This window comes from Equus quagga, chromosome 19 (genome assembly GCF_021613505.1).
Source record: "Equus quagga isolate Etosha38 chromosome 19, UCLA_HA_Equagga_1.0, whole genome shotgun sequence".
Lineage (NCBI taxonomy): Eukaryota > Metazoa > Chordata > Mammalia > Perissodactyla > Equidae > Equus > Equus quagga.
In genome coordinates this window covers 8507895-8652073 of record NC_060285.1, presented here as the reverse complement: position 1 = coordinate 8652073, position 144179 = coordinate 8507895, and the positions used below count along the sequence as shown (strand labels likewise).

The 144179-nt window shown below is 41.1% G+C and overlaps 1 protein-coding gene across 3 annotated transcripts; it reads left to right on the top strand.

Annotated features, from left to right (window-relative positions):
• The first annotated feature begins 50641 nt into the window (after positions 1 to 50641).
• EP300 (E1A binding protein p300) lies at positions 50642 to 125132 on the top strand. Of its 3 annotated transcripts, XM_046646024.1 has the most exons (32): positions 50642 to 51986; positions 70547 to 71184; positions 79255 to 79431; positions 80545 to 80806; positions 81453 to 81566; positions 83469 to 83714; positions 89607 to 89700; positions 90271 to 90408; positions 92370 to 92487; positions 93168 to 93342; positions 96784 to 96861; positions 97341 to 97450; positions 99023 to 99160; positions 99756 to 100193; positions 101176 to 101355; positions 101586 to 101730; positions 104593 to 104711; positions 105911 to 106150; positions 106578 to 106666; positions 108632 to 108712; positions 110667 to 110723; positions 111383 to 111460; positions 113470 to 113537; positions 114300 to 114450; positions 114600 to 114746; positions 115386 to 115499; positions 116124 to 116289; positions 117225 to 117389; positions 118436 to 118597; positions 121290 to 121571; positions 121839 to 122888; positions 123318 to 125132. In XM_046646024.1, the coding sequence occupies exons 1-32, from the start codon at positions 51893 to 51895 to the stop codon at positions 124035 to 124037; spliced, it is 6834 nt and encodes a 2277-aa protein (XP_046501980.1). In that variant the 5' UTR covers positions 50642 to 51892; the 3' UTR covers positions 124038 to 125132. The 3 variants fall into 3 exon arrangements, with proteins under 3 accessions (XP_046501980.1, XP_046501979.1, XP_046501978.1); XM_046646023.1 differs by having other exon boundaries at positions 83472 to 83714; positions 121839 to 125132; XM_046646022.1 differs by having other exon boundaries at positions 121839 to 125132.
• The last annotated feature ends 19047 nt before the right edge of the window (positions 125133 to 144179 follow it).

The window sequence follows — 144179 nt, the reverse complement described above, 5'->3', positions numbered from 1 at the left end:
CTTTGCAGTCAGGCCCCCACGGTCCCACCTGTCTCCTGTGGGTGACACGGGGTGTCGGGACCCCGGCGCCATTTCTGGAGGCGGCGCGTAAAGGGGACGGTCCCGCAGCCCAGCTTGGGACGCGTTTGTTTTTAAACGAAGAAGGCTTTTCTCCGGACTCCCAGGGCGTCTGCCCCGCCGAGAGCCGGGCGTGGGGGCGGAATTGCAAAGGGAACGCGATGGGGAAAGCAAAACCGAAGTGGTTTCGTTCCCCGGGACCCGGAGACACAAAGGCATCGGCTCGGGGTGGGAGGCGTGGGTTTGCGCACGTAGCTCGCGGGTCCTGGCGCCCGCCCGCCCCGCCCGGGGCACCGGGGGGGGGGGGGGGGCGGCTCCCCCTCCGCAGCCCGCCCGCTGGCCCGGCCGGCGCCCAGGGGACTTCCGCAGGTAGGAGAGTTGGGGCGGCCGGGCCGGCTCCGTCCGGCCACGCCCAGACACCTGGCCCGGCGCGCTGGGCCGTCCCCGCCGCGCTCGCGTCCTGGGGGCCGAGGTCCAGGTCGTGGAGGCGGCCCCCCAGGCGGCACCTGTCCTCCCAAGCCGGGGCAGGGTGGGCCCCCTCGCCCCCGGGCTCTTCTCTTTCTAACCTTTGTTAGCGCTTAGACTCGGGATCCCGGAGGCCCATCCACCCAAACCCCAGGGCGCTATCTGAACGTCTACTCTGAACCTTCGCTGATCCTCTTCGCCAAACCGCGGAAACAGTCCTGATCCGGCCGCAGGACGGCGGGTCACGTGCCCGCAGTGGGGGCAGGGGAGGGAGGCGCCCGAGTCCCCGCGGCCGCACGTGCAGGGCCTCTGCCGGGGATGGAGCTCAGGCCGGCGGGCTGCGTTCTCGCCCGGCTTCCACAAAGGTGTCCTGGGCGCGGGAGCTGCAGTGGTGATCCAGCTAGAAACACCCCTGGTCCCTGCCGTGCTGGAGCTCAGGAATGATGAGTTATCAGTGCCGCGCTAATCGTTGTTAATAACAGTAAGCCCTCACTAAATTGTCGCTGTTGTAGATCACAGGAACTAGGTCTGACTTTAAGAGCCTGATGAACGAGTTCTTGTCCATGAAGTCAGTTACAGAGAAGTTGGTAGTCTTGGGTTTTCTGATTGATTTTATTATGGAGAATCTTTAACATGAATGAAAATCAAGACGGTAAAATGAGCCCCCAGGTGCGCATCACTTAGTATCAACTCAGGACAATCTGGTTTTGTCTATCCCTCACTCCCCACGTACCGCCCCTCCCTATTATTGTGAAACAAATCCATGGAATCAAGTGATGTTTCAGTTGTGCCCCTTGAAACGATTACTGGGTTTTGATGAAAAGCCCGTTGTTTGTTTAGAAAAAAAATTTTAAGCTAAGTAGATTAAAATGTTAAGGAGTGGAGATGGAGATAAAAGAGATAAAAACAGTGAAAGGAGTGGAAAGACTGAAATGATAGATGAAAGCACTAGCAATGTTTCTGGGACATCAGGTTGCCCAGGTGAAAGCTTGGGCAGAGAGGAGCCAGTGAGCTGGTGAGAGGTGAGATTCAGGGCACTGGGTGAAGGTAGAAGTGACCAGATTTGCTGATGGGTTGAACAGGGGGTTTGAGGGAAAGAGAGGCTTCAAGGATGAGAAACTGGGTGGACGGCAGTGCTTTTAACAGCAATGGGGAAGACTGGGCAAAGAGCAGATATGAGAGAATGGGAGAAATCAAAATAGGGTTTGGCCATGTCACCTCCGAGCTGCCATGTAGATATCCAAGTAGAGATGTCGCAAAGGTAGGGGTTTAAGGGGAATTCTCAGAGATGAGAGCAGGACTAGAGATATAGATCTGAGGGTTGAGAGTGTGTAGTGTATTCAAAATCACGGGACTGGAGCTGGTGTAGATAGTGGCCAGTGAGGTTAGAGAGAAACCAGGTGAGTGTGATCTCCCAGGAGCCAAGGGAAGAAAGTGTTCCAAGAAAGAGGGAGGGGTCAACAGTGTGAAATGCCTCTGAGAGGTCAGGGAAGAGGAGGACCAAAAAAGTGACCGTTGGATTTAGTAACCTGGACACCCTTGGTGACCTTGGCAAGAGCAATTTCAAAGAAGTGACAGCAGAAAACCAAATCAGAGAGTTGAGGAGAGAACAGGGGTGAGGAAGTGATGGACTAATCTTTGAAGAAATTTTGATGTGAAGAGAAACTAGAGGAATGAGGCCATAGAGGGCATGAGGTCAAGGCACATTAAAAAGCAAAACAAACAAAAACAACTCTTTAATACAGAAAATGTAAAGTTTACACACAAGGAGAGAGAATAATGTAATGAACCCATACCTATCATCTGATTTCAATGATTGTCAACAGCCAATTTTGTTTCATCTATGCTTGCCTGGTTATTTTAAAGCAGATCTCAGAATTCATTCTATTTCAATCATAAATAGACTTCAGTATGTATCTCTAACACATAAGGATTCATTCTTAATAGTCAAGAACTTTGTTTTTTAACATAACCACAACATAATTATCACACCTAAAATAATTAATAATTCCTTAATATCATCTAATATCCAGTCATCAGTGTTCACATTTTCTTGACTGTCCCATAAATGATTTTTTTAAAAAAGTAATTGGTTTGTTACAATCACGATCCGAACCATGTATGGCTTTTGGTTGGTATGTCTCTTAAGGCTCTTTTAATCTAAAACATTTCCTCTCCTTTAAAAAATTTTTTTGAGAAACCGCATCATTTGTCTTTTAGAATTTCTCACATTCTGGCTTTTGCCAATGGCATCCTTATAATAGTGCTGTGAACTTGCCCTTGCATCGTATAAAGTCCGGTTGTCTCTCTTTGTGACTTGATAGGTGTTTTCAGCCCGATCCTTCCATTATAAAGCGCCCCATCCAACTTTCACCTGTCACCCCATCAGCATTGCAACCCTAATCATGAGTATTCTTGAAAAACAGTGGTGTAGAGAAATCCTCCCAAGAGGGAACACTTGGAGCAGAATACTTAATTGTCCACATGACCTGAACTTAGACTTAGAGATGACCTGAAATTAGAGTTAGGGGCAGTGGCTAACAGAAACTTGAAGGAATAGGACTGGAAGATGGGTGACAGGAAATCTGGGGTAGAGGTATATGGATGGACCCTTCAGAATGGGCACAGTGTGGACATATCTGTGTCCCGTGTGGATGTTCTTCAAAGGACATCTGTTGCAGAGGAGGCTCTTAATAACCAAGTGGACAAAATGACACATTCTGTGGCTGTCAGCCTCTTTCCTCAGCCACCTGGTGCTTGTTCAGTGGGTCCATGTGGCAGCAATGGAGGATATGCATGGACCAACCAACAAGGACATCCCCTCATCAAGCTGACCTGGCTACTGCCATTCCTGAGTGTTTAACCTTCTGACAACAGAGGCCCACACTGACTACCCCGCAATTTGCCATCATCCCCACGGGGACCAGCCAGCCACTTGTCAGTAAGTTGATTACACTGGATCCCTTTCATCATGGAGGGGAGAGCAATTTGCCCTCACTAGAATGAATATGCTTTCTGGATAGGATTTGCCTTTCCTGCCAGCAATGCTTCTGCTAGTGTCCCCATCCATAGTCTTTTGGAATGCCTTTTGCGCTTTCATGGTATTCAACACAACAATGCTTCTGATCAAGGAAATAATTTCTTAGCAAAAGAATTGCAGCTGTGAGCATGTGTGCCTAGAATTCACTAATATTATTATGTACCCCATCATGTGGAAGCATCTGACCTGAAAGAATGGTGGAATGACCTACTGAATATGCTGTTCTGGCACCAGTTGAGAAAAAGACCCTGAAAAGATGGCGTCTGTCTCAGACAATGCTTTGAACCAGTGATCAGTATATGATGCTGGTTGAAGGTCTGGAATAGGAGTAGCTCCTCTCACTGCTACATCTACTTTGAATTCCTGCTCCGACACCTTTAAGCTTGACGGGTGGTCTTAGTTCCCAAGGGAGGAATATTTCCTAATATTGGGGGACACAGCTATGCTTCCGTTGAATTGGAACCTGGACATGTTGCACTTTCCAATTGGTGAAGAAAGAGGATACTCTACTGGCTGGGATGATTCACCCCAATTAACCAAGTCAAATTGTTGCTTACAATGGAGACAGCAAAACTGTGTCTGGAACCCGGAGGAATCTGTGCGGCACCTCTTGTTACTTCCATGTCCAATAGTAAAAGTTCATGGGAAATTTGAGCAACCCCAACAAAACAGGACCGCTGAGAATTCAGACCCTTTAGAAATGAAGTTTTTGGGCACTCTACCAGGTAAAGAACCCTAACCTGCTGAAGTCCTGGCTCAGGGCAAAAGAAACAGAGTGGGAAGTGGAAGAAGGAATTAATAGATACTAACCAGTGCCTTGTGAGCAGTTACAGACCTGATACAGAGAGTTGTCACAGCTCTGCACCACAGCTGTGCCTTTTAGAGACCATGCTAACGTTCTATCAAAACAGCAGCTTCAAGATGTTGTGACATGTGGCAGGATCGGTGTCAAGTCCATCAAGATTCTTTGTTTTTTTTTTCCTAAAGCTTGGCACCTGAGCTAACAATTGTTGCCAATCTTTTTTTTTTTCTGCTTTATCTCCCCAAATCCTCCCTGGTACATAGTTGTATATCTTAGTTGCAGGTCTTTCTAGTTGTGGCATGTGGGACGCCGCCTCAACATGGCCTGACGAGCGGTGCCATGTCTGTGCCCAGGATCCGAACCAGCAAAACCCTGGGCCGCCACAGGAGAGTGCGCGAACTTAACCACTCGGCCACGGGGGCCGGCCCCCCATCAAGATTCTATATTGTGATAGAAAGTGAGAGTGTTAACTTAGCCCTAGGGTAAGACTACGAATGTGGCCTGCTGTTCCTCGCAGGTGAATGCAGTCTGCTTTGCTCCTCCTTCCTGGTAGCCATTGAGAAGAATGCACTTGCCGGGTCAGTAGCTGCGTACCAAGTGCCAGAGGCTGTGTTGCTTTATTACAGTAAAGATACTACATCTGGCACAGTGGCTGTGATTAGGACTACTGTTTGGTTAAGTTGTGGTAGTCCACTGTCATCTACCACGATCTGTCTGGCCTTTGCAAGGGATATAGATACCAGTGAGTTCAACAGGATGCTAATCTCTACCATTCCATCTAGGATGCAGGAATGCTTCTGATTTACTATGTTGGCTGAGGGAAGGACTCAGATAGTTTCAGGAGCTTCTACTTGGCCTTTCTACCCATAACGGTTCTTACTTTTAAGTCAAGGAATAAATGTGTGGATTCTGCTGGCTAAGTATATCCATTCTGATTACTCACTCAAAGATTTGGGAAATGACCAGAGGACCATGACTCCGTTTATCACCAGCATCCCCTAACAAGGCCATGAAGGCATTTGGGTCTCCTTGTATCAGTGGCAACTCAGACCTGTATCTAACATCTCTCAAAAGATCTGGGTATTCTTCTGTTCTGTAGTGTACATTTACTCTGGTAAATGACTAAAAGTCATTTTGGAGAAGTTGGGGAACCTCTATTGTTGTGGCATTACAGAGTCCTTCCTCAAGGGGACTTGGCCTCCCCTTCATTTGACGTCTGGGTTTGGGTTTAAGAACCAGCTCATGTCTGCCAAATAAGTGAGAGATTGAGGTTTTCTAGTTTAATGGCTGACATCAGCATCTGCCAAAACCCTCACCACAGACCTCTGTATTAAAGGCCACCTGAGTGCCATTCCAGTTTTGTTCCCCATTACAGTCATTGTGTTTACCTTGTCTCTGACGGTTAAGTGTTACCACCTGGCCTCTAGTATTTCAGAATCCTATCATCTATATTGGCACAAGGGAGCCCAGGTCCATAGCTGCAACTTTACGTAACCCTGGCCCGTCCACAGAGGATGGCTACCATTGAGTTTCTCAACAATGTTGACCCCTCACTGGTGCATTCCATACTGCTTTCATGAAGACAGCGTCTTCTAGAGATGGTGGTCAGCTGGCAAGTTCTCTGGTTTTACATAATAAATCCATCCTAACATTCTCACCTCTCTCAGCTTTTTCACCACACGCTGCCAAGGCAAGTCCAGCATTTCCATTAAATTTTCTGTAGGATATCATTGTTTCCAAGCTCGAAGGGCCATTCCAGAGGGAATCAGAAGTGACTCCAGACTTCCTTACCAGAATATTGAATCCTGAATCATGAGAGGGTTCCCCCACATCTATAAATTCTCCCCACTCCAGCCTTATAATCCCGGGTCCATCACTCTCAGGATCCATTCCCAGGCATGTTCCCCTCGTTCCTCCTGGAACATATTACTCAGGTCCTAAAGCTCTTTTGGTAAGAATTGACCCTAGTTTTTGATCTAGAAGCCTTGAGGGCAGGAAAAGGCAGATCTCAAGGAGGGCAAGTATCATTGTGCAAGACAGCTGCCTCTGATGAGGCCTTCGCATGGTCTCCACTAAGGGAGGCTGCTTTCCCCAGTGAAGAGGAGAGGCCACTTCTGCTGTCCCAGATCGTTAAGGTGAATCTGGGTATTGAAAATTCTCCGCTGCCTATACTCAAATGTCACATCCAGGCCACCTGGCCCCCCTCCTTCCCTTTCCAGTATCTAGCAGAGGAGAATGGCTGGGGCTGTGAATTCAGTCTCCTTGTAACCCTGGAATAAAATCTTGGGCCTGATTTTCAGCACTGTCTGTCCTCTGGCTACAGGAGATGAGGTTCTCTTTAGACACCACCATGGAAACTTTCTGGCTTTCACACGGTGTTCTGAATTGAGAATTGACTGATTTGAGCCTGTTATTTTCTTCCTTCTGGGCTTTTATGGCAGTTAAAATGTTTAACTAGCTCCGCAATCCTTATAACAACCCTTATCCTCATATTTTTTAAGTGCTGGAGTGAGTTGTTGCAGACTCCAGTGCACTTCTCCCACCTGTACCCCATCCCAAGCTGTCAAAGCTGAGAGTCTTAGTAATGGTGCTGGTAAAGCATGCTTGGGGTTATCTCCATCCTACTTAATATCACTAACAGGGTCCTTGTTGCCATCTGGCTGGCAAATGATCCAATTCCAAAATCCCTTTCTGAGAGCTTACTTCCTGGAACCACTTCTGGTAACACCTTGTTTTGGATTCCATCAAGTGCAGATCCTTAGGCAAGGATTTGAGAGCAGGTAGCTTATTGTGAGAATGATCCCAGGAAGGCCTAGTAGAGCAGTGGGAAAGTGAGACAGGAAAGGTAAGGCAGCTGATGCACAGGGTGTGGTTGGTACACAGGGCACATTAATGAGCAGTTACCACTGTGGGCAACCAGGACTCCAGCTCAGACTCCCTCCAGGAGGTGTGCAGAGCACTCCTCAGGATTGTTCTACCCTAAGAGGAAGGAAGCTTTGTGTTTATCCGCTAACTTCCACGTCCCATCATTTGAGGGCTGCTCCTGGGGGTGTTAACTTCCTGCCACTTCCATACGGCTCACGTTCAGGCTGAGCATGTTCCTGTGGCCAGAGAAAGTCCTTCGGGCAGAGAATCCTGAGTGCTGGCAGTAGGAAGCCTTGGGGTGCACAGGAACAGTCAGTGCTTCAAGGAAACACGAGGGGCGATGGCAGTGCTGTCACACACAGCTTCCTCAGAAGTCTAGGTCCCAGCTCCATTGGCCCCTCCTCCAGGCTTGCAGGTCCTCCATCACAACCACCCCTTGTGCTCCTAGTCCTCCCAGTAACTACAGGAGGTGGCCACCTCCTAGTCCTGTGGGCCAGGCAACAACCTTGAGAGAACAAGTGAGAAAATGTTCAGGAACCACTGAAACAGCATTGTGGCCATGGCTAGCATGTAGATGGCTCCTGTTCTCCCTTCCTGTCTCAGTTCCATCTTCAGCTTTATTCTGCAAACATTCTACTGACCAGGGCCGTCCAGAATGGGCCATGAAGAAATGCGTGCTTGAACGCTATCAAAAAAGAACTCTGATGTTGCTGCCTGAACTTTGAGACTGGCTTGAACCTTTGTGGATATAGATTTTAGGAATCTTGGTACACTCTCTGCTCTGCTGATATTGACCTTGCCTATGTCCCCAGACATATCATGCAGCTCCATACTTCGAGGCCTTTGCTTTCCTGTTCCTTTGTCCTGGAACGTGGTTTCTCCTGTTCCTTCTTCCTGTCCTAACAAACTCCTGCTCCCCTCTCGAGACCTAACTGAACTATCCCCCCTTCTTTCTCTGACTTCCCTAAACAGGACAGGGGCTTCCTCTTTGGAATTTACATATGCACACTCACGTCTATTATGACCTGTATTTCAACTCTTTTTAAAAATCTTTTTCTCCTGCCCAGAGTATGACCTCCTTTGGAGCCTCATTCATCCCTGTATCTTCATTCATTCATGCAACACATCTTTTTTGAGTCTCTGCATATCCCAGGCGTGGGAGCAGCTCAGTCAATGTCTGTTGAAGGGATGAATGAATTGGTGAGCAGTTGCTACCCCGATGGATGCTGTGTTGCTAGGTGACAAACTCTAGTGATGATTAGAGAGGAGAGCTTGGTGACTGCTGTTATGTGAGATTAGAGTAAGCGTCTACACATCTTCCTGCAGGATCAGAGAAACTTCGTGGGTGGAAGTTCCACACTTGAGCTCTGCCAATGTGGCAGGAGGGAGGCGGGGCATTTAACAGGGATTTTCATTGTGCATGCGGAGAGGGAGGATCGTGGGAGGGAGCTGTGTGAGAATCTTTCTGGTATATGAGAGTAGTTTGAAAAATCCTAAGAGGCTATCTTTCCTTCATCCTTCAAGCTGAGAATCACTGAATTAAAAGCTTTCTAAATAATCATAGGTGCAGGTTCAGTATAAGAGTCTACACAGACGCCTGTAAGGACCAGGCAAGAAAGTGTTAGTAAGAAGCTGATTGGAGGAGAATGTAGCTCGTGTCTGGAAGGATCAGCTGCTACTCAGCACAAAGAGATGGTCACCCAGAGGAATTGTGGGCCCAGTGTTGCAAGATCCTCCAAGTTTTCAGGAAAGGCCACAAGTCCAGGTTTTAACATGAAATCTCCTGAATTTTCCAATGTTGGAAGTAAATCAAGATTTTACAAAACCAGGTGTTTTCAGACTTAGTCTCACCCGGCCCAATACCATCTTTCCTACAAGCCCCAGCCTGGAGAACACCTTCCCAGGGAACCCTTACCTGGCATCCCTGGCTCAGGTGTTCATTCAGCATTAATTAAACACCAGCTGTGTGCCAGGAGCTGTGTTTTATGCTGGGAATGCATCGGTGAAGGAGTGTCTGCTCTTGCCAGCTTCCAGGTGCCCCCACTGGCTGCAGCGCCTCCCTTAACTCTACTCTTCCCTTACCGATTTGTTGGTTTCTGTGTCCATAACTGGCTCCCCTTCTCATCTTTGAGCATCATGAAGGCCGTAACAGTGTTGTATCTATCTCTGCATTTGCCACATAAGAGAACAATGGATGCTCATAAATGAAGCCTCCAGAGGAGCACAGGCCTTGTTCCTTGTGAAAGACAGTCCTGTGGACTTGGCAAACAGGTTGGGTAGGATCCAGAGGGCAGAGCTAGGACCTTACTGTCAGGTCTGGATTTCTTAGAAGGAAGCATTTCTCACCATGAGGTGGGTGAGCTAGAGGGAGGAAATGAGTTCACCATCCTTAGAGGTATCTGAATGGATGTGAGTTGACCAGCCACTGAAGATGCTGGAAAGAGGGGAGCTATGTTGGATGAGAGGTTGTGCTGGATGGTTTCCTGTTCCCTCCAGCTTCCATGGTCTGCACTTTGCTGTTTCTGTGGAGAAAACTGAGTAAATTACTAAATTAGGCCGCCAAGGCAGTTGAGCCGTTGGGAGCATCGGCCGTGCTTCCAGTCAGGCCTGGGTTTGATTCCAGGCTCTGCCACTTCGCTGTGCAACCGTGGGCAGGATGCTTCACCCTCTCTGAGCACAAGTAACTTACCGTTTAGGGGTGTGGGATGCTCCTCCCTTCTTCTCCTCTCCAGGGCTCTGATGCGCAGAGTGGGCACAAAGGCTAAGCTGGAAGTGGAAAGCAGGCACTCAAGCTAGCAGTTAAGGGGAAAGTTGTTCATGGTTAAAACCGCTCTTCAAAATCCCTGGGAAGGGGCCACGTGAGGGACTGTCTTGTCCCATAATGAGTCCAACTCAGCCAATTTCCCCTCCTGCTTTAGAAAAGAAAATCACTGGTGAGCAGCAGAGGAAGCAGTTAGCTTGCATCTGAAGGCTAATGTTTTATGAAAAATTCCTGCTGTTAGACTTTGGATCACTTTTAGGATGGTAAAATGTCTACACTCCAGTAAGCATGCTTATTGAGATTGGATAAACTACAGATTTGGGTCTTCTCCCCCCCCACTCTGGGCCAGAGACTCACTGGGGTGAATGGCGGGTGGAATCACCTACATTATTTGAATCATTAGTTTTTCTCTCGGTCTCTCTGTTCTGTGTTTGACAAGCCCACGTACCAGAATCTTCATAAGTGACCTTAGCATGTGATAAAAAGTACTCTGTCAACCTGGGCAATCTGCAACTGTCATCCAGGACTCTGGTTAACTGTGCTGAGAACTCGGCTTAGGCCTGGGCCTGTGTGCGGCCTGCCAACTCTCTCTCCCAGAAATAAAGACAGCTGGGCCCACGGTGTGGCCTGACTCACATTCCACCAGGTGTAGGTGGAAAAGCTGCAAAAGAGTGAGACCAGCCACCTGTCTCACACGGCTTGTCACAGGTGGAACAGAAAGGGAATGGGCACCTGGCAATCATTTTAAAGTGACCTAACCCACTAAGGAAATGATTGTCAAGCTCTAACCATTAGGTTAGCTCCTCTTCCCTTAGGAAGGAGCAGTGAAGAGGGAGAAAGGCTGGAAGTGTTCTTCGTGGGCATGGCAATGGAAGCGCCCTCCTTTGCAGTGGAGGTGCCATGCGAGGAGCGGCTGGCAGACATTCCTTCTGACCCCTCCCACGCCACTTGCTGTGAGGTCATCCACGTGGAGGACTTAGCACAGTGTCCAGCACATGGTAAGCCTTCAAAAAATGTTAATTGTAGCAAATAATAGTAACCAACGATTATAATAAGTATGTATTTAACAAATATAAAAATAAAAATATTAACAATATAAAAATAATAAAAGAAAAAGGGTTACCAAAGTCAAACTTCACTATAGGTGTCAGTTACTATTACAATCTACCAAACTAATAATCATGTAATAAAAACCCATATTTACTGAGCAATTTTTGTGCATGTATTATTATCTTTCTCATCGCCGTTTTACAGATAAGGAAGTGAACCTTAAGGACTGGCCCATGGCCAAGTGGCTAAGTTTGCACACTCTGCTTCTGTGGCCCAGGGTTTCACCAGTTCACATCCTGGGTGCTGACCTATCACTGCTCATCAAACCATGCTGAGGAGGCGTCTCACATAGCAGAGCCAGAAGGACCTACAACTATGTACTGGGGGGCTTTGGGGAGAAAAAGAAGAAAGAAAAAAAAAGATTGGCAACAGATGTAGCTCAGGTGCCAATCTTAAGAAAAGAAAAAGAAAGAAAATGAAGCTTAGGGGAAGTTAAGTAATATAGGCAAATTTATACCGCTAGTGAATTTACAATCCCAGGTAATCCGGCTTCAGAACCATGCTGCTAAGCATTATGCTCTACTTATTCAGTGATACTGGGGCATTTTACTTACCCAAATAATAATTGGTAACTCCGGAACCCAGCCAGAAGAGATATACCAGGGCTTCCTCTTGAACTGTAATCAGGAACTGGTGTAGACACTGGGTGATAAGGTATTGACCCAGGAAACAGTGAAGCCCAGGGAAGGTACTGGCTGTCGGTGTGGTTAGATGTCACAGATTGGGCAAGGCTCTCCAATTCTTGACCCTGCTTGTCCCTATTTCTCTTTGCATATTTGTCTCATTCCCTTTGGCCATAGCCAGACTCTCTCCACCTGGTGGGAAAGGCATCTGCTGGCAGCCCCCAGCCTCCACCCTCAAAGGTCACAACCTAAAAGAAGCACCCTGTCCCTCCTAGTGTCCTTACAGCAGGATGGACTGGGAAGAACTGATTGGGTTATGTGCCCCTTTGCCAGTCACTCTGGACGGGAGATGGGGCACCATTATTGTCCAAACCTTGATGATGGGGCCCAGTCCCACAGTTAGGTGGTGGTCAAGGCCCTGTGAGTGACATTCCACATGGGATGGGATGGGGTCAGTTCCCCAGTAGAAGGGAGATGCTAGGCGAACTAAAACAGGCCCAACTTTAGGGATGCAGATGAATGATGGATTATTTCAACACAATGTGGTGGGTACTGGGTTCTGTGAGTTGGGACTCCGGAGACCTGTCATTTCTTGCTGGGGTTGAAGGAAACCTGACCGGCCGGTGTGGCCTGGCACCTAGCGTGATGGCACGCAGCCATCCTGTGCTGCTGCTACACTCCCTCGAGGCCCACCTCCTCTGTGATTTCCCAGTGTCCCCGGCTTGGCACAATGAAAAGGGCAACAGATTGAGCATCAGAACGCTGGAACTTGTGTCCAGCTCAACCACCTGAGCTGTGTGACCTTGAGCCTTGGCACCAGCAAGGGAAGGGTTTGTACAGCAAGTTATGAGGAGCAACGAAGAGTGAAGGGTCACCCCTCAGCTCATTGCTGAACCTCTCTGTGGACACACCGCACCCCTCCTTCTTCCTACTCCGGCCCTTCCCTCTGCCGGTCTCTCTGCGTTTGCCTGGTAGGCAGGAAGGCAAGACCTGGACCTAGAAGGACAAAGTGTGAACTTTGACAGCCACAGAGTGGCCATAACTATGTGCTTGTTTGAGAGAAAGAGGATTCAGTGGTACAGTGTACAAAACACCAAATACAACCCTAAACTCCTGCCACTTAAGCCAGCCTATGCGGATGGGTGTCAGGAGACTAAACTGTTGCGTGGTTACCTTGGCAACCAAATGCATTAGTGATAAAACCTCAGAGCCACAACACAGGGAAAACTGCAACTACAAGCTGTTTGCAGGTTTATCTAGTCAAGTCCTGGGTATTTGGGGAGGGAATTTCCAGGAAGAAGCTAGGTGATTTCCTTCGATATGAGGACCTGGGGGTGCTGAGCATCCATCCACCGGTGCAGCAAAGAAATAACCCCACGTGACTGCTGGGCCCCTGCTCCGAGGGGCAGACCACCTCAGTCTAAGGTACTGGGGACCTACAGGGTTTTGTCTTTTCTTGGCTGAAGCCATCCAGGTGTGTAGGCAAGAGCTGGGGCCTTTCTACGCTAAAATCAAGTCACATGCCCTTGTGGGCTTACTGTATGTCACAGTGATCAGAACAATCTCCACTCTTAGGTTTTGGTTTTTTTTTAATCTGTTTTCTTCCTCAGAATTCTACTCCCCTCTGTTTCACGTTCTAGGAATCTTCATCTTGCCCGCAGCTCTCCTCAAGTCCTCACTTTTTAAACAAAATAGGTTCTGTAACATGGGAGTGGGGAATCGCCTACAATCACAACCGCTTAATACAGCAATATTTTTGTGGTGCGGGGTTACACTGTCCCCATCATTTTGACGTCTGTCCATGGAGCTATAAACCTTAACCTCCAACATGGGGAGCTCCTTTCAGATCTGTCCCTGCCCACATCTGACATCAACTCTGCTCTGTTTTATTACAAGGGAAGCCGATGCTGCCCAGGCTGAATTCTGACACCGGCTGTGCGTGGGTGAGGGGTGAATTGAAGTCCTGCTATATAGTTCGGGACAAGTGGACCCCAGAAGTTCTTCCCTAAATGTTCTGGTCCATAAGTCAGATTATTATGCAGTAGCTGTTATTATTTCTTTCCTTAAAAATTATTTTTTTAGGGGCCAGCCCCGTGGCTGAATGGTTAAGTTCGCGTGCTCTGCTTCAGTGGCCCAGGGTTTTGCTGGTTCGGGTCCTGGGTGTGGGCCTAGCACCACTCATCAAGCCATGCTGAGGGGGCATCCCACATGGCACAACCAGAAGGACCTACAACCAGAATATACAACTGTGTACTGGGGGGCTTTGGGGAGAAGAAGAAGAAACAAAAATTATTTTAAAAAATTATTTTCTTTATTTCTTGGTTTTCATTGTAAAACTAGTATTACCTTACAGAAAATTTGGTAACACACAACTGTAAACTTTTTGTTGTATTTCCTCATAGTCTTTTTTGTCCTTTATTAGGCATATTTTATTTTTTTAATATAATTGCAATCATATTGTATGTGCAATTTTAGATTTTTATCTTTTTTCACTTCACACTATATAAAAGCATTTTTACTTAGAAAAATAAAAGAAAATAAGCCTTTCTGTAAAATAAGCTTTTACATAAGCATATGTAATGGTGGTTGCTTCAGTTTCACTACCATACTTTTAAAGGTGGCAGAGGGCAAAATAATTCCTTTTATTACAGTTTTACGCTATGTGAAGGGAAATTACAGTTGCTTTTTATATTGATATTGAGGATCAAGTCACACTAAAAAGTGTGTACATGTCTCAATTTAGTTTTTAAAGTACTTACAAACAGTTTGTATTAAATTAAAACTTTTTGCAGCAAGTAGAGTGATGTAATTTTCCATCTGTAATTTTAAATTATGGGGAAGGTTTCCACCAAATGGAGAAGAAGTTGTGGTAGGTAGTATATGTGCATATGTGTGTGTGTTTGTGTGTGTCCTTTAGACCCAATAGTTACTTTTGCCATTTTATTTCCCTCTATTTCATAGGGTAAACATTTTAATTACAATGATTGAATATTTATAAATATTTTAAGAATACTTATTTGACATTTAAGTAGGATGCAATTTACAACATCAATGTAAGAATTTCGTTTTTAAAATAGGTTTGAAGTGTTTGCTAATCAGAAATTATAAAGCAATAGAAGTAACTGAAAGTTAACAATTAGAGAACATCTAATTACATGTTGATATATACACTATCTTGACAGCTTGCTAAGCAGGCATTACAAATGAGAATCATAAAGACAATGTTGCAACACGAAAAACCACTCCTGTTATGTTATGTGAAAAAGCAGAACTAGAAATTTCATGTACTGTAACGATTGTTTAGCATAACGCCCGGAACCCAGGAAGTACTCAATAAGTGGTATATACTATTATTAACTAGTTGCAACAATGTAAAAACATGCATGCCTACGGAAAAGACTATCAAGGGACCACTCCAAAAAGAACTGTGATTTTTGCGCTGAAGGGGTGGGATATTTTTCACTCTGTAAATTATATTCGCTAAATAAAAATCTGGTAATGCTAAACCATCAAACCAATGCAAACATGGAACAGAGAAATGGAGAGAGGATATGGAGAGGCGCTTCTCATTGTGAAAAAACAAAAGAGTCAAACAAATAAAAAAATGTTGAGCCTCCCTCACAATAAGAGAAATGTGCATCATAATTAGCCTGATACATCCTTTCAAATCTATCAGATTGGCAGCGTCCACGGGGTTTGACAAGACTGTTGCAAGACTGTAGGGAAACGGGTGCTCTCATACTTTGCTTATGAGACTGTAAATTGGTACAATTTGTGGCTAGCAATTCGACAATATTTACTAAAATTTAAGATGGACATGCCCTTGAGCCACTAATTCTGCTTCTAGGAACTGAGCCTACGATCTACTTACTCTTATGCAAAATGACATGAAAACGTCTATGTGTTGCAATATTGGGGTTATGTCAAATGATTGGAAACAATCTAGATGTTCACTAATAGGGGATTTGTTTAAATAGTCCAGACCAAAGAGGATTCTGTAATCTTCCAGAAGGGTGGGGACAGAGGCTCAGCATATTAAAATGAACAGGATTCAATGTGTATTATTAAGTGACAGGAGCAAGGTGTGGAACAGCATGTCCAGTATGTTCCCCTGTGTGTGAATAAGAAAGTAAAGTTTATCTCGCACAGACTGTCTCCAGGAAGATGCATGAAGTCTCTGCAGTGGCGCCCGTGGCAGGGTGGGACAGGGTCCCTAAGAAACAGTGAGAAGGAGGCTTTGCACCATATACTTTTTTTTGTACCTTTTGAATTTTGCAGCTTTTGCACATGTAACTAATTCAAAAACTAACTAAAAAAATAACAGCTTTTTTAATTTAAAAAGATGAAAATGTTACCACTCTTTTAAAAAAGTCAGTAAAATCATGCGCCCTCTAAAAGGTTCCTTAATTCGGGCTTGCTGAGGTCACCTAGTTGGGTGGAATGGAAGGGGGAGGTTTTGAGTTCTCAGTTCTGGTCCTGCCTCTGACTCAGGGGCTCCGGCACCTGGCGACGGCTTTCTTTCTGAGCCTTCCTTTATCATCGGCACAACAGTGGAATTGGATTGGGTAATCCTTAAGTCCCTTTCACCCTATGAATACCTTTGAAAATATTTTATTGTTTACAAAAAAGAAGATATCATTCACAAACATTTGTTAAAGCAAACGTTTTATTGAAGTATAACACAGAGCAAAGTGCACAAACCTCAGTGTGTGCAGCTTGGTATAAAATGAACATGCCCATGTACCAACCCTCACCAAGACGGAGGGAAGACCGTCACCTGCATCCCAAGGAGTCCCTCCCTATCACCACCACGCCCCTAGCGCAACCAGTATCCTGACCCCATCAATTAGTTTTGCCAAGAACAATTACAAGTAAATCATCCCAGCATCGTGAAACAACTGTTGTCCCCTCTGCACTTTTCTTTCCAGTCTTTTTTTTTTTTTCTTTTGAGGAAGATCAGCCCTGAGCTAACATTCGTGCCCATCTTCCTCTACTTTATATGTGGGTCACCTACCACAGCATGTCTTGCCAAGCGGTGCCATGTCCACACCCAGGATCCGACTGGGAGAACCCAGAGCTGCTGAAGAGGAACGTGCGCACTTAACTACTGCGTCACCGGGCGGCCCTTTCCAGTCTTTTTAAGATGTAAGTGATGTTGAGGGTTGCAAGAATATAGTTGTCACCCATGTTTGTTTCCACCCCTGCCAATTCTTTGCCGTTACAAATCTAATGGCAAATAACCATTAATACTGTTCTCCTTTCCGCTGCCTATTATGATGTTAAAGGAAAAATGCCATTTCAGACGTTTCTAGACAAATCACACAGGAGCAAAGTAAACATGTGGGTGAATTGCCAGGAATTCACTCTCATCAGATAAGGGAAGAATCCAGGCCATCTTCTGGTGTCCTGCACTAGCATACCCTGGGGCGTGTGTCCTAGTGCCCTGGGCTGTGGCTCCCTTGCCTTGGCCTGGTGGCTAGGAGCATGTGTTTTACGCATTAGGGGAATCTGTCGGATTCGTTGGCTTCCTGTGCGTTCCAGTTTTCGAAGCGAGGGGAGAGGCAAGGTGGATTTGGAGCCTCAGCCTAGAGGCACGGGCCGGCTGCTCCCTGCTGCCCCACAGTTTGTGAACGAGTGACTTTTATGTCAAATTTTCTGGTTTCCAATCCAGCTTATACATGTAGCCTCTCCCTGTAAGTCCACACTGCTTCCGTTGTGCAGTGTCGCGAAGACCTCTGGTTACTTAAAAAAAAGTTTGCCCAGCAAGGATATAAAGCTGCTACCTTTGGCTGGAATGGAACGGGTAGGGTTTGCGGGGGGCGAGGGAGAGTGTTTCTGAGCCCCTGCCTGTTCCCCCACCCCACCCCCAATGCCAGGAGCAGTGCCGACCATGCTGACCGTCTTGTGTCATCAGTGATTTATGGCCGACAGGACCCAGCTGTTGGCGTGGTCACGGCAGCTGCTCAAGGTTAAGCGGCCGTGTGCGAGGGACACGAGTCATGAGATGGCCCCTGTGCAGTTGTTCCCTCTGGGGGTCAAGGGGGCTATCATGTTGCCAGTCTGGGAGCCAATACAAGCTACGAGGAGGCTGCAGGCTCCCTACCCCACAACATGCACACACTCACGCACTCCAGCTGAGTCCCAGTGCTCACTCTCAGTCTGAATCTTCTTGGTGGCCCGCTGATGCCAGGCTGGCAGAGCTGAGCGGTGGTTTAGGAGCTTGGCCCAGCCCTGCAGGAACACCAGGTTGTGAGAGCTGCTCCCATTGCCCCTGCTACCACGTGGTTGTCACTCAACCAGGGCAGGTATCAGACAGGGCAAGCACTGAGAGCAGAAGTGAACACAGATCTTCGTGGAGCCCTTACCATGCCCGGTTCCTGTGCCAAACGCTTTACTCACACTTTCTCATCTAACTCTTGGCACAAGCCAGGGAGGTCAATTTTACTAATACTCCCCTCAACTTCCTGAGAACTGAGGTTCAGAGGGGTGAGGGAAACTGACCGAGATCACACAGCTAGCTGCCTATCTCTGGAGCCAGAGCTTTTAACAACTCAAGTGCCCACTATGTGTTGGACGGTTTGCATGGGCTACAGCATTCAATCGCCTTGTCAACCCCAGAAGGCCAGTAGTACTATCCCCAGCTGGGAGTTGAGGAAGCAAGCTCAGTGTCTTTCCTGAGGTCACTTAGGCAAGGAGTGGCAGAGCTGAGATTGTCCCTGGTGTGTTGGACACCAAACTCTGTGCTCTTTTTCCTGCTCCTTCAGCCTATCCACACAGCCACCCCCCCTCCTCCCGACAATGCTTCAGGGAGGCTTCAGCAGGGCCCACTGTTGACTTTTTGCCAAAGGTGCAGGACAGTCTGGGGTTGGCCCTGCTTCCTGCAGGCGCCTTCCTGCCCACACTTTCCTGCCCCGCCCCTGCCTTCAACACACTTGACCCCTCCCCCTTCCCAAAACTTCTCTCTTGGCCTCAGCTGGTCCACATTATGCAAGTTTCTCCTACTCCGTTGGCTGCTCCTATTTCGCCTTCTTTCCTGAATTCCGCTCCCTTCCCTCCCTCCAACAAGCAAGGGCCTCAGGACTTGATCCTGAATCTTCTTACCCCTCTATGCATCTTTTCCAGTGAAAACTAACCCATCCTCATCTGTGGCCTGGTAACTTCCAACTTATTTCTCCTGCTCCGACCTCTGTCTAAGGGGGCACACCCAACTGTCCCCTTGACGTTTTTAACAACTTTATTGAGATGTAATTCACATACCATACAATTCCTCCACTTAGAGTGTTCAGTTCAATGGCTTTTAGTATATCCACAGAGTTGTGCAACCATCAGCACTGTCCATTTTAGAACAATTTCATTACCCCAAAAAGAAAACTGGTATCCATTAGCAGTCACTTCCCACTTCCCCCCAACTTCTGCAGACCCTGGCAACCACTAATCTGATCTCTGTCTCTATGGATTTGCATACTCTGGACATTTCATATAAATGGGATCATACAATATGTGACCTTTTGTGACTGGCTTCTTTCACTTAGCATAACATCTTAAAAGTTCGCCCATGCTGTGGTGTGTATCAATACCTCCTTCCTTTTAATAGCCAAATAATATTCCATTGTATGTCTATACCATATTTTGCTTATCCATTCATCCATTGATGGACATTCATGTTGGTTCCACTTTTAGCTATTATGAATAATGTTGCTATGAATATTCATGTATAAGTTTTTGTGTGGACTGATACTTTCATTTCTCTTGGACATATAACTAGGAGTGGAATTGCTGCATCATATAGCAACTTTATGTGTAATTTTTTGAGGAACACCAAACTTTTCCACACTGCTGCACTGTTTTCCATTTCTCCCATCAGAGTATGAGGGTTCCAGTTTCTTTCCACATCCTCACCAATTCTTTTTTTTTTTTCCTTTTTTTGAGGAAGATTAGCCCTGAGCTAACATCTGCTGCCAATCCTCCTCTTTTTGCTGAGGAAGACTGGCCCTGAGCTAACATCCATGCCCGTCTTCCTCTACTTTATATGTGGGACACCTACCACAGCATGGCTTGCCAAGCGGCACCATGTCCGCACCCAGGATCCAAACCAGCGAACCCTGGGCCACCGAAACAGAATGTGCAAACTTAACCACTGTGCCACTGGGCCGGCCCCACCACCAACTCTTGTTATTGTCTGTATTTGATTATAGCCATCCTAGTCAGTGGGAAGTGGTATCTCATTGTGGTTTTGATTTGAATTTCTCTAAAGGCTATTGACGTTGAGAATGTTTTCACGTGCTTATGGTCGGCTCATACATCTTCTTTAGAAATATCTGCTCAAATCCTTTGCTCACTTTAAAATTGATTATTTGTCTTTTTATTATTGAGTTGTAAATGTTCTTTATATATTCTGGATACATGATTTGCAAATATTCTCTCCCATTCTGTGGGATATTTTTTCACTCCCTTGATAGAAGAGATGCTGAAACACAAAAGTTTTACATTTTTGATGAAGTCCAATTCATCTACTTTTCTTTGGTTGTTTGTGCTTTAAGTGTTATACCTAAGGAACACTTCTTAACCCAAGGTCATGAAGATTTAGTCCTATGTTTTCTTCTCAGACGTTTTCTAGTTTTAGTTCTTATATTTAGGTTTATGATCCATTTTGAGTTAATCTTTGTGTATGGTATGAGGTAGGAGTCCAACTTGATTCCTTTGCATGTGCATATCCAGTTGTCCCAGCACCATTTCTTAAAAGATTATTCTTTCCCACATTGAATTGTCTTGGCACCCTTGCCAACATCAATTAACCATAAATGGTTCTGTTTATTTTTTCTTTTTCTTCTTTTTTTTTTTTCTTTCGTGAGTAAGGTTGGCCCTGAGCTAACATCTGTTACTAATCTTCCTCTTTTTTTTCCTCCCCGAAGCCCCAGTGCATAGTTGTATATCCTAGTTGTGAGTCCTTCTAGTTCTTCTATGTGGGACGCTGCCACAGCATGGCCTGATGAGCAGTGCTAGGGCCATGCCCAGGATCGAAACCAGTGAACCCTGGGCCATGAAGCGGAGGGGGTGAACTTCATCACTACGCCACTGGGCCAGGCCTGGTTCTGTTTATTTCTGAACCGTCAATTGTATTCCAGTGATCTATAGGCCTATCCTCATTCCAGTACCCTGCAAGTTTTGAAATCAGGAAGTTTGATTCCTCCAACTGTTCTCTTCTTTTTCAAGATTGTTTTGGCTGTTCTGGGTCCCTTGCATTTTCATTTAAATATTAAGATCAGCTTGCCAATTCCTTTTTAAAAAGTCGGCTGGATTTTGATAGAGATTGCATTGAATGTGTAGCTCAGTTTGGGGTGTATTGCAATCTTAAAATATTAAGTCTGCCAATCCATGAACATACAATGTCTTTTCATTTATTTACATCTTATTTAATTTCTTTCAACAACGTTTTGTAGTTTCCACTGTACAAATCTTACACCTCTTTGTTAAATCTGTAACTGAGTATTTTATTCTTCTTGTTGCTAGTGTAACTTGAATTGTTTTCTTAATTTCATTTTGGGAATGTCATTAGTAACATTTGGAAATACAATTGATTTTCATATATTGATCTTGCATCCTGCAACCCTGTGGAACTCGCTTATTAGTTCTAATAGTTTCTTAGAGGGGTCCTTAGGATTTTCTATATACAAGATCACGTCATCTGTAAATAGAGATAGTTTTACTTATTCTGTTCTAATCTGGATGCCTTTGTTTCTTTTTCTTGTCTGATCACCCTAGCTAGAACCTCCAAAACAATGTTAACAAAAGTCGTGACAGTGGACGTCCTTGTCTTGTTCTTGATCTTAGAGGAGCATCATTCAGTCTTTCACCATTAAGTTTGGCGTCAGTTATGAGTTTTTCACAGCTTACTTTTATGAGGTGGTAGCTGTTCCCTTCTATTCTTAGTTTGTTGAGTATTTTTATCATGAAAGGGTGTTAGATTTTCCCAAATGCTTTTTTCTACATCTATTGAGATGACTATATGATTTTTGTCTGTTATTCTATTAAGGTGATATACTACATTAATTGATTTTTGAATGTGTGTTGGGGATTGATGGTTCACAAGGAGGACTCACAGGACTCAGCATGTGGTCATACTCACAGCTAAGTTTTATTAGAATGAAAGCATGCAGAGCAAAATCAGCAAAGGGAAACAGCACGTGGGGCAAAGTCCAGAAGAAACCAGACATAAGCTTCCAGAGTGCTCTCCTAGTGGAGTCAACATAGGACACGCCTGATTCCTTCAACAACAAGTCACGACAACATGTGTGAAATGTCGTCTACCAGAGAAGCTCATTTGAGACTCAGTGCCCAAGGTTTTTAATAGGGGCTGGTCATGTTGGCACCCTCTGCCTAGCAGGTACCAAAATTCCAGACTCCCAGAAGGAAAGCAGGTATTTAGTATAAACCACATTATTTGTACAAACAGTGTAGGCACAGTGAACCACTCTGGCCAGTCCTGAAATCCATGTTCCCAGATGCCAGCCAAGTGCCAACCTTGAAAGCAGGCATTTCTAAGGACAGCAGTCTAAGCTTGACATGTTAACTCTTTTCTACATAAGATGTTAAACCAACCTTATATTCCTAGGATAAATCCATCTGATCATGGTGTATAATCCTTTTTGTATATTGTTGGATTCAGTTTCCTAGTATTTTGTTCATGATTTTTATATCTAAATTCATAAGGGATATTGGTCTGTAGTTTTCTTTTCTTGTGATGTCTTTGGTTTGGGTATCAGAGTAATATTGTCCTCACACAGTGATTGGGAAGTGTTCCTCCTCTTCTGTTTTTTTGGAAGCGTTTGTAGAAGATTGGTATATTAGTTTCTGATTGTTGCTATAACAAATTACCACAAACTTAGTGGCTTAAAATAACACAAATTTATTCTTTTATAATTCTGGAGATTGAGAATCCAAAATGAATCTGAAGGGCTAAAATCAAGGTATAACAGGGCTGGTTCCTTCTGGAGGCTCCAGGAAAGAATCTATTCCTTGCCTCTTCCAGCTTCTAGGAGCTGCTCATGGCTCTTTCCTCCATCCTCAAAGCCAGCTAAATAGCAGTTTCTCTCTTGGACTCTGCTTCCCTCTGCTTCCTTCTTCACATGGCATTCCAACTCTGACTCTTCCATCAGCCTCTTATAAGGACCTTTGTAATTACATCAGGCCCACTCAGATAATCCAGGATGATCTCCCCATGTGGAGATTCTTAACTTAATCACATCTGCAAAATCCCTTTTACCATTTAAATTAACATTCATAGGTTCTGTGAATTAGCACATGGATGTCTCTGGGAAGCCATTATTCAGTCTACCAAAATTGATATATTAATTCTTTGAATGTTTGGTAGAATTCACCAGTAAAGCAATCTGGGACCACACTTTTCTTGTGGGAAGTTTTTAACTTTTAACTCAATGTCTTTATTTGTTATAGGCCTATTCATATTTTCCGTTTCTTTCTGAGTCAGTTTTGACAATTTGTGTTTTTCTAGAATTTGTCCATTTCATCAAAGTTATCTAATTTGTTGGAGTACAATTATTCATAGCATTCCCTTTTTCCCCATCTATGTTGCGGTATAATTGACAAATCAAGTTGCATATATTTAAAGTGTACAATGTGATGATTTGACGTACTTTGTGAAATGATTACCACAATCAGGTTAATTAACACATCCATCACCTCACATGGTCCCCTTTGTGTGTGCCTGTGTGGTAAGAACAGTTAAGATCAACTCTCTTAGCAAATTTCCAGTATACAACACAGTGTTACTAGCTGTCATCACCATGCTGCACACTAGATCCCCAGAGCTTACTCATTGTACAACTGAAGGCTTGGGCCCTTTGACCAGCACCTCCCCATCATATCCTCTTATAATCTTTTTTTTCTGTAAGTTTGGTCATTATGTCCCCTCTGCCATTTCTGATTTTAATAACTTGAATCTTCTCTCTTTTTTCTTGGTCAGTCTAACTAAATGTTTATCACTTTTGTCTATCTTTTCAAAGAATCAACTTTTGGTTTGGTTGAGTTTCTCTATTTTTTTACTCTTTAGTTCATTTATTTCTTCTCCAGTCTTTATTATTTCCTTCTGTCTTCTTGCTTTGCTTTTCATTTGCTCTTTTTTTCTAGTTCCTTAAAGAGGAAGTTTAGGTTCTTCATTTGAAACCTTTCTCCTTTTTTAACACAGGCACTTGCGGTTATAAATTTTGGTCTGAGTACTGCTTTAGGTGCATTCTCTACGTTTTGGCCCTTGACATTTAAGAGAAGAGTTGTGTAGGGGTTAAGGTTACTCAGACTCCCGGGTTGAAATGCAGCTCTGCTACTTGTTAGCTGCTTGGCCTTAGGGAAATGACAGTTTCTATACCTCATCTGTAAAATGATATGATAATAATAATAAATACCTCATAGAAGTGTTGTAAGTGTTCTCTGTATATCAAGATACATAAAGGATATAGAACAAGCCCCAGAAAATAGAAAACACTCAATTAGTGTAGCTAACCTTATTTATTCAACAAATATTTCGTGAATCCTCACTATGTAGCAGGCTCAGTTTTCATCAGCGGGGACAAAATGGTAAACAAGAGAAGGGTACTACTCTCTTGGAATTTATGTTCCAGTTAGGAGAGACAGATGGACAGACAGACAGAGAGGTAATAAATAAGGGAAAAGTGCTATATTGAGAAATAAAACAGAATGATATACTAGAGATTGGCTGGGGGTTCCTTTAGGGAGCGGGGTTAGAGAAGGCCACATCTAACTGAAATCTGTCAGTGATGGAACATACCAAGCTGAGGGAAGAGCTCATGCAGAGGTCCCCTGGTAGGAACAAGAGGGCAATGTTTGAGACCCCTTGGGAAGGCTGGAGACTGAGACAAAGGGAGAGTGGTATAACAGGAAGTCAGTCTGGATCTTTGAAATAGGATTCTAGAGTCTGTCTGTTCCTTAATTTTTAAATATTCTCTTATTGATGGTTGTTTTCAAATTTGTTACTATTACAAACAATGCCAGGCCACCAGGTGCATCTTTGTGCGCTCATGGGAGTCTCTCTTTAAGATAGATTCCTAGAGGTGGAACTGTTGGGTTACATTATTTTTAATTGGAAAATAGTGTATTAAAAAATACATAAACAAGGGGGCTGGCCCCGTGGCCAAGTGGTTAAGATCACACTCTCCGCTGCAGGCGACCCAGTGTTTTGTTGGTTCAGATCCTGGGCGCAGACACGACACTGCTCATTAAACCATGCTGAGGCAGCATCCCACATGCCACAACTAGAAGGACCCACAACGAAGAATATACAACTGTGTACGGGGGGGCTTTGGGGAGAAAAAGGAAAAAAATAAAAAATCTTTAAAAAAAAATACATAAACAAGAATCGAGAATGGGGCTGACTCGGGGCGCCACAGACACATTCTAGAAGACTCTCATGTGCTGAGAAATTACCCTTTGGGCATCAAGGACCTACTGAATAATAAATTAGAATTATCATTTATTAAGATCTTATCATGTGCCTGGCACTCTACTTCCTTACGAGCAAATTCATGTCTCATCCTCATAAAAATACCCAGCTGTAGGCACCATTGGTATCTGTCATTCTACAGCCAAGGAAAGTGAGACTAAGTTAAAATAACTTGCCAACAAAAGTCATACAGCTCATAAGTGATGTGGTCTGGATTTGAACCTGGGAATCTTGACTACACTTTTAAGGTCAATCAATATATCTGGTGGTTGAAGAGGTGGGAGTCTGGAGAGACTACAGATGGGAATGGGTCAAACGCAGACCAAGAACCCAGTGTCTACTTCTTCCTAGGTGAGAATAGCTCGGAGAGTACAGAAAGACGTGTTTGGTTACCACCCATGATGCTTTGAATTTAAGATTTTTTTTTAATCTAGACACACACAAACACATCCTGTTAGTTGCCTTATAATTAACATCCTCTCTCCATTTTTCCCATTGTAATGTAACTTTTAGATGGGCACATGGCTACTCAGAATAAAAATAACATCTCTTACTCTCCTTGCACTAGATGTGGCCATGTGTCTAAGCTCTTGCTGGTGGGATATAAGCAGAAGTGTTATATGGCAGCTTCTGGGAACAGAAAATAAGAGACTGTTGGTGTACCCTTTGCCTACTTCTTCATCTTTCCCCAAACTTCTGTCTGGACAAAAGGATGAAAGCCACCCATTAGCAATAAAGGGTGGACCAGGGAGCTGGAAGCAGCCTGAGCAGGGAATTTAGTGGCACGGAGCTTCTATTCCTGCCCTGCACTGCATACATCCAATATTGTCTACTCTATTCTACCTCAATTTAAAAAAAAGTTGGCTGTGACCCACTTGACTTCACAACCCACTAATAGGTCACAAGTGCCAACTGCCCTTGGAAGCCAAGTATCAAACAAGGCAGGAATACCAGAGAAGTGGTAGGGAAAATTCAGTCTTCATGTGTGTTGCGTGCTGTCTGCTGCTTTCAAGAGTCCTAGGAGAGGATGGTACAGGCCGAAGCACTCCAGTCTTCAGCAGAGATGGAAAGGAATATACTCTGCTGGTGGTCCGCAATCCAAATTGTCCATGAGTTCCACCACATGGAGAGTCTCAGGGCTGAAAGAAGCCAAGTGCTTCAGTATTTCAAACCTAAGGAATTATAAGGGGTAGCTTGGGAGCAGTAGCAAGAGATAAAACTAATATTCCCCGCAGAGGCCTGAGCCTGAAGGCAAAGATGGGATTAAGGGTGTTGCTTTCCCGCCTGTGTTTCAGGAGGACTGAAGATGGCTGCCACTGGGCTCAGCAAAGAGGCTGATTTGTAGAAGACCAAAGTGTCCAGGATTAAAAGTCATATCTAGGTGAGACCTTTGGCTGTGGTCATTTGCACATGAAGCCAGTCATCCGGGAGCCTGCCAAGCGTTTGAAAGAATTATATTACCAAAGAAACTACCAGCTTGGCCTGCAAAAATCTGTGAGGACTCAATCCTTGAAGCCACTCCCAGCCTCCAAAACCTGCACCAGTAGGAAGCAGGCTCTGAAAATTGTGCAGCCCCGATAGGCCGTCTCCCCCTCAAGGCCCACCTCTCCTTGTCTGTGAAGGATAATGAAAAAGGAAGCACCTCCCAGAGGGCAGAGCTCGGGGCTATCAGACAGGCGCACTCGAGAACTAATTCTACTGCCAGAGAGAGAACTCTTCCCTGTGCCTGCCCAGAGGACGTTATTGATTGCACTGGACCAGCATCTGCTGTGTGTTTCATGTCCTCTAATTTTCAGAATGGTCGTCTTTATTGTAATTATACTATTTCTACTCTACTACTATATTTAAAGATAGTTTGTCTTTTAGTTTACAGCTTGTACCTACATCTGGACCTGATGGATAGTTGTAAACTTTGAGGGTATCGTCTTTGAGCTGGGCACAGTGGGGTTTGGGGGTTTCTGTATAGGTGAGCGTGGGAAGGTTTATACGTGGGAAGAAGGGTATAGATATAGGGTGACTGTTTACTTTATCATCCAAACTAGGACATTTAAAAAAAATCTTTATTTTTAATACTACTTACTCGTATGTTAACGTAAGTATGCATGCATGTTTATTTTAATAGCATTATTTAGGTATAATTGACATAGAAAAATACACATATTTGAAGTATACAAATTGAGAAGTTCTGACATATGTGTATAACCATGAAACTGTCACCACAATCAAGATAATGAACATATCTATCACCGCTTCCAAAGCTTCCTACGTCTCTTGTCTCTCTCTCCTATCCCTCCTTGTACTCCCCTCACCAGGCAACCACTGATCTACTTCTGTCATTATACATTAGTTTGCACTTTCTAGAATGTTATACAAATTCTATATAAATTTATACATAAATTATATAATTTTAAAATATAATAAATTTATAAAATATATAAAGATAAATTTATATGTAAATACATTATATACTCTTTTGTCTGGCTTCTTTCACTCAACATAAGCATTTTGAGGTTCATCTATGTTGTTGTGTATATTAACAGGGTATTCCTTTTACTGCTGACTGGTATTTCATTGTATGGATGTACCCACAGTTTGTTTATCTCTTCATGTGTTGATGTTGAGTTGTTTTGAGTTTTTGGCTGTTACAAATAAAGCTGCTTTGAACCGTCAGTATTTATAGAGATATATATGCTTTCTTTTCTCGTGGGTAAAGACCTCAAACTTTTTTTTTTTCACTTTTTTTATTGTGGTAAAATATTCATAAAATTTACCACTTTAATCATTTTTAAGTGCTCAGCGGCATTAAGTTCATTCATGTTGGTGTGCTACCATCACCACCATCCCTTTCCAGAACTGTTTCATCATTCTAAATAGAAATTCTGTACCTATTAAACAATGACTCCCCCTTCCTCCTTCCCCTCAGCCCCTGGCAACCACCATTCTACTTTCTGTCTCTATGAATGTGACTCCTCTAGGTACTTCATATAAGTGGGACCATACAGTATTTGTTCTTCTGTGACTGGCTTATGTCACTTAGCATGATAGCTTTAAGGCTCATCTATGTTGTAGCACGTGTCAGTACTTCACGCCTTTTTATGGCTGAATAATATTCCATCATATGGATATTCTACATTTCGTTTACCCATTCATCTATTGATGGACACTTGGTTGTTTCCGTCTTTTGGCTTTTATGAATAATGCTGCTACAAATATGAGTGTACAAGCATCTGTTCAAGTCTCTACTTTCAATTCTCTTGGCTATGCACCAAGGAGTAGAATTGCTGGATCATATGGTAATTCTGTGTTTAACTTTTTGAGAAATTTTTTCCTTTTTTTCACTTTTGAGTAAAAAAGAATGCTGTTACTAGTTATATGGAATAATATGGTACACCAGGAGTATCCCATGCAAACTGGGATGCATGGTCATCTTTTGTATATACATAGATGTATGGATGTAATGTGGCAGAGAAAATTGTTTCCAATATATGTTCTCCACTTGGTCTGTAAAATGTAGGTGTCCACATGGCCCCTCAGAATGAAATCTATATTTCCAAGGCTGCCTTGCAGGAAAGTGTAGCCATGTAACTAAGTTCTGACCAATGAGATACGTAAAGGCAAGTGCAGCTTTGGGGGAGAGTTGTTACACGGAGGGGCATACCTCCGTCTCCCATATCTCCCTTCTCCTGGCTGGAATGGAAATGTGATGGATGCTAGATCTTGGAGCAGAGATAACTTGGGAAAGGAGGATGCACAAGGTAGCGCTAGGGGGTCGAAGGAGGCTGGGTCCCTGATACAAGGGCTGGACCACCTACCTCTGGACTTTTATTGGAGAAAGAAATAAATACTTGTTTGTTTGTCTTGAGGTTTTCTAACCCTAATTCTTACAGGTACTCTTAGTAGCTAGTCATTGATTATTTTCACGTTCTAAACGGAGTAGTTGCATGTTACTGATCTTGGAGTAAGTTTGTGGAAATCCAATCCAGTCTCTGGCTTTCTTTGCTTTGTTCAGCCCTAGACTATTTTGAGTTCCCTCACCCTTCACACCTCCTCATTGCCTTCTCCCCTTGGCCTTTTGGTCCCTGTTCCGTAGCAAACAAAGCCCCTCAGCATCCACACTCAGCCCACTCCCTCCAGCAGCTCATTGTCATTGGCACCTGGCGAACTTGCCTGTGTCCCCACAACCGCAGAGGCAGAGGCTCCTGGTTCCCTCACCTATGCCTTGGGCTCTAACTCTGCAGCCTTTCCCTGATAGTCTTCACCATTATTCCTCAGTCTCCTCATGCCCTCTCCTGTCACTCTGTCACACTCATTGAGAACTCAGCATCTAGCCCTCAGGCAGGGGCAGGCAGTGGAAGGAAAAGGGGACAGCCAGCTGATGGTGCCAGTGATTGACTGTGGGTCCAGTCTAAACTCTCACCACCAGCATGAGGACCTCAGCCCCTTGGAAATCTTGGTGTCTGATATCCCCTCTAAGTTGTCCCACTCCGTCCCTCTGCTTTCAGAAGCATGCAGCTTCCCATTCCTTCTCCCTGCATCTTTCTCCTTTCTCTCTCTCGGCCTCACCTTAATCATGCTGCTTTTCCTTCTGGGCTTGGGTCCACAGTCACTCTCTTGAACTATTTATTGTCTCTCCAGCTTTACCACCATATTGGACTCCTTCTAGGCTCCCAATCCCCTCCTCCTGTAGGGCAGGAGTCAGCAAACTTTCTGTAAAGGACAACATAGCAAATATTTTAGGGTCTGCTGGCCTTTCTTCCCCTATAGCAAGAAAGCAGCCTTTGACAACAGGTAAATGAATGGGTGGGGCTGTGTTCCAATAAAATTTTATTTACAAAAACAGGCAGCAGGCAGCTTTGTAGTTTGCTGACCCCGCTCTGGGCATTTTCCCCCAGTCGTTTCTGACTCCCCTCTGGATTTTCAATTTCTTCTTCTATGCCAGTTTCTTCTCCATGTTCTAGAAATATGTTCAAGTCTCTGCCTCAAGGGGAAAATAGCTGAAAAGGGAGAGGATGAGAGAACACAGAACAGTTTGGGGCTGAATTTAAAGGAGAGGGCGGGAGACTGGAAGAGATTTCAGTGAACATACATCAAGAGCCAACCCTTGTAATTATCATATCTAAGGCGCTAAAATAATAAGAAATTGCTCCTTTATTAATTGGAGTATTTTCCAGGCCCACACTAAAGAACCTGTATTAATTAGGATTAGGTTTGCCTGGCAGAAATGGAAAATCCGAAACAATAATGGCTTTAACAAGATAAGAGTTTGCCTTTCTTTAAATAAAAGCCAAGAAACACATAGACCATGGAGGGAATGGCTCTCCACATTGTCAGGGACCCTGGCTCCTTCTATCCTTTTGCTGTGCCTTTTACACCCTCTACTTCCAAGATCACCTCATGGTGCGAAATGGCTGCCTGAATTTCAGCCACCATCTCCATTCTCTAGTCAGGAGGCATAAGGAAAGGTAAAGAGGCGAGTACGTTCCCCCTGTGGTGGGCGCCTCTAATGGCACCAAGTTATCCCTGCCTCTCAGTATTCACATCTTTATGTAAATCCCTCTCCCTGAGCGTGGGCCCGACTTATTTATTCACTTCTAAAGAACGGAATACAGGAGAAGTAGTACGATGTCATTTCCAAGATTAGTTCATAAAAAGATGGTGTGGTTCTCTTTTGGGTGCTTTCTTTCACTTTTTCTTGGATGGTCCACTCTGGAGGACTCCAGCTGCCATGTTGTGAGGCTGTCGTGCGCAGAGCCCCATGTGAGTGAATTTGGAAATGGCCAATAGCCACATGAGTGAGCTCAGATGCAAATCCTCCCTGGTCCCCAGAGCCTTGAGATGACTGCAACCCCAAGCGACACCTTGATTGCAGCCTCACAAGAAAGAACCACCCGGCTAAGTCAGCTAAGTTCCTCCTGGATTCCTAACCTACAGAAACTTCAAGAAACAAATGTTTGTTGTTTCCAACCACTTAGCTTTGGGGTAATTTTTTTTCTTCTCCCCAAAGCCCACCCAGTACACAGTTGTATATTTTAGTTGTGAGTCCCTCTGGTTGTGCTATGTGGGACGCCGCCTCAGTGTGGCCTGAAGAGTGGTGCCATGTCCGCACCCGGGATCCAAAGGGGTGAAACCCCGAGATGCTGAAGCAGAGTACGGGAACTTAACCACTAGGCCACGGGGGCCAGCCCCAGGGTAATCTTTTATGCAGTAATAGATAATGAAAACATCCTCTTTAAGAATACTTCCCAGAATTTGCCTTCACCAATTATATCTACGACTGATTGGTCAAAACTTACTCCATGACCATACCTCAATGTAAGTGGTACTGGAAAATACCTTTATGGAGAAGGTTGCAAATGCCTAGCTAAAAATAGAGAATTCTAAGGAAGGAAGGGATATTGAGGGCCACCTACAATTTCTGCCAACCCCTAGAACAATGACAGTGACCAGAGACATGGCTTGAGATGATTAGCTTAAGCCTAAATTCTGGAACCAATCACTGGCAAGAGGAATGAGTTTGCCAAGTTGGCTCAAACTAAACAGGATCAAAAGCTGGAGCTGGCGATGAGATCAGATTTCAAAGATTCTCATGGGCTGCATGGGGAAGGGGCAAACACCTGAACAAAACCAAGGTTCTGGTAGGAAGGAAGAAGGGGGACATGAACACTAGGAAGTCAACCAACAGTAACCTCCCAGACTGAATACACGAGGGTGATGATTGATTTTCTTTCTTCTCACTTGCCACAGTCTCCATAGGAGACAGAGACAACAGACTATGATACACTCTACCCAACAACTCCAGAATCTTTTTATCCAGCCCAGAACTCACCCATCTATCCAACTGTCCGCTGCCATCACTGCATGGTCCTTCGACAAGTCTCTCTGTGCCAAGGGCTTTGTCATCTGTGTTAATTTGCTAGAGCCGCCATAACAAAATACCACAGGCTAGGTGGCTTAGAAACACAAATTTATTTTCTCAGTTCTGGAGTCTAGAAGTTCGAGACCAAGGTGTCAGCAGGTTTGGTTTCTGCTGAGCCTGCTCTCCTTGGCTAGCAGATGGCCTCTCTGAACTGTCTACAACACCACATGTGTGAGTTTTTCCACACCAACAACCAATTCTCCAACGCTCTGGACACCAGCTGGGTGCCCAATAATTCAATTCAATTCTGACACTAACCACCCAGAGTTAGTGGCAGTCCCTGCAAGACCGCCCCCTCCTCTATACACCAATTGCAATTCCCAGGCCTCCTGTACTTCTGACAGAGGCTATAAATTGGGGTTTCCTACAACCCCCTCCTCAGGTTCAAGAATTTGTTAGAATGGCTCACTCAGGAAGGCACTTTACTTACTATTATCTCCTTATTGTAAAGGCTAAAGCTCAGGAACAGGCAAATGGAAGAGGTGCATAGGGCAGGATGTGGAGGGAGGGGTTCAAAGCTTCCATGCCCTCTTCAGGTATGCTACCCCCCCAGCACACTGATGCTCTCCAGAAGCTCTCCAAACACCATCATTTAGGGTTTTTATGGAGGTTCCATCACCAGGCATGATTGATTAAATAATTGGCCATTGGTGATTAACTCAATCTCCAGCCCCTTTCTTCTCCCTGAGGTGAGGAGGTGGGGTTGAATGTTCCAACTCTCTAATCACATGGTTGGCTCCTCTGGCAAGGAGCCCTCATCCTGAAGCTATCTAGAGGGGCCTACCAAGAATCACCTCATTTCCATAAATTCAGGTATGCTTGAAAGGGGCTAATTAGGAATGACAAAAGATGCTCCTCTCACCCCTATGCCTCAGGAAATTACAAGGATTTTAGGAGCTCTGTGCCGTCAACTGGGGATAAAGACTAAACATGTATTTTCTTATATCACAATATCACAGTTGCCTTCTCCCTGTATCATCATGTGGTCTTTCTCTGTGTGCTCAAATCCCTGGCATCGCTTCCTTTTCTTATTAGGCCACCAGTCATTTTGGATTAGTGCCCCATCCTAATGGCCTCAGTTTAACTTAATCACCTCTTTAGAGATCTTATTCCATATATAGCTACATCCTGAGATACTGGGCATTGGGACTTTATGAATGTGAAGGGGACACAACTGAGCCTATAACATCATCTTGCTCCAGAAAGCTTCACCTTCGTTTATTCACAACTCATTCAATGCACATTTACTGAACATATGTGGAGATGGCGCTGAAAGCCTGCCCAGGGATAGCATGTGGTATTAGAGGGCCAAGGACTGAGGCTTGGGGGGCTCAACAGTTTAAAGGCAGAGGAGGAGGGCCCAGGAAATGAGACTGAGGAGGAGTGAAGGCCTCTCCTTTCTGGCATGTGGGTCCTCCCTTATCCCCCTGGCTCCCTTCTCCTCTGAGTCTTCTGCCAGCCTCCTCCCTAAGCCCGTCCACACTGGGAGCCCCGCCTCTGCTCTTTGAGACTCCCCATCTCTCCTGGTGTGACAGCAGGCCCAGCCCATCTCCCTTCTGGCATTACATTCCAGATAGATGTCAGTGGAGCCTTCCTCTGCTTGGATGTCTCCTGCTTTCCAAGAAGATTGGGGCTGGAAGGGAGCTCTGGACTCTTCCAGAGGTGTAAAATCTTAGGCATTTCCTCTTCAGTTTGATCTCTCCCTGTCAGTAGTAGCTGTGGCTGTTTCGCTCCTCAGTTCCTGAAGGGAAACTCACCATATCACCATAGAATTCGTTTTCTTCCAGCTCCACAGTGGAAAACACAATTTCAGATGAAAAACACAATTTCTTCCTATTGATATGATTTTGCCTTGTTCCCTGTGAAATGATAAAGATTCCCTGGCCTTTTTTCCCCAAAAATGAATTTGCTTTCCTCCTGGGGATTTTTTCACAAAAAGAATTATACGAAAATGCCCCCATCTGAGCTACCAGGGAAGGATGGCACCACTCTGAACCAGATCTCCTCTGATCTACAGATTCTCCTCTAATCTGGGGAGGGTTGGGTTCATTCTACCACACCACTGAAACCGGGAGAAGGGACAGGCACCAGAGGCATAGGGGTGCATGGATTTGGTAGCAGGGATGTGCTGAGTTGTGTTCTGATGCCTTATCTTTGTTCTGTGAGGTAGAAAGTGAGGCCATCTACTGAGAGTGAAAGAGAAAGGTAAGAGAGTGCATAGTTCAGCAGAAAGATTAGCAATAGTCTTGTGGAGAGCAGGAGAGAGAGCTGACCAGAGCTGCGTTGAAGTCCCAGGGAGGTGGGTGACCTTGAATTTTAAGCCATAGCAGTTTGCCTCTGCAGTGAACAGCTGTCTGGATGCATCACTGCCTCCTCTCCCTGTCTCCTTTTGCTGGTTAATAGTGCTATTGTCCCCTCATTGGAAACCTCAACCCCACAGGGAGCCAGCCAGTCAACCACCAACCTGACAGATTCAACTGCCTAAATATTCCTCAAATCCATCCCCTCTCATTTTCTTTTACTTTTTAACACTGTAATCTCTGCTCCTCTTCTCTATATCCTCCACCCAGCTTTCAGAGTAACTTTCCAAAATGCTTTCCAAATTCTCAAAAATTTGTTTGTGTCACTCCCCTACTTAAAGTCCTCCAATGGTTCCCTGTTATCTGCAGCCTTCGTTCTAAGTGCAGTGGGAAGCCATTGGAGGGCTTGGAGCAGTGGAGTGACATGATTCAATTGACATTTTTAAAAGATCACTCTGACATTTGTGTAGAGAATGGATTTGAAAGGGGGCGAGAGTAGAAGGCCAGTGAAGAAGTCTTGTAACGAAGGTGAAATGGTGGCTTAGACCACAGCTGGGAGTGGGGATGGAGAAAAGTAGATGGATTTGAGATGTATTTTTAAAATAGAATTGGTCACATCTGTCAATGGATTGAATATAGAGTCTAGGGGAGTGGAGGGATTAAAAAAGACCCTCTACTTCTGGAGACTCCCTAATTCCTTGACTTCTGTGGCACTTCACGCTTCCCTTCTCCATGACCATGCCTCTCAGCCCTTTCATTGCTCCATGTTCATTGCCAGCTCCTTAAATGATGTGGTTCTCCAAGGTCCATGACCCTCTTGTATTCCAACTTTATCAGCTTTCTCTGGGAAAGTTCATTTACCCCTTAGCTTTGCCTCAACTCTATGCTGACATTTTCCAAGTCTGTATCTCCATTCTTGACCTATTAATCATGTTCCGCATCAGTATTTCGATGTGAAATAGGCACCTCAGATTTAACATATTCCAAGTGGAACCTATTCTTTGGCCCTCAAGTATGCCCCACTTTCTGTACTCTTGATCTCAATACTTTCATTAATATTCCTAGCTACACACTGACATGTCACCATCTTTACCTTTCTCTCCACCTTCCTCTATATACTATGAGCCAACAAATTCTATGGTCTTCAAATATATTTCTCATTCAGGGTTTCTATCCATTTCCAAAGCCACTGATTTATTTCAACCTCTCATTATCTCATTTTTTTTTGTTAAGATTTTATTTTTCCTTTTTCTCCCCAAAGCCCCCCAGTACACAGTTGTGTATTTTTAGTTGCAGGTCCTTCTAGTTGTGGCATGTGGGATGCCACCTCAGCATGGCCTGACAAGCGGTGCCATGTCCACGCCCAGGATTCGAACTGGCGAAACCCTGGGCTGCCAAAGCAGAGCACGTGAACTTAACCACTCGGCCATGGGGCCAGCCCTCATTATCTCTTGCTTAGTCTATTCTTACCTCAGTGAACCACTCTTTCTCTAGCTTTTTCCTCTGAGTTTCGGATGCTTAGAATTAATATTTCCCTGAGATTGCTCCACATATGGCTTGGTCAAAGTCCAGGTGATGTCACCAGGAACCAGTCTCATAGCTCCTCCCTGCTCTGCTTTCTCTGTGCTGACTCCATTCCTAGATTCTTTAGGTTCTGTTCCCCTCATGTTGCCATAGCTCTGACCTTTCTCATTCAAGTCAGAAAATTAAAGACCTAAAGTGGAGCCTTGCTGGCTCTGATTGGTCAGATATGTGTCTTGAACCAATTATTGTGGTCAAGAGTACAGAATGTTCTTACTGGCTTAAGGCTAGGTCACGTGCTCTACCTTGGTAAGGGTTGGAAGAAGTTTCACCCAAAGCATAATGGCTGAAAGTGGGGAAAGAATGGTTCCCTAAAAGCAAAACCAGGGTACCATCACCGCAAGAAGGCAGATCTGATGCTGGGCATCACCTACTACAAGCTTACTCTTCCTGTATGCCTTTTCTTGTTGAGTAGTACCCCGTCCAATTTAATCACCTGAGGTAATTCCAAGATTCTAATCTATTTTTCCTTTCTGTCCTTAATGACAGGTTGCTATAAACTATCTTGTATGTTCACAATCATTCATTCCCTCCAATATTTAACATGTTTCCCTGGCTTATTGACTTTGGATTTTGCCACATGATATGCTTTGGCCAATGAGATGTGAGTATATGTGACCTTTGTGACATTCAAGCAGGGCTTTATTTTATTTTATTTTATTTTGAGGAAGATTAGCCCTGAGATAACTACTGCCAATCCTCCTCTTTTTTGCTGAGGAAGCCTGGCCCTGAGCTAACATCTGTGCTCATCTTCCTCTACTTTATATGTGGGATGCCTACCACAGCATGGCTTGTCAAGTAGTGCCATGTCTGCACCCGGGATCCAAACCAACGAAACCAGGCTGCCAAGAAGCGGAACGTGCGCACTTAACCACTGCGCCACCCAGCCAGCCCCTTAAACAGGGCTTCAAATGCAATTGTGTAGCTTGGCTGTGGTACCTTCACTCCAGCCCTCTGCTAGGAGAACATGTCCCAGATAGTGGCTATTCCTTCAACCTGGGTTCCAGAATGAAAAGATATGTGCAGCTGAATCTCGTGGAGGGATAGCCAACCTGCAACCTTCATATTATATGAGCAAAAATCAGGTATATGTTTCCATATGCCATGAGATTTTAAAGCTGTTACACTTCAGTTCAGGTCCTTATCATTTGTACCAGGATCGCTGCAACCATTCTTTCCCCACTCTCACGGCAACATCCTCCTAGCTCCCCTCCTTGCTTGTCATCCAGCCTGCTCCTGCCCATTCTCCACCTTGCAGCCACAGGGATGTTTCTAAAGGGCAAATCTAACCACATTTCCTCCCTGCTTACCTCCAAAGTCTCACCACCATTCTCAGGATAAAATTCAAACTCCTTGTTTAAGCACATCCAGCTTTTCAGGATCTTAGTCAGATCTCCAGCCTTATCTACTTCCCTTCCTCACACATGCACCCACGGCCCCAGGCTCACTGAACCCCTTGCAGTTCCTGAATGCATCATTTTAAGTTAGCAGTACCTTCACCCGCACTGCTGGCTCTGCCTGCAATGCTCTGCCCATTATTCATCTAGGTGTCACTTGTTCATCAAGGCTTACTACCAGCCACATCTTCTACCAAGGAACCCCCTGCCCAAGGTGGGTTTATTTATTTGTTTGTTTGTTTGTTTATTTTTATTTTTTAAAGAGCGACACCTGAGCTAACATCTGTTGCCAGTCTTCTTTTTTTTTTCCCTTCTTCTCCCCAAAGCCCCCCAGTACATAGTTGTATATTCTAGTAGTTAGTGCCTCTGGTTGTGCTATGTGGGATGCCGCCTCAGCATGGCCTGATGAGCGGTGCCATGTCTGTGCCCGGGATCTGAACCAACAGAAGCCCAGGCCCCCAAAATGGAGCACGTGAACTTAACCACTCTGCCACGGAGCCAGCCCCACCAAGGTGGATTTAGATCTCCTCTCCCTCCTCTGTGGTCCCACAGCACCCTGTGCCCGCCTGCCCCTCTCGCAGCGCAATCTCATTCCTTCCTGGCCCCAAAGTTCCATGAGGTCAAGGACAGGATCTGGTTTGTTTCTGTGTTTCCTGGGCTTGGTGGTCCCTGGCACAAATAGTTTGGTGATGCTTGGAAGATGACCAAATGAAAACATGAATGCATGTGTTGGGTTTTCTTTTACCTATCTCTCCAAATCAGCCAAGCTTCCACATGGCTGCCACAGTCATTCTTCCAGAAACAAGATTTGATTACATGACTTCCCTGCTTAAAAAACTGTGCTAGCTCCTCTTTGCTCACTTAATTTGTCACAGTCTAGTTTCATCCATTCCTTTGACCTCAGGCACTATCTGTATGCTGATGAGGCCCAAATTTCCAGGCCAGAACTTTCCCTAGTTTTATATATAAAATGCCCAGCTGTTCTTACTTACTTGGGTGTCTTGCGGGGACCTTAAACTCGAGGAGTCAAATGTCCATTTTCCTTCTGAAACCTTTTTCCTGTCTTGTATTTTCTTTCAATAAATAGCATCATCAACCACTCAGTTGCCCAAACCTGACATCTGGGAGTCACCCTTAAAGATGGGTTAAGAGCATGAACTCGGCAGCCAGACAAATGACTTCCAATGCTGGCTCTGCCACACAGTACCTATGTGATCTCAAGCAAGTTCCTTAACCTCCTTAGACTTTAAATCTGTAGACTCCTCATGGCAATACTTACCTCCCTGGATCACTGAGAGGATTGAATGATAGAATCAACCAAGTGCTGGACAGGTGCTAACACACAGTATGTCCTCACCGCATATTAGCCTTTATTATTGTAAGATCCTCTCTCTCCTTCGCCCCACAATCTAACCACTAAGTCTATAGATTCTACATTCTCAATTTCTCTTGAATCTGTCCCATCCTTTTTGTCCCCACTGCCACCCTCTCAATCCAGCCTCCTGTCCTCTATTGTCTGATGACTACAGAAGCTTCTTAACTAGACTTCTTCACTCCATTCTTTCCGCTTTACCATCTTTTCTCCTTATTTCTAGTGTGGCTTTTTCTGAAAACCAACTCAGCTCGTGTCAGCTTCCGGCTGAGCTAAACTTCTTTCAGTTCCTCAAATGGACAGAACTCTGCTCTCCCTCCACAAACCCTGCTTCCTCTGCTGGGGCCCCTGGTCTCTGTAAGCCACCTCCACAGGCTGGCTCCCTCTTCTTTCTGTTCCCCACGTAAATGTCAGGAAGCATGCCCACCCCCAAGTCTCTGTTAGCTGTCCCTGCTATGTGTCACTTTCCTCCAAAGTGCTTCAACGTTCCCTATTATAACACTCATCACATGTCACCACAATGATGGTTTCAGTGACCGTCTCCCGTCACTAGACTGCGAGCTCCATGAGGCAAACTGTTTTGTTCACCACCGTGGCTCTGGGATTTAGCACAAGTCTGGTCCGTACTAGGAGCTCAAAACATTTTTAAATTATTTAATTTATTCTAGTACTGGGTATTTAGTTGTTTTCAATCTTTTGCTATTATAAACAATGTTCCCCTGAATATTGTTGAACATGTCATTTCACACGTAATTGAATATAGCCATATGATAAATTCCTACAAATGAAATGGCTGAGTCAAACTGTGCACACATTTCATAGTGTGTAAGATATGCCAAACTGACCTCTGTAGAAGTTCACCAATTTACACACCTATCTCTAATGTTCTTCTTCACATGCTTCAACATGCTTCACATGCTTGCCAACACAGTATTATCAAACTCCTTGATCTTTGGCCAATCTGACAGTGACAAAGAATGCCATCGTAGTTTTGTCATCTCTTTTTATAATCGAGGGTGAACATCTTATCATATACTTAAGATCCATTCACAAAGTTAAAGGACAAATGACGAAGTGGGAAATTACAAATCATATCAATCAGACAAAAACAAACAAATCAATGAAAAATTGAACAAAAGTTTGAACTGGCACTTCACAAAGAAGAAATCCAAGTGGACATTAAGGGAGATGCAAATTCAAATCACCCCCAGACAGCAGTGCATACCCACCAGCATGGTTAAAATGAAGAAGTCTAACACCACCAAATGTTGTCAATGACGTGGAGCAATACGAACTCTCAGACACTGCTGGCAGGAGTGTAAAGTGGTAAACTGCTCAGAAAAACTGAGGCTATAAGTGCGTTATATCCCAGAAATTCTACTCCTAGTATCTATACTCCTTGAAAAAGCCTTGCCCATGTGCACCAGGCGTTATATAGATGAATGTTCAGATCAGAACTGTTTCTAATAAAACAAAAATGGAAAACCTTAAATGTCTACTCCTAGTAGAGTGGAAAAATAAATTGTGGTTTATTAATACAGTGGAAAACCATACAGCAATAAAATGAACAAATCACAGCTTCACGCATCAACATGGCTGGGTTGCATAAAAATAATGTTGAGATAAATAAGTCAGTCACAAAAGAAGAGTATGATTCCATTTATATAAAGGTCAAAAACAGGTGAAACTAAACTAGTGTATAGCGTCTGAGAATGCATACCTAGGAGGAAAACCTTTATTAAGAAGGCAAGGTAATGATAATGGCTGAAGTCAGCGGACCGGTTCTGTCTTCAGAAAAGCAAAGGGTATGTGATAGGAGAGGCCACACAGCCAGAGGCAAGACTGCTAGGACATGGGCTATATTTTATATCGTGGGCTCGATGAGGGTTACACAAGTGTCGGCTTTGTTTTTGAACTGCACATATATGTTTCATATACTCCTCTGCGTGTGCTGTATTTCACAGTTTAAAAAAACAATTTAAAAAGTTCACAACGGCATATACAATACCATTTAAATAAAAAGAAGAAAACTTAAAGAAATATAAATTTGTTTGCTCATATATACGCTGATGAGCTCTGGAAGCATATCCAAGAAACTGGCAACAAAGATTGTCACTGGGGTAGGGCATTAGGCTACTGAGAGACAAGAGTAGGAGAAAAAATATGCCTTTCAAATTGTTAAACTATCTTAATATATTACCTACTTAAAAATACATTTGTGGGGCTGGGCCCGTGGCCGAGTGGTTAGGTTTGTGTGCTCTGCTGCGGGCAGCCCAGTGTTTCGTTGGTTCGAATCCCGTGAGTAGACATGGCACTGCTCATCGGGCCACGCTGAGGCGGCATCCCACATGCCACAACTGGAAGGACCCGCAACGAAAAATATACAACTGTGTACCGGGGGGCTTTGGGGAGAAAAAGGAAAAAATAAATAAATAAAATAAAATCTTAAAAAAAAAAAATTGCATTTTTTAAGAAGTCCCAGGGCCGGTCCCGTGGTGTAGTGTTTAAGTTCAATGCACTCTGCTTTGGCAGCCCAGGTTCACAGGTTCAGATCCAGGGCACAGATATACATCACTCCTCAGCCATGCTCTGGTGGTGACCCACATACAAAATAGAGGAAGACTGGCACAGATGTTAGCTTAGGGCCAATCTCCCTCAAGTAAAAACAAAACAGAAACAAAAACAGGATTGGCAACAAATTTTAGCTCAGGGCAATTCTTCCTCAGCAAAAAAAAAAAACCACGTCCAGTTTGTATTTCCTTTCCTGACCTGTTGTATTAGTTTTCTATTGCTATATAACAAGTTACCACAAATTTAATGGCTTAAAACAATACATACATTTATTATCTCATAGTTTATGTGTGTCAGGAGTCCATGCATAGCTTAGCCAGGTCCTCTGCTCAGGGTCTCCCAGAGCTGCAATCAAGGTGTTGACTGGGCTTCATTTTCATCTGTAGACTCGAATGGGGAAGTATCTGCTTCCAAGCTCATTCAGATAGTTGGCAGAATTCATTTCCTTGTAGCTGCATGAATGAAGGCTCTGGCTTTTTGTTACTGTGGCTGTTAGACTCCTACAGTTGCTAGAGACCACCCACAGTTCCTTGCCATGTGGGCTTCCTCAATGTGGCTGCTAACTTCATCAAGCCACAAAGGAGACTCTCTTGATACAATCTGCTAAGATGGAGTCTTACATAGCACAATATGATCTGAGAGTGACATCGCCATCACCTTTGCCATATTCATGGTTAGAAGCAAGTCACAGATTCTGCCCACACTCAGGGAGAGGAGATTACACAGTGGCATAGACATCAGGAGGTGGGAATTTGGGGGTGGTCACCTTAGGGTGTGTCGGTCACAACTGTTTATTGTTTTGGGAGGCTTTTCACTGTTTTTTTTTTTTTCCAATTTTTTCCTTATCCATTTGCAAGAACTCTGTGAATTAAATAAATTAACCCTCTGTTTACCATGTGAGGTGCCAATTCAATACATTTTTGATGAATTAATAAATGACTTCATGAATCTCCTAACAGTTGTACTATGCCCTTTTAGCTGCAGCAACAGTAACTTCACCAGGCCTTTGTAGAGTCTGTTTTCCTTACCTGGAAAGCTGAGCTTGGTCAAGGCACAGAATTTAATTGAGGTTTAAGGATGGGTGAGAATATTGATTTGGACTTGACTTGCAATTGCGCTTTGGTTTATGCCAAGATGAGTCAAAGGAGTAACGCAAAGGATAAACCTGCAAGGAGGCTGCAGGTGGGAGGACAAGGCAGGTATTCTGCCTGTGTCTCATGGAGACCCACCTAAAGTCCTGTGCAAGGAGATGTTGTCAGGCTGGCAGCGTGTGGAACAGCGGGTTTGCTGCCCTGTGTGCCTCTAATGACCTCAACACCCCAGAACATCTTATGTTACCAGGAGATGCCATACATTCAGCTCCCCATTAAGCCACATCACTGGTGCCCATCGTCCAGGTTCTGGGCTTTACGGTGTTGGCTGTGCCAGTTCTGGGCAGTCTCCCCTAAACCGTGCCTGGACTGCAGAGCCAAAGACTTGTTCAATTATTTCATGTAGGCCTCTCTTTTTTTTGACCCATATAATCACTCTGAATCATTCAAGATGTAGCTCCTTGGCTACCTCTTAGAGGGACATCAAAACTTCCAGGCCAAGGTAGTTGTCCCACCATCTTTGTGTGAACCTCTGTGTTAGCATTCCTACAGATTATTGTGATTCCTCTGTTGTATTTACATTGCTTTCTTTTCTTTTCTTTTCTTTTCTTTGTTTTGAGGAAGATTAGCCCTCAGCTAACATCCACCACCAATCTTTCTCTTTTTGCTGAGGTAGACTGGCCCTGAACTAGAATCTGTGCCCATCTTCCTCTATTTTATATGTGGGATCCCTGCCACAGCATGGCTTGATAAGCTGGGCATACGACCGCGCCTGGGATCCAAACCTACAAACCCCGGGCCTCTGAAGCAGAGTGCCCAAACTTAACTGCTACACCACTGGGCTGGCCCCTGTGTTTATATTTCTATCTCTTTCACTCAATAGCAAGACCCTCCAGGGCAAGGGCTGAGTCTGATTTCCCTATAGACCTATATGTCTAGCTGTGCATGGGAGATCTTCATTTGCGTGTCACACAAGCACATCGCCATGTCCTGAGCTGAACTCACCTGAAGCACCCCGTCTGAGTGTCCATATAGAACCCAAACCTCTATCATTGCATTGTGTGTATTAGATTACAGTTTCCTTTTTATGATTCTCTCTCCCACTAGATAGTAAGCAACCCAGGGCAGAAAACACCTGAATTTTATTTATCTTTGTATCCCTAGAGCCAAGCACAGTGCCTCCCATATAGCAGCTAGTCAATAAATGTTCATTGAACTGAACTGGATATCTGTATCTTCAGGGCCAGGTAGAGTGGGGGTATCTAAGAAACGCTCAGGATGTGTTTGTTACATCCGATTCTAGGAAAGATGGTTCTCCCAAAGCCCTCTGCCCGCCCTCCTTCTCTGGCAGGCTTGGATGAACACTGAGAGCCAATAGTTTGTCACATAGCAACAATAGTAAAGAAGGAGCTACTGCCGAATAGAGCAGACGCTTGCCTGCCGCAGAGAGCAGAGCAGAGCTATTTTGAGATCCGTTAGGTAGAGTCACAGTCTGATAGGCCCACACATCGTGGAGATGCTTCCCATCAGCTTAGGGGTACAGGGCATCGAAAACACCTTATTTGGATATCTGTCTCTTTTGCCATCCTTTGGAGCACTCTTTTAGAATATAAAGGACCAAATTTTAGGTCGTGGTTTTTCTTATTTTTAGGTCAATCAGATTTTTCTCTAGAATACTACTAACATATTTTAATATTCCACTGAATTACTGTACAGATGTGCTAATTTATAGATCAAATGATCACAAATTCCAAACAAAAAGCAGGACCTAGGTCTCAGCCCAAACTTCCCAGCATGGCACATACGGTCCTTTGTGCCCTCACTGGGCCCCCTTTTCCAGTATCTTCTCCTGCCTGGGAGCTCTCATCAGCAGATGCTCCAGTCTTGGTGAATAGCATCCGGGTGCCAATGTGATAAGTGCTTTCACTCACGAATTATCCATCCTTGTTTGCCTTGAGGGAGCCTCTATCACTCTGTCTGGTAACCGTCCCTATGAGTTTCTCTCCAGCTAGATGGGGTGCCCAGAGGACAGGAATAGTGTCTTTTTCATCTTGAAATCCACAGTATGCAGCAAAGTGCTGGGCACAGAGAAGATGCTCAGGAAAGCTTGGGTCAGTGTATAAAGAGTATAAGTTTCTTGGTTACCTTAGGCTCTGCCAGTCCACTTCAGTGCTGATGGTGGGAACCATGCCTAACAACATGGAAAGTTACAAGTTCTGTGACTGCTTCTGTGGCTTTGGCACTGTATGTTCTAATTTTACCCAAAAGATATTGTGAATGTGTATTTATGTATAGAACTTCCTCCTTCCTTCCTTCATTCATTCATTCAACAAACAGTCATTGGCTATAAATTCTGTGGCAGTTCTTATACTAGGTGCCAGAGACGTGAGGAAGCATAAGACCTGCTTCCTGCCCTAAGGGTTCAGCGGTAAGACGCCTATAGGTGATATTGGAAGACCCAAGTTCAAGTCTTCCCTTTGCCTCAGTCTGGGGTCTCATGAAGAACATTTTACTTGCTTTAGAGCCCCAGTTTTCCAGGTCATTAATGAATACAACACTTATTCTCCTTGTGATGTAATTTAAAGAAGCTGGGTCAAGATATACAAGATTCCAGGAGAGAGGGAGATCGGCTGGCACCTTGATGGACAGGTAAGATAGACCATGTCCTTTTCAGGGCCAGAACATCCTCATTGCTGCAGCAGAGGATGGGCAGGTAGACCCATCCACTCAGAGCAGATTCACCGATCAATGGTATCCATCCATTTGTTCAAAAAGTTTGAATTGAGTTCCTGCTATGCATCATGTCCTCAGCTGGGAACTAGGGGGCAGACATGGACAACATGGCCACTCTTCCTGCTATCATAGGGAAAGACCGACAAGGATTATAACACAGTATGTACTGTGGGCGATTCAGAAGTTCGGGATTCTTGCCATGGGAGGGAATGGGAGTCTGTAACCAGGACTCAGGTGGATCCAGGAGGGCTTTCCAGCAAAAGGGGTGTGTGAGCTGAGACCTGAAGGGTGATGGGGAATTAGGTGGGTAGAGGGGTGGGAGTGGTGAGTGTTTCAGAGGGAAGGAATCCATGTGTGAACGTCTCAAGGACAGAGAAAGCATGGCACAAGCAGAACAGAAATAATTCCACTTGGCTGCAACGAGGGAAGTTGAGAGAAATGAGATAGGTAGGCAAGGGCTATTTCTTGCACATGAAGCTTTATCCTAACAGCAAAGAGGAAGATTGAAGGTTTTTTAAAAAATGCTTTTTGGTTCTGATTTCACACACCACAAAAATTTATAATGTAGAATGAAAGCCACCCATAACACTTCTCTTACCCAACACTGTTAACGGTTTGGAATATATTCTCTCAGTTTCTAATCCATTATTATTATTAATTATATTTATAAAAATAGAGCCATTCTATGAGGCTGGCCTGGTTGTGCAGCGGTTAAGTTCGCATGTTCTGCTTCGGCAGCCTGGGGTTCACTGGTTCGGATCCCGGGTGCAGACATGGCACCGCTTGGCAAGCCTTGCTGTGGCAGGCGTCTCACATGTAAAGTAGAGGAAGATGGGCACAGATGTTAGCTCAGGGCCAGTCTTCCTCAGCAAAAAGAGGAAGATTGGCGGCAGATGTTAGCTCAGGGCTAATCTTCCTCAAAAAAAAAAAAAAAAAATAGAGCCATTCTAAATGGCCATAATCACCAAGACAAAAAATCACAGATGTTGGAGAGGCTGCAGAGAAAAGGGAAACCTCGTCCACTGCTGGTGGAAATACAAACTGATGCAGCCACTGTGGAAAACAGTAGGGAGATTTCTAAAAAAAATTAAACATAGAAATACCATATGACCTAGCTATCTCACTACTGGGTATTTATCCAAAGGACTTGAAATCAACAATACAAAGAAACTTATGCACCCCTATGTTCGTTGCAGCATTAGTCACAATAGCCAAGACGTGGAAACAACCCAACTACCCACCAACTGATGATTGCATAAAGAAGATGTGGTATATATATGCATATATAATGGAATACTACTCAGCCATAAAAAAGACAAAATTGTCCCATTCGCAACCACATGGATGGACCTTGAGGGCATTGTGTTAAGTGAAATAAGTCAGACAGAGAAAGACAAACACCACATGATTTCACTCATATGTGGAAGATAAACTTACAAACAAAGAGAACAATTTAGTGGTTACCAGGGGGAATGGGGGTGATGGGTGGGCACAAGGGGTGAAGGGGCACACTTATATGGTGTATGACAAATATTAATGTACAACTAAAATTCCACAATGTTATAAACTATTACGACCACAATAAAAAAAAATAGAGAGCCATCTATACCTCCTGCTCTACAACGTCCTTTTTGTCTTGAGCAATATATGTGTATCTTTCCAGGCAGTACACACCTTCCTACTCATTTTTGAAAGACTGTATAATAGCCCATCATTGTAAGCCCGCTTCATTCTTTTGTTTTTTATTGTGGCAAAATAGATATAACATAAAATTTACCATCGTAACCATTTTTAAGTGCACAGTTCAGTGGCACTAAGTCCATCTCCAGATGTTTTTCGTCTTACCAAACTGAAACTCTGTACCAATGAAACAATAACTCCCCATTTTTCTCAGCCCCTAGCAACTACCATTCTACTTTCTGTCTCTGTGAGTTTGACTACTCTAGGGACCTTATGTTAGTGGAATCATATCCATAGTTTTTTTTTTAACCCTTCAGCTAGCGATGGGCTTTTGGTTTGTTTCCCCTTTTTTGGAGTGGGGAAGAGAATATTACAATGCCACAGGGAACATTCTCAAACACATCTCTGTGCACTTGTAGAAAATGCCCTAGACATACTGGGATTTTCAAAGTCTGCAAACATTTAGGATGAACCTAAAAGTTTGTACCAGGCTCTGTTCCCACTAACAGTGTATGAAAGCACCAATTCTCCATATCCTTGCCAATATTGGCTATTCATATTTTTTTAAAGAACAGATTTTATTAAATGTGTGATATAAATAAAAACGTGCTCTTGAAAATGCCGACAGCATTTTAGAAGTGTATATAAATCAATAATTCCTTGTAATGGATGTGCAGCCACTTTCATAAACCCATCCACGTTCACATTTGCAGGAGCAACTTAAGTTCGTGAACCATTCTTCCCTGATGACAAGTGCTTTGGAAACACTTTGTTGAGGCCACACCTATAAGAGCACTTTTTAATTTTTGTGAATAGGTACTACTTGCACCTGGTTCAACATCCTTTTGATTTGGAAGATTATTCAGGAAGTAGAATCCATAGGACTGGGTGATTGGGTGTGAGGAAGAAGGAACAGGGAGGCCTACGTGGATTCATGCATGGTGCCTAAGTTTCCAGCTGGACGAGTCAGCGGACATTGATCCCTCTTATTCATAGGAATAAGAGACACAAAACAAAAGGCATAGACCCTGAGGAAAGGGGGTAGGGATGAACTAAGGTTCTGGTGCCTGCGGATCATACCATAGCATCTTGATCAGTTGCAACTAATGGATTCACCCTGGGGTAATTAATATCTTTTTCCTCCTAGTCTTGTGCCCTCTATGTAGGGGTCTCTTCTTTGGCAACCAGGGCACCTGGGAAGCTGGATTAGTCATCATAAGGTTTCAAGGTGAACAGAGAATGTCTTAAAGGGAGTTGGATGACCCTGTGAGACATTTCCTTCTGACTGTGGGAAGCCAGCATGGTAGCCCAGGAGCATGTGCCAGGCTCTGGGCACTGCTAAACATCTTGCATGTGGTAATCTCATTTGCATTCTCCTAGCAACTCTTTGAGTTAGGAAAGATCCTTTCCCTTTCAGAACGAATGACTAGAAACAGCTAAGGTGTACTGAGTGCTTACTATGTGCCATGCACTGTGATAAGCATTATTCATAAATTATCGTGTTTAATCTTCACAATAAAGTAGGTCTAATCAAGAAATCCATTTTACAGATGAGGAGCCTGCCCAAGTCACACAGCTGCTAAGTGACAGAGCCAGAATTTAAACCCAGTCTTGGCTGACTTCAGTGTCTCTGCTCTTACCTACCAGCCTCTGCTGTCTCCTGTGTTGCCCTCTCCCACCCTCCCCCACCTCCCAGATGCTGGCAGACAATTCCTTCTTCATGAACACATTTAATCTACACATAGTACTCCACAACTGATTAAATTTTCATTTGATTAGGGTAGATATAATCCAGACTAATGATTCAACTCTGCTTTTTTGAAACCATCTGAAGTCTCATCTTGATTGCATTTGTGTGATCCTTATTTCTCCAGCCACTTCCAATATGGATGACTTTAGGGTCCTGGGTAAAGACCCAGAGGAGTGAATGCCAGCAAGGAGCGCCATGCAGTGGAATTCCTCGATTACAGCAGAGCCAGAAAGGGTAGGTCCATGGCCCCTGACTCCTCTTTGCAGAATTTTCTCATGAGATGTTCCTCAGATTTTCTTCAACCGGCTTCCTGATGTAGTCCCACAGTATTTTTGGCCAGGCCCGCCGAGTATGTTTGAATACTGCTTAGACTCAAGCTGGATCTTCTGCAAAACTAGGCAAATCTTGTCCCAAAGTTCAAAAACTCTTCACACAATCAGGTGAGCAACCTTCCACATAGAAGTTACAGGCTAAGTTTCCAGGTGTTCACATTTCTTTCCTCTGTCTTCTTTTCTGTGAATATGGGTATGAACTTCAAAATAACTGAATCATTCCTGAAATCCGGTTTTGACCTTAGCCTTACATGTTGAACCCATCCTCTAACAGCTTTAAGATAAGGAGGTGCTGTCATTTTCAATTTGCCTGCCTTTCTACTGCAGTTTGGATGAATTAGGCCTGAACATCACATGACAGAATTCATCCTTATTGGCAACCTGAGTTGCTTCATTAAGATTCTCACTCCTAGGTTCTTATTTATTCTCCTCATTCATTGAAAAAGCAACAACAACAATAACAAAAACCAAAGTAAACTCAGTAATAAGCAAACACCAACTAAGGAGCGTGAGATTTGAAATATATTAAAAAGTTTTTAACTACCTCCATAGATACTGGTTGGGGGGTTTCCTTAGGGAACACCAACAACCTTGCCACCTCCTCAAGTACCAGTTTACCCAAGGCCAAACACAGGGAATCCTGTAATGTGTAGGAATGTGAAAGCACACTGCGAGGCCCTCCTCTGCAAAGCTGTGTTGTCACACACACTGCACTTTATTTATATTCAAGTGTTTTTCTCCATCATTATATTTTTGCTTTTTTCTATCCTTACATTACCCTTAGCACATTACGTTTTCGCTTTTTTCCAGAATTACATTATCTTTAAGGCGCTGCCTAAACGTGGTCTTTTATTAAGCTTGTCTGTTGGGGGTGGGTGAAAAGAAATACCCTAAAATGTCCTCAGGTCCCAGACGTGTTCAGAAAAATAACTCAAGGTTTCTTCGGTCAGACTGCTACCTGGTAGGGGCATGTGGATCCGTGGTGGGCAAGAAATGAATTTAGGTCTGGTCCTAAAACATCTTCCCACTGCTGTGATTTTCTTTTTCTGATTATCAAAATAATACAGACTTATTGTCAAAATATTGTAAAATTCAGCGAAACAACTCGTAATCAGTCTGATTTTCGGACGTGAACAGTTCCCTTTGGGAAAGCGATGGAGGAAAGAGGACGCACTGGGTCTCTGGCCCGGAACATCGGGCGGCGGGGTCCCCTCCGCCTGCTGAATTTAACCGGGGTTCACAAGAGCGGCCGACCAAGGGCCCCGGGACGCAGGGCCATCCCCATCGCGCTCCCATTCGGCCACCTGCGCGGTGATTTGGCGCCTTCCCGGGCGTAGCTCCCGAGCTCCGTCACCCCTCGGTTCCCACCGGTCCCCTACGCAGAGACCCAACCCAGGCACCTTCCCCCGTAAGTGTCCACCGACTGAAAATAGATCCCGAGTCCTCCCCCGGCACCCCCACCCCCCGCTTCCAATCCTCCCCTTTAAAGGGAGCCACCGGGTGACGCCGGGGGAGTTTGCGGAAGCGCCAACCGCGTCGGGGCCTTGGGCGGATCCCGTGATTGGAACTGGCCCCGCCCCCGGGTCCTCTTCCCCCATTGTGTGAGCGGCTCGGCCCCAGGCCCCGCCCCCTCGCCACCTCCCTCCGGAGGCCCAACCCCTCCCCTCTTTTTCACCCCCCCTTGGCTCATTTCCGGCCGCCGCTGCTACCGCTAGCCTGTAAGGAGGACTCGGCAGAGGGAAGAAACAACAGCCGCCATCTTGTTTGTGTGCTAGGCTGGGGGGGAGAGAGGGCGAGAGGGAGCGGGCCAGAGTGGGCAAGCGGGACGCCGGGCTGAGTGCGAACTGCGAGAGCGAGCGTGCGGAGGGGAGCCGGGCCGGAGAGAGGCGCCGGGGGCCGAGACAGTGGCAGGGGGCCCGGGGCGCACGGGCTGAGGCGACCCCCAGCCCCCTCCCGTCCGCACACACCCCCACCGCGGCCCGGGAGCCGGGCCGGCGTCGACGCCTAGGGGGGACCATTACATAACCCCGCGCCCCGCGGCGCCTTCGCCCGCCGCCGAGGGCGGCCCCGAGCGGAGCCCGGGGGGCGGGCGCTCCCGGCACCTGGCCGCCGGGGGTGGGGGCTGTAGCGGAGGCCGTATTTATTTATTTTCCGCGGGAGAGGAGGGCGAAGGAGGAGAGCGCGGCGCGAGGAGAGGCCGCCTGCGCCGCCCGCCAGAGCGGGCCTCCGCGGTGGGCTCGGCGTCGGCGCGGGCGGGCGGGCGGCGCTGCTCGGCCCGGCCCCCTCGGCCCTCGGTCGGCGAGCTCCGCGCCCGGCGTCCTCGCCGCGCCTCAGCCGCCTGCCGCGCGATGTGAGGCGGCGGCGCCAGCCTGGCTCTCGGCTCGGGCGAGCTCGGCGCGGCCATTAGGGGCCGGTGCGGCGGCGGCGCGGAGCGCGGCGGCAGGAGGAGGGCTCGGAGGGTGGGGGCGCAGGTCCGGGAGGGGGCACCGGGAGGAGGTGAGTGTCTTTCGTCGCCTCCTCCTTTCCCCCCTTTTCGCCCCCGCCTCCTTGTGGCGATGAGAAGGAGGAGGACAGCGCCGAGGAGGAAGAGGCTGATGGCGGCGGCGGAGCTCCGAGAGACCTCGGCTGGGCAGGGGCCGGCCGTGGCGGACCGGGGACTGCGCCTCTAGAGCCGCGAGTTCTCGGGAATTCGCCGCAGCGGCCGCGCTCGGCGGATTTGTCTTCCTGTGCCCTCCTCCGGGCCTGGGCCCAGGCCCGGCCCCTCGCACTTGCCCCTACCTTTTCTATCGAGTCCGCATCCCTCTTCGGCCACCGCGACCCGGCGAAGAGAAAAAGGAACTTCCCCCACCCCCCTCGGGGGCCGGCGGAGCCCCCCAAGCCCACCCCGGGGAGCGGGGCGGGGACCCCGGGCTGAAGAAGAGATTTCCCCAGGATTCTCGTTTTCCTTGCCTGTATCTCCGAAAGAATTAAAAATGGCCGAGAATGTGGTGGAACCGGGGCCGCCTTCAGCCAAGCGGCCTAAACTCTCATCTCCGGCCCTCTCGGCGTCGGCCAGCGATGGCACAGGTTAGTCTCGGGAGCCCTGGCCTTTCACATCCCCCTTAATCTTTGCTGCTCCCTGCACCCTTTTTCTTCCATATTTTCTTCCTTTCTTGTTCTTCCTAGTTCTCTGTTTCTTGATTAATTTTAAAGGTGTTTGAATGAGCTGCTCAAAGACCTCCAGTAGCCCAACCATTTTCTTAGCTTCCTAATACATTCGTTGCAACACTATGTCATATCGATGTGTGTTCTGGAATTAGAGCTCTTGAGTGGTGCTATAGAAATGGCCTTTATTGTTGCTCCCATGCAGTTTAATTTTGGAAATGCCAATGCATTTGTGTGTAAGGGCTTTTAATGCAGTTGGACTTTTAATTTTTTGTTGTTGATAAATGAGGAATTGCCAGTCCTTTCTCTTTGATGGCACTTATTCTATTTGCTGTACTTTCCACTCTTCTTTTTCAAGATTCTCTCTTGGCACAAGATTTTCTGCTGAGAATAAGAGTGTAAAAAATCTTGGTTTTATTTATTTGTGTGTGAGAGATCCACGATTTCTGGTTTGACATGAGGTTTAACGTCAAAACTGAAATTCGATTTGAATTATTTTGCCTACCATTCGTATCTTTTTTTTTTATTTGCTTTAAGAATCAATATGGAGCGCAGTTCATTTTACATCTCCCATTTCTTTGGTGCGAGATCAAAATGTCTGAAACTCTGGGTTTTTAGGTTGGGAGCGAGCAGAGGCATTTTCTTTGCAGTTTGCTGTCACTTTCTCTTTGGGGGGGGAGGCAGAAAAAAGATAACTGATTTTGTGGAGTTATGTACTTGAAAATCAAGATTAGAAGTTGAGAGAGTCCCAGTCATGAACTGCAAACATGAACCGATCATACAAAAGTTTAAAATACGCATTCGGTTTGCATTTGTGTGTTTTTGTCTTTTTATGCTTGAAATGTATTTGGAGATCCAGATTTCAGTTTTGAAAAACTCTGCGAATTCTTTACTTCACTCGGTTGTGGACTAGCTCTTTTGTCAAGAGAAAGTCAGGGAGACTTCCTTCCATCATCCCCTTCTTACACTTAGTTTGGTGCTATCGTGATGGCCCCCGACCTTCTCTTGCTGTCCCAGTTGTTGGAGGTGCCAGGATAATGAAGAGGAAGAATGGCTGGCCATCTGACAGTCCACAAGATGTTCCCCCTTACTACGGAGCATCTCTTTAACTCCCGAGAACAGGCTCAACGTCATCCCTCCATCTGCCAGTGAGAATGCATAATGGAGTGAAGTGTACCCTTTGAGTTGGTAGAGAACTTCTTAAGCATGTTTCTAAGTAGGCTGCACTTCAAAGGGTGAAAATGTAAGGCTATGGCAAGTGCTTTGGATTCTTTGCTTTTATAAAGAAAGATGTATGATGAGTTTAAGATAACCTGCAACAATTCAGGATTTTTGCAGAGTAGCTCTGCTTCGGGCTTGTCACATTGGCAGTGCATGAACTTTGGTCTGTCCTTCTTCCTTGAAGTTTCTGTAGTTTACAGGGGTTTTTTCCCCTCAACCTGTCTTTTTTTTCTCAGAATCCATACATTTATCCGGTGTTGTATTTCTTTGCACTTCCTAAAATGTCATTCAGAAGGATTTTTAGATTACCTTTAGACACGTTTTCTCCTGTAGATTTTTGCGTTGTTTCTTTAGTTTTTGTGTAATTTTTGCTCTTTAGTTTCTGTGTAATGTGGTGATGGATTTTACATTTGAGTTAGCCAGTGACTTGGGATGTCATAGAGAAAACTTTTTTTATGTGCATTGTTTTCATGACTCCTGATTTGAGTAGCTTAGTCTTGGAGTAATGCGAGGCCTGAAATGGTCAGACACCTCTGTTCAGGTGCACTCCTGCGTCCTCCATGTTTGATCTATGTACTTTACCTAACTCATTTTGGTAGTCTCTCACCTGTCTAGTAGACAAAAACTGTTTTGCTACTTGAAATATCTCTGAATAATTATAACAGCCCTAAATGTGTCAAGTGGGTTTTTACAATAAAAAGCCCTCAACATTGAGATTAACTCAATCTTAGTACTAAGAGTTTATCTTACTATTAGTTACCGTTTTCTCAACTTTGTTGTGAGGGTTGATTCCCCACAACCCCCATTATGATTCTCCTCCAGAAATTGTTTGGTGTCCAGTTTTTAATCCTAACCAGTCTGGATTTTTTTTGTAGGGGAGGGTGGACATAAAGAAAATACTGTCCCCCTGTGAACTTATTTCAAGTTGGACACCATTACTTGTTTGTTTGTTTGTTTGTTTTTGCATCCAACAGTATATTGTGTAAGTTTGCAGGCAACTTTTAACGGAGATACTCCACTTTTTAAAACTAAATTTCAAGCCTGTAACTTCTACATTTTGACTTTTGGATATGTGAAATGTGAAAGTAAGTTGTTCCTTGGTACTTGATTGTGAGTTTTATCTAGATCTGGTCAAAATGATCCCCAAATTCTGGACTACAGAAACTTTTTTGTTCAATAATGGAGACTTGCAGCAATTTTAGTAGTGTTTAAGTGTACCCACCAACAACGTTTGCATGTGCCAGCTTTATAGGAGAGAAAACTGGAATCTGATTGGGTTGACATGCCAAAGCATTACAAAACAAATTAGTGTTTAAATCCCAACTGCTGATTTCTAAGGTTACTCACTGATGGCAGAATGAAAATGACTTATGTAGTACCCAAAGATTCCTCCAAAAAAATTTCCAGGTTGACTCAAATGACTTGAATTAAGTTCAAGTTCTATGTGTTGGAATGGAGAGAAGGAGACTTATTTTTTAGCTTTTGCATCTTTATGTTCCTGTCTCAATATTTGCACTTGATCCATTGAAAATTTTATTTCACCTGTACGGTTAGGTCAAAACTATTCGATAAATCAAATGACTTTCTTTTTTACCCCCTACTCCCAAAAAAAGATCATGAAAGCCATTTGTAAAAATTTTTTGGTAAAATTATTGACCAGAAAAGTTAACAGGTAAGTCCTGGAAATAGTTCTTGAACCTATTTCTAGTAATAACCTGAGTGATGGAAATGATGAGGATGACATGTTGCTTTCGTTGCTCACTGGATGTGTTCTGTCACTGCTTTGTAAACACAATACTGTATACACTTAAGGAGCAGACTCTGGAGAGATGGGTGACAGCTTTACAATCTGGCATATTAGATAGGGGAAAGATCCTTCTGGTCTTGGTACAGTTTTGTAGCCCTCCTCTGTATTTTTGTGTCAGAATTAGCTTGGATTTTACGCTTATTTTCATTTCAAAGGCACAGGATAGATAGTATATAAAATATAACTGCGTTTTGCCTACTAGATTAACGGACACAGTAGAAAAGTGGCAAGGAATTTTTTAAATGTCAGTTTTACTTTCTCAAAACCATTGTGTATTAGTGGCTTATCATCAGTAACCAGAATGTTTTTGGTGGAGGCCATTTCTTTTTCAGCTCTTAAACTTATGATGTTTTAATTTTATTTTTTGGGCATGAGTGTTTGCATTGTAGAGTACTGCTTCTGGAGTTTTTCAGTTATGGCTTATTGGTCCGGTGAGGTATCACAGACCTCAGTGTTAAATTGCAAAACATTTTACCAAGTGCCTTGAACTCTGGCAGTTGTTATTCTCGAGGCTTTGTAAGTTCATTTATAGGGCTTCAAGAAGGCTCTCTGTGATTGATAGTGAGATAAAGTGACTTTTGTTAAGTCATAAATTTTGTATGTGTTACAATGTGGATGCCTTTTTCCAGAAGGAGTTCATGTTCTGTTGCAGAGGTAAGAAATGTATTGGCATGTCCAGTGAATGGATGATGGGAAGGAGGAAGGGATTTCTGCCTTGGTTGCCTTTTGGCATTATTTTCTGTTTTATTCTTTGCTTTTCTACGTTCTCCTTAGTCTTTTCTATAAAAAGGATGGAAAAATTGAAAGAAGAAGTTGAAAATTAGTGTGTAGTGGTGTTCGTTAGGGACATTAAGTGGTATATAGGAAAGGAAAAAAAAGAGTAGGAAGAGTGTTGCAGACACAAGTGGGAGTGTAAAATGCTTTTTCCTGGTATATTTACAGAAACAATTCAGGAGTTATTCTGCCAATTCATACACCCAACAGTTAATGGGAAAATAAGACATGCTTCTTTTGTGTGTTTTTTGAGATTTCAGGGTTTCCTCCTCTGAGAATTTCTGAAGTTGAATTTTTTTAGTGTGGCAAATATCAGTGAAATCAATGGGCAAATTGAAACGTAAATTATACCAAGTGTAAAATTTTAAAACATTGAATTTTGCAGATGCTTTTTTTTCATGTAGTGGATGGTACTTTTCTTCTAAAATTTTAATGGGAAATTTTTATCCCCCAATTCTCCAAAAAAGATTTAAGAGAATAAATATTAATTGAGGTGTTAAGCCTCTTCTGAACAATTTCAGTATCATTTGTTTTTAGCTATAGATCTTTTTTTTTTTTTAAGAAATGCCCAAAAAGGTAATTGGGTAATCTAGTTGAGAGAGAAAAATTTAAACTACTGAAAAAAAGTGAGTGGTTAAGAGAATTGGTTTTGGAGTCACACTAGTAAAGTTCAGATCCCAGACTTGGCTTTATTATCTGTGAACCTTGGGCCTCTTACTTGACCTCTCTGTCTCAGCTTCCTCACCTGTAGTACTACCCACCTTATAGGATTGTGGTGAAGAATAAATGAGAATTCTCTTTATCAGATGCCTAGAGTAGTGCTTGCTGCAGTCTGTGCTCATTGTGTTAACTGTTTTTAACCTTACTGCTAAATACACAAAAGAAAAAAATAGCAGTGATAGGTTTTTCTTTATGGCTATATAGACAGACCGGATAGAGGGAAAGCCAAGTGCATGAGTTTCAGAGAGTAGTCTTAGAAGTAGGGCTTATGGTGCAGTTAGCCTGTACATCATCTACTGAAAGATTGTTTTTTTGAGAATATAAGGATATGGCAGGAGAGATTTAAAAAAGAATGAAAGTACTATGTATGCTGTCACATAGGGTGTCTTGTATATGTAAATAATTGAAATGAAAATCAACAAATAAACTTAAGGCATAATGAGAAATCAGAAAGCAGATTGTTCTTATTGGAAATGCTCAAGTTAAGAATGGCTTTTTGCTACAGAAGTTTGTAGTTGAGCACTATTTTTTCTATTTTTTATTTGCTTATCTGTGTCTTAGAAGAAGACTTTCCTATGAAGGAGAAGGAAGAAAGGTAGAAAGGAGCAGTGCAGTGGTTTTCGAGTTTTTTTGACCACACCCAAGTAAGAACTGCATTTTATGTGGAGAAGCAGAAACCCTGTCTCAGCCAGTGAACAAACAGTACTTACTCTTACTACTTGTAATGTTTTCTGTTGCATTTCTTTTTTTTTTTTTTTTAAGTGCTGGTTGGGACCTGCTGTATTAATTTCATGACCCACTATTGGCTTGTGACCCACAATTTGAAAAATACTGGCTTTGGAAGAGCTGACAAGCTGGCAGTTGTCCTGTATTGGACCAACATTTTTTGTATACTGGGCATTTATCCTCAGTACAGGGAATACTCTGTTAATCCGGACAGACATAGACCCTTCCTTCCTGGAGTTTATAGATAAGGAGAGGAGAGCGACATTTAAGTCTGATGTGACCGGCATTGTATTTGGGAAGTACAGTGTACAGTGGGAGAAACAGGGGGACCTAACCTGTAACAACTGTTACTTTGGTGGCTGTCTTTGAGGAATTGGTGTCTGATCTTGGGATCTGAAGGATTAGTTAGGGTTAGTAAGAGTGAACTCAGGCTGGGAACAAGAGAGTAGGGCCTGTTCAGGGAACCTCTCAGTTGCATCTGGCTGTGGGAATAGCAAGACATAGGACCATAGAGGTGAGCAACGGGCCAGTCTTGCAGGGTTTATAATGCTTATTGGCGTTTAGACTTCATTTTAGCTTTTAAATGGATGGGGCAGAATTGTATCTTAGATGATTGACTAAAGTGAGGAGTGGTTTGGAAAGGAACAGGAAAAACAGAAGCCGGGAGCCCAGTGAGATGGCTGTTTTAGGATAGCAGCTGTGATGAGGGTGGCCTGGATTAGTAGATGGAAAGAAGTGAAAAGATTTGAGGGAAAGTGGGTGGTCAGCAGGACTTGGTGGGTAATTAGATATTGGGATAATGCGATAGACGAATCAGTGATAATTCCCAAGCTTCAAGTTTGGACAGCTGGATTGGTGAGGATGCCATTTATTAAGATAGCAAACATAGGAAGACAAGTATTTGTGTATAGATGTAGTGGGGAGGGTTATGATGAGTTAAATTTTGGACATTTTGAAGTGGTGTGATTCTCTCAAATTGAGTACTCACTGTTTTCATTTGGTGTGCCTTTCTCTCATTTCAGCCAACAAACATTGACTATCCACCAAGTTTTAGGCACTTGGAAGGTAAAAATGAATCAAGATGCAGTTTCTGTTCTCAAAGCCTTTAGGATCTGGTGGGATTGGTATACATGTACAGACAGTTTTCCCATAAGTTATAGTCTGATAAGTTTTTTAAAATGCTCTGCTTAAAGGCCAAGGGTAGAGATTATTTCTGACAGAGTGGGTTTGGAGTATTGGGGGAAAACTTCATAGAAAAAAATATGTATTTGAATGGAGGTAGGAGAGCTTGAAGGTAACTTACGTTTTCTTAGAAGTAGGGAAAATTGAAAGAGTATTTGAGATATAACATGCAAGTACTTCTGGTGTAACTGAAACATGGACTGTATGTATGGTGGAATGTTTTCATGGGAGAGAGATGGAAAAGGATGTTGGGGTCCTATTATGAAAAGACAGAAAGATACTAAGGAATTTGACGTTAATCTTACCATCAGGGTAAAAATTTCATGACCAGCAGAGTGATATACGATCAGGGAAAGGGGAAAGACTAATTCTGGTGACACAGTTACAGGATCAGTAGTAGGGAGAGAACCTAATGGTGGGAAGACTGAGGGTATGTCATTTATCTCTTCAAATACACTTATCTTTTGCCTTGGAAGTTTTTGGTAAATTGTAATTACCAGTCAAAGTGGATTGTTTATCTTTTTTTTTTTTTAAGATTTTATTTTTCCTTTTTCTCCCCAAAGCCCCCCGGTACATAGTTGTATATTCTTAGTTGTGGATCCTTCTAGTTGTGGCATGTGGGATGCCGCCTCAGCGAGGCTCGATGAGCGGTGCCATGTCCGTGCCCAGGATTCGAACCAATGAAACGCTGGGCCGCCTGCAACAGAGTGCGCGAACTTAACCACTTGGCCACGGGGCTGGCCCCCTTATCTACTTTTTTTTTTAAGATCCAAGTTTTGTTTACCAGTTGTCATAAATGTAAAAAATACAGCAGATAACTCAAAAACATCCATTCCTTTTTCTTTACAGGTATGAAATCTTTAGGAGGTGCTGCTTTTTTAAGAGATGGTATATCTTCATCATCTGGGATCCCCTATAGACATTCCCTTGGAGCAAACTCTAGTCCAGCAAACCAGTCTTAGCCTCACTGCAAAGCTTCTCACAAGCTGATATTACTAGTCAAAATAAGAAATGATCAGTGGTAGTCAAGATACCCTGCAGTTTAGGTTTACTATAAACATGTCATTGAGTTGATTCTTAAGGTGGGATTTTAATAAATAATACTGTCTTCATCTTTTAGTTAATTTCACACCAAATGTCACTATATTAATATATTGATAAAGAGAAAGGCAAAGAGTCAGTGTAAAACATCAAAACGTTAGCCCCAGGTCACATTCTTGATAGGTTATGGCACTCTATCTCTGTTTACATTTTGAGACCTAACTTAAATGTGTTGGGGTTAAGAATCAACTCAAGTCAATCACTTCCCAAAGTGTAGATACATCTTTTTTTTTTTGGTAAGGAATATTGGCCCTTACCTAACATCCATTGCCAGTCTTCCTCCTTTTGCTTGAAGAAGGTTGTTGCTGAGCTAACATCTGTGCCAGTATTCCTCTGTTTTGTACATGGGATGCCTGCACAGCATGACTTGATGAGCAGTGTGTGGGTCCACGCCTGGGATCCAAACCCAGGAACCCCTGGCCGCCAAAGTGGAGGGCGCGAACCCAACCACTATGCTGCCAGGCTAGCCCCAGATACATCTTTTGATGTCACGGTTGCAGGACAATGTTAAGAACACATATTTTGAAATTTGCTTGTGCCTTTGCCCCTTGATTCTATTGGATTTCAAAATTTAACAGCTGCCAACATGCGTAGTTACGGGATCCTCTATAACTTAATATTGATTATTATCTTTGATCCAAATTTGTATATAACTCACAGGTCGTTTCCAGTTGTTTTGGAAAGTATTAGAAGTTTTACCTGTCTTTCCAGCATGACTGTTTCATTTAATTTTCTCAAATGTTCCTTAGTTTTAAGTGTTTATGCATCTTTCTTTCCTTGGTAGGTAAGTAGTTTATGATAAGATTAATTCAGCTTCATCTACAGAGTATTAAAATACTATTTTTTAAATAAAGTACTGAATGAAGGTTAGGAAAGTTGTTTTAACCTGGTAAATTCATAAAGTTTGCAAAATTGCATCATTTCAAAGTCTGCGGTGTTTCAAAATGTCATGCTTTTTAAGTACCCAAAACATCTGAGTTAATGTAAGAGTAGGAGTGCCCCAAACCAATAAGAACGAGAGATTTTTGGTTATTTTGGTGAGATAGGTTATTTCAGTTTCTAGCCAAACTGTTAGCAGAATTACTAAAGTTCATGTAGATTTGACTATCTCCTTTTTTTTTCTTTTTCTTTTTTTTTTCTTGGTCAGGAAGATTGTTGCTGAGCTAACGTCTGTGCCAGTTTTCCTCTGGTTTTTTTTTTCCTTTTTCTTCCCAAAGCCCCCCGGTACATAGTTGTATATTCTTCGTTGTAGGTCCTTCTAGTTGTGGCATGTGGGACGCTGCCTCAGCATGGTTTGATGAGCAGTGCCATGTCTGCACCCAGGATTCGAACCAACGAAACACTGGGCTGCCTGCAGCGGAGCGCGCGAACTTAACCACTTGGCCATGGGGCCAGCCCCAATTTTCCTCTATTTTATGTGGGATGCCACCACAGTGTGGCTTGATGAGTCGTGTGTAGGTCCACACCCCGGATCCAAACCTGCAAACCCTGGGCCACCAAAGCAGAGCGTGCAAACTTAACCACTATGCCACTGGGAAGCCCCTCTATCCTTATTTTTTTAAACCTCAAGTTCCTCTCCTGGGCTGGGGGCTCTTAGTGTTCGGATCTCTGCCCACCTCATCACTCACTTTGCTCCCCCTACTTTGAATTCTTTGAGTTGCTGAACTGGCTGAGCTTTAGGTTGTTCACATGCTATTCTCTTTCTCTCCACTCTTCCACTTGTCCACCTCCTACTCATCCTCTGGCCTCACCACTGGGTTAGATGGAAGAAAGGTTTTGAGATTGGAATGTTCATTTTATAAAAACATTTTAATGCCACAGAGAAAACTATCTGAAAGGAAGACAATAAATGGGTGGATTCTGTCTTCTAAGTGGATACTTGGGAATTGACTCATTTTAGAATAATTAGTATGGGTATTTTGCTTAATGTCACAGTCAGGAGCAGAACTGAGTTTCTGACTTCAGTTTTACTGAAATATGAAAATAAGCCTGTTAATTCAGCAAATAATGTTTGAGTCTTCTAAGTGGGAAAAAATGTCTAACTGGAAGAGATACTGTTAAACAGTCAAATTATATTTTGAGCCAAAATTATTTCAATTTTAAGTTTTGCATCGTAGTTAGTGACTAAAAAAGAAATCTTTTATTTATGCTCACAGACAATAGAATGTTTGGGATTATATCGTTAATTATCCTAATTTTGAAGGTTATGCTTCATTTGTACATTTCCTGGTGGATAATATTTGTCTCATTTCTCATACATCATGGAATTGTCTTGATCTTTTGATTTTGAAAAGGCTAAGTGAACCAAGTATGTATTTTACAAGAGATTGTATGGTTAAATCTGCTGTGAGGACCACAGCAATACAGAAGACACCAAGGGTGACCTACAGAACCAGGATGTAATAATGAAAGGATGTTTTGACTCAACACTAGTTTCCCACATGTTCAGTCCAAATTCATTTTTGTTTAAATTGTCGCATTTCTAATACACGGTCCATTGGATAAACCTCATGTATTATGCTAAACTTTTCAAATCAGATTTAAATGTCTGTCAGTCACATTTTGCATCGCTATATTTAGACTGAATGTACACTCAGATGAAGAAACATTTTCCTCAAAGTCGTTTTGTGTTTGAGCATCTTTAAATGCCTATGAGAACTTGTCAACAAACTATGTGGTTGAAATAGCCTGCTGATGATGTTGATTGGTTGATATTTTAGAAAGTAAGCAGGAAATGTCTTACTAGAGATAGTCAGAGTTCATTCATTTCATCAGTTGTTTGTGATACTGTTTTGTAATATTTGCCATAGGATAGTTTAAAGGTAATGGAATAAAATTCAGACTTAGAAATTTCTAATTAAGGTGGGGGGGGAAGCAAATTAAATATAAGAGCTCATACTTGGTGTTTTACTTTCTTATCTCCCACTTCTAAATCCACTGCAGTCTTGCTTTTGCTCTTTACAACTCCACTGAGCTGCTCTTACCTAGATTACTAAATATCTCCTATTATCTACATTCAGTGAATTCGCTCTGGAGCATGGGACACCATTAACATTTCCTTCTTGGAACCTGGTGTCCAGGACAGTATTCCTGGTGGACAGGCTGGAGAATGTTGGGTTTTAGCATCCTTTACTGATTAAGATCATTGTCCCTTAAATACTGGCATTTCCACTGGCCCCCTTATTGTCCTATGGTGACAAGCACATTTCTCCCACGTTGCCACGTATTCCTTTGATTGCCCATCTAGATAACGGTACCGCTATACTCTTAGGTTGTCCAAGCCAGAAACTTAGGAGTCATTCTTGTCTTTTTCTTTTCTCTTAACCCTCCACCTGTAGTCAGAGAGTTCTTTTGATTGGCCTCTTTGATGCCTCTGCCCCTTTAGTACTTCTCCAGACAGAAGCTCCAGACTTCAGTGCGAGCTTTCTTTATTTCTCCAGCAGCAGCTTCCTAACCAGTCTTCCTGACCCTGGATTTGTCTGTCTGATTCATTGTTCTTCCTGTTTGCCTTAGTGGGCTCTAATAAATGCAGATTTGTTCATAGCGTATTTCTACTTGAAATTCTTCAGTAGATCAGTGTTCTCTCTAGAATAAAAATCTCACACTGTTATGTTACAGGAGCCTCTAGGTTGCTGCTTCTATTTGTTGAACATCTAAATTTTATTCGGCTGATCTGAACTGATCCCTGTGAAGGGCAAGTTGAGCCTTAGAAGATGATTTATTTGAACCTTTATTTTTTCCGTTTCCTTAAAAGAAAAGGGAGAACCTAAGGAGCTCACTAAAGAGGCATGGAATTGAGGCTGGTCAGTACTGAAACCCACTATTGAATAGGATTTGTTTAAATTATGACATATAAAATTTTCATTATTTTTCCCCTTGCATCTTCATACATAATGCTTTTCGTTCGAGACTTGCTTTTTTACTAGTTTTAGACCACTAGGTTTTATTTTCTGTTTGTGACAAACTTTGGCTAAAGACATTATCTCTTATTTTAGTAGCCTTTTTACAATATGCTGCTCATGAACTTGCTACCAGGTTTTTTCCTAGGAAAACCTTGCAGAAAGTTCTAGTGGGGAAGGATTTGAAATTTGATGGCTAAAATGAAATCCACATACCAGGTTTTTGAGCTTTAGTACTCTTAACTCTACCAGTATAGAATTGATTATTTACAGTTTGAGTAATTTTCCTTAGTCTGGAAATATTTAAATTTTGTTAAAAAATTGTTTTCTCAATTTAAAATGTTTAGAAAAGTTATGGTTCTCATAATGTTCAATAATCTAAAAAAACTGCTAAAAATGAAGGTTGTTTGCTTACTTACATAGAGCATTGGCTTGGGACCCAGGGGACTTTAATAGGGTCTTGATTCAACAACGAAACAGTGTAATCTCGGGGAAACTTTTCAAATTTAGGCTCTCCCTGGAAGGGGCAGTGTTCTTTTTCTTTTTTCCTTTCTTTCTTTCTTTCTTTCTTTTTTTTTTTTTTTTGGAGGAAGATTAGCCCTGAGCTAACATCTGCCACCAATTCCTCTTCTTTTTGCTGAGGAAGACTGGCCCTGAGCTAACATCCATGCCCATCTTCCTCTGCTTTATATGTGGGACACCTGCCACAGCATGGCTTGACAAGTGGTACATGGGTCTGCACCCTGGATCCAAACTGGTGAACCCCAGGCTACCAGAGTGGACCATGTGAACTTAACCGCTGTGCCACTGGGCTGGCCCCGGGGCAGTGTTCTAAGAGGCCTGAGGAGGATGGATCTTCATCATCCCAATTCCTCTTCAGCCAGCACTGTTGTGCTTTTCATTTTCTCATGTTTCCAGGTGTACACTGTAGTACATGATTCCTTGCTCTGCCCCACCTGGTATATAACTTTAAAAAAGAGTGTTAATAAATTTACTCATTTATATTACACATTTATATACTTTAGAATCTGTCTTTTAGAATCTTTGAGAACCACCTCATTGATTCTTAAAACAACTCCATGAGGGAGGTAAAATAACTTTTGATGGAAGAGGTAACTTGAGCTCACAGTTAGAAAGTGACAGCTAGATGAGGCAAGGGAACCAAAAGAATAAACGCATGGGACTGCATCAAAATAAAAAGCTTCTGCACAGCAAGGGAAACATCAACAGAATGAAAAGACCACCTAACAATTGGGAGACAATGTTTGCAAACCATATATCCGATAGGGGGTTAATATCCAAAATATATAAAGAATTCATGCATCTCAACCAAAAAAAAACCCCAAACAACCCAATTAAAATATGGGCAAAAGATCTGAACATTTTTCCAAAGAAGCTATAAAGATGGTAAAGAGGCACATGAAAAGATGTTCAGCATGACTAATAATCAAGAAAATGCAAATCAAGCCTACAATGAGATATCACCTCGTGCCCATCAGACTGGCTATAACTAACAAGACGAGAAGTAACAAGTATTGGAGAGGATGTGGAGAAAAGGGAACCCTCACCCACTGCTGGTGGGAGTGCAAACTGGTGTAGCCACTACAGAGAACAGTATGGAGATTCCACATAAAATTATGAATAGAACTACCATATGATCTAACTATTCCACTGCTGAGTATTATCCAAAGAACACGAAAACACAAATGTGTAAGGATATACACACCCCTATGTTCATTGCAACATTATTCACGATAGCCAAGACTTAGAAGCAATCTAGGGTGCCCATCAAGGGATGAATGGATAAAGATGTGGTATATATACACAATGAAATACTACTCAGCCATAAAAAAAGATGGGATCTTGCTATTTGCGACAGCATGGATGGACCGTGAGGGTATTAATGTTAAGCGAAATAAGTTAGGGGAAGAAAGTCACATACTCTGTGATCTCACTCATAAAGGGAAGATTAAAAACAGCAAACACACAGAAACAGATTGGATTGGTGGTTACCAGAGGGGAAGGGGGGAGGGAGGAGGGCAAAAGGGGTGATTAGGCACACGTGTATGATGATGGATGGTAATTAGTCTTTGGGTAGTGAACATGATGTAGCTTACACAGAAATCGAAATATGAGGTACACCTGAAATTTGTATCATATTATAAATTAGTATTACCTCAATAAAAGTAAATAAAAATAAAAAAGGAAAGTGACAGCTAGATGAAGTCAGCTTGTAGAATTGGATTTAAATCCAAGTATTTAGACTCCTTATGCAGTGTCAAGTTAGATACCAGTAATGGCTGGTGACATTTAGGAATCATGAATGTCCAGAACTTTGAGGCACAATCAAAATAGCTTAGGAGTAATGATGTCAGTTAATGATACCTAGTGAAATGATAGAGTCTGTTTGATCAGAGGTCAAAGTCTATCTGACTTTTTTTTTTACAGTCTTCCAAATTTAATCAATACAGTATTTGAAAATAAAAGGCCTTAAGTGGAGGTAAGAAAACTTTTAGGAAGTTATAAATATTCAGTCAGATATGAATAATTATAATGTGCAATTGTAGAATTTCTAGAAACATTTGTTATCAGATTCATTCTGTGAGCATGTTCTAGATGGTATGAGAGATGTAAATATCTATTAAATGAGATTCTTATCCTTCGGATACTTATAATTTGGTAAAGAAGATGCATACAAATCTTTAGCTATAACAAAAGAGAGATGATATGAAGTGCATAGTTGAAGTTGTAACAAAGTGAGCCATCTTGGGAAACAGGAGTATTAGGAATAATTTTTGAGTTGAAACTAAGTGGGTCTCTTGTAGTAGTAACTACAGTTAGGTCTGTTGAAAGTACTGGATTGCCGATAAAAAAGAAAAACCCTATAACCTTTATTTTCCAAGTCTACCAATGTAAAGCCGCCTGTCTCCTTCACAGTGGAGCTTAACTTTGTGATGTGATGTTAAATGTTTTGCATAAGCATGAAACAGCAACCAAGTACAGCAGATTTGGCTGCAGTACAGGTTAAATTAAAATCCTCAAGATTCTAGAGCCTAGAATAAGACTTCTGTATTACTGAAGTTGATTTCTCCTCAGTGAACTCTGCATATGTGGCTGTTATCTACTTCTGAGATTGTTGAGAGGATTACGAAGAATATTACAGTTATTGAGGTGTGAAGACCAGTGCCTGACACATTGAAAATACCTGATAAAAGTTTGCTCTCATTATTATAAGGTAGTCTTGTCCTGTAATAGGGTAATAATTCCATTGAATAATAATAATAGATAATATTTTCATGGTGTTTAATATGTGCCAGGCACTGTCCTAAATACTTTTCATATATTAACTCATTTAATCCTTACGAATAACCTATGAAATAGGTACTTTCCTATTATGGAAAGGTGGAAACTAGGTTTTTTTGTGTATACTTTGGAATCATCTTGTCTGATTCCCTGAAAAACTGTTAGGATTTTGGTTGGCATTGCATTGAATCTATAGATTAATATTGGGGAAGAATTGATGTCTTTAATATTCAGGATTTGTACTCAGATTATTCTAATTAGGTAGTCTTTCACAACACGTATTTTATGATAACATAATATCAGATTTTTTTCTGTTTCCCCATGTTATCCTAAATTGTATTTTAAAAATTATTTCCTTTTGTTGCTGATGTACGAAAATGCAATTTAATTTGTTTGCACTATTTCCAGTTCTTTGTTTGGATTTTCTGTGTTGATATATCATCTGCATACAGTGTTGTGCTTTGTCCTTTCCAGTCATTTTACTTGTAATTTTTCTTGTATTATTGCTTTGGCTAGATAATCCTATACTGCTGAATAGAACTGGCTTTCGTGGGTATCTGTCTTGTTCTGATGCTGAAGACACTGCTTTTAACGTTGGTCCATTAGGCATATTTGCTGTCAGTTTTTAGGTTTTAGAAGAAACCTTTTTATCAATTTAAGTTCCTGTCAGTTTCTTGAGTGCTGTTTTGTTTTGTTTATTGGATTGGGTATGGAATCCAGTGCTTTTTCTTGCAACCATTGAGATGAATCGTATATTTTCTTTCTCCTTTGTTAATATGGTGAGTGACATTTATAAATGTTCTAAGGTTCTAATACAGATCCCTTCCCCCTGGATTCCTGAGATTATCCCAATTTGATCACGATATTACATTTTTAAAACAGTGATTAATTTGGTTTGCTCATTTTTTAAGGATTCTTCTATGTTCATGATTTTCTTTTCTTGTACTGACCATGTGTGATTTTTAGAATATTCTTCCTATTTTCTAGAAGTGTTTGTGTAAGGTTGAATTGTCTTTTCCTTGAAAGTTCAGTAGGGCATGCATGTAAAAACACTTAGATCAGATGTTTTCTCTGTGGAAAGATTAAGCAATAATTCATTTTCTTTAATAGTAATAGGGTTATTCAGACTTGCCGTATCTTCTTCTTTTAAACTTTTTTAAATGGGAAATTTCAATTTAATAGAATAGTGTAAGGAACTCCCATGGGCCTGTTACTTCAAGTTACCAGTATTTTTGCACCATTCCCTCTCCTCTTTTTTTTTTGCTGGAGTGCTTTAAAGCAAGTCCCAGACATGTCATTTCACCAGAAATACTGCAATATATGTCTCTCAGTTAAAAGGATTTATTTTAACATAGTCACTATGCTATTATCACACCCACCAAAATTAATAATTTTGTAGTATTACCCATCACTCAGTCCGTGTTTATGTTTCCTTGATTCTCTTCTTAAAATATGTTTTTACAGTTGGTTTGAATCAGGAGCCAAACAAGCTATATCTGGTTGTTGAATCTCTGATAATTTCTCCCATTCTCCTTTTTTTTTTCCTTTTATGCAGTTGATTTGTTGGAGAATCTGGGAGATTTATCCCTGATAATTTTTTTTAATTAAGGTTTGGTGAGTATTTTCTCAGGAATTTATCTTTTTTTGTCTCTTCAATTTTTTTGCATCAAGTTGATTAGTGGCATTGCTTTCTCTTTTTAATTTCTTTTTCCTTAACCTTCCCACAAGTTTATCTTTCATTTCTCTTCAAAGAACCACCTCTGGTTTTTGATACCCTTTCAGTTGTATCTCTTTTTCTCTTGTGTTGATAATTGCTTTTTATCTGTCATCATCATCTTCCTATTCTTTTTATAACATAATAACCTGGATACTTATTTTTGTTTTATTTTCTAACATAAGCCTTTAAGTTTTGAAATGTCATATTTTTATTACTCAGTTTCTTTTGTGATTTCCTCTTTATCACTTATGTATATGTGTTTTTTAAATTTCTAAATGGCTAGAGATTATTTTAGTTTTTTCCTAGAAATTCAACACTAAAAATATGCTGATAGAATATTTCTTTGTATACTTTAGGGGAAAAGTAGAATGCAAAATCTCTCAAAGTATGTATAATCCCAGTTTTGTGAGTTATGTAAATAGAAAGAAATGATGAGGGAAATATATCAGTATATTAAGCAATTGTCTTTGAGTAGTGGTGTCAGATAAATTTTATTTGAAACTTTATTTATATTCCAAAACTATTCATAAGGCACAATTTATTTTTGCAATGGAGGGGCACATAGGATTCTTCAAAAGGAAAGAAAATAGTTCTGTAAAAGTCTCCTCTCTAAATCATGTCTTGAGATCCTGGGATGCAATTCAATTCAATTAAAATATGACTGGATGCTTAATTGTGTTGGGCATTAGGCAAGGAGTTGGTGTATAAGTGGTAAGACATGTCCTTCCCAAAGAAGTACAGTCTGGGTGCATGAGTGGGGTGGGGGTTGGTGAGGGAGAACAGATGGCGGGGGGAAGAGAGAGAGAGAGAGACAGACGCAGATAATTTCAGTGCCATGATAGAAGGGCACATAGAGGAAGAGTTGTACTTAGAAACTGAGGTTAATTGGACCAAGTAGATCGTTATTAAAGTGGTATCTTGTCTTCAGGGGATAGACTATTTTTTAATAGGGTAATCAGTTGTAGATTCAAGTATATTTAATCATTAAATACCCAGTAATGCCTTTTTAATGTGAAAACTACTTGAAGAATTAAAAGGAAGGAAAACTCAAACATCTCGATCTCTATATAAAGGGTCAATGCTGTTAACAGGTCAAACCAGGGACAGGTTTGCCCTTCCAGGGGCATTTAGTGCTAACTGGAGACAATTTTCATTGTCACAAATCGGGTAGGGGTACTACCGGCATTGAGAGGAGAGACAAGGGATCTGCTGAGTATCTTACAATGCACGGGACTGTCCCCCTTTCCCCCACAACAAAGAATTATGCAGCCCAAAATGTTTAATAGTGCTAAGGTTGAGAAACGCTGGGTTAATCTATAATTTGTATTCTCTTTTTGGTGGGGGTGGGGTGGAGGTGGTTTCTATGTTGTTGAAGGAGCTAGAGGCATGGTTTTGTATCCTATTCCAGCTAGGTTTTGATTAAGGAAAAGTAATCTGTAGGCTGAGCTCAAGTGAAAGCAAATTCACTCAGATCAGGGACCTACTTTGTGGCAGGCACTGTGATGAGAACCTGATATGGAGTGGTAGACAGCGCTCTCTGCATAGAGTTCACACTGAGTGTTCTGCAGATGGCAGATCTTTGGTATCAGTTGTCTTTCTTTATTATTAAATAATATTTTAAATCTTTTGTTCTGAATTTAGTTTGTGTGTAGATTATGTTAACCTCTTCTAAGGAGTTCTGGAATATTGTACAACTTAATTGTGTATCTTTTTTTCATGACTATCAATACAAACTTTCAGCAACTCATGTAATTGGTGCTGTACTAAGGTTTAATCTTTTTCTCCTTGGTCTTATTTTAGGTAGTTCATAAGTGTTTAAACTTGTTGGCATAACCAAATATTATCCAATTTTTAAATACATACATAACAAAAACTTTTTTTAGTATAAAATGAAAAACTGCAATACGTATAGATAGAATTCCATGAAGTGAGGTTTAGAAATGATATTTATGCTTATCGAGAACAAAATATAGAACAATTTGTAATTTTGATTTTGTCAAACTTTAATCTTTATCTTCCTCTTTGGTTTTAGATTTTGGCTCTCTGTTTGACTTGGAGCACGACTTACCAGATGAATTGATCACCTCTACAGAATTGGGACTAACCAATGGTGGTGATATTAATCAGCTTCAGACAAGTCTTGGTATAGTACAAGATGCAGCCTCTAAACATAAACAGCTGTCAGAATTGCTCCGGTCTGGTAGTTCCCCTAACCTCAATATGGGAGTTGGTGGCCCAGGCCAAGGCATGGCCAGCCAGGCCCAACAGAACAGTCCTGGATTAGGTTTGATAAATAGCATGGTCAAAAGCCCAATGGCACAGGCAGGCCTGACTTCTCCCAACATGGGGATGGGCACTAGTGGACCAAATCAGGGTCCCACGCCGTCCGGAACGGGTATGATGAACAGTCCCGTAAATCAACCTGCGATGGGAATGAACACAGGGATGAATGCTGGCATGAATCCTGGAATGTTGACTGCAGGCAATGGACAGGGGATGATGCCTAATCAAGTCATGAATGGTTCAATTGGAGCAGGCCGGGGGCGACCTAATATGCAGTACCCAAACCCAGGCATGGGAAATGCTGGCAACTTAATGACTGAGTCACTGCAGCAAGGCTCTCCCCAGATGGGAGGACAAACAGGATTGAGAGGCCCCCAGCCTCTTAAGGTAAGAGCAGTTTGGGTTTGTATGCACTATCGGTATGTGTTTGAGTGTTCCAGTGATGGAGAGAGGGCTTGAGGTCAGTTAGTCATTTATTCTTTGCCATTCATGTGTAATCTTTCTACATTGTGTTGCCTTTCCCCACACACTGTATGCTAAGGATCTACCCTGTTGTCACAAATTGTATGAAGCTCTTATATTAAATTTAAGTAAAACATTTGTTTTACAACTGACTGGTATTGTATACCTTCAAAGTTTGCTCCAAATGATTGCCAGCTAATTGCTGTTATCTCTGGCATAAGTATTAGAGTATTTTCATCTCATCTCATTACTTTTTTTTTTTTTTTAAAGATTGACACCTGAGCTAACAACTCTTGCCAAAATTTTTTTTTTCTTTTCTTCTTCTTCTCCTCCCCAAAGACCCCCAGTACGTAGCTGTATATTCTAGTTGTGAGTGCCTCTGGTTGTGCTAGTGGGACACCACCTCAGCGTGGCCTGATGAGCGGTACCATGTCCACGCCCAGGATCTGAACCGGCAAAACTCTGGGCCACCGAAGTGGAGCACGCAAACTTAACCACTTGGCCATGGGGCTGGCCCCTCATCTTATTTCTAAATCCACTTCAGCCATCATAGCCTCCTTATAAAAATACAGTTTTGAGATAGCTGTCATTATACTGTCTTCAGATAGACTTTTGGTCTCACTGCTTGTGATGTCCCTGGTTTTTAAGAGAAATATTTATTTATTCTAAAAGATTTATTAAATATTGTTTTTCCTTATTATTTGATGGAAATTTAGGTGCATTAGTTTACTATGAAACCTCAACTAACATTCCAGGTATTCCAGTTAACCTAATTTTGTCCATTGTTTGAAAATTTCTTCTTTTTTAAAAAACCTACTTTCTTAGCTTTATTAAGTAAAGAATGCTAAATATATTTTTAAAAACATTTTGTGTACTCTGTATGTATAATTAAGACATTATAAGCATATGTTTGATGCTAAGCCTTCATATTTTTTCCGCATATTTTGTTCCTTTTCCTCAAAATGGCATCACACTGTAGTTGCCAGTGCCTGGCATGTAGTTAGTAAATATTTGTTGAATGAAAGAGATAGCTTTGCTTGGAAAGTGATATTGGAGATGGGTAAGATTTTCACAAGGAACCAGAAGCAAGCTTTCTCTGTAAGACGAATAATTTGGGTAGGCGTTAGGACTTTTGTGTTCCTAAGAATCATGATGGTGGAAGAGTTCAAGGATGAAATAAGACACAGGGATGAATTGGGATTCGGGGGACTGAGGTCACGTGTAGATATATGAAAGCTCTTGAATATTTTTTTGCTATGCAGTAAAGAATATTGACAACTTAGGAAAGGATTCTGTTTGGCATCCCTACCTGCTCTGTAGATTCTCCCTTTCTGGCACTTTTATGTTGCTGTGTTGATGTGGTTTACTTAGAATATTTGGAATGAGAACCAGAAACAAGAAGGTGGAATTTATTAGGTACCTCTTCTAAGTTCTAGGAACATAGCCATGAAGGAAGAGTCCCTGCCCTTCTGATGTTTATATTCCTGTGGGGAGAGGAGGGATGACAGACAGTAAACCTTCACTAAAGTGATTAAATATTTACTGAGTCCTAGCTTTGGTGCTGAAGATGGAGCAATGAATAAACTTACTTCATGGAACTTACTTTCTAGTGTGCATATTGAGATGTAAATTTATAGTATTTCAGTTAAGTGCTATGATGAAAAGTAAAGTAAGGAAAGGAGAATGCCTAGGCTGGAAGTAGGGCACTGTTTTATTTGTAATCTAAATCACAAATTGCATCAACATTGTTTCAGGGACTGGGTATATAGCAGTGAACAAAAAAGACACAAATTCCATTTCTTGTGGAGCTTATGTTTTTGTGGGAGGGGAGAATTCAGACATAAAAACTTTATTAAAATATCTCCTTGTTTTGAATGAGTCCCACCTATATTTTAGAAGTTGATACTTATAAAGCACTTATAGCAGTTTAGTAAATGAACTTTTTGGAGTTATGAAGGTTTAGGATGAGATACCCAAATAATATACAAGTAAGTACTTTCATAAAACAATTTTCTCTTTATGGCAGGAAAAAAGCCTTTTCTATATTTTCCCATTTAAGATGAAAATAAATTCAAGTCAGATGTTCAAATTGTTGACTAGCAGTTGTCCTTCCATAGTACCAGGTCCTAAAATTACCTCATAGAGTTGATTATATTTATTATATTTCTTCCAAAATTCTTAACAGTCCTGATGATATTTAAGAATCAGGAATTAAGACAAGGAAATTTTCAATGAGACATGATAACTTGAACCCTGTTGGCAAATGACAGTGGCTTTTGTACACAGTTCTTTTTGTGGACAAATCTGTGGTTCAAAACGTGCAGGCAGGTTGTGTCATTACTACTATAACAATATACTGTATCAAAAGTCTGACTCTGATGTATTGAAAGAAACTTGGATCATACTCCCTTTTACCCTAATCTTTAATTTTGGAGTCACCATAAAATAATCAAACACAAAATGTTTTATGTCTTAAGGTTATTTCTGACTGAGTAATTCAGGAGCGTACAGTGAAAGGCACAGATTTTGAACCATGCTACCTGTGTTAGAATCTAGGCTGTACCACAAGCCTCTTCGGTTTAATCATGATTCACTCTCTGATAACTTCACAAGACTTTATATCTGCCTCCTCAAAAATGCTGGTGACAAAAGAAATAAAAAACTTTGAAAAGTCTTTTCCCAACAACTATCCTTTATGTATGAAGAGATGAAATTAACTAATAAAAGAATCATAGTTACTGGTGTGGACTATAGAGCAGAATTGCTTGGGTTAAAAATGGACTCAGCCACTTACATAGTAGCTTTTACACTGGGCAAGTTGCTTGCTGTACCTACCCCATAGGATTGTTGGAGAACTAAATGAGTTAATATAAGCAAGTGCTTTGTGAGCGGCATATAGTAAACCCTTATTATTACAGTAGGAGTAGTAGCAAGTGCTTAGTATTATTGTAGTTCCCATTTTGTGATGTTCTTAAAACATTTTTATGGGGTAGGGGAGAAATCAAACCTACATCATGTAGTGAAGCTGGAATCTTCTAGAGGCGTAGCTCTCGGCTATAATGGGGGAGATCAAATCTACCAACCCCATGAACAGCAGTTGGCTAGAGAATATGGGGATGCTACTAGTAGAGACTTCAGTGGATTAATGCTGTATAAATTTGATGGAAGGTTTACTTTCTTTGGAACTAAGGACTTTTTATTCAAGAAGTGTTCATTAATATTCTGGAGTTGTTTGTTTTCTGCTTTCTTTTCTTAGAAAATAAAAACAAGTCTGTTCTATGAAAGAGCTTGTTATGATTCAGGAGACAAAATCCAGAAAATTATTAAGTAACAATATCAGACAGAATAATTATACCTAAATTAGTGTTAAACTCTAAATGCTAAGGAGCTCCTGAATATTAATAGATATTTAATATGTGTTAGGGCCATTCATCCTAACATCAACCATATGAATTGATAGTTTTATTCCAGGTGAGGAAACAAAGTCAGAGGAGTGTTACAGAGAAGTCATCTTTTCTTTCTGAATTAAAAGTGCACATTGTTCATCACTGTAGTGTACTGTCATTCTATTATTATGATTCACATATTGACAAAACCTACACAACTAAAAACAAATACCAGGTTTTTGTGTTTGCTGCAGCAGCATTCACCTCCTGAGTTGTAACTTTATATTTGTGTGATCGTTGCTAGACTGAGACCTGTAAGAGCAGGAGTCATGCCTGTTTTCTATAATCCTGCCTTAGTGATCCCTGGCCCTTTCACAGACACAACCTTGGAGCATCTTTATATATTACTTTCAGTTCTTTCTCTGTAGTCCTACATCTGGGGGGGGAAGAAAACAAATCCTAGAGCCCCCTTTCCTCTGACTCTGGTTACCTCACGTGCTATGAAGAGGTGTGTGTTACCTGGCATCTGGATGAATTCATATCCAAGTTTTATATGCTTTGTGACTAGTGAAATTGGTGTTAGGAAAAAAACACTGGACTTCACTGAAATGAGCATTGACCTTAGGAATAATTCTCTTTTTCCTTCTTTCCTTTTCTCTTTAAAGTTTTCTTGAGGAGATAGCACTATGTTGTTGTCAGTTTTGGAGCTCTTCTCTTAAAATTAACATCAGTTTGTGATGTTGTGATGGTCTTTGGCATGTGATGTTAAAGAGTATTTAGCCTGTAAAGTTTTAAAGTAAGAGCAATGATTGATCTCTTTTGCATCTCTGATACAGAACTTGAGTGTCCTTGGATAGGCAAGGAGTAAAGCCAGAAGGACAAGTTAGAGGGGTATTAAGTGTAAGACGGAGGAGGAATCCATGTTGAGAGAGAGGGAAAGACAGTTCTTAAATACTGTATTCTGATGGGTTTTAAAAAGGAGGTTCTTGTGCCCAAATTTACAATCTAGATGGATGTAGTTTTAGGTGTGCAATATCAGTTTAAGAGGAGTAGTCCCTAATGGAGTGATGAGGCACCCTAAACTAAGGCAATGGTGTAGGATTAATGGGAATGAATCTGAAAAATCATGTTTAGGATTTGGGGTAGGTTCTGAGAGATCCCTTTCCTTGTGTATCATCATACCCCTGGTGTTTAACATAGTGCCTGGCATGTAACCTAGATACAGATATGTAACATGGGCGTTTATCGAATCTAGTAGGCAATGTCTGAATGTAGTTTAATTTTGTTCTTATTATTTGGTGAATCTTGGAGTCACACATATAGTATTAGTTTGTTGCTGTGGTGCCTGCAAGTCTTATTAAGGGATTTTTGTCCCTGTGTTAAATGTTGTTAAACTTTTATATTCTTTATATTTTGGGTACTACTTTTTATTTTTTCTATTTATTTGTCAATGATTGTCACTATCGTGTGTTTTTTGTGTCCCTGTGTTCCCTTTCTGCTTTTAATATATTGAAAACTTAGAAACAACCTGTAGAGACAGATATTTTTAAAAAGAAAGAAAATGTAGTCCCCCATAGGTCCTTTTTGTTTAGCTGCCTAGTACTGTTTGTGGCTTCCTGGTCCTCTGCCTTTTCAGTTTAGGTGGGTATCTGTATCACTGTGGTCCAGGTAGGTGGTGAGTAGTTGGACATCGGGATCACATTAGCTATACAGAAGGGAACAAGATCAAATAAATAACTGCAGTATAATAGAAATTCAGTACAGTATATTCCCTTCCTGTTTGTTAGTGAGTAGTGAGGGCTGGGGAGATAGAAAGGGTAAGGATGGGGCATTGGTTGTATTTTATTTTCCAACACTGGCAGCAGAACTCTGAGGGAGACGCAAAAACAAAAACCTGAGAGTTGTTGTTGGTCAGAGTGACCAGAAGTGTCAGGAATAAATTACTGCCAGCTGACCAGTAGTCAGTGCAGCCTGTGTATTTGAGGCCATAGTCTGCTATAGAATGGACTTGGAGTTTCTAGGTAATGCGTCGTGATTGAGGGAACAAGCAGTGTCAGGAACTGGTTGAAATTCAGTTGGTGTAGGTAGGCAAGACAGTATGTATGTGAACAGATGTGAAGGACCAGAATTTGCTGGGATGTATTTGAATAAAGACATTATGCTTATTAACAAGAGACATCAAGGTAGCTTACAGATCCCAGCATTTTATATATGTAAATAATGGACTCTTAAAAGCATAATCTATTGTCTGTTGGTCTTTTGTGGTCTGTCATGCAGGTTCTGTGACAAAATGGCTTTCATTTTACGTCTACCATGAATTTCTATGCTAATAGGAAGCACAAGTGAAATATAACACCCCCAGGTGTAGACGTGCATATTATTGGAACTGTATTAGTGTAAATATTAGTACCCTAAAAGCATATATAGCAGCAGCACTTGCAGCTACATTCAAAACTACCAGAAGAAACCCAAAATTGCGTTTAAGCCTGTTTTCTGTATTTAATTGTCTCTACAATCTAACTGGCCACATTCACTTAGGAAGTTCCAATTGTTGGAGACTGAATCACTAAGTTCTTTACTCTGGTTATTTCCCTTTCGGGCTGCCCCCTTCTTGTATGCTTTCACCCAAACTGTGCCACTTCTCTCAGTCTCACTCCCTGCTGTCCTTAGAGCACCAGGCACGCTACTTAAGTCCTAGTCTCTAATCTTACCTGTGAAGCATAAATGTTCTTTCTTTTTTTTCTTTATTATTTTGCCTTTCCACTATAGGCACAACTTTGAACTAATAAAGGTGTCATATTCATATGAATTTGCAGATTGTCGATAACTGCATATGATTTAGAGAACTGAATTTTATTTATAGTGGTTCATTCTATTTATTTTATGACTTTTATAATTTCTGTTTTCCTGAGTCTGTGAGCTCTTTTGTCAATCGGTTTAGGGTGATGGGGCTACAAGGATAAACGGACAAGTAAGGTTCTTTCCCTTTTGTGCATGGTCAGGATAGAAGAGGCATGCATTTTAACAGATTATTTTATCACCTGTGTTGTATTATAAATAAAGGCATGAACATTTGTGTCAGGGTAGAAAAAGAGCTCTTTAGCTGTCTAGAGCAGTAGACAGATGCTTCACAGGGATGGTAATTTTTGAAATGTATCTTAAAGGATGAGTAGGATCTACAGCGGCTTCTTAGTTATAGTTGTACCAACTAAGCAAGCAACAAAAAATGAAAATTGGACTGCCTCTTTGTGAACTTAGTATTTTGTTTCCTTTACAGGTTAGCATTCAGGAGTCAAATAGGAAGGGAGGGTATGTCACTGCCTAGTTATAGGGAAAAAGAAAAGCTTAAGGCAAATGCTGGAGATGAAAGAAGAATGATGCTCTCGGATTTGCAGGTTGTTTGGTACGGGAGATAGGATACCATGGAGAGAGGTAGTCAGGCCTCATGAAGATCATGAAGGTTCTGGTATAGCATGGTTTTTTTCTTTTGTAAATAGAAAAAAGGACAGAAGGCAAGAAAACCTGTTGGACACAGTCCACACAAGCTGTGATGAAGGGCTTGTATTAAGGGAGTGAGAGTGGACATGGGTACATGGGAAGGGTTTTAAGGATGGGGGGGTGTGTATTTCTTTAGAGGTAGAATTGGAAGGACCCTTTGATGGAATTGGATCTGGCTGAGAAGGAGAGAAATCTAGTATGACTCCTTTTAAACTGGGCAGTAGCTATAGTGTCCTTAGTTTCTGTTTGGAGTGCTTGCTCTGTTTCCGGTGGGTGATGATTGACTTACAGTGGGATCTCACATGGAAGAATAGAATTGTAAGTTGCAGCCTTGTTATCAGTAAAGCAATGTTTATCATTTGGCTTTTGAATAATTAATACTCTATTCTTTCAATTAATCATTATACAGTATGATGGCTCCAGATGGACTTATGTAAACACAGAAAAAAACCCTACTTCTTAAGCTACATAGGGGTTGCGGAGAAACTCAAATTACTCTGAGAGCCAAGCAGATAATATAATGGATAAAGCAGCTAGATTTAAGACAGCAAGGAATGGTGTGGACTCTGCTGATTGTATGCTCTACCTAAAGGATTCAGATTCAAAAAGTTTTAAAATCACTTTGCCACCGTGTCCCTAAATAAAAAAGGATCTATCCCCCAAACTACCAGTTTTCTACCTTTTATATAAACAAAATGCTGGAATAAGCATTCAAATGCTTTTATATATCAAACTCTAATATATTTAGGGATGACTTGAATTGAATTTACTAAGCCATAGTTTGTACATTCATGAAACTGCATTTAGTTTGTTAAACGTGGAGACGAACAGCAAACCTTGCTTAGCACGTATAGCTAAATGAAATGCTTGTAAGTTTTCCTAAAACATATTTATCTCAAATATTTACAGAAAATAGCTCTGTAAATTTGCTGTACCTGAGACCCTTAAATCATAATCTTGAAAACGCATTTTCATGAGCATACTTCTACAGTCTGTTTATAAATGCAGAGGATTTCCTCTACAATTGTTTCTACAAGTTAGGAAGTAGAATAGTAATGTTCTATTAATGTAGAGAACAAGATTTAATTTCTCTTCTATTTCTTATTCTTAGATGGGAATGATGAACAACCCTAACCCTTACGGTTCTCCATACACTCAGAACTCTGGACAGCAGATTGGAGCCAGTGGCCTTGGTCTCCAGATTCAGACAAAGTCTGTATTACCAAATAGCTTATCTCCATTTGCAATGGACAAAAAGGCAGTTCCTGGTGGAGGAATGCCCAACATGGTAGGTAGTAATCTATCTATGAATTTGTCTCAAACTGGCATTTAAACAAAAGAATTATGTTAAACTTTCATGCTTTGCACTGTACACACTACGATGTAATGAATGGCCCCTGTGATCAGAGAGGCGTGTGCTTTCCTTCTGTTTCACATGGTATTCTTTTACTTGTATTAATTAGTAAGGATGGTAGTCCAAGTAGGAGCAAATGGGGCTGCTACAGTGTAAGTTTTTGGGGCTTGCCATGCTCTGCAGCTTCTGCTTGTGAACATTTCTATAGGATGGGAAAGGGAAATCCTTTCTTCTTGGGAAGGACTCTGACGAAGGATTCCAAGTCTCAGTGACCATATCTACTGATTGTATCTGATACCCCTACACAAAAGTAACTGCCCTCTCAAAGTTACACATTGTTTTAATCAGTGATTTTTGTTGTGAAAAAATCTCCAAAGCTTCTAACATTGCTGTTTTTCTAAAGTAAAACTATTTCTAGTTGTAAATGTGTCAAGTAGTCCACGTTCGGCTTTGGAAAAAATTGTCCTATACATATTTTATTTCTCTTTCGGATGTTTTAGTTTTTTGCTTTGTGTCATATATTCATTAAACGCCTTTATTTCAGATATTCTGCTATGTACTGGAGATATGAAGATGAATAAAACATGGCATTTCTGTCCCCAGAGATGTTTACTTTTTTATTTGAAAAACCAGATTTTACAAAAACTAATTTTCACTCACCTTAGGCCCCTGCTTGGTCTCCCAGGAAGTTCTTCATTATTCTTCAAAACCTAACTTGGAACACACTCTTCACTACACACTCCTTGCTTTTCCCTCTCCCGCTGGAATTTACTATGTCCTTCTCTTTCTTTTGCTCTCTGTATGTTATACGTGCTTTGATTATATCACTTAGTAACGTAGTAATTTGTTTGCTTATTAAATTGAGCTGCTTATGGTAGGAGCAGTTGTTTATTTTTCTTGGAATCCCCTGTGTCAAAAAGTGGAGTCTGGCATACAGTAGACTGTATTTAAAGGTTTTAATTGAAAATTTCCAAGTCTGTATTTATTAAAGAGATAGCACACGATGGCACCTAATATTAAATGTATACTTATGGTTTTATCCCTTAGGGCCAACAGCAGGCCCCGCAGGTCCAGCAGCCAGGCCTTGTGACTCCAGTAGCCCAAGGGATGGGTTCTGGAGCACACACAGCTGATCCAGAGAAGCGTAAGCTCATCCAGCAGCAGCTTGTTCTCCTTTTGCATGCTCACAAGTGCCAGCGCCGGGAGCAGGCTAATGGGGAAGTGAGGCAGTGCAACCTTCCCCATTGTCGCACAATGAAGAACGTCTTAAACCACATGACACACTGCCAGTCAGGCAAGTCCTGCCAAGGTGAGTGGGCTCAAAGGGTCTGTGTGCTCAGCGATTAAGATTTACAGTCAGAAGAGAAAAAAATGTGATCAACTCTATTTTGAGACTCCTTTACTGATAATGTCTTACTCTATATTAGGATATGATAAAATTCACTTATCATTTTGTGAGTATCTAGGGATGTGGTGGGAGAAGTTTTAAAGGACTTCCATTTTGTGATGATCCCTGCTGGCTTTGATTAGCCCCAGCATAGCCTATTTTAAATATTATTGAGCCTTTGCTAACTATCTTGTAGGCAAATGCTAAAACAGTGTTCCCCACCATAATACAATTTGTGTATTTATAGAGTGATTAGAAATCTGTTTTTATAGATATTTAATAGAATAAAGTAGATTGCATAGCTTGGTGGTGAAAAGATGGGCTCTGGAGCCAGATTGCTTGAGTTTGAATCCCACTTTCGGTACTCTGTGACTTTGTGCAGATCACTTAACTAGTTTTACCTGTTTTCTCAACTATAAGATGTGAGTACTAATAGCTATCTTTAAGTGTGGTACGAAGATGAAACGAGTTGATAACATTTTAACATTTGTTATGTGATCAATAAGTTAGCTGATACTAATGTAAAAATATAGCCTGCATTTGAAAAAATAATTTTTCTTCTTTTTAGTGGCACACTGTGCATCTTCTCGACAAATCATTTCACACTGGAAGAATTGTACAAGGCATGATTGTCCTGTGTGTCTTCCCCTTAAAAATGCTGGGGATAAGAGAAATCAACAGTGTAAGTGATTAAATCTTTTGACACTTTTATACTAAAAGTATTCTTAGACTCTCACTAGTGCAGTTTGGTGGGATTTAGAGTACTTTGTGGTTTAGTGGTTAAGATTCGGCACTCTCACCACCATGGCCTGGGTTCGTTTCCCAGTCAGGGAACCACACCACCCATCTGTTGGTTGTCCTACTGTGGCAGCTGCCTGTTGCTGTGGTGCTGAAAGCTATGCCACCAGTATCTCAAATACTAGCAGAGTCATCCATGGTAGACAGGTTTCAGCAGAGCTTCCAGACCACACAAACTAGGAAGAAGGGCCTGGCCACCCACTGCCAAAAACAGTTGGCCTTGAAAACCCTATGAATAGCAGCAGAGCACTGCAAAAAGACTGGACAGGGTTCTGTTCTGCTGTACCCGGTGTCGCTAGGAGTTGGAATCTACTCAATGGCACTAATAACAACAAAGAGTACTTTTGATTATGTGAAGTTCCTGTGACTGCCTAGTGCTATTATACTAGGTTGTTTCCACTTCCCATTAACTTCATATTAATGAGGTTAGAATTAAACTGCTTATTACTTAAAATAAGATCCAAAACCTTTTTTTTTTTTTTTTTTTGTTAAGGAAGATGAGCCCTGAGCTAACATCTGCTGCCAATCCTCCTCTTTTTGCTGAGAAAGACTGGCCCTGAACTAAGATCTGTGCCCATCTTGCTCCACTTTATATGTGGGACGCCTACCACAGCATGGCTTGCCTAGCGGTGCCATGTCCACACCCAGGATCCAAACTGGCAAACCCCGTGCTCCTGAAGTGGAATGTGCACACTTAACCTCTGCACCAACGGGCCAGGCCCCAAAAACTTTTAATAGTCATTCTTTATAAGAACAATAGGTGAATTTATGCTCCATTTTTAAATTCATGAAAACTTAAAAGATGATTGCTTTGACATGGGGCGAGTCACTCTTTTATATCTGTGATCTAAATATGTAGATAATTTGAGATTATTTAAGAGAAAGAAAAAATTTTTGAGAGTATTTTTTAAAACCTGGCATGTGATGAGCAGCTTTTCTTTAGAGAAAAAAGAAGTCAAAAGTAGAAAGCTGTAAGTGCAGCTACCATACCTCTTCTCTAGAAACAAAACTTAAGGATTTAGGATTGAAAGACAAATTTGGAAATACACGTGCAGCATATGAAAAGGGAATTAAATTCCATAAATTAATAAAAAAATCATAAATGGCCCAGTAGAAAATTGGGACTAGGAAATAGACAATTCATTAGAGGGAGGAAATACCAAAAAGTTCACTGTTGGGGCCTGCCCATGGCAGAGTGGTTAAGTTTTCGTGTTCCGCTTTGGCAGCCCAGGGTTCGCTGGTTCAGATCCTGGGCGCAGACCTATGCACCATTTACCAAGCCATGCTGTGGCAGGCATCCCACATATAAAATAGAGGAAGATGGGCACAGATATCAGCTCAGGGCCACCCTTCCTCAGCAGAAAGAGGACAATTGGCGGCAGATGTTAGCCCAGAGCTAATCTTGCTCCAAAAAAAAATTCACTGTTAAATGAAATGAGGTACTATTTCTCTTCCATCACATTGGCAAAAATGATGCTACCTCGTGTTGGCATTTGCATGGCTCTGAGACATTCATACATTGGTGGTGGGAACATTGAAACAGCCTGTGGGAGGGCTTTTGGTTATTTTGGATCAAAAGCTGTTCATGCCAACGATCCACTTTGACCAATCAGTTGTACATCTAGAAAATTTTTCAAGGAAATAATGGGAAACAAGATGCATGTACTGAGATGTTTTACAATCACATAACAGTAATTTTGGTTTTTTTTAATTCACTTAAACATGTTGGGTTTTTTTCCGTACCGTCTTTAATGTTTTGTAACACCATTTCTTTTGTCTTCTCTAGCAGTTCTGACTGGAGCACCAGTTGGACTTGGAAATACTGGCTCTCTAGGTGTGGGTCAACAGTCTACCCCCAGCCTAAGCACTGTTAGTCAGATTGATCCCAGCTCTATAGAAAGAGCCTATGCAGCTCTTGGACTACCCTATCAAGTAAATCAGATGCCGACGCAGCCCCAGGTGCAGGCAAAGAACCAGCAAAATCAGCAGTCTGGGCAGTCTCCCCAAGGCATGCGGCCCATGAGCAACATGAGTAAGTTTGTGTCCTCCTGGAGACAGATGTGATGTTGATTATGTGTGTATATGCATGTAACATGCAGGGTTAACTCCTTAGCTTATTTTAGTCTCTATGTATGTGTGTCTGTCTCTATATTTGTTTCTCTCTCCCCCTCCTTAGTTTTTTTGTTAAGTGATTAATTTTTTGAAGTAATTTTTTAAAGATTGCAATGTGAAAGTCCCCGTGTAATCCATATACCAGAGACAGCTGCTACTGATTTATATCCTTCTTAATCCTTTTATTTAAAACACATATGAGCTTAATATTTCTAGAAATGGGATCCCATATGCTATTCTATAACAGTTTCTTTAATAATGTTGTCGTCTTTCACTTTCCATACCCAATGTATCCTTTTTAATGGTTGTATAGTATTTTTTTGTATAGAACAGTCTCTTACAGGTGGACATTTAGGTTCCCAGTTTTTGGGGGTTTTTTTTGCTAATTTAAACTGCACTAAGAAATTGTTGTGTTTTGGTTTGAAATGTATAGAAATGGGTGTGGTTATTATTAATGCAGATTTCCATGTATCTCACAGCAGGAGTAGTGTGCCTTTGAAATAGTTGATTAAATGTACTTGGTTGCCTAACCTATGTGACTATGATGTGACTGAGAGAGAAGGGGAAGAATGAGCAGTGTTCTGATACCCTAATTTGGGGTATTTTTTTTTCTCTAATTATATGGTAAAATAAAGGAGATTTGCTGTGTGATTATCCCTTCGCTGTCAGGCAGGTGAACATCTAAGCCATTTCGTTTAAATAGTTAGATATCCAGCACTAGTAAGTCTGTGAGTTTTAATACTTTGCCTCTTACTGTCAAATTGTTCTTGCTGATGAAGTTTTCTATAACTAGAAAACAGTCTGATTCTGAATAATCCACCATGCTTTTTCCTCTGAAATCCATTTTCATCCTTTATTGATATTTGCAGTGGTCTTTACTTTCTGCCCGTTATCGTTTGATTCTAAATGAGGAAACAAAATTGGACACACTACCCTTGTGAAAATGTAATCTTGTTAATTTTTGTTGTTGTTAAGGAAATGTACACTATTTTACAACAAACGGTGCTAAGTTGTTAAATAATTATTGAGTGAGGAGTTTAAAAAACTGGACCAGAAACTAAGATGAAGAGTGAGCATACCTTTTCAGGCTTGTTTTCAAGCTCTCGTATATTAGAAGTACATGAAAAGGGGTTAGAAATGGAAAGAGATATGAGGACTTCTCCCCCCCCTGCAACCCCACCCTTCTCTTTTCTTTTAAATTTTTTTATTTTTCCACTTACGATTGCTTTTTTCCTCTCTTTTCGATGTTATGCAGAGTGTATCTTTGTATTTTAGGATCTTGACCCAATGCTGTTGTCTACCCCTGGCCTGGATTTTCATTTTTATAATTGGTTATTTTCCATTAATTTTTCAAATTTCTGTGTATAATTCCTAGTTTAGCTCTTTTCATCTTCTCTTGTATCTTCTGTGTCTGTACATTTGTGTATAGCTACAAAATTATTTAAATGTTAGCTTCTTGTGATTTCTTCTTTCCTCTTTCTCAGTGTCTTTTTCTTTATTTTAGGATTACATTTAAGATTAATCAAGTTTCCATCTATTTCTTGTTATTCAGTCAATGGTACCTTTTTAGTAATAATCATTATTATGAGCCAAAACTTCCAGAATACCTCATTTATTTCTTTTGTTGTGTTAGATCCCATCTTGAAAACTGATATGAAAACAGTACTCTTGCTTTTCTGCCTATAACATCCTTGTGGTTTCTGTTCATCAGGCACAGGCCCAAACTGGCAAAGGCCTACTTAAAAAGTGTTTTTCCTTTTACACCAAAGCCTTTTTAAAAAATAGTTAGTCCTATATGTTTATGTTGAAGAGTGTCCCTGGTATTTTCATTTTCTTTTTATGTGTTCCCTAAAGCCCAGATAATAAATAAAGGAAATGAATATCAAAATGGACTCACCATGACTGAGTCATGTAATTTTCTCAGAAGTTTTTAGGGAGGTTTTAAGAAAGTATTTATTGCATGTTATGAACATGTGACTGGTTTTTCGCTTCACACCAAAATCTTAAGCAATTTATTAGTTTTAACCAAAACTTTATATTTTTGGGTGATGTTTGGATGAGGGGTTTTTGCTAAAAATGGTTTTTTTCGGGTGCTTAAAGTGATCCTTTAAGGCTTCTATCGTTATGAGAGTTTTATAATGGATTTTACCAGGAATATAATAATTTTGATGATGATCAGAAATATGGCTCTGGAGTCATAACTTGGCCTTAGTCTAGCGCCTTATTATCAGAAAGAGTAAAGAAATACACAGTTGTTAAATACTCAAATTAGAATGATAACTATATTTTCTTACTCTTTTGATGTCTTTTATGATTTTGAACTACTAAACCAAGCTCTTCTCACTTCTCTTTTCTTTCACCAATGGACTTTATTTTAGGATATTTCAAATTTGGACCTATCTGGTAGCTATGTTGTGCCCCCCAACAGTACAAAATTTTTATCCCACTTCTAAACAAAAGCAACTTGCTTATTTCATTAACTCAGCAACCTAAAATGTTTATCTTTTATGTTTTTCCAAGAGTAGACTCCAAATAGTTGGTGCTGTCAGGTCTCACTCATTTTAACCCTACAAGATTCTTGGGGGCCCTGCCAAGAGGGACAGATTGGATATGTAATTAGAAATCTAGGGGAAAACTTCATCAGGAAATTTGGGCCATTAAAACATCTGTGTATCCTCCCTGACAGCGACTTAAAATAGTCTATGTTCTTCCTTCATACTCGTTGCAAGTTTAGGGTACAGGTGGTATTTTGGTGCCTTCTTACTCCCTCTATGAATTCATTTTTTTCTCCTAAATTTTAATTTGGAGTTTTCAAACCTACCTAAAAATTGTAATTCACTAAAGACTGTATACATAACTTTTATCTAGATTTACTAATTTTCACCATTTTTTCCACATTTGCTTTGTTTCTGTGTGGATTTGAGCTATCCTAACACTTGCTTCTAACTATTTCAGCAGATGTTTCCTAGTGATGACATTCTTCTCCACAACTACAATATTGTATCATGTCTGCAAAATTGAATGGTTGTTCAATAATGTCATCTAACATGCAATCTATATTTTAATTTCTCCAGTTGCCCTCCAAAGTCAGTCAAGGCTTTTTACATTCATTTCATTTTGTATCTTTTGTCTGTTTTAATCTAGAAGTGCTCTTACCTTTCTTTGTTCATCACTCATTGACTTTTGATGAACCCTCTATATTGTCCCATAATTTGGATTTGTATAATTGTTTCCATATAATTAGATCCAGGTTAAACATGTTTGGTATGCATAATATGTCATGGGTGGTGGTGTGTATACGATCAGGTTTTAGTTTCAGCATAAAAATTTCTTGGGACTCTCTATTTGCCTTTAACTATGCTTTTCAGTATTCTTAATCTCTGTGTTTATTGTTGACCTTCAAATTATTCGTTAGCTATTTTTCAGCTGTATTATGGAAACTGAAGCTATTACTATCAAGAACTTCTGAATTTTGCTTTGTACCCTCTTGTAAAGGTTTTATATCTCACTTATTTGGTAGATAAGATCTCTAGTTTATTTTCCCAAGCATCAGATTTTTAGAACAAGTGGTATTTATGTTTATTGGTCTACGTCACACCATCTTTAGCTGAGGTGTAGTGCTGGTTAGGCTAAAGCACCTGAGCAAACGTTTATACCAATGCTTCCATGGGAAAATGTGTGCACAGTAACGACTTGGGATTCTAGATGTGTCTCCTGCTCTGGCAGGACGGGCTGTAATGCTGGAACACTCTGAGTTATAAATTTTAGGTACTTGTGAATGACAAGGGTATTTGAATAAATGATTAGCAGCATTCATTCACATGTGCTGTGTGCTGAAAAAAACATACTAACGGCGCATGGTCTCTACTTTCAAACATCGCTAGTCTGGACGGGCAGGGAAGTGATTAAGTAGACAAAACTAGGATCTCTGTTACATATAGCAGGTTAGAGAGACTATAGCAGAGAAGGGAAGAGGGAATCCCCTCCGGAGCCCAAAATTAGAGCTTTTTACTGTAAGCCCTCCCTGACCATATTTGACCACGTTCTTAATCTTGTAGTTCCTATTGATTTTACTTATTCTATGAAGATTTTTATTAGTATGAGATTCTTCTTAGGGCTTAGCAAACAAGAATATATTCTTGCTGATTTTTAAGTACCATGAATTATGTTTTTGTTCATTTTTTTCTTTCTGACTTGTTCTAATGTCTGGCTTCCTACATTTTTGTGTTCTGAGGTGAAGGCTAACCCTTAGGGTTTAAATATTAGCCTCTGTAAGGGTATTCCTTCTCAAGCTATGATTGAGCCATTACTTGCAATCAGTGCTGAATATTAAATGGACCTGGAGCCTTTGGAGAGAATATTTTACTGTTTTCATGTGTCATCAGAAGGCAGTAGGATAAGTAAATTGATATATGATGTAATCACTTTTTCTTTTACCTCATCATACTATTGCCACCAATAAAACAAGTCTATAGTAAGGGTACATAATTCTTCTAGAAATGAGTATTTACACATGGAGTGTTTTCAGTGTTAAATACAGAATTGTGGACAACATAACTCTTTTTAAAAAGACCACTTCCAGCACTTTCGGAGCTGGCCTGATGCTGTCAGAAGCAAAGTTCTGCCTAAGCATTTAGGAAGTGTGATGAAAGAAGGCAACCGTACTTTTCTTCATAAAACGTTGTTTACAGATGTAGCCAATTACTTGCATTTTAATGGAAAGTTTTGTTTTCTTGTTTTTAACTAAAATACCATGAGGGATATATTAATAGAATTAGACATCCAAAAGAAATTTTTTTTAACCACATGAAAATCTGGTTTGGTGTGAATATTGCTGTTGGTTGTTTTTAAAGAAATAGAATATTTATTAAAATTGTTAGTGAAGAAATAATATATGCACATAGAACTACTGAAGCCAGTTTGAAGGAGTATTCGATAAAAATTGTTTATCTTAAATCCAACCCTGCCTTTCTTGCCCTTTTTTTGGGATCATCGTACATACTTTCTTTCTGTCTCCTTAGGTAAATTGTCTGTGTTTATGAAAACGTATTCATGTATAGTTCAGTTCCCTAAACAATTTTGGTTCTAGTTTTTTTGCTCCTTTTAACATGATTGTACTTAAACGTTCATCATACGTATATGAGTATAACCGTGAGACAGGATATCAGAAGTGGAGATCCTAAGTGAAAGAACATGTGCGTGAAATTCCTCATTTGTTAGCAGTTGCCACGTAGCCCTCCGAGGGTGTGTCAGTCTACACATCTGTAAATTTTCAAGGAAAGTTCTTCTTTCCCCACACTCTTCTCAACACTTCCTATTCTCAAACTTTAAAAAGTTTTCACAATTTCATACATGAAAAATGTATTGCTTTAGGTTTTACTTTAAGTGCAATCCAGCATATTTGCATTTTTTAAGCTCTTGTATTTCTTTTTATATAAATTGCCTGTTCCTTTTGTATTGGATTGTTCGTCTTTTTCTTACTGGTTTGTAAGGTATTTCGTGAATTAGCCTTTATATATGTGTTGCTAATTATATTGCTAACAATCATTATATGTGCTGCTAGTACTTTTTTTTTTTTTTTTTACTGATTTGTCATTTGTCTCTTGACTTCATTTATGGTGATTATTTTATTTATTACTAAGATTTCTAAATGTTGTCCTTATGGCTTCAGAGTTTTGAAAGGATAAAAATTTCTTTTGATATTTTCTTCTAGCACTTTCGTAGCTTTTTTTCCCCCTAATTTTCTCCCCCTCACCTCTTTTCTTCTTATTAGTATTTCAAATAATCGCTCTTGTTTTTTCTTTTGACCTAGGTGCTAGTCCTATGGGAGTAAATGGAGGTGTAGGGGTTCAAACGTCAAATCTTCTTTCTGACTCGATGTTGCATTCAGCCATAAATTCTCAAAAGTAAGTTTTATCTTGGTTTGTACCGTGTGTCATGTTTTAAACACTTGTTAAAATTCCTTAATTGAGTTTTTTAGTTTCTTTCATTTGAAGGTAGCCTGGATGAATGGAAACAAATAGTATATTTGAGTACACACTTTAGGCTTTCTATAATCTTATTTGAAATTATATTACTTATCTGGGGGTAACCTGCACCTTCCCGTATGTACATTGCAAGTATGCAGCTGCTTAAAAAACAAGTTTACTTTATCCCAGTGTTAAGAATTAGTCCATTACCCAGTGAATTCTCTGGGGTAAGCTGTGTCAAAATGACAGCTTGGTCTTATAACACAAAATGTAGTCTTTTAAACCCAAGACTTCATCCTCCCTTCCACACAATGAAATGTTGTGGGTTAGCTCGTTCCCTCACACACGTACAAACATATACAAACTGTTTTCCCCAGACTTCTTAATGTAAATAGACTTGTTATAGTGTATCAGACCCATTGCAGTCATCACTGTCAGCTCTACTTAATTGAGATCTTCTTTCTCTACCTTTCTTCACTAAAACTATTTCACGACTCCTTTTTAAAGCCCAATGATGAGTGAAAATGCCAGTGTGACCTCTCTGGGTCCTATGCCAACAGCAGCTCAACCATCCAGTACTGGAATTCGGAAACAATGGCATGAAGACATTACTCAGGACCTTCGAAATCATCTTGTTCACAAACTGTAAGATTGTAGGCATGTCTTATTGATAAAGAGTTAGCATGTCAACATACTTCTAATCTGGCAGGCACCTAACCACAAGAGGAATATTACTGATTTTCTATAACCTGGCTGTTGCTGCTAATACTTATGCTTCTGTGGCTTTCTTCTATTCTCTGCTTCTCGACTTCTCACCATCATTTGTAGGAGTCTTTCAGCTTTAACAGTGTGTGAACTATTCTGCCTAGTGACAGTAATCAATATATTAGTTAAAAATTATTTTAGTGTCACTGCCTTTACAAAACTCATATTTTAAAAGAAAAACTAGATCTCAGCTCATTAGATTATGGCAGTGACAACACTGTCTTCTGTTATCCCTAGCAAAGCTTTTATTATGTTGACGTGTTAAACTTGGCTGAGTGATTTTCCGGTCCTCCAAATGTGCACATATCAATGGTTTATGAAATACCGCTGCACTATTTGTTGTGAAGTTGATATATGCCAGACACTCTGCCTTACAAACGCTGTCTTTAAAGAGTTTTTGTCAGATGGAGGAGAGGGAAGGCGTATGGAGTGGTAAAATGTAATTCACCCAGTATCATTAGGCTAGAGCTTGGACCTCACTGATTACAGAGCTTACACTTCAAACAACATGCAGCGTTGTTGTTCTTAGAGAAAGCGGTCTTTTTTTCATTTCTACTCCACTTAGGGGTCTCCTTAATTCCATCCATATTTTTTATTGGCTTAGAACCATGTAGCTTATCTTTTATCATCTTTATTTTTATGTTATATTGGCCTTCCAGTTATACTTGAGTTTCATTTAGGAATTCTAAAATGATAGCACTAGAAATAGAATTTGATGAGGAGAAAATTCTGAGATTTTAATAAAATTAATAAAGAATAACCAAAACAAACTTATTTTGTGATAATCAAGTTGTTTAGGAACTTTTACTGAATTGACAGAGGCAATGGATTATTTGGGATTGATCATCTGACTTGATGTTTGAAAGTTTATTATATGCTTGTGAATTTTTTACCAACTCAGATATTCTTCTAAACTTCCATTTATTCCTTCCCCATCTGGTTCCTTCAAGTACTATACAACTGAATGTGAGGTGTCCAAATGATAAAATTAGTGCCTGGAAATCACATTTGTCACTCTTTAGGAACACTAGTGCCAAGCATTTTGTAGGCAATTGCTAGAGAGTAAAAGATATTGAATTGAGCAGAATCGTTATGCATTTCTGTCCCCTTCACTTCAAGTTTTTTTTTTTTTTTTAAAGATTTTTTTTTTTAAAGATTGGCACCTCAGCTAACAATTGTTGCCGTTCTTTTTCTTTTCTCCCCAAATCCCCCCAGTACATGGTTGTATATTTTAGTTGTGGGTCCTTCTAGTTGTGGCATGTGGGACGTGGCCTCAGCCTGGCCTGACAAGCAGTGCCATGTCTGCGCCCAGGATCTGAACTGGCAAAAGCATGGGCCACCGAAGCAGAGCGCGCAAACGTAACCGCTCGGCCACAGGGCTGGCCCCCATTTCAAGTTTTTGATCTTTGAAGATTTGGTGGTGATGAATAGGTTTTATTTTACTAAACATGATAAATTGAGGAGAGTAGAAGGATCTGAAGGCTGTTGCTACTTGATACTATGACAAAGGTCAGGTTTCCTTACTTTGTGCTTTATGCAAATAGCACAGTATTAGTTTTTGCTCTACATTAGAGTGACACGGACCAGAGAGTATTTTTATGGAGTCATTTCTTACATTCTGATCCGGAAAACCCTGTGTGTACCATAAAAAGACAATTTCATTTCAGTCAGTATTTTATATTTGAGCACATCCCACCCCTAATTTTTAAATTTTACTTAATGTGTTCACTGTATAAAAATGAGAAAATACCAATCAAGAAGAAGTATAAAGTACTGTACATTTCTATGATGAGAATGAAAAGCTGACATAATATAATAGTGGTAGGATTTTCTCTTCCTAGCGTTCAAGCCATATTTCCTACTCCCGATCCTGCTGCTTTAAAAGACAGACGGATGGAAAACCTAGTGGCATATGCCCGGAAAGTGGAAGGGGACATGTATGAATCTGCAAATAATCGAGTGAGCATCTATTTTTTCTGTATAAAGTCAGAAATGGGCTTGTTCTAGTTGTTTAGTTTACTCCTCTTTGTAACATCGACAAGTAATACTATACTTTAGGGGATACCCTTTAGCTCTCCTGTCTTATTCTCACTGTGCACAGTCGAGATAACAAAGCAGTTTTCTTAAAGTGTATGTCATCAAGAATCTTACACTTTTTCCTCTTAATAACACAGTGCACTCATGTGGCACTTTATCTGGGTTGTCCTTCTGTCAACTTAAAAAGTGGTTGAGCTGTAACCAGCTCTGTGCTATTTTCACTGGAATATGGTGAATCAGCTGCTTAGTGTTTTCAGCTTAAGTAGTAGTCTAGTTTCTTTACATCAGTTGAACTTTCCTCTCTAAATTGGCATCTCTTCAAAATGTGGCATAGTCTTTCCCTGTGCTTAAATTGCCCACACATATTTTGTAAACCTACTCTGAGAAGTCATGCTTTTTATTGAATAGGTTCATAAGATAGCTGCTTTTCAGGAGATCATTACAAACATGAGCTTATATTTGGAATGATCTAAGAAAGTAGATTAGATTTTTTCCCCCATTTAGTAAAAGAAGCTAATATCTGTTTATAGTTCATTTTTTCTGTTACCTGATGCTAGCCCTCTCTTTTCCTCATCTTTATTTTATTTCCAAAATTCAAAAAGGCGGAATATTACCATCTGCTAGCTGAGAAGATTTACAAGATCCAGAAAGAATTAGAAGAAAAACGAAGGACTAGACTACAGAAACAGAATATGCTACCGAACGCTGCAGGCATGGTGCCAGTTTCTATGAATCCAGGGCCTAACATGGGGCAGCCACAACCAGGAATGACTTCTAGTAAGTGCTTTTTGTTATTATTTTAGGGAGAAATTGGTAATAAAATGGTTTCTAATCAGAGTCATTAATTTGTACTGGCTTGTGTAATTCTAGAGTTTTTGAATGACCCTTTTTTGCCTTTGCAAAAAAATAATTCATCCTTTAGTAAAAAAACAGTAGCTGAACACTATATTTAAGATTTCTGGGCATGGTACTAAGCATATCTTGATAATCTGGCTTCATTTTTAGACCCAAGATATTCTTCTCTCATAGTGACACCTAGATAATAATAGTCCACAGATTTTCACTGACTTGCATATGGTAGGCAGCCAATAGATGTAGGCTGAGCAGGTTCAAAGCCCCACCGGTTTTCATACATTCTAAACACACGATATCATGTTACTTACATTGTCACACTTACTTATTGACACGCTATGTTTGAAGGGTAAGAACTATTTATTTTTTTTAGAAGCATCATTTAAAATTCATCAGTTTCAGTGTTCTGATTACAGCAGCCTTCTCGACCTGATACTGATTTAATAACCAGATAACCAACATTATTACGCATTCCCTTATTCATTCATTGACTCATTACTAGGTTCCAAGCAGTGAAATACAGAGCTAGGTACAGAATAGTGAGTAAGAATACAGGCTATTTAAATGACGTGAGAAAGGCTATGATAGGGAAAAATCTATATTTCTTGAGTCAAGGAAGGTTGACTGCCTATAGGTACTGCCCACTGAGCCAGCAGGTACCAACTCTTACGCCATTAGTGGATTATAGGCGGGCTGAGAAATTCATCCCCCTCAGGCCTTGAAGTTGCTAAGAGAGTAGATCTTAAAAGTTCTCATCACAAGAAAAAAAATTTTCTAAGTCTGTATACTGATGGATGTCAACTAATGTCAATTATATCTCAGTTGAAAAAAAGACAAACACAATGGGAAAAGTGGACAACACAGTTTTCACACTCACCTAATGTGATGTATTAAGTTCATTGTGAATTTATCTAATTTTTATATTTGCATAGAAAATGATTATATGAGTAAGAGGAAGGATTATGGAAGACTTGAACTTTCATTTTTGTATTTCTATAAAGTTGTCTTTTTGGCAAAGAGCATGCATTTATTATATAATCAAAGGGGGGCTATGGTAGGTCTGTGTATTGGCCTGGAAAGATGTTCATAATAAGTGAATATAAATAACATGTATGTGCAGTCTGAAAAAGATCAACCTAGTTCTTAATGGGGTTGAATAAGAAGCTGACAACTCGATTTTTCACAAATAGGAAAACTGTAAGAGAAAGTTGATGACAGGCAAGTATGTGTTTTATAGTCTCATTTTTTCTGGAATGTGGCATATGCCCAGAAAGAAGTGGGAATAAATAAATACTAATCTGTTAACATTAATTTCTTGTGGGAGTGGTAGGATTCCTGAATACTTAGATTGTATGTTACAAAGTTTTTGATTGTGTATCTGTGTGTGTCTTTTGCATTGAGAGTATGTATTTAAATGTGAATGGTAGACATTTTAATTAATGGTTTTATATGGGTATATATATATTCTTTATCTCTAAATATTTGTCTTAAAATTTATCATCAAGGGGGCTGGCCCCATGGCATAGTAGTTAAGTCCACTGCACTCTGCTTTGACTGCCTGGGTTAGGGGGTTTGGATCTTGGGCGCAGACCTACACCACTCACGCATCAAGCCATGCTGTGATGGTGACCCACATACAAAGTAGAGAAAGATTGGCCACAGATGTTAGCTTGGGGCTAATCTTCCTCAAGCAAAAAAAGGGGAAGGCTAGCAGCAGATGTTAGCTTAGAGTGAATCTTCCTCACCAAAAAAAAAAAGAGAATCACCAAAATGTTCCTTCAAGTGTTCACCAGATGTTCCTTATGATCATGAAAAATTAAGAGCTGCCTAATGGGCCAAGAGTAGATTTTTATGGTGCATTTAGACCATGCAGTCAGTACAAACCATCAGGTATTTCATAGTTGTAAGCAAAAGTGCTTGGGCCAGATGTGGGCAGTAGGATTACATTTTTATTTTTTCATTTGATTAGTCTCACATATTTAAAAATCAGAAGATTTTGCATTACAATCTGGATTTCTGGCTTCCTTTAAAAATGGAAGGATCTAGCAGGTTGGCCCTCTTTCCAGGAGGGGTACCACTCTCTAGAGCTAGATTAGTGGTTACATATTTAGAAGGGTTGTGCTTTCTCCACTTCACCATAGTCCTCCCTATCCCTATTGTTTCAGGGGCCTCATCTTTTTCACTCACTGATAATCAACTGCCTGGCCCCTGCTGCCATTTACCTTGTAATGCCTATCTATATTATTGACAGGAAAAAACTTCTTCATAGATTAGGAGAAAACCTTATTTTGTATAAAGTGTATGTGGAAGATTAGAACTATTAGCAGAGGTCTATCTCTTTTTGTTTATGTTCTCGAATCTTTGTATAGTGAACATAGGGTACACTTGTTATTTTGTAAATCTTGCACGGTTGTAGATAAATAAATGTTCAGCATTCTCTCCAGTTTTCAATTTGACTATATTATAATTTTGTTAGGAGCGATATTAGTAGTAAATCCTTATGGACTTAGTAACTTGAATTACAGTGAACCACATAGTTGGGCAGTCATTTTTGTTGCTGTTTAGTATAGCAAACTTTATAGTAAATGAGCAAAAATGGCAGGAAAATTTGAGAGTTGTCTGAAGTGGTGGGCTTCTCTTCAGAGCACAGTCTGCCACAAGTATGCCTAAGGCTTGAGCATACAGCACTTCGGGTGAGGGGGTGTCCAAGATAGAGCTGGGTCACTACATGCATCTTGTCCCCTGGGTGCTGAAGAAATATTTGTTCTGTGCACCGTGATGTGAAAAGGTTGGGAAGCACTGTGCTAGAGGGTATGCAGATAACCCAAGAAAACATTTAGAACTTATATATTGATATTTTAGTCTCATTTTTAATTATTTCTATCTTTGTATTTGTTTTAAGAGGTACATGAACTGTAGTGTAGTATAATATGTATATTGTTGAAAGTCATTCACAGTGGGCTTGTGTGCACAAAACACATATTATTGGCATACACAATCAAATTTGGTCACTGGACAAAGCTCTTGTCTGTTGAGGTATTCTGCTTACCAAAGAATTGGGCTTAGTTAAACAGTAGCATATTAAATGCTATAGTAGTTTGTTTTTTTGTTTTTTTGTTTTTTTAACTGAAAGCATTCTGGTTCATAAAGGAATGTACTGAAACAAACCATTTGGAGGCATTTTCTCATATTCAAGAACTAACGTTTTTTAATGTTTCTGTCTAGTTCATGGCTTTATTCTTTTGAGATTCAGACTGAATTCTTCAAGATATTACTGAAGATATTTTGTGGGGCTTTTTTCTTTGTTTTTAAGAGAAAGGCAGCTGGCTGAAAGATTCTTTTCTAATCATCTCTATTCTACTCTAGATGGCCCTCTACCTGATCCGTCTATGATCCGTGGCAGTGTGCCAAACCAGATGATGCCTCGGATAACTCCACAACCTGGTAAGTTATGAAAGAAATCCGTGTCCTTAACGATGGCCTTTTTTTAACAAAGTCCCTGATGTACCACAAGATTATACTTGCCACCTTGGTTCCTGCCTCAGGCCAGCAGCGAGTATCATAATTACCTGCTTGAGAAATCAGGAAACCTTTTGGAGTTGAAGCCCAGGGAGGAAGGCAGGTTGAAGAGCAGTTGGCTGACAGGCTAAGGGGCAAAAGACATTAAATGATCAAGCATCCATTTAAAAAACAATTGGCCAAGATGGAATTTATTCCAGATTGTAAAATTTGGTTCAGAGACCATATGTTAATTAACAATGCCATTCTGTGGTTACTATCAATGAAACAGATTCATTCACGGTTGAAAGCAGGTTCCTTTATTTATCCTTATAAAATGATACATAATCAGAAATAAGAACTCTGTCTTTTATTCTCTAGTTCCATGAAGGTGTTCAGATCTAATGTTTTACACTTATTCACAGGTTTGAATCAATTTGGCCAGATGAGTATGCCCCAGCCCCCTATTGGACCCCGGCAAACCTCTCCTCTTCAGCACCATGGACAGTTAGCTCAACCTGGAACTCTGAACCCAGTAAGTTTAACCTCTTTGGGTAATCTTTTTGGCCTTTACTGACATTTTAAAAATCCTTTTTCATTGTTTCTACTTTGTAAACAAAAATTCTCACACTTGCTTAAACTGCTAACTGTAAGTGATAAATCCTTAACCTTGATTCTTTCTGTAATTCTGTTGTATTTGACCCTTAATATGGACGGGATTAAATGATTATATGTGTTTGAGAGGTGACACTAAATATTTTCTAAAAGTGGATTGAAGAAAACTAAACCATATACCACAATTAGGCAGTGAATACTAAAATCCTTAATTTTCACTTATCTCTTTTACCTGTAAATTGTTTTTAGAAATTTATCCTACAGAAATTATCAGTGAGATACTAAAAGATATAATTTGAAGAAAATTCGTATTAAGGGTGTTATATTATGTACTCTATTTTGAATAAAGGCCATGTCCTGAATGTACGTTCTGGGATTCGTTATGATTAAATTCTGTTACATATGTAAATTGAAATGCTCTGTAAGCAATAATTCCAGAAAGCTGTTGACAGCTTTAAATGAGAAAAAAAGGTTTCTAAAGTATATTATTATAGGACCCAATATAGTTATGAATTCTTGTTTATAATCTATATAAAATAAACACTAAAAGAAAGATGCTTCCAAGTACTGTTCAGTCGTACTACTAGAACACTTAGAAGAGCAACCAGTCACCTTTCCCTGGACTGTCAGTGTTGAGTAGCCTGCACACTTTGACATAGTCACCTCTCTTCCATAATGCCTATCTTCCCCCAACACAAAACCTACCCAGGCAGGAAACTATTTTGCAAGGGTGATGGAGGAGCAGTTGCCTGGGTTTTGAGATGATAAGACGGACTCATCATCTCACTGCTCCTTATTCATCCACTGTTCCATGTTGGCCCCAATCCTCACCCTGTCTTTCACAGTTAGCTTGTTCTTCCAGTCCTTGAGCCTTTTTGAAGTTGTCTAGCCTAATGTCTTGGCAGCAGTCTGTCTTGTTTAATGAGGAGTCTTAGTCTTCATTTTTATCTGTAAGACAGATAGATACTTTTCTTATGTTAGTAAGTTTCTGGCCTTTGGTACACCATAATTCCTTCCTTTATTAAAGGCCTGGCTTTGTTTTGGGCTATTTTAAAAGTGAAATTTAGCAATCTTACTGTATTTGTGGACCATGAATGCTACCAGGTTCAGCCACAACTTGTAAGATTTTACTTGTTTGTACCCATTATGGGGTCTTGCAGTCTGTGCTATTACAGTACTAGTGACATGAGCAAAGACCTCATGAAATTATGGTTCACTCTCCTCACTTAACAAACAGTATGCAAAGAAACAGTAACCTGTGTACCTTGCCAAGGTTCTGGGTGCATTTGTGTATCAAGAGAATATGTTTGTCTTGTAATTTCTTAGAGGAGGCTTAGTTCTCCATTACCGTGGCGTGAGAGTCAGCTGTTGCACCACTTTCTTCCTTTCCTCCCCTGCCCTCCCCACAGCAGAGCCAGAGCAGTTGGTGATTCCAGCTGCAGTAGAATCACTGTAATGAAGCAATTTGGTGCTCTGTGTTCTTTCTGTGCAGCCTATGGGCTACGGACCTCGCATGCAGCAGCCTTCCAGCCAGAGCCAATTCCTTCCCCAGCCTCAGTTCTCAACACAGGGAATGAATGTAGCAAATATGCCTTTGGCTCCATCTGGCGGTCAAGCACCAGTGTCTCAAGTATGTCTCACAAATAGACTTTTTTACTTGTTTTCATGATTCTTGAAATGTCTCTATGTAGGTTTTATAGGGAAGGGTAGCAGCAAATAGTGAAAATAGATGATTTTTAAGTTCTTAATAAGAACAATTATGGACATAAACGGTATTCTGAACATGAAGAGATTACTCTGTGACATAGCAATGGTGTTGTTACAAACTAGGAAATAGAGTAAATTGATAGTTTTAATCATTTTTTTTTTTAGTAGTGAATACTTTTTTAAATGAAATCTTAGAGCTGTAATGCAAAAGGAAGAACTCTGGCTGAAGAGAACATGGGAACGCCACAAAACGTTCTCCTCTCCTGTCCATGTCCCTGCAGTGGCTGAGGCCATTCTGCTACATTTTTTGAAATCTACTTAATTACGTACTATTTTGGTTGAATTATCCAAAGATATCCCCCCAATAACAGGATTTTTGACACGTTTTGAAATGGAGACATTCATTGCCAATTTCTGCTTAATCAGTTTGTGTCCTTAAATGCGTGTATCCTCCCTATGTAAATATTTCTTTAATTCTGTTCTGAATTGCCATCTTGTTATGTTTTTCATTTTAACAGGCACAAATGTCCAGTTCTTCCTGCCCTGTGAACTCTCCTATAATGCCTCCAGGGTCTCAAGGGAGCCACATTCACTGTCCCCCTCTCCCTCAACCAGCTCTGCATCAGAATTCACCTTCTCCCGTACCCAGTCGTACCCCCACCCCTCACCACACTCCCCCAAGCATAGGGGCTCAGCAGCCACCAGCAACAGCAATTCCTGCCCCTGTTCCTACACCTCCAGCCATGCCACTTGGGCCTCAGTCCCAGGCTCTACATCCGCCTCCAAGGCAGACACCTACACCACCACCGACGCAACTTCCTCCCCAAGTGCAGCCTTCACTTCCTGCTGCTTCTTCAGCTGACCAGCCGCAGCAGCAGCCTCTCTCACAGCAGAGTACAGCAGCCTCTGTTCCCACCCCAACGGCGCCACTGCTGCCTCCGCAGCCTGCAACTCCAGTAAGCAGAGACCTGGGTTTAGGCAGTCATGTTAGTGTTACTTCTGTGCAGTTTCTATGCTATAGTGCCATCTCTTATTGTAGTCTCCCTGGTTAGACTAGAATCGCTTTTAGTTAGGAACTTTCTTTTCCTTTCTGTTTTCCCTTCCTGTTGTGGTACCTAGCATAGAAGGAGCTCAAAGATTTTGTTTAGATCTGATATTGAATCTTTTCCAAACAGTCTAAGCTGTAGTATTCAAGAGCAAATGAACAAAATCATGGATTTATGAGTGTTTTCACTCTTAGCCAACGTTAGAAAACCATGATCTAAGATGAGAAAGGTATGGGCAACAGCTACTTCATAAAACACTTCATCAGCACCTGTTTCATCCTGGCCTCTGATAGGCAAGGAAGGGCCAAGTACAGAAAGGAAACTCGTGATTTTATTCTGTGTAGGATAGTTCTTGAAAATGCTGTCTTCTGATTATGAGGTTTCTCACTAGACAACGTAGGAAGAAGAGAGATTCCTAGTTATCCAAAAGAATGTGAGGGCCTCAAAATACCCACTCAGTATGAGAGTTCATTATATTCTTTCTCCTTTTCTGTACATTTGAAACTTTTCCTAATGAGAAGTTAAAAGCAAAGCAAGATAGCCAGTCATGCTTATTTTCTTTCCATTTCTCTGTAAATGTGAGCTCCTCTTAGGCAGTCATCTCTGAAACCCCCACCCCTCACACACTGCCTCAGAGTGATAGTTACTGAAGAAAGAGGTGCTGGCTCTTCTTGGTACAACCAGCCAGCCAGTGTTTGCCAGTCCTCAATCTCCTGTCTTAAGTAGAATTTACTTCCGGGAGGTGAAACAGGCAGAGTGAGTGGAAGTATCATAAATGGATCTAATGATGCCAGCCTAGAAATAGCTGGTTAATCATGTCATTCTGTGGTGTAGCTTAAATTCTGGTTGTATAATTGGCAAACTTTTTGTATTTTCCCTTCTTTCTGCCCAGCTTTCCCAGCCAGCTGTAAGCATCGAAGGGCAGGTATCAAACCCTCCATCTACTAGTAGCACAGAAGTGAATTCTCAGACCATTCCTGAGAAGCAGCCTTCACAGGAAGTGAAAATGGAGGCTAAGATGGAAGTGGATCAACCAGAACCAGCAGATACTCAACCAGAGGATATTCCAGAGGTGAGAGTAGGGTAATTATTCCTGTCATTTGGTGAGGACCTCAGTCTAGGAACCCAGTTAAAAATGTTAAGGAAAGTATTCTGATAATTAGGTCTTATTTCACTGATTTCCATGTGAGAAAGGGTCTTGAGATACATGGACAGGAGAGGGTAAGGTACATAAAATAATGATCTTACTGCTTCCCAGTTGCATGTCTTTGGAATGCTAAAAATTCCTACCTTGCCTTTTAGACTAAAGCAGAAGTCTGTAAAGTGGAACCTACAGAAACAGAAGAGAGAGGCACTGAATTAAAAACTGAAACAAAAGAGGAGGAAGCCCAGCCAAGTACTTCAGCTACCCAGTCATCTCCAGCCCCAGGACAGTCAAAGAAGAAGAGTAAGTCCTTTGGCTCTGGATTGCTGGAGGTGGGGGGAGAGTGAAAGATCTTGAGTAGAATGGGATAGAGCTTCTTGGGCCTGAGAGGTTGACTTTCATGTGATTTCATTAAGCTTGGAGCCCTTGGCCTGGTCTCTTCATTATTACTATTATTTGAAAAGAATTTTTCTTTCCTTTAGGTATATTTGCTTCCTGCAGTCACACCCATCATTTCCCTAGGGTTGGATGGTTAACAGTCTCTCAAAATATCTTTTTCAGAGAAGAATAATTGTTAAATAACATCCTTGACCAAAATGCAGGAAATAATAGCTATAATATTAGTAACATTTATTGTTAACCTACTGTACACCTGGCACCTGTGCCACACACCTTTAGTGTCTCATCTAATAACTTCACAGCAACTGTGAGATCGTTGATCCCTGTTTTATAGGAGAGAAAACTAAGGCTCAGCAAGGTTAAGTAACTTGCCCCAGCTTACTCAGCTGGTATGTGAAGCCAGGCAGGCCGATTCAGAGTCTCTGCTCTGAACCACCCTGCTTGAATATTAATGAGTCAAGCCAAGCAAGCAGCACTGCTTAGCACACAGAGTTAAACAGTGCCCACAGAAATTAGCTTACTAACTTGTTTAGGACTAGAACTTATTGTGGCTCTAGTGGCCCCTTCACAGATAGGTATTATCTCAAGGGGGAGTCTGCTGGCTCCTGGAGGTGATGTGTATCAAAGTGTTCCATTAGTACAATGTACTTTACAATGTTGGAGGTAAAAAATTTAATTTCCTTTAAAAATAAAGTTTGTGTATGTTGAAGTGTTATTTTAATGTAGGCTGCAACAAACCCAATCTTACTATTAGGAATCTCTTTAAAACAGCTAATCTCACAAATTTGCTCAAATTCTGTTTATTTTGAGCATAACCAAATATGAGAGACAAAGAAACCTCTCCCATCTGTTTGATTTTTTTTTTTCATGACAACCCCCACCATTAGGTGAAAAATATCTAATGTACTAACAAATACACCCCCCTCAAGATAAAATTAATTTGTGAAGAGCCAGCCCTGATGGCCTAGTGGTTAAAGTTCGGTGCACTCTGCTTCACCAGCCTGGGTTCAGTTCCCGGGCCCGGAATCACAGCACTCGTCTGTTAGTAACCGTACTGTTCTGGCAGCTCACATAAATGAACTAGAAGGACTTAACAGCTGGAATTTTTACAATTATGTACTGGGGCTCTGGGGAGGGGTAAAAAAGGGAGATTGGCAACAGACGGTAGCTCAGAGCAAATCTTTTTTTTTTTTAAGATTTTATTTTTTCCTTTTTCTCCCCAAAGCCCCCTGGTACATAGCTGTATATTCTTCGTTGTGGGTCCCCCTAGTTGTGGCATGTGGGACGCTGCCTCAGCGTGGCTTGATGAGTAGTACCATGTCCGCGCCCAGGATTCGAACCAACGAAACACTGGGCCGCCTGCAGCGGAGCGCGCGAACCCAACCACTCGGCCACAGGGCCAGCCCCTCAGAGCAAATCTTTTAAAAATAAATAAATAAAAGGCATAAAAATTAATTTGTGAATAGAAGAAGGAATAAGGCCTCTCCTCAGAGTGTGTTTTAAAGCTCGAAACTGGACCCTTAATGACTGCTTTCTTGAATGATAGCATAAATTAATTCTATTTGGGAGACATCAGCAAATCTTTCCTGACTTTCAGGACGCACACTGAGAACACATTTGAATGTAATTTGATTGAGAACATTGTTCTAGTAATAATGATTTAGTTCTCTCTTTCTTTAGATTGAAACATAACGTTTACTATTAAAACAGTAAGTTTACCATTAAAATGGTGAAAAATGGGGGCCGGCCCCATGGCTGAGTGGTTAAGTTCACCCGCTCCACTTCAGCGGCCCAGGGTTTCACCGGTTTGGATCCTGGGAGCAGACATGGCATCACTCATCAAGCCATGCTGAGGTGGCGTCCCACATGCCACAACTAGAAGGACCCACAACTAAAATATACAACTATGTACTGGGGGGATTCGGGGAGAAAAAAGCAGAAGAAAAAAAAAAGATTGGCAACGGTTGTTAGCTCAGCTCTTAAAAAACAAAGTAAAAACCCCTAAGCTTGGAAACCTCAAGTGTTTAATGAGGGGCCCTTCCCTGCAGTGATTCCGATCTCTTTAGTCATGAGGCAATACCAGGTCTAATTTCTGACTGTCAAATACTGATACCACACACGAGGACTTCTTTCTTTTCTTGCTTGACAGCATTTCGCTTCTATCGCCAGCATCTTTTGAAATGTTATTTTGACAAATGTCTTCATAAGTTTTTGGAAGGCTTAGGATTCTGTTTCTACTTGGTCGAGACTATCATAACTGAATTTGTGGCTGAAAAATTAGCTGAGCCATGAAGGATGTTTAAAGGTGACCAGAGGGGCCAGCCTGGTGACACAGCAGTTGTTTGCAGTTCCGCTTCGGCGGCCCAGGGTTCGCCGGTTCAGCTCCTGGGTGCAGACATGGCACCACTTGGCAAGCCATGCTGTGGTAGGCGTCCCACATATAAAGAGAGGAAGATAGGCACAGATGTGAGCTCAGGGCCAGTCTTCCTCAGCAAAAAGAGGAGAATTGGCAGCAGATGTTACGTCGGTGCTAATCTTCCTTTAAAAAAAAAACAAAAAAGGTGACTAGATATGGTGTTTTCAAGGTGCTACCTGAAGCAGACCAGGAATTAGAAACAGGAAGTGCACCCTTAGTGATACTGCCATGGGGACAATGTAGGCAATTTTATGTTTGTGATTCTTGAGATAGTTTTATAGCTTTGACTTTAACATTTTTTTTCTTGTTTTGCGTAATTGATAACTAATTTCAAATGTACTCTTCTTAAGTTTTCAAACCAGAAGAGTTACGACAGGCACTGATGCCAACATTGGAGGCACTTTACCGACAGGATCCAGAATCCCTTCCCTTTCGTCAACCTGTGGACCCTCAGCTTCTGGGAATCCCTGTAAGTATAGTACTTTGGATTTTTTTTTTCATTTGTTAACAGCTTTATTCAGATATAATTCACATGTTGTACAAGTCACCCATTTAAAATGTCCAATTCACTGGTTTTTGTGTATTCATAAAATTGTGCCACCATCACCATAGTCGGTTTTGGATCATTTTCATCACCCAAGAAAAGAAATCCCATATCCATAAGTAGACAACTCCCCGTTTCTTCCCACAGCCCCCCAACCCCCAGCCAACCACTAGGCTCCTTTTTGTCTCTATAGATTTGTCTGTTTTGAATGTTTGATTAAATGGAATCATACAGTGTATGGTTCTTTGTGACTGGTTTCTTTCACTTAGCCTGATGTTTTCAAGGTTCATCCATATTGTAGCACAAATCAGTACTTCATTTCTTTTTATCGCCCAGCAATATTCCATTATATGGATATACCATGTTTTCTTTACTCCTTCATTAGTTGATAGCCATTTGGGTTGTTTGCGCTTTTTGGTTGTTGAAGATAGCACTGCTATGAATATTTACATATAGGTTTGTGTAGGGGTGTATGTTTTTATTTCTCTTGGCTATATATCTAGGAGTGGGGTTGCTGGTCATATGGTTTATCATTTTTATCTCTTGAGTAACAGTAGTTCATGATAGAAGAGGTGGACTCAAATAAGCTTCATCTGCTTATAAGGTTGCCCTTATACACCAGGCTACTGGCAGGTTTCATTTGAGGATTTTAAGTGGTTATTGGATAAAGCAATGGAGTACTTTGAGGGGCAAAAATCCGTTAGGAACTTTTTCCCCCCTATATTTTTCTGTGGCCTTAGATGGATCATTGATAGTCCCTAGGCTTAGTTTCTTTATCTGTAGGCTCCTAGTACTAAAACATTAAGGGTCTTTAACTTCTCCGTCTTTAAACTGATCACACATATGCTATGGTAAAGCATCTGAAGTCTCTTTAGTAGACCATCAGCCTGCTATCTGGGAAGTCTGTAGTAGCTCTGTTATCCTCTCTGCCCTCTGAGCTGCTTTGTATCTCTGTAGACTGATGATTTAAAGAAGTTATGGGCATCAATCAACTCTTTGGAAATAGAGACAGGTCAGAGACCTAACATTATATGGAAAATAATAATGATGATAGGAAGACACGCCATCTACCTTAAATATACTGAGTATTGAGTAATGTTGTTTGGTGTCACTTGTCCTTCTAGGATTACTTTGATATTGTGAAGAGCCCCATGGATCTTTCTACCATCAAGAGGAAGTTAGACACTGGACAGTATCAGGAGCCCTGGCAGTACGTGGACGACATTTGGCTTATGTTCAACAACGCCTGGTTATATAATCGGAAAACATCACGGGTGTACAAATACTGCTCCAAGCTGTCTGAGGTCTTCGAACAAGAGATTGACCCAGTCATGCAAAGCCTTGGATACTGTTGTGGCAGAAAGGTAAGAAATTTTTGCACAGATAAGAATTGTATTGAAAACTTGGCCAATTAGAATCCTGAATCATCAGATTGTAAGCTCATCTGGAGTAAGGATTTGATCATATTCACTGTGCACAGTGCACAGTGCCTGGCATGTACTGTTTTTTTTGTGCATACTAATTCATATCGAGCTCCTCTTGTCCTACTGAGTTCTTTGGTAAGTGGTGGAAAGATATGACCACTAAGCCTACCTCAGAGTGGCAAAGTAATCCAGTAGTAAACTATAATGTTTTTAGTTCTGTGAAGTGTCTTGGAAACTGAAACAGCCCATTATGATTAATATAAATGAGAATAAGACGTTGTTCACTTTTGTTTCTGATTTGCCAGTGTAAATATCCTAGCTTGTCATTGAGGCCTATGTGCTATTTAACAAATGGTTTCTTTTGCAGTTGGAATTCTCTCCACAGACACTCTGTTGCTATGGCAAACAGTTATGTACAATCCCTCGTGATGCCACTTACTACAGTTACCAGAACAGGTAAGCCCGACCACGTGTGGACCATGGTCCGTGTGTCCGCGGGTCTAGGGAGTGCATGCGGATGGACCAGCACACATACAGTCATGCTTCGTGTGTAATTTGCTTGAAAACAACTGTACAGCACAAGTTCTGGTCTTGACATTCTGCCTTTGTGTGCAGGATTCAACAATTTTCTAGCAGAAAGTAGCCTTGTGTCAGTTATCTGGGCCTTTATTTTTATAAGGCAGGATTGGGAAGTTAAGCAACTTGATGAGTTGGTGGCATAGATGGGATTATATCCCAGACCCCAATTCTCTTTCCACTGTCCTTTCATAGCTCACCACAGCCCCAAGCAAAACTGAGATTTTCAAACTAGTCGTTCTACTTGTCCATGAAATTGTGTTGACTATATCTCCTTTCCCAAAACCTATGCAGAAAACTTTTAGCCAGATGTCTATTAGCCAGCTGTATCTTTTTGGAAATGTTTCCCTTTTGTGTGCAGCCTGTCCTTAAGTTGTTCTTGGAGTATACTAAAACAGAGGATCCCAGAGTATTTGCTTTGCCTCTATTAAGCAAAGAAAAAGGAGCAGCTCCCAAAATAGCTCTGTACCAGACAGTTACTTAGAAAGACTTGCATATGACAGTGGATGGTAGGGTTCTAACAAATTGGGCACTTCTGTCTATTTTCTCCTGCCCAAACAATGGCTGTAATCAGACAAATTCCATTCACTCATCTGTCTTAACCATGATTGGTCTCCTTCTTTCAGTGACTAGCCTAGAGTATAGCTTGCATGGGGTGTTTACCTGAGGCTCTGAGATAGGAAGAGCAAGGCCGGGCAGTTAATACCCTTTACTTCTTTAGTAACACTAAGCCCACAGTGGTGTTTTTGCTGAACTTGTGTGCTACAGATGGATTTCTAGCTTTGAAAAAGTGACTTAAACTTTTTGTTTTCTTTACAGAAAGTTAGGTGCACTCCCCTAATGCTTTGTAGTCATTAGAATCCACAGTTTTTTACTCATTAAAACCTAGGAAAAGTGAGTCTCAAGTTGTTGGAAACACCTTAGGTTCAAAAAGCAAGTAACAACTGGTGTATAGCTTTTCTCATGCTACCATCTTGACATTTATACCATTTTTGAATTTTTATCCGTCTACAGTGTTTGTAATCTTTGTACCAAGGAACGGATAATCATGTGCCTGCACATGCCACTGCCTTTCTTTTGCCGTTTAAACAATGTCAGTTGATGGCCATGATCAGTATTTAGCTGCATATGCACAGTTTTCATTGAAAAACAATTTTTTTTTTTTTTTTAACTTATGTGGCTTCCTTGGGATCAAAATGATATTTTGTTATTTTCAACCTATAGTAGTTTTTAGGTGATTTGTTTTCTGGTACTGTATCCATACTGTTTTGTTTTTTTTTTTAAGTAGGGAGAAGTGTAATCACTGTTTAGGTAATAGAGTAGCAATTCTTCTCTCACCAGTATATTTATCCTCCTCCCTTTTTTTGATTATTTGCATCAAATAACATTAATTGCTAAATTGAAAGAATGTAGGTCTGTGTAAGTGAAACTTTTTTGTTTTATTTGCTGTAATCATTTGCTACTTGTGATCCCATTTGAGATATTTAATGCTAATCTGTGCTTTGCCTTGGCTTTCTGCTTTGTGTTGTCTTGTCTTGCTTTTATGTTTTTCGTTGTCCTGCAATCCCTCATTTCTTCGTTTGTTTTGTGTTTTTTTTTTCTCCCTCATGCTTGTCGTTGTCTGCACTTGGCTTTGATTGCAAAAACAAAAAACAAAAAAACAAAACAAAACCCAAACTGTGGGGCCCATAAATCTGCATCATTGAATGTCCTTGTCGCCGTTGATGACCTGCTCTCTGCTCCCGTCCCCCTCCTTGGCCTGCTGTGATTGGTGGCTTCGTTGCTTGGCTTGGCTATGTTGTGTGAACGGAACAGTTCACCCCAGTATGGCCTTCTTGCCGACAGGTATCATTTCTGTGAGAAGTGTTTCAATGAAATCCAAGGGGAGAGCGTTTCTTTGGGGGATGACCCTTCCCAGCCTCAAACGTAAGTAACTGCATTATTTTGGAAAACGTTGTCTTCTTTTTCAGTTGTCAGGTGACTATGCTTAGCCTCTTAAGAGGTTTGGGGATGCACTGTCCAGTATGGTAGCCATTAGCCACAGATGGCTATTTAAATACAAATTAAAGTAAATAAAATTTAAAAATTATTTCTCAGTTCCACTAGGCACATTTCAAATACTCACTAGATGTCTGTAGCTAGTGACTGCCATGTTGGTCAGCACAGAGAGAGAACATTTCCATCATAGCAGAAAGTTCCGTCAGTGCTGTTCTAGGCAGTACATCAGCTTTGGCTGGTCATTTTAGATCTGTTTCTTCTGTAAGGAAACAATCAGCTTCTCTCCTAAAAATGAAAAGGTTATATAGCGCAAGGGAACTTCATCATTAAGTGTCTTGAGTTTGAGGGAGAATTGAACAAATAACCACCTTGCATCCTTCTCCTGTAGGTGTCAACAATACCAAAGTCATTCTAGTGATGAACATCATTTAATGACATTAGGGGTTTAGGAGTTTGTTAGAGTAACTTATTAGACTTGGTTGGACCTTTGCGATCTCACAGGCTTTTGTTGTTTGGTAAATGCCAAGAAAAATTTTCAAACAGCATAAACTGCCTAATAGTACTTCTAACCTCTAAGATTTAATGAGACAAACCAGTTTCAAATTCGGACTGTTTTAGGAAGAAAGAACTGTTTGGTGTGCTTTAAATATTCTTGAGCTTCTTCCCTGTTTTAACCTATAATAAAGAGAAGCAGTTTAGAACATTCCAAAAAGTATGGAGTTATGTTACTAGTAAAAAGAGGGCTTCTGAGAAAAACTGGTTAATTTTTCCAAATTGGGTTTTGAAGTTGCACTTTTCCTTCAGTCTCCATTGAAATATAATGTAGTAGGGTCTAGTGCTGATCTGGAGAGTAGGTGCTGGGTCCCCTTGGTCCCCAAGGAGATTTTCTGACCCTCGGCTAAACCAGAGAAGTCAGCTCCAGCTAGGTTTCCCTCCTGCAAGAAAGGCAGGCAGCTTTACCATTGGTACTGTTGAGTGGCTACCACATGTCCTGAACCTTAGGGCAGCACATCTGTGGCTTTGAAGAGTACAGAAACCCCCTTCTGGTTCTGCAGGTCTGTAGTGGGCCTGAGGGTCTGCATCACCAGCAAGCTCCCAGGTCCTTCTGTGCTGCTGGTTCTTAGAACACACTTTGAATAACGAGGACTTAGGCCATTTTGAGATGAATCTCTAAGCTAGTTATAGTGGAAAACAGTTTAAATGTAGAGCTGTTCTCATTTTTGTGAGGAGGAAGCACAGTAGTCAAAGTTGGGCCCCCTGATAAGACTGTTAGCTTCTGTATTTGGGAGGCTATGAGTAGTGTGGTATGTTACACCAGGTTGGGAGGCCATGTGAAAATTTTAAAATGAATGCTAAAAAATAAAAATGTTTCACCCTTTAAAATTACCTTTTTGGGTTACTGTAAGCAACCTAAAATATGTATTCTTAATAGTGAAATTTTCTCTTAATATAAAAAGTTGTTTGACTACACGGTTCTGAAAAATTAATATTATTTTTAAATAGTAGTTTAGCTCCCTGTATACACACCATCCTTCATAGCTCGGTCTAGGAACATGAAATTCTTAAGAGTTAGTAAATGCCTAATACTGAGTAGTAGGCACAATTGAAAAAGGAAAAGAAGAACAAACTCATGTTTCTGATTCTTACTGGGGTCTCCATTTCCTGTAAGGGGAGATAGATTTACTATAAAGTCCTTTCCTTTATGTAAACATGCATTTTGTGGGAACCAAGAAAGTACGTGTTTAATGTATCCTCAGTATATTCTTAGAAGATTTAAATAACCCACTTACAGTATGAGATTTGTTCTTGTGGTTAGAACAGTAGTCACATTGCTCATCTTTCTGTATCACTTTTTCTCATTGTGTGCCTCTTCTCTCCTTAGTACAATAAATAAAGAACAATTTTCCAAGAGAAAAAATGACACACTGGATCCTGAACTGTAAGTAGTTCCCCTTGAATAGTCAGGACACTTTGATTTTCCTTCTTCCCTTCGTTTTATTGGTTTGCCCACACAGTGAGACGATTCTGTATTCTTGGGCTAAATCTATATAACATACATCTAACATCAATGGTAGAAATGTGGAAGTCTACAGTACAGTTAGGATTCATTTACATTTCACTAAATCAACCCAATAGTTTGTTGTCTTATAGGCCCAAGTGAAGCACCAAGCTACCTCTGTTCAGTGCCATGTGTTCCATCCCTGTTGTCCTCTGCATTGCCAGACAAGCTCATAGTCGCTGCTTTGTATTGAGGTCTTTCACAGCACTGAAATGTACATTTTAGGCCTTCCTGGAATGGATAGGATGGTGTTGGACTCATTTGGAAGCTTAAGCAGCAGTGATCTTTCACTTTTTACTGCCTTTCCACAGTCAGATTTAACTGTCACATTTAGTGACTGAACTTAATTGCTTTTGAAATTTGCTCTACTTGTAACACTAAAGAGCTTTTAAAAACTGAAAACTTTTTTCAACTATTATTTCAATACTTTAGACAATTCTTGACTATCTTTTGAATTGTCAGAAGTCGGGAAACATTGAAGGTTTTGATTTGGTTAAAGTTTTGGATTTAATCTTAAAATTTTGGCTTTCCATTTCCAGGTTTGTTGAATGTACAGAATGTGGAAGAAAGATGCATCAGATCTGTGTGCTTCATCATGAGATCATCTGGCCATCTGGGTGAGACACCAGTATTTTCTCTAGACTTTTTCATCATAAATTTTAGCAAATTTTTGTTTTCTTTGTAATGAGTATATCATATCTTCAGAGTTACTGTGTCTAAACATTGTTCTTTGGATTGGGAAAGGATAATTAAAATCCAGTTTCGAAACATTAAATAACCTAAAAAAATTGAAAAATATAGATCTTTCTCTTATTTGCACACATTGTTTTAATCCATATACAAACATTTTATTCTGCTGGTTTGTTTTTTGAATTCTTTTCTGATCATTATACATCAAGTAAATACTTTTTCTTTTTTTTTTTAAGTAAATACTTTTTAAAGACTTACTAATAGAGATAACAAATCTCTAGCACCTGGAAACTAGCAAGGATTTGCCAGATTTTGAATGTCACTATCTATGGAGGGTGCCAAGGGCACACCTTTATTCCTATCTCTGATAAAACATCACTCTGTGATTGGTATTCTAAATGATAACCCTGGTTAGGATTTGATTTAAACATCTTTTAGGGGCTTGGGCAATAAGTTAGATGGCTGTTGTCCAGTGAAAGGCAGAGTTGCGTAAAATGACTAGATATGGACTTTAATGAACTAGCTATTCTCGGGACCCATGTTCTGTTTCTAAATATTGTCTACATATTTACCCAAGCTGTACATCATCAGTGGCTTTGATAGCAATGAGTGGATTTTTGTCTGTTGTGACACTTAGCTGTCTACTGCTATGGGCCACCTCACTCTCCAGGAATCGGGCTGATCCCAGCTCTGTTGCAAGGGAAGGGGGAGCGGGGGTGTCTGTGCACCAGATGACTCATTAGGATGGGATCTCTGCATGGCCTCTACTCTTTTCTTAGACTGTTGATGCTGGTTTGGAGGTCACAGGAAAGAGGCGGCTAATTAATAAATTTCCAGGAAATAATATGAAGGAAAATCACAGTAGTTGATGTTATGTAATTGCAGGAACAAAAAGAATCTACATTTCAAATCTATTGGTGCTGCTCTCAGAGTGTGCTTCTTTACATTCCCACCAGTAGCAGTATAGACTTGCCATTGTGATTGGCCAAAAAGCGAAATTCCTATTTTAATCTGTAATCTTTTCATCATCTTTTCCTATCTAAGCCAATTTACATGCCCTTCTCCGGGATCTAGTGGTTAAGATTCGGCACTCTTTTTTTTTTTTTAGATTGGCACCTGAGCTAACATCTGTTACCAGTCTTCTTCTCTTCTTCTCCTTCTCCTCCCCAAAGCCCCCCCAGTACATAGTTGCATATTTTAGTTGTGAGTGCCTCTGGTTGTGCCATGTGGGACGCCTCCTCAGCATGGCTTGACGAGCAGTGAATCCTCAGGCCACCAAAGCAGAGTGCACAAACATAACCACTCGGCCATGGGGCCAGCCCCAGATTCGGCACTCTTAATGCCATGGCCCAGGTTCATCTCCCAGTCAGGGAACTACACCACCCGTCTCAGTTGTCATACTGTGACAGCTGCATGTTGCTGTGATGCTGGAAGCTAAGCCATCGGTATTTCAGATACCAACAGGGTCACTCAGGGTGGACAGGTTTCAGCAGAGCTTCCAGACCTAAGACTAGGAAGAAGGACCTGGCCACTCACTTTGAAAAAATTGGCCATGAAAACCCTAGGAATAGCAGCAGAGCATTGTCTAATATAGGGCCAGAAGGCGAGAGGATGGCACAGAAAGACTGGGCAGGGTTCTACTCTGCTGTCCACAGCGTTATTAAGAGTCAGAATTGACTCGATGGCCTTAACAACAACACATTTTTTCGTGTCTTTTGCCTGTTTTTCAATTAGATCTTTTGTCCTTTTTTTATTAATGATTTCTAAAAGCTCTTTGTATATAGTTGTATTAACTCTTTATTATATATTTAGAACTATTTCTCCCAGGTTGTCCTTTGAATTTTAACTTTATGCTTACATATGGTAGATTTTGTAGTATACGTTACTTTAGATGTTTCTCTAAGTTGTGTAAGCAAAATCTTGGTTTACATTTTAGATTTGTCTGTGATGGCTGTTTAAAGAAAACTGCACGAACTAGGAAAGAAAATAAGTTTTCTGCTAAAAGTAAGTTTCATTTTTACAGGTAAATTTTGACAAAACGCCACTGAAACAAAGTTAAGAATAAACCATCCAGAAATGAATTACTTTGTTTCAACCTTATTTAAAATATTTAACCAAAGTACAAATCTAATAATTTTTCTATCATCTACTTAAAGTTAAACTGTAATGTACTTTTTGGTGTGAAATTCATTAGACCTAAGAAGAAAATTTTCAAGGATCAGGATTTGTAAAATAGAGGATATGTGTTTTTCTTGTTCCTACATTTCTCCATGTTTGGGGCATTTCCTAACAGGGGCCAGATGTGGAAATATTTGTCCAGAACCGCCATTCCATGAGTGACTCCCTCAGTTTTGTCCACACCATTAGTAAGGACTGCTTTAGGCCTATGTGATCTTTTTAGTTGGGGAGGCGAGTTGGTGGTAGTAAAAACTTTTCTCATATAATTAATTTACACTAATTTATCTTATTATAGTGTTTGACTTAGTTTTGTTCGATGCCTTTGCAATTTTTTTCTGCCTACAGGTTGCTTTTATTCCTGTATGGTTTCTCATGATATCTAACCATTGTTATTTTAAAACAGTATTACAGTCAAGGCAAAGTGCTTATGGATGTTTGTTCTATTTTTTAACTTTTCTGAAACTGGAAAATTTTCAAAGTAAAAAGTTGGGGAAAAGAATGTTTAAAGAGATTTGATATTGAACCTTAAGACTGACGGTAATAAATTTGACCTTTATTACTACAAACTTTTAACTTTTATATTCCTAGGGTTGCCATCCACAAGGCTTGGCACCTTTCTGGAGAATCGTGTGAATGACTTTCTGAGGCGACAAAATCACCCTGAGTCAGGAGAGGTCACTGTTCGGGTAGTTCACGCTTCTGACAAAACTGTGGAAGTCAAACCAGGCATGAAAGCAAGGTATCTAGTGATTTTCCCTCTTCTTTTCTTGTGGGTCCACAATTGCTCATACATGGTTATGAGCACAGTTGTTGCTCATACACGGCTGTTACTGTTGATTCTAATCTGAATGAATGTTATGATTTTTCCCTCCAATCTGAATTGTGTAGGTTTGTAGATAGTGGAGAGATGGCAGAATCCTTCCCATATCGAACCAAAGCCCTCTTTGCCTTTGAAGAGATCGATGGTGTTGACTTGTGCTTCTTTGGCATGCATGTTCAAGAGTATGGCTCTGACTGCCCTCCACCCAACCAGAGGTAGGACTTCTTATGGCTACCTTCTAATTTGCATGGGAGTTTGAAGCTATAAGTGAAAAAGCATAAAGGGCAAGAAATGTTTGATGTGCTTTGTTTGGAAATGCAAATTCTCAAGTGTAGTATTAAAGTGAAACAAAACAAAAACAAAAACAAAATATTGCTCTTCTATGGTCATAGTAAAAAGGAAAGGGATACGAGTAGCAGCCTGAAATTGGAAATGGGAAACAGGCTCACTAGTTTTCAGAAAATGGGCTCAAATCGAGATTGTGGGATCATGTTAAGACCTTACTGAGAGGTATGTGAAAGAATATCATACAAATAGGGTAGGATGTGGTTTAGAATTCCTTGTTTCCAAAATAGTATACAGGCCAAAACAAGAAAGCTTCCAGGATACATTTGGATCCATAAATCTTGACTGATATACTGTGTTTCAGGTACTGTTAGATGCTGAGACTAGAAGAGAGCCATAGGCTCACTGAATGCCCCCAGGAGTTCACATTTACCTAACTATAACACTGTGTGATGAGCATTACAAATGACAAGATGAGCAGAGAGCACAGAAGAGAGACTGTTATTAGCTGTATCAGTAAGATTTCATTATGTGACTTGACTTGGTTTCTTTCTCCCTGTTTGATATAGGAGAGTATATATATCATACCTCGATAGTGTTCATTTCTTCCGTCCTAAATGCTTGAGGACTGCAGTCTATCATGAAATTTTAATTGGATATTTAGAATACGTCAAGAAATTAGGGTAAGCATATTGATAACAAATGCTATTTTTAACAATAATTAAACTAGTTACTACTGTGATATTATGGTGAGACATACGTTAAAACATGCAAATATTTGACTTTTTGCCTTCTTTTCTCAACTTTGGTTTTCATCTAGTAGAAGTGTAATGTCAACTCTGTTGGAGATTCTTTCATGTTAATGTTGCCAGTAGGAAAGAAAGGGATATCTTGACCCTAAGTGCACCCATCCCAAATTGGTTGTATGTTGTTCAATTCAGTTGTGAGATACAGTTTAATTTGAAAGTTGATGGTTACTCGTTTAGGGCCAGAACCTTAGACTGCATTTGATCCTTTTACACCTAGATATGAAAAATAAAAACAAACTAAGTTCTGGAGATATAAAACTTCATCAAGTCTGCTTCCTTACCTTCAAGATCTTTATGGGCTTGAGAATATTCACCACCTCTCTTTGCAGGTTATTCCTCTTAAGTGCATTTTGATCTGATGGTAAATTGTATACTTTGTGTTACCTTGGGGAAAATCCTTGGTTTCTGTACTCACTTCACCTTGTGATTTAAAGTGTAGCATTCTTTCCAGAATGGATGATCTTTTCTCTTGAATGTTCCTTCTCTTTGTGTTGTTAGATATACGACAGGGCATATTTGGGCATGTCCCCCAAGTGAGGGAGACGACTATATCTTCCATTGCCATCCTCCTGACCAGAAGATACCCAAGCCCAAGCGACTGCAGGAGTGGTATAAAAAGATGCTTGACAAGGCCATGACTGATCGAATTGTCCATGATTACAAGGTCAGGAGGAGTGGGAGAGAATGATAACATTGAAAATTTGCTAATCCTGCAGCTGTGTATTCTGCCATTTAACTGTCTTTAAAAAAGGTTCTGTTTGTTCTCCCTCTTCCATGTAATTTATAAAATTATGCTAATTTGATAAAGTGTTCTTATGTTAAGATGAAGTGTATCTGGTAAAGTGTTTAAAAATTGCTAAGTCTAATCAGGTTATATCAGTGTTCAGTATTCTCTTCTCTTTACTTCTCTACAAACTTTCAAAGTAAGAAAAACTAGGCTTTCAAAAAGTCTTAAATCAAGAAATACCTGTTTTAAAGACGTGACTAATTAAAAATATATTCTTAATAGCCATTCATGATTCTAGGGTATCTCATGATAAAAACTTGTACTACCAAATTTCTTACCTGTTTTTTCTCATGAGGAGGAAAACATTAACTGGATATTTTCCCAGGCAGCACAGCCAATCATTCTGTAGCTATATAGTTTCCAGTATTTGTAGTTTGGGTTGTTTAGAACATATTTTTCAAGTGAAAGCTGCTGAAATTCCAAGGATGGGTGGGTGCAAGGCAGGCACTGCCTCACATCACGCCGCGTCCTGTTATCAGGAGTGGTAAAGGCCTCAGGGTGAGTGATTCTGCCTCTGCCACTAGTGCCAGCAAGATAATCTGCCACTTGGTTATGTAAAGGCAAATAATCTCCCTGCGCTGATGGGTAGAGGAAAGAGAAAACCAGAAATACTGACTTCAAATAAGACCTTTTCACTGTTTAGGAAACTGTCTCCCCAGACATGGGGCTTAGGTATGAAATCTCTACCACCTTCCAGAAGACATTTTAATCCTTCATGTTTCTTACATCCATTAGCTATGACTGCCTCTGTATGAATAAATGCTTTTTTAAAAAACAGAAATTCCTATATTTGTACCTGGGTATTTTCACAGGATATTTTTAAACAAGCTACTGAAGATCGATTAACAAGTGCAAAGGAATTGCCTTACTTTGAGGGTGATTTCTGGCCCAATGTTCTGGAAGAGAGCATTAAGGAACTGGAACAGGAAGAGGAAGAGAGAAAGCGAGAGGAAAACACCAGCAATGAAAGCACAGATGTAAGGGCTTTGCATTTTCCTTTCCAACTTCTGCCTTGATTCTCATGGATAATCCAGAAGTGAGCTGAAACTTTCATCTTGGTCTTAAAGCTCTTAGGTGTGAGAAAGCTCTTTAAATTGAGTGAGAAATATTGGCTTAAGTAAGTTACTATGGTTCTATTTCAGTGGTTTTAAACCTTTTTAGCATCAGATCCTTGTTTTAGATGGAATCTTGGATTTCCAGTAGTGGAAACAGAAGGAAGGAAACCCTGAAAAATTGATGGAAAATTACCTATTTAGAGCAAGGAGTTGGCAAGCTTTACTTTCTGTGAAGGTCCAAATTATGAATATTTTGGGCCATATATGGTCTCCAGCCCTAAACACTTTATAAATGTAAAAACTATTCTTAGCCATACAAAAATGGCCCTGGACCAGAGTTTGCTAGTCCCCCATACAGAACCTGCTTTGTAGGAGGATCCCGAGGAGCTCTTCCTGGTTAGTTAATTCCCCGTGGCATATCTAGAAGTGTCCTCAGTGAGTCTAACCTGTTAAACTCACCCTTAAATAGTCTGTTAAAGATATAGAACTTACTACAGCCTTGTAGTTTCAATTAATCATTGATTGCTTTTCAAGGTGGTGGCGGTGGTTTTTATAGTAGACTCAGAAAATTCTAGAATGCAACTGGAAGGAAATGAAGCCATGGTCTTTGGCTCCCCACTTCCACTCACTTTTCACTACCCCACATTGCCACTTACAGTTTCCTGTAAGTCTGGGATCGGATAGATCAACCTAAGCTCTTCTAGTCAAAAAGCTAAGGCTGCCATTGTCTTAATGAAGGGTCTTAGTGCAGGGATTCTTCACTGGGAGAAAATTAGTGCAAAGACGTTAGTGACATTAGTTTACTGTAAAAAAAAAAAAAAAAACAGCCTTAAAAACAGTGGGAGTGAAGAGAGCAGCTGGAAGATTATGATCTCCGGTTTCAAAGAAAGGAGAGTCTTCTTACCATTAGTATCATTCACATCACTGCTTAACAAAAACTGTCTTGTCCCCTATGTGCTAACCTGTAGGTGACAAAGGGAGACAGCAAAAATGCTAAAAAGAAGAATAATAAGAAAACCAGCAAAAACAAGAGCAGCCTTAGTAGGGGCAACAAGAAGAAGCCAGGCATGCCTAATGTGTCCAATGACCTCTCGCAGAAGCTGTACGCCACCATGGAGAAACATAAAGAGGTAAGATGCAGCCACCAAGAACAGAAGAACCAGAGCAAGATTTCCAAGGAACTGCCCGCTATGGTTGGCATTTATGACATGAGCACCAGACCACTTGAAATGCAGAAGGAAGAACAGGGGCTGGCTGCATGGCGCTGAAAGCGAGCGATGATAAGCTTGCTTTAATTTGCAGCTGTGTTGTAAATCTAGATGGTATTGGATTGTGTCTCACAGTTTAAAAGGACAAGCATAGTTAGTCTAGCCCTGTTGTTTATACCCTCTTATGTGCGTGCCTCTGTGGCTCAGGAGAAAGGCTTGTTGGATATTTTTGTTCTTTTGTTTTAAACCAAGCTCCTTAGAGCTCCATTGGTCATTCCAGTTTGTCCGTAATGGAACTTTGGCAAAACAAATGAATAAAAACGTGGACTGCTTTCCTGAAAGTGATTTGGGAAGTGGAGAAAGCTGAAGAAAAGTTCATCTTTCATACACTATGCACTTGTAACCCCTTCTCAGAGGAGTTAAAACTTCGCATTACTTTGTCCTTCAGATTGCTTGTTTGTGGTAGGTAGATTGGGAATGTAACTGGGTGTGTTGGGGTTTTTCCCTTCAGCAGCATCAGTGGTAAGCTGAGGAGTCTTGAAGGGTAGTTATGTCAGTTGTTTGTTTTGTTTTGTTTTTTCAGTTGTTTGTTTTTTTAATATCTCACTTCATTTCTGTGTTCAGGCATCTTATCGGGTTCTTACAGGAAGTGGCTATTACGTGGAGAGAGAAGTGACAGCTTGCTTTTATGTATAGACTTAGAACCAAATTGATTGAGCAGTCTTTGGGAGAGGAAATCGTTACTCAGAACCCTTTAGAGAGGCAGTTATTATAACGGTTCTTGACCTATAAGCTGTTCAGAGTGCCCCTCCCCCACATCACCACTCCACCCCCACTCCTTTTTTATTTAAGCCTAAAGAACTAAGGTCAACAGGATAGCCTGAGCCTTGCTAGTGCAACGGAAAGATTCCTTAGCTCTAGTGAGCGCCTCGCTTAGATAATTATCAACAATTAATCATTATTAGCTATGTCAAGCGATGTTTAGTGTCATAAAATTCTAGCATAACAGCAATTGGGAAAGACCCTCAGGGTATATTGTAGTAGATTTCACTTAAATTGTGAACACATTCTGTGATTTCACTTAAGATGTAGGTAGTAGTCACCTGTTAGGAATTAGAGTCTAAAGTTGTCGGTTTAGGTTAAACTCAAGTATTGTCTTAGCTGTATAGCATGACGTCCAGTGGACTCAGTCACCATGGTTGTTATTGGAGGATCAGCCATAGTGAGGATTTCCTAGGGAGTCTACCAGATGGTTTTGTTTGCCTTTATTTTGAATGGGTTGTTAACAGGCATTCCCTGCTTGTTAGATTCTGTGCGTCACATTTTCAGAATGCTCTTCCTTGCTTCATGAGCGCTGCTTTGAGCCACAGTCTTAAGCCCAATTGTTACAAGGTCAGATACGCATCTCAGTTCTCTCTTGATGCTTTGAACTGTAGGCATCTCTTTGCTATGTGTCTTGTCTCAGTGTGTGCTTTCTTGTCCTATTGTTCTTTTTCTAGAAATGTAGCTTATTAAAAGACTCTTGTTTCATGCAAACGTTGCTGCCCAAGTATATCACAAGTGTTACTGCCAGTTTGCACAGATTATCAGTCTTTAAAAAACTGGTAGAATATAGTGATTAATATAGGAGTTGCTCACAAATTCTGGATCTCTTGAAGGTACCATTTCACATTTTATTAGTTTAATAAGAGTTTATAGTTAGATACTAATTAATTTCAAATACATATATAATACCAGCTTCTCGTTGCAGCCTTTACACTAATGGTTATGGGAATTAATGGTTGTGTGTTTTCAAACTTTAAAGAACAAAAATTTTGCTGCTTCCACAGCAGAGCCTAAGGTTTGGGGGTTTTATCTTTCCCACCCCCACCAGCTTTTTTTTTTCTCTCTCCTCAAATTTACAGGAAAGTTACACAGAGGATTCCCTCCCATACCCTTCACTTAGATTCATCAGATGTTAATGTTTTGCTACATTTTCTTTACCTATTTCAGCAAGTACCTTCTAAGAAAGAAGACATCTGCATAACTATGCTATGGTTTCACACTTGGGAAGCTTAACCCAGTGCCACCATCTACTGTCTGGTCCTTAGGCTCCAATCAAGGATTGTGTTGAGTTGCCATGTCTCATTTCCCAGCTTTATTTGCTTTCACGATGTGGGCATTTTGTTGAAGAGTCCAGGCCAATTGTTTCGTAGAATGACCCTCAGTTTGGACCCTCAGTTTGGGTTTGTCTAATTGGTTTCGTTGTGATTAGATTCAGGTTAAATGATGGATTTCATTTTAAAGGAGAGCACTTGGAGGCAGAATGCCCACTGTGTATGTGTGTACCTGACCTGGACCATTCTTATTTTGAAGGAATTATTGAATGAGGTAGAAACGATAACAAGATGTAGATTTTAGACCCATTGTAGTAGTCCCAGAGAAGAGAGCAGAAATACATAGTGCAGGAGGAAGAGAGGGCTGTACCGTCCAGCCCTGTGGCGTGCGCGTAAAATGCACTAAAGCGGTCAGCAGCCTCACAGGCATGCAGCCTGACTCACCTGTCTGCTGCGGCTGCTCCGGCGCCGCGTGGTGCTCTGGCTCCAGAGTCAGAATGAGATTGTCTGTCTTGCAGGTCTTCTTTGTGATCCGTCTCATCGCTGGCCCTGCTGCCAACTCCCTGCCTCCCATTGTGGATCCTGACCCCCTCATCCCCTGTGATCTGATGGATGGGCGGGATGCCTTTCTCACCCTCGCAAGGGACAAGCACCTGGAGTTCTCTTCACTCCGAAGAGCCCAGTGGTCAACTATGTGCATGCTGGTGGAGCTCCACACCCAGAGCCAGGACCGCTTCGTCTATACCTGCAATGAGTGCAAGCACCACGTGGAGACCCGCTGGCACTGCACCGTGTGCGAGGTAGGCCCCCACGTGCGGGGAGGAGAGAGCGCTGGAGGGTCCGACTGCTTGAGAGGCAGTGCAGACCAGACGCTCTGGAGGCCTTTCTGGGCTCCAGTGCCAGTGCTGAGTCACAGAATGAGGTGCGAGGGGCCTGGCCTCGTGTTTGAGTGGGAGAGGTAAAGAGGCTTTCTCTAAGAAAGGGCTTTTTAGCTCATGGAGAATTTGTGAAATGCTTTTGAATGACTTAAATCTTGGAGAGTTAACCTGTGTCTGTTTTCCCCCCAGGATTATGATTTGTGTATCACCTGCTATAACACTAAAAACCATGACCACAAAATGGAGAAACTAGGTCTCGGCTTAGATGATGAGAGCAACAACCAGCAGGCTGCGGCCACCCAGAGCCCAGGAGACTCACGCCGCCTCAGCATCCAGCGCTGCATCCAGTCTCTGGTCCATGCCTGCCAGTGCCGAAATGCCAATTGCTCCCTGCCCTCCTGCCAGAAGATGAAGCGAGTTGTGCAGCATACCAAGGGTTGCAAACGGAAAACCAATGGAGGGTGCCCCATCTGCAAGCAGCTCATTGCCCTCTGTTGCTACCATGCCAAGCACTGCCAGGAGAACAAGTGCCCTGTGCCGTTCTGCCTAAACATCAAGCAAAAGCTCCGGCAGCAGCAGCTGCAGCACCGGCTACAGCAGGCCCAGATGCTCCGCAGGAGGATGGCCAGCATGCAGCGGACTGGTGTGGTGGGGCAGCAACAGGGCCTGCCCTCCCCAACTCCTGCCACTCCAACCACGCCAACTGGCCAACAGCCCACCACCCCACAGACACCCCAGCCCCAGCCCCCCTCTCAGCCCCAGCCCACCCCTCCCAACAGCATGCCACCCTACTTGCCCAGGACTCAAGCTGCTGGCCCTGTGTCCCAGGGTAAGGCGCCAGGCCAGGTGACCCCTCCAACCCCTCCTCAGACTGCTCAGCCACCCCTTCCAGGCCCCCCACCTGCAGCAGTGGAAATGGCAATGCAGATTCAGAGGGCAGCAGAGACTCAGCGCCAGATGGCCCATGTGCAAATATTTCAAAGGCCAATCCAGCACCAGATGCCACAGATGACTCCAATGGCCCCCATGGGTATGAACCCACCCCCCATGGCCAGAGGTCCCAGTGGGCATTTGGAGCCAGGGATGGGGCCCACAGGGATGCAGCAACAGCCACCGTGGGCCCAAGGAGGATTGCCTCAGCCCCAGCAACTACAGTCCGGGATGCCAAGGCCAGCCATGATGTCAGTGGCCCAGCATGGTCAGCCCTTGAACATGGCTCCCCAACCAGGATTGGGCCAGGTAGGTGTGAGCCCTCTCAAACCAGGCACTGTGTCTCAACAAGCCTTACAAAACCTTTTGCGGACTCTCAGGTCTCCCAGCTCTCCCCTACAGCAGCAACAGGTGCTTAGTATCCTTCACGCCAACCCCCAGCTGTTGGCTGCATTCATCAAGCAGCGGGCTGCCAAGTATGCCAACTCTAATCCGCAAGCCCTCCCTGGGCAACCTGGCATGCCCCAGGGCCAGCCAGGGCTGCAGCCACCTACCATGCCAGGTCAGCAGGGGGTCCACTCCAATCCAGCCATGCAGAACATGAATCCCATGCAGGCAGGCATTCAGCGGGCTAGCCTGCCCCAGCAGCAACCACAGCAGCAGCTCCAGCCACCCATGGGAGGGATGAGCCCCCAAGCTCAGCAGATGAACATGAATCACAACACCATGCCTTCACAGTTCCGAGACATCTTGAGACGACAGCAGATGGTGGTGCCGCAGCAGCAGCAGCAGGGAGCAGGGCCAGGAATCGGCCCTGGAATGGCCAACCATAACCAGTTCCAGCAACCCCAAGGAGTTGGCTACCCCCCACAGCAACAGCAGCAGCAGCAGCGGATGCAGCATCACATGCAACAGATGCAACAAGGGAACATGGGACAAATGGGCCAGCTCCCCCAGGCCTTGGGAGCAGAGGCAGGAGCCAGTCTGCAGGCCTATCAGCAGCGCCTCCTTCAGCAACAGATGGGGTCCCCTGCTCAGCCCAACCCCATGAGCCCCCAACAGCATATGCTCCCAAACCAGGCCCAGTCCCCACACCTACAAGGCCAGCAGATCCCGTCTCTCTCCAATCAAGTGCGTTCTCCCCAGCCTGTCCCTTCTCCACGGCCGCAGTCCCAGCCCCCTCACTCCAGCCCTTCCCCAAGGATGCAGCCTCAGCCTTCTCCACACCACGTTTCCCCACAGACCAGTTCTCCACATCCTGGACTGGTAGCTGCCCAGGCCAACCCCATGGAACAAGGGCATTTTGCCAGCCCGGACCAGAATTCGATGCTTTCTCAGCTCGCTAGCAATCCAGGCATGGCAAACCTCCATGGTGCAAGCGCCACGGACCTGGGACTCAGCACCGAGAACTCAGACTTGAATCCGAACCTCTCACAGAGTACACTAGACATACACTAGAGACACCTTGTAGTATTTTGGGAGCAAAAAAATTATTTTCTCTTAACAAGACTTTTTGTACTGAAAACAATTTTTTTGAATCTTTCTTAGCCTAAAAGACAATTTTCCTTGGAACACATAAGAACTGTGCAGTAGCTGTTTGTGGTTTAAAGCAAACATGCAAGATGAACCTGAGGGATGATAGAATACAAAGAATATATTTTTGTTATGGCTGGTCGCCTCCAGCCTTTTTTTCCCTTGTGTGTGTGGTTCAAGTGTGCACTGGGAGGAGGCTGAGGTCTGTGAAGCCAACCACATGCTCCTGCCTTGCACCTCCAATAGGTTTTATTATTTTTTTTAAATTAATGAAAATATGTAATATTAATAGTTATTATTTACTGGTGCAGATGGTTGACATTTTTCCCTATTTTCCTCACTTTATGGAAGAGTTAAAAAAGAACATTTCTAAAACCAGAGGACAAAAGGGGTTAATGTTACTTTAAAATTACGTTCTATATATATATAAATATATATAAATATATATTAAAATACCAATTTTTTTTCTCTGGGTGCAAAGAAAGATGTTCATTCTTTTAAAAATGTAAAAAAAAAACAAAAAAAAATTCCCCTTCCTACCCTCAAGTCAACTTTTGTGCTCCAGAAAATTTTCTATTCTGTAAGTCTGAGCGTAAAACTTCAAGTATTAAAATAATTTGTACATGTAGAGAGAAAAATGACTTTTTCAAAATATACAGGGGCAGCTGCCAAATTGATGTATTATATATTGTGGTTCTGTTTCTTGAAAGAATTTTTTTTCGTTATTTTTACATCTAACAAAGGAAAAAATTAAAAAGAGGGTAAGAAACGATTCCAATGGGATGATTTTAACATGCAAAGTCCCTGGGGTTTCTTCTTTGCTTGCTTTCTTCCTCCTTACCCTGCTCCCCCCCACACACACACTTTCTGTAAAACTTGAAAATAGAAAGCAAAAACCCTCAACCGTTGTAAATCATGCAATTAAAGTTGATTACTTATAAATATGAACTTTGGATCACTGTATAGACTGTTAAATTTGATTTCTTATTACCTATTGTTAAATAAACTGTGTGAGACAGACCCCTGACTTTGTTTCGTTTCTTGCCATCATATCGTTGTCTTGGAATGCAGCAGTTTAAGTGCCTGATGCGTAGGATTCAAGAAAAAGCGAAAGCCCTAGCTCACAGCCTAACTGTTACATAAGATCAAGCCACAAGTAGATTTTGGTAAATTTGTCGAAAGTTAGGGAAAAACACTACAAACACCAGCGAAGTGTCTTTTGTCTTTTTTTTTTTTTTTAAGTTAGGAAGATTGTTGCTGAGCTAACATCTGCCAGTCTTGCTCTACTTTATATGTGGCTCACCACCACAGTGTGGCTGACAAGTGGCATAGGTCTGCACCTGGGATCTGAACCCACAACCCCTGGGCCCCTGGGCCCCTGAAGCAAAGCATGCAAACCACTACGCCACTGGGCCGGCCCCCTAAGTGTCCATTTTATCAACTTGAATTGATTAATTCACTTTTAACAGCTTCATATAGGACCTTCTTCCATGTTCCCTATGGACGACCTCATGGTCTTCCAATCACCCTCATCTTACAGGGGTGAGAAGAAGTACCTAAGGGAGATCCTGTCTGCCTGTCACAACTTGAAAAAGCACCTGAAGCCAGGGCAGCAGTCCAGCCCTACCCTCTGTTAAACACCCTTTGTTCTTGCCAACTGCCCATCAAGAAGTCAGCAGGGCGAATGAGGTGGTGGGAAAAGAAAATGGTGTGGGAATAAAACCTGGAAGGCTAAGAGAGAACCACAATGAGTCCGCCACTGCTGGGTGTTAAAAGAGTGGAGAGGTTATGATCCTTCCAACTGAATATTACATTGGCTGTGAACAAATGTGAAAAATTAGAATACTATGAGCTGCCTTGGCATCATTTGGCAGGTCTTCCTTATTTTTGTCATAGAGCTTTTCACTATATGTGATAGTCTGCTAAGGGCGAAAGAAAGAAGATCCTCTTGAATTAGCTAATTCAAACTCCTGTTTGTTGTTCTTACTGTTTTACATTGTCTTAACAAAAATAACCAGTATCTTAATGTGAGGTGAACCTGAACACTCAGCGCTAATCAGAGCCCACCTCAGAAAATGGATCAAGCATCCACCTGCCTCAGGTCAGTGTCCAGCAGATGTACATGGTGAGCCCACCTTCCGTGCTAGGCCGCACAGCACACATGACAGCCCTGTCCTTAAGTAAGTTAGCTTGAGAGCTAGAAAAGGTAGAGTTATGCTTTTTAAATAGGATAAAAAGAAAGTATTAAGTGGCGTGAGCAGAGAACAGTTAGAGGGGGAAGGGGGAAAACCTGGCTGATGGGAATTCGGAACATTTCTGGAAAGGATATTTAAACTGGATTTTGGAGGGGAGATGAATGGGAAAAGGGAGGCACTCTGCTCAGAATAGTAAAGTATCCTCTTGGGAAAACAGCTTCGGATCCACTTGGGTGAGACCAGGTTGTAGAAGATGGTGAATGCCTGTTAGAAAAAGACCTTCGTTTTGCTCCCTGGTACTGGGAGCCCAGGATTGACCTGAGCTCCCAAAAGGGAAATATTTAGAATTCTAACCCATTTCCAAGCAGTGAATTCCCAGCTTTCATAGCTCTAGTTTCTTTGGCTCAAGACAGCTGGGTTGAAGTGGTAGACCACATTTTCACTGCAGTGTTGCAAGGAGGAAGTGGGGGCAGAAATAAATGGGGAGGGGCAAAAGCGCCATCCTTGCCCGGGCCAGAGTTCCTGCTAGGGAGGTTGAGAAGATACAGATTAATCCAAAGTCAGGAATACAGGAAGGTGATTTCAGTGTTTCTGTGTATTTGAAAATTATCACAATGAAAAGGGGGGCGAGCTAAAAGGCACTACAAGTCTCCAACTGGGCTGTTTCTACCACATCAATCTAGGGAATGGGCCAGTGGGGGCGAGCAGAATTCCAGGGGCTTTCATTTCCTTAGGTTACTGAATCCTCAAAAATAGCCCCAACTGAAAAATGAGAAAACTGCAGCTCAGGTGAAATAACTTTCTCAAGATCGCACAGCCAGGAAAAGGCTTACCAGAAAGTCAAAGGTTATCGGACTCCTTTCTTCTCTATCTCCTTTATCTCCCTTACTGTTAAGAAGCCCTAGTGATGGCTGCAATTAACTAATACATATGACACAGGGGCCCTGTTCCAAGCAAATTCAAAACATACTAAAAACTGAAAGAGGAAAAAAAAAATAAGGAATCAAAGATAAGCTCCCAGGACTTCTCCTTTTACAACCAAGAAAAGTGATCTGCAGACAGATGGGTTCCTGGAATGTTAATGTTCATGATGAGGCCACCCTATTTAAAGAGTACACAGGCCTTGGGACCCCCCGGTGGCGGAGCAGTTAAGCTCGCACGTTCCACTTCAGCGACCCGGGGTTTGCCGGTTCGGATCCCAGGTGCGGACATGGCACCACTTGTCAAGCCATGCTGTGGTAGGCATCCCACATATAAAGTGGAGGAAGATGGGCACGGATGTTAGCTCAGGGCCAGTCTTCCTCAGCAAAAAGAGGAGGATTGGCGGCAGATGTTAGCGTAGGGTTAGTCTTCCTCAAGAAAAAAAAAACAAGCCAGCATGAAAATGAATGAAATGTTTACAAATAAATTTAAGAAAAGAAGTGTACGACTGGTACACTGAAAACTACAAAACATCATTGAAAGAAATGAAAGACCCAAATAAATGACAAGACATTCTTGTTCATGGATCAGAAGACACAACACTGTTAAGAAAGTGTCCCAAACTGACTGAGAGATTCCCTGTGATCCCCGTCCAAATCTCTGCCAGCTTTTTTAAGCAGAAGTTGACATGCTGATCCTAAAATACATTATGGAAATGCAAAGGAGCCAAAATAATCTTGAAGTATAAATCTGGGGTATTCATACTTCCCAATTTGAAAACTTGAATAGTCAGACAAAGCCACAGTAGTCAAGACTATGGTAGGGACATAAGGACAGACATTAGACAATGGAATAGAGAGTCCAGAAATAAACCCACACACTTATGGTCAATTGATGTTCGATAAGGCAGCCAAAACAACTCAATGGAGAAAGAAGAGCTTTGGACCAGATAGTGCTGGGACGGTTACCCAGAAATCCACATTCAAAAGAATGAAGTTGGACCTCTAACTCACACCAACTATAAAATTTAACTCAAAATAGATCGTAGACCTAACTGTAAGAGCTAAAACTACAAAATCCCAGGAGAAAAGACAGGTATAAATCCTCACGACCTTGGATTAGGCAATGGTTACTTCAATATGACACCTAAAGAACAAGCAGCCAAAAGAAAAAGTTGGACTTCATCAAAATTGAAAACTTTTATGCATCAAAGGATGCTATCAGGAACGTGAAAAGACAACCCACAGAATGGGATAATATATTTGCAAATCATATCTGATATGGGTGTGTCCAGACTACATAAAAACTCTGACACTCAACAAGAAAAAAGACAACCCAATGAAAAAGTAGGCAAAAGATTTGAATAGATACTTCTCCAAAGATGATATACAAATGGCCAGAAAGCACCGGAAAAGATGCTCCACGTCATTAGCCGTCAGGGAAATGCAAATCAAACCACAGGGAGATACCACGTCACACCCCCCAGGATGGCTGTAATCAAACACACAGACAATAACTAGGCAAGGGTGTGAAGGAATTGGAACCCTCATCCACTGCGGGGAGTTACATCAAACGGTGCAGCCACTTTGGAAAGTTGCAGCAGTTCTAAAAAGTTAAATATTTGTATTTTTAAGAATGATTTGCACACCGCAGAAAGTTTATCGCAATAAATATTTGTCCACAACGACAACAACAGAAGTTATAGTTACAATACTAGCCAGCAATTCCACTCCTTGGTACATACACAACAGAGCTGAAAACATATGTTCACACAAAAACTTATGCACGAATGTTCATAGCAGCATTATTCATAATAGTTGAAATAACAAGCAACTCAAATGTCCATCCACTGATGAATGGATACGCATACAATGGAATATTTTTCAGCCATAAAAAGGAATGAAGTACTGATTTATGCAACAGCATGGATGAACTTTGAAAACATTATGCTAAGTGAAAGAAATCAGACACAAAGGTCATGTTGTATGAGTCTATTTATAGGAAATATTCAGAATAGGCAAATCCACAGAGACAGAAAGTAGATTAGTGGCTGCCAGGGGCTAGGTAAAGGGGAGAAGAGGGGGTGACTGCTAACCGGGTTTCTTTTTGGGGTGATGAAAATATTCAGGAATTAGATAGTGGTGACAGTTGCCCAAGTCTGTGAATATGCTAAAAACCAATGAATCGTAGACTTTACAAGGGCAAATTTCATGGTATGTGAATTACATCACAATTCAAAAGGAGGCCACGGAGCAGCTGGAGGGCCAGCCAGGAGAGTGCCGTGTTGGGGCCACCTCCCAAGAGCCCCACCTGAAGCTTTAGAGATGTGTATCCTGCAGATGGGAAGCCTGAAAAGTCAAAAAGGATGAGTCTGAAGGACGAGTAAGAAGACTTGTTCTCAGGTGGAGGCTCCAGGAAAATTTGTGCCAGGATAAGGAGCGCTGCCTCGGGAGGTAGCGAGCTTCTACTGAGAGTAGAAGAAACTGAGAGACCTTTAAAGATCACCTTCAATCTTTTGATAAAGATATAGATAGAAAAAAAAGTGAGTAATTCACTTTATAAATGGATGCTCAATAGTTAGACAATCATCTCATCTAAGCCTGAGGTTTTCTGAGGGGGAAGTTTATCATCCTTCTTGCTCACTATAACGAAATTAACCCAAAAGTGAGACCAAGCAGCAGATACTATCTCCCAACTCATAACCCTAACTTGACATCAGTCATTTCCCATTTATGAAGCATCGAAGGCCTACTGTGTATGATAAGCTCTGGTGACAGAAGAAGGGAGAAGTAAGAAAGACAAAATCAAGTGGTGGTCAGAGTAAACTATAAAGTTAAAAGGTGTGTGAAACAACCTAAGTGTCTGCCAACAGATGAACACATAAAGAGGATGTGGGGTATAGACACAGATATAGACACATAAACATGATGGAATATCATTCAGCCATGTAAAAGAAGGAAATCCTGCCATATGCAACAACATGGATGGACCTTGAAGGCATTATGCTAAGTGAGATAAGTAGACAAAGAAAGACAAATACTGTGTGATTTCACTTATATGTGGAACCTAAAAGAGCCAAACTTGTAAAAACAGAGAGTAGGATGATCGTTCCCAGAAGCTGGGGGTGGGCGAACTGGGGAGATGTGGTTTAATGGTACCAACTTGGAACTAGTAGATAAATAAGTCCTGGAGATCGACTGCACAGCATCGTGATTACAGTCAACAATACCGTATTATCAACTTCAAAGGCACTAAGAGACTCACTCTTAATTGTTGCCATCACAAAACAGAAATGACAATTTGTGACACGATGGAGGAACTAGCTAATGCCACAGAGGTGGTAACCATATTGTGATATATAAACGTATCAGACCAACACACTGTCACCTCAAACTTACACAATGCTGTACGTCGGTTATATTTCAATTTAAAAAATCAAAGGGTTTGGACTAATGACTACGGAGAACGCAACAGTTCTATGGCCTTAGGCAAGTAATTTGACTTCAGTTGTCTCATCCGCGAGATCCTCCTACCTCACTGAGCGGTTGTAAAGATAAACGAGTAATGGCAAGGATGCGAAGAAATCAGAACTCTTGTAGGTTGCTGGTGAGAATATAAAATGGAACAGCCACTGGGGAAACAGTATAGGCGTTCCTCAAAAATTAAACATAGATCTATACAATCCAGCAATTCCACTTCTGGGTAAATACACTAGAGAATTCAAAGCAGGGACTTGAACAGATACTTGTGCACCCACGTTCCTGGCAGCAGTATTCACAATAGCCAAAAGGTGGAAACAGCCCAAATGCCCATCGACGGATGAATGAATAAACAAAATGTGGTACACACCTACAATGGAATATTATTCCTTCAAAAGGAAGGAAATTCCAACACATGCTACAACACAGATGAACCTTGAAGACATTATGCTAAGCGAAATAAGCCAGACACAAAAGGACCAACATTGTATGATTCACTTACGTGAGGTGCCAAGAGCAGTTTCATAGAGACAGAAAGTAGAATGGTGGTTTCCAGGGGCTGGGGAGGGAGGGGACTGAGAGGTTATTGTTTAATGGGTGCAGAGTTGAGTTTGTGTTTCAAAACAATGTGAATATATTTAATGCCACTGAATTGTACACTTAAAAATGGTTAAAATGTTAAATGTTATATGCATTTTACCATAATAAAAAGATTACATAAAACTGTGTTAATGAAAGTATGTTGTAAACTGTGAAGTACTGATCCATATGTTAATTTTTTCTCTCCTGGATACTGTCATATATTATGACAGCCAACTATATATTATTCCCTATAAGGATGATGGAAAGATTTCTGGCCACGACTTCTAGTCTTTCCTCCTGGTTCACACACAGAACAGGGCCTAATAGAAGAGCACTGGAAAAAGGACGGGGAGAGAGCGCTGTTTGCGTCCTACAGCAAGAGACAGGATGACCACTATTTTCCATACATGGCTCGTGATGAGAACAACATGAAATGAAGCGGTAGCTGGGGTCTGTCTCGTATAAGTTACACAGAACAGCGGCCTCACCACCTCAGGGCTACCAGGTGGTCACAGGCAGAAAAAGACAGGAGAGAAGAAAGAAAACAGCACATCTAGAGGGTATGCGATTGGGCATTCCCACTCGTGTAGCAAGTATGGAGCTGAATGGCAAGGACATGCCCATGCTGGATGCTGTCGTGAGGGTGGGGTTAGTGGGGAGACACTCACGACCAACAAATGGAGCTTCTAGCGATGAAAAGTACAAGGTCTGAAATGAAAAATTCACTGGATGAGATTAACAGAAGCTTAACTGCCACAGAGAATGACAATGGGTGAACTTAAAGATATGACAATAGAAACTACCTAAAATGAAACAGCGAGAAAAAAGACTGAAAAAAATGACCAGAGCCTCTGTGGGACAATATCAAGCAATCTAATATATGTGTAATTAAAGCTCTAGAAAAAGGGGTTGAAAAAATATTTTTTGAAAAAATAATAGAAAATTTTCCAAATTTGATAAAAACCATAAGCTCACAGATCCAGAAAGCTCAATGAACCCGAAGGAAAATAAACACATAGAAAATCATACCAAAACACATTATAATAAAATTGATGAAAATCAGTAACAAAGACAAAATCTTAAAAACAGCCATAAGATAAAAGGACACATTATGGAACAAAGATGACTATAAATTTCTCATCAGAAACTATGCAAGCCAGAAGACAAAGAAAAAAACTGTCAACCCAGAAATCTATAACCAAAGAAAATAACCTTCAGAAATGAAGGCAAATAGACTTTTTCTAATGGAATTTTAAAAATTACTAAGTTAATGCAAAAGATAGGCAAAGGGAAAAAAAGTAACACAGAACAGATAGAAACACAAATAGCAAGATAGAACATTTAAACTCAACCAAAATGGTAATTATAGGAAATATAAATGTTCCAAATACTCCAATTCAGAGGTAGACATTATCAGATGGCAATTTTTAAAGACAAGACCCAACTAAATGCTCTCCATGAGAAATCCACTTTAAATGTAAAGACAAAGGTAGGTTAAAAGTAAAAGGATGGAAAAAGATATACATGCAGATGTTGAACAAAAGAAAACTGGTGTGGCAACATTAATATCAGAAAAAGTAGACTTCAGAACAGGAATGTCATCAGGAATAGAGAGAGATGTTTCCTCATGATAAGGGTGTCAAGTCACCAGGAAGATGTAATAATCTTAACGTATATGCCAATATATCTGACAATTTATATGAAATGGAAACTTTCCTTGAAACACAAAAATTACAAAAATTCATACCAGAAACATAAAAAACCTGAATACCTCTAAGTCTATCTAAGAAACTTAATTCATTATTAAAAGCTTACCAAAGACAAAACTCCAGACCAAGACTATTTCACTGATAAATTCTATCAAACATATAACGAAGAAATAACATGAACCTTACACAAATTATTTCAAACAATAGCAAGAATACTTGCCATTTTATGACATCAATATTACCTTAATACCAAAATTTTTAAAAATTATAAGAAAACTGAAGATCAATAGCCTTCACGAACATAGATGTAAAAATTCTAAGCAAAATATTAGCAAATAAAGTCCAGCAAGGTATAAAAAGGATACTCTACCATGATCAAGTGGGGTTTATCCCAAGAATTCAAGGTTGGCTTAATATTCCAAAATCAGTCTAATTCACCAGATTAACAGAATAAAGGAGATAAACAATATGATCAGCTCAATAGATGCACCCATTCATAATGAAAAGTCCTCAGCAAATTAGGAATACAAGTGAACCTCGCAGCCTAAAATGAGACCAAAAAACCACAGTTAACATCCTATGTAATACAATGAAAGAGCAAACGCGTTCTCCTAAGCTCAGGAGTAAGGCAGGAATCTCCATTCTCACCGATTCTTTTCAACATTACACTGGATGCTCTAGCCAGGAATATCAAGTAAGAAAAAGAAATCACAGACAAAACGGTTGGAAAGAAAGAGGTAAAACTGTTTTTATTCTGTCATGATCATGTAAATAAAAAGCCCTAAGGAGCCACAAAAAAGCTACTTGAAATAATGAATTTAGCAAGGTAGCAGGAGACAAGAAAAGTTTACAGAGACTATTTGCGTTTCTATATACGAGCAATTAACAGAAAGTGAAATCTATATATTCTGCTTACAAGTCTTTTGTCAGATATTTGGTTTGCAAATATTTTCTGCCAGTTTATATCTTGTCTTTTCATCCTCTAAACAGGGCTTTTACAGGGCAAATGTTTTAAATTTGATGAAGTCCAATAACATCAATTTTTTTCTTACGGATCATGCTTTTGGCGTTAGGTCCAAGAACGCTTCAACCAAACCCTGGGTCCTGGAGACTTCCTCCTACGTTATCAGATAAAAGTTTTAGAGTTCTGGGGCTGGCCCCGTGGCTGAGTGGTTAAGGTCGCACGCTCCACTGCAGGCGGTCCAGTGTTTCGTTGGTTCGAATCCTGGGCGCGGACATGGCACTGCTCATCAGACCACGCTGAGGCAGCGTCCCACATGCCACAACTAGAAGGACCCACAACAAAGAATACACAACTATGTACCGGGGGGGCTTTGGGGAGAAAAAGGAAAAAAATAAACTCTTTAAAAAAAAAAGTTTTAGAATTCTATGATTTACATTTAAATTTATGATCCATTTTTAGTTCATTTTTGTACGGAAGTTTAGTTTGAGGTTCTTTTTCTTTTCCTTTCTTTAAAAATTTTTTGCTTATGGATATCTAGTTACTCCAGCACCCTTGGTTAAAAAGACTCACCTTCCTCCATTGAATTGTTTGTGCACCTTTGTCAAAAATCAGTTGGCCATACTTGTGTGGGGCTATTTCTGGTTTCTCCATTTTGTTCCACTGATGTATATGTTTATCCCTCTGCCAATACCACCACAGTCTTGATTAATGTAGATACGTCTACATGTAGAGAGACTCTTCCCACTTCATTATTCTTTTCCAGAATTGTTTTAGCTATTCTAGTTCCTTTGCCTTTCCATATAAATTTAGAATAATCTTGTCTATATTTAGAAAAAAAATCTTGCCGAGCTTTTGGTAGGAATTGTGCTAAACCTGTACGTCAAATGGGGGAGAAGTGACCTCTTTACTATGTTGCATCTTCCAGTCCCTGAACAGAGACTGCCTGTTTATTTGGATCTTCTGTGATTTCCTTCATCAGTGTGTTGTAGTTTTCAGCATACAAGTCTTGTACATGTTTTGCTACATTGACACCTAAGTATTTCTTTACTTTTTAGTGATTGTATTATACTTTTAATTTTGATTTCCATTTTTTAGGTTTTTTTATTTGTCTCATTGAAAGTATACAGAAATACAATTGATGTTTCGGTGTTGATCTTGCATCCTGTCACCTCAGTGACCTCACTATTAGTTCTAGTGGGTTTTTGTTGGTGTTGATTCCATGGGACCTTCCACATAGACCATCACGTCATCTGCAAAAAGAATGTTTCATTTATTCCTTTCTGATCTATGTCTCTTTTATTTCCTTCTCTTGCCTTGTTGCACTGGTAAGAATGGCCAGCACCATGTTGACTAGCAGAGGTGAAAGTGGACATCCTTGCCTTGTTTCTGATCTTAGAGGAAAAGTATTCAGTGTTTCACCATTAAGGATGGTGTTAGTTGTAGGTTTTCTGTAGATGTTCTTTATCAAGTTGAAGCAGTCCCTTTCCTAGTTTCCTGAGTTTTTATCATGAATGGGTATTGAACTTTGTCCAGTGCTGCTTCTCTATCAATTGATATGATCATATAATTTTTCTTCTTTCACCTATTAACATGATAGATTACATTGATTTATTTTCAAATACTGAATCAGCCTTGCAACTCGAATAAACTCCATTTGGTCGTGCTGCATAACTCTTAAACATTGCTGAATTCTATTTGCTAATATTTTGTTAATTTCTAAATCTATATTCGTGGGTGATACTGGTCTGTACTTTTTTTCCTTCTTTTTTCTTTTGTAGTGTCTTTGGTTTTGGTACCAGGTTAATACTGGCTTCAGGGGCCAACCTAGTGGGCATAGTGGTTAAGTTCCTGCACTCTGCCTTGGTGCCCGAGGTTTGCAGGTTCGGATCCCTGGCGCAGACATACCACCGCTTATCAAGCCACACTGTGGTGGCATCCCACATAAATAGAGGAAGATTGGCACAGATGTGAGCTCAGTGACAATCTTCCTCAGGCAAAAAGAGGAAGATTGGCAACAGGGCCAATCTTCTCACACACAAAAAAAAATACTGGCTTCATATAATGAGTTGGGAAATGTTTCTCCTCTTCTATTTTCCAAAAAAAAACTGTGTAGAATTGGTGTTAATTCTTTAAACATTTATTAGAACTCTCCAATGAAACCATCTGGGCCTGGAGATTTCTTTTTCAAGAGATTTTGAATGCAATTTCCTTAAGAGTTAAACAGCTATTTAAATTATCTATTTAATATTTGATGATGTGAGGTAGTTTGTACTTTTTGAGGAATTGGTCCATCTCCCCTAAGTTGTCAAATGTGTGTGTACAGAGTTGTTTGTAGTATTCTCTTATCATCCTTTTAATGTCTGCAGGGTCTGCAGCGATACTCCCTATTTCATTCCTGATAGTAGTGATGAGGTTTAGCAATTTTGTTAATCTTTTAAAAGAACCAGCTTTTTGTTTCATTGATTTTTTTATTTTTTTTTTTTTGTTTTCAATTTCATTGATTTCTGTTATCTTTTTTTTTCAGGTAACATTGGTTTATAACATGATATAAATTTTAAGTGTACATCATATTTCGATTTCTGTGTAGACTACATCATGTTCACCAACCAAAGACTAATGACCATCCATCATCATACACGTGTGCCTAATCACTCCTTTTGCTCTCCTCCCTCCCCCATTCCCCTCTGGTAACCACCAATCCAATCTTTATCTATGTGTTTGTTTGTTTGTTGCTGTTAATTGTTTTTATCTTCCATTTATGAGTGAGATCATACAGTATTTGACTGCCTCAATCTGACTTATTTCACTTAGCATAACACCCTCAAGGTCCATCCATGTTGTCGCAAATGGCAAGATTTCATCTTTTTTTTTATAGCTGAGTAGTATTCCATTGTGAATATATACCACATCTTCTTTATCCATTCGTCCCTTGATGGGCACTTAGATTGTTTCCAAGCCTTGGCTATTGTGAATAATGCCTTAATGGATGTAGGAATGCATATATCTTGACACATTCATGTTTTCATGTTTTTTAGATAAATACCCAGTAATGGAATAGCTAGATATACGGTAGCTCTAGTCTTAATTTTTTGAGGAATCTCTATAATGTTTTCCATAGTGGCTGCACCAGTTTGCCTTCCCACCAGCAGTGCATGAGGGTTCCCTTCTCCCCACATCCTCTCCAACATTTGTTATGTCTTGTCTTGTTAATTACAGCCATTCTGACAGGTGTGAGGTGATATCTCATTGGAGCTTTGATTTGCATTTCCCTAATGATTAGTGATATTGAACATCTTTTAATATGCCTGTTGGCCATCTTTATAGCTTCTTTGGAAAAATGTCTGTTCAGATCTTTTGCCCATTTTCTAATTGTGCTGGTTTTTTGTTGTTGAGATGTATGAGTTCTTGATATATTTTGGATATTAACCCCTTATCAGATATATGGTTTGCAAATATCTTCTCCCAGTTGTTAGATCACCTTTTCATTTTGTTGACGGTTTCCTTCTGCTGTGCAGAAGCTTTTTAGTTTGATGTAGTCCCATTTGTTTATTTTTCTTTTATTTCTCTTGCCTGGTCAGACATGGTATTTGAAAATACACTGCTAAGACTGTTTTGAAGAGCATACTGTCTATGTTTTCTTCTAGAAGTTTTATGGTTCAGGTCTTACATTCAAGTCTTTAATCCATTTTGAGTTAATTTTTGTGTATGGTGTAAGATAATCATCTACTTTCATGCTTTTGTAAGTGGCTGTCCAGTTTTCCCAGCACCATTTATTGCAGAGACTTTCCTTTCTCCATTGTGTGTTCTTGGCTCTTTGGTTGAAAATTAGCTGTCCATAGATTGTAGATTTACTTAGATTTTATCTTTATTATTTCTTTCCTTCTGTTTGATTTGGGTTTATTTTTTATCTTTTTCTAGTTTCTTGAGGTGGGAGTATAGATTACCGATTTGAAACTCTTCCTCTTTTCCAATGTAAACAGTTAGTGCTATAAATTTCCCTCTCCGTTCTGCTTTTAGCTGCATCCTACAAATTTTGATACGTTGTATGTCATTTACATTCAGTTCAATTCTTTTTAATTTCTCTTGAACTATGGATCTTTAACCTATGGATTAGTTAAAACTATGTTGTTTAATTTCCAAGTGCTTGGAGATTTTCCTGGTATTCTTCGGTTACTGATGTTTGGTTTGATTCCAGTGGTCAAAGAACATATTCTGTGTGAGTTCAATCATTTTAAATTTGTTGAGATTTGCTTTATAGCCCAAGATATAATCTACCTTGGTATATGTTCCATGGACGCTTGAAAAAGAATGTGCATTCTGCTGTTGTTGGTCTATAATGTGATTGGTCTATAATGTCTCTAATGTCCATTAGATCCTGTTGGTTGATGGTGTTATTAAGTTCTATAGCCCTGCTGATTTATGTCCAGTTGTTCATCAGCTGTGGAGAGAGGGGTGTAAGTCTCCAGCTGTAACTGTGGAGATGTCTATTTCTACTTTCAGGTCTATCAGTGTTTGCTTCACATATTTTGCAGCTCTGTTGTTTGACACATACACATTTAGGATTCTATGTCTCCTCGGTGGATTGACCCTTTTATCATTATATAATAGCACTCTCTGTCCCTGGCAATTTCCTTTGTTCTAAAGCCTACTTTATCTAATGTTAATATAGCCACTCTTGCTTTCTTTTTATTAACGTTTGCATGTATCTTTTCCTAGCATTTTACTTTCAATCTACAGTTATATTTAATATCATTAAAGTATATTTGAAGTGAATTTCTTATAAACAGCATATAATTGGGTCATGCTTTTAAATCCATTCTGACAGTCTCTGTCTTTTAATTGGTATATTTAGACAATTTCCACTTAATGTAACTATTGGTATGTTAAGGTCTAAGTCTGCCATTTTATTTTTTGTTTTCTGTTTGTTCTCTCTGCTTTTCAATTTTGTTTTATTTTTCCTGCCTTCTGTGGGTTGCCTGAACATTTTTATTATTCCATTTTGATTTATCTACAGTGTTTGTTTTTGATCTTGGGGTTTTTTTGGTGAGGAGGATTGGCCCTGAGCTAACATCTGTTGCTAATCTTCCTCTTTTTGCTTGAGGAAGATTGTTGCTAACACCTGTGCCAGTCTTCCTCTATTTTATGTGGGATGCCACCACAGCATGGCTTGACAAGCGGTGCTAAGTCCGTGCCCAGGATCCAAAACTGTGAACCCCAGGCCACTGAAGTAGAGCACACAAACTTAACCACTACACAACTGGGCTAGCCCCTATCTATAGTGTTTTTTAGTGCATTTCTCTGTATAGCTTTTTAGCGTTAACCCTAACTATTACGTTATATACACATAATCTATCAAAATCTACTGGTGTTCACATTTTACCAGTTTGAATGAAGTACTGAAAACTTACCTCCATTTACACCCCTTTATTCTGCCTCATTCTAGTATCTTCCTCTACATACATTGAGAACCACACTAGGTAATACTACAGTTTTTGCTTCAACTGTCAAATTTAATTTAGAAAACTCAAAAAGAGTAGGGGGGCCAGCCCGGTGGTGCAGCGGTTAAGTGGGCACATTCCACTTTGGCAGCCCGGGGTTCGCCAGTTCGGATCCCAGGTGCAGACATGGTATCGCTTGGCACGCCATGCTGTGGTAGGCATCCCACATATAAAGTAGAGGAAGATGGGCACGGATGTTAGCTCAGGGCCAGTCTTCCTCAGCAAAAAGAGGAGGATTGACAGCAGTTAGCTCAGGGCTAATATTCCTAAAAAAAAAAAAAAAAAAAAGTAGGAAAGTCTATTTTTCACCTATATTTTTGCTCTTGCAGTGTTCTTCTTTCCTGCCTGATGTTCTAGGACTCCATTTTCTCTATCATTACCTTTCTGTTTAGACAACTTTCTTTAGCCATTATTTTGGGGTAGGTCTGCTGGTGACAAATTCCCTTAGTCTTCCTTCATCTGAGAACGTCTTCATTTCCTCTTCATTCCTGTCTTGCTAGGCTGCTCTGTTCCTGGGCCTTTGGTTTAAGGATCTTTTTTTTTGTCTGTGCCTGTTGATGTCTCCAAGTTCCAGGTTTCTGGCTTCTCCAGATCCAGTCTGCGAAATGTGAAGCAAAAAGAAAACTCGGGAACTGACCACCATATTATTTCTTGGGTCTGAATGTCCCTATGTGATCTGCTCTTCTCTCCACTTTTCATAGTCTTCTTAAGTTTGTTCCATATACAGTCCCTGTGTATACGGTGTCCAGGGTTTTTAACTGTATTTAGCAAGAGAAATAGGGAAAGCTGCATCTACTCCATTTTCCTGGAAGAAGCCCAGAAAATGAGTTTTTTAATAATAATATTTATAACAGCATTTAAAAATGAAATACTTCAGATAAACCTAAAAAATAAGTAAAAGCCCTGTACACAGAAAACAACTAAACATTAGTGAGAGAAATTTTAAAGGCCTAAGGAAATGGAGAGGCATGCCACGTTCATGGATTGGAAGACTCAATATCGTTAAGACGTCATTTTCCCAATGTTGACCTCTAGAGTCAATGCGATCACAATAAAACTAAAGGGTTATCTTCTAATTGACAAGTGATTATAAAACTTATATAGAAATTCAAAGGATATAATAGTCAAAACAATTTTGAAAGGGAAAAAAAATTATACACCCACTTTTTGAAAAGTTCAAGGACTTATTCTACCTGATATCAATACTTACTATAAGGTATAATAATCAAAATAGTAAGATACTATTGTAAGCATGAACAGGCAGATGAATGGAACAGAACAGAAAATACCCACATATTCATGGACAACTAGTTTGCAGCAAAGGCACCAAGGAAATTCAACAGTGAAAGAATAATCATTCTAATAAATGGTAGTGGAACAATCAGACAGTTATAAGCAAGAAAATAAACAATAACTTTGATCTATACATCAAACTATATTCAAAAATTAATTCAGACCGGGGGCCAGCCTGGTGGCATAGTGGTTAACTTCACGTCCTCCACTTCAGCAGCCCGGGGTTCATGGGTTCAGATCCTGGGCCTGGACCTACACGCTGCTCATCAAGCCATGCTGTGGCAGTGTTCCACATACCAAAATAGAGGAAGATTGGGATGGATGTTAGCTCAGGGCCAATCTTCCTCAACAAAAAATAGAAATTTAATTCAGACATAAAAGTAAAAGCTACCACTATTGAAAATTCTAGAAGGAGACATAGTAGAAAATCTTTGCAAACCTGGGGAGGCAGAGATTTCTTGGATAGGACACAAAAATGAATCATAAAAGAAAATTGTGACTAATTTGACTAAAATACAATTTAACACTTCCCTTGAAAAAACACAATTAAGAAAATGAAAAGGCAACCCACAGACTGGGAGAAAATATTCACAACACATTTACTTAATATACTTGATAAAAGACTGGCATCTAGAATAGATAAAGAATTCCTACAACTTAATAAAAAGACAAATAATCCGGGGCCAGCCCGGTGGCACAGCGGTTAAGTTTGCACGTTCCGCTTCTCGGTGGCCCCAGGTTCACCAGTTTGGATCCCGGGTGAGGACATGGCACCACTTGGCAAGCCATGCTGTGGTAGGCGTCCCACATATAAAGTAGAGGAAGATGGGCACAGATGTTAGCTCAGGGCCAGACTTCCTCAGCAAAAAGAGGAGGATTGGCAGCAGTTAGCTCAGGGCTAATCTTCCTCAAAAAAAAAAAAAGACAAATAACCCAATTAGAAAATGGGCAAAAGATTTAAACAGACACTTCACATATGATATGATATGTGAATGGTCAATAAGCAAATGAAAAATGTTTAACATCATTAGTCTTCAGAGACATGCAAATTAAAACCACAATGAGATACCATTATACACCCACTAAAATGGCTCAAACTAAAAAAACTGTTGGGGTCAGCCCCATGGCCGAGTGGTTAAGTTCGTGCGCTCTGCTTCAGCAGCCCAGGGTTTCACCAGTTCAGATCCTGGGCATGGACCTGGCACCGCTCATCAGGCCACGCTGAGGCTGAACAACCAGAAGGACCCACAACTAGAATGTACAACTATGTACTGGGGGGCTTTGGGGAGAAGAAGAAGAAGGAAAAAGATTGGCAACAGGTGTTAGCTCGGGTGCCAATCTAAAAAAAAAAAACAAAATAAAAAACTGTCAATACCAAGTGTTGGTGAGAATAGGAAACAAGTAGAATTCTCCTACATTGCTGTTTGCCATGTAAAATGCCAAACTTTGGAAAACAGTTTAACACTTTTTTTTTTCCCAGATATTTTTCCTTTTTCTCCCAAAGCCCCCTGGTACACAGTTGTGTGATTTTAGTTGTGGGTCCTTCTAGTTGTGGCATGTAGGACGTCGCCTCAGCATGGCTTGATAAGTGGTGCTATGTCCGCGCCCAGGATCCGAACCAGCAAAACCCTGGGCCGCTGAAGCAGAGCACGTGAACTTAAGCACTCGACCACGGGGCCGCCTCCAGTCTGACAGTTTTTATAAAGCTAATCATACCCTTAACATGAGACGCAGGAATTCTATTCCTAGGTACCTACCCCAAACGTTTGTCCACACAAAGAACTGGATATGCATTTTCACAGCAGCTTTATTCTTAACAGCCCCAAACTGGAAACGACTTAAATCTCTGTTCCTAGGTAAATGGACATCCATACACTGGAATACTGTGCAGCAATAAAAAGAAACAGCCTAATACATGCAACAACACGGGTGAATCTCAAAAAGAACTTTTAGGCTGAGTGAAAAAAAAAGCCAGATATAAAAGCATATACAGTATGACTCCATTTATGTGGAATTATTGAAAAGGCAAAGGTAATCTATTAGTAGCAAAAATCAGAATGGTGGTTGCCTAGGGCCAGAATTGCGGGGTGGAGTGAGTTTGACTGCAAAGGGTTATGAGGGTACTCTTTGGGATGGTGGAAATGTTCTATTTCTTGTTTGTCGTGGTGGTTACTCATCAAACCGTACTTAAAATGGATGCATTTTGGGGCTGGCCCAGTGGCACAGTGGTTAAGTTCACACGTTCCACTTCAGTGGCCTGGGGCTCACCAGTTCCGATCCCGGGTGCGGACATGGCACCACTCGGCAAGCCATGCTGTAGTAGGCGTCCCACATATAAAGTAGAGGAAGATGGGCACAGATGTTAGCTCAGGGCCCAGTCTTCCTCAGCAAAAAGAGGAGGATTGGCAGCAGTTAGCTCAGGGCTAATCTTCCTCAAAAAAAAAAACTTTGCTTTGCAAAAAGAATGAAAAGACAAGCCACAGACTGGGAGGAAATATCTGTAAATCACAGATACAATAAAAAAAGGTATCCAAAAAACCAGACAAATGCAACAGAAAGCAAAAATAAACAAGTGGAACTAAATCAAACTAAAAAGCTTCTGCACACCAAAGGAAATCGTCACCAAAATGAAGACAGCTTACCAAGTGGGAGAAAATATTTGCAAATCATATATTCTGATAAGAGGTTAATATCCAAAATATATAAAGAAGTCACACAACACAATAGCAAAAAAAACCAATCCAACTAAAAAATGGGCAGAGGGTCTGAAGAGACATTTTTCTGAAGAAAACATACAGATGCCCAACAGGCACATGAAAAGGTGCTCAACATCACAATCACCAGGAAAATGCAAATCAAAACCACAACGAGATATCACTTCACCCCTGTTAGAATGGCTATTATCAAAAAGATAAGAAATAACAAATGTTGGCGAGGATTTGAAAAAAGGGAACCCTCGTGCACTGTTGGTAGGAATGTAAACTGGTACAGCCACCGTGGAAAACAGTATGGAGGTTGCTCAAAAAATTGAAAATAGAACTTCCATATGATCCAGCCATCCCACTCTTGGCTACTTATCTGAAGGAAATGAAAATACTGACTCGAAAAGGTATCTGCATCCCCATGCTCATTGCAGCGTTATTTACAAAGGCCAAGACATGGAAACAATGTAAGTGTCCATTAATCACGGATGAATAGACAAAAAAATGTGGTATATATACACAAGGGAATATTATTCGGCCGTAAGAAAGAAGGGAAGAAATCCTGCCATTTGTGACAACACAGATCGACTTTGAGGGCATTATGCTAAGTGAAATAAGTCAGACAAAGAAAAGTACCGTTTGATCTCACTTACATGTGGAACCTAAAAACAAAACTCACAGATACAGAGGAGAGATTGGTGGTTGCCACAGGTGGGAGGTGGGG

Coding starts and splice junctions, on each gene's coding strand:
- EP300 (XM_046646022.1), top strand. CDS start 51,893: ATGGCCGAGAATGTGGTGGAACCGGGGCCGCCTTCAGCCAAGCGGCCT. Junction 92,488..93,167: donor ATGAATCTGCAAATAATCGA/GTGAGCATCTAT, acceptor AAATTCAAAAAG/GCGGAATATTACCATCTGCT. Junction 114,451..114,599: donor AAACCAGGCATGAAAGCAAG/GTATCTAGTGAT, acceptor TGAATTGTGTAG/GTTTGTAGATAGTGGAGAGA.